Source organism: Perognathus longimembris, chromosome 24, assembly GCF_023159225.1.
Source record: "Perognathus longimembris pacificus isolate PPM17 chromosome 24, ASM2315922v1, whole genome shotgun sequence".
Classification (NCBI taxonomy): Eukaryota; Metazoa; Chordata; class Mammalia; order Rodentia; family Heteromyidae; genus Perognathus; species Perognathus longimembris.
The window spans coordinates 32,704,191-32,848,369 of NC_063184.1; the positions used below are offsets into that span (position 1 = coordinate 32,704,191).

A 144,179-nucleotide genomic window follows, 5' to 3' on the forward strand; every position below is an offset into this window, starting at 1 on the left:
AAGGAAGAATTCTGGAAGGCAAATCATACCTTGGAGTTTTGTTTCAACTCCAGGGAAGTATATAGGACCAGGACATCAGAGGTGACTACTCCTGGTGTCGGCCCCCGGGGGGAGGGAGGGACTCCAGGAGTGCAGAGCAGCCTCGCGTGGCTGTGGTCACCAAGCAAAGACACAGCTGAGAATAGGAAGGAAATAGGAAAAGTGACGCTGAGAGAGGAAGTGGCGATGGAAATATGCTATCACTGGTCGCAGTTGTCTTGACTTGGGGACACTGGGAAGACTGAGAGCAGTGTGTGGAAGTCTCCAGCTGGGATTTGAATCAAACCTTCTTGTAACTCTCTTGTGTTTGCTGAGTATGTCTTGAGGCTTCAATGTACCGATGTATAAAAATGACATTCTTTACGTGTAATTATTTTCCGGCTTATTTTAATTTAACTTTGTGTGCTTTTTGTAAGCTCTATATCGGAGTATTGATTTTTTTTTTAAAAGAACAACCTTATCTATGCCCTTTAACTGATGGTTTTAATCTACTTAATTTGGTATAGTATTGATATATTTTTTTCTTACTTAGACATTTTAATTAGTTGCCCTTTCCCCCTCTTTCTTGATTACAATTTGGATTAACTGAAGTTTTTTCTTGCCTCTGATATAGAAGTTATAATTTTTTTTGTTTTCATTCTTATTCAGTTTCCTCTCTTTCCTCATTCACTCTCCATTTCCTCCTCCTCCTCCTCCTCCTCCTCCTCCTCCTCCTCCTTCATTTCCTTCTTTTCCTATTCCTTCATTTGTCCCTTTCTCCATGTTGCTTGTTTTATTTGTGACTACCCTCAAGTTATAGAAAGGAATGCCTTTATATAATGTAATGAATTAATGTTTCTACCCTGCTCTCCCCAGATACAAAGACCTTAGACATCTTACTGCAATCACTAGATCACTTTTATGTTTTTTTTTAACAGGTATATGCTGTTTAAACTTTGTTTTTCTTTTTCACTATATAGTAAGACCATCATTACTCTACAAGCTTTTAATGTGATCTGATGCCCTTGTTTGTACATGTCCCTTGAAGGAATTTCACTGAGATACTATTTTCCCATTTGAGCTGATTTTTCTCCGGTTTTGGGCTCCAAAGGTCTAAATCATATGTTCCTATTGTTATTTGATAGTTACTGTCTCATATGTTATCTATCAGTTTTCTTTTTTATTTATTTATTTATTTATTTATTTTTTTTGGCCAGTCCTGGGCCTTGGACTCAGGGCCTGAGCACTGTCCCTGGCTTCTTTTTGCTCAAGGCTAGCACTCTGCCACTTGAGCCACAGCGCCGCTTCTGGCCGTTTTCTGTATATGTGGTGCTGGGGAATCGAACCCAGGGCCTCGTGTATCCGAGGCAGGCACTCTTGCCACTAGGCCATATCCCCAGCCCTATCAGTTTTCTTTTATGAAAAATGATGACTTAACTGTTTTATCCTCCCTGCCATCAATTTCTCGACCTTTCACATGCCAGAAGTCACATAATAATGTTGTTTATCTTACTAGTAATTAGTAATTGCAAAATACACTCAAATTTTATTTCTTAGTATCAGACAATGAGTAGGCATTTCAGTTCTCAGAACCTTAACTTCAATCTTAGGTCAGGAAGCCAAAAATCTACTGAGGGACAGATAAAGCTACTAGATAGCCTTTTAATGAGATTATGATGTAATGGATGTTGGTATGAGAGAAGGAAAAAATAAAGCAATAGATGTGAAGGGGATTTCTGCTGACTTCAAGGTTTGGTGCGGATCGACCTTGTAGGACCACAAGCCATGAGCATAGGAGGACAACAACTAGCAAGATAGAAAATCACCATGGCAATGGTTCAGTCCCTCCACGCTCTCTTCAGCCAGGGTGAGCGGACTTCTGGAAGAGGCAAATAGGAAGGACTTGCTTTTTTTCGGGACCAGTCACTCCCATGTGCGATACAGAGCTCAGAGGCGATAGTACAAGATCAGCCACAGACCACAAATGAATGAGAGGTGTGGTTGCGGTCTAAAAGGACTTTATTTGTAAAAAAATCCCTCACTCTGGGCCATTGTGTTGCTTGATCCTGATTTCGATCAAGAGACCACTAGACATGGGCCTGGCCCAACCCGCAGGCACTCATAGTCACGTCTGCTCTTCTGGAAGGCGTATAACCTGTATGCACAGATGTACGTACAGACAGACAGACAGACAGACAGACAGACATGAGGATGTCCAGCAGAGGCCCAGCATGACCTCTGTTATTTCCTGCCTGGCTGTGTGTGCAAAACCACCTGCTAACGTCTGCCCTCGATTCCCAGCAATGGCTCAGGCAGATTTGTTTCCTCTGAGAAAGGGGTAAGGAAGCAAAATCCAAGCCAGGCGCCATCTGGTTTATAGGTGAGACACACCACGGCCTGATGAGACAAGCACTCCCTCTGTGAGACGAGTCCTTCTGTACGAATCTCAGGGCCCGTAATCCCCGGTGGCCCATGGCGGTCAGGTGGAGTCCTGGCTGCCAGGACTTGGTTGAGTTTCCTCCCACCCACCCACTCACCCTCCGTGTGCAACTGATGCATGGGGTGGGTGGCAGCGAGCCCACAGGGCAACTCAGCGGTTCCCAGAGCCAAAGGACGTCATTCTGGGATCCAGGGGATTTTGCTCCGAAGGCGGCAACGCAGGGGCTGATGGGAAAGGACTGTGCAGGCATTTCCCATCCTTCTCCCCATGTTCTCTTTGGGCGCCGTGAAGATGCGGCTACATCACCGGGGACAGGAGGGGACAGGACTGCGGTTATTTTGGAGAGCATGTGTTTCTGACTTCCACCAGACGAGTTCTAGTTACCTTTAGAAATACCCCGGCTCGGGTCCCATCGCCAGGTCAGTAGCCAGAGAGGAACCTGGGTGCCAGCGTGGGGTGAGGGGCCTCTGCACCCTGGTTAGCCTCTGTCCTGACTTCCTCTCAAAGAGTTCTTCAGGGACCTGGGACTGCTCTCCAAACGACGGAGGCACAAAACAAACGAGGCAACCCCGCCCTCTGACAGGCATGGTCCAAAGGAGGCCAAAGCGGGCAAAGGAAGATGACCACACTGGCTTTGAATTGAGTCTTAGGATACACACCTATTTACAGACTATCCAAGTTCTTAGCTTATCCAGTTAGGACTGGTGACGATAAAATTGTGTTAACATTGAAAGAATTGCAACATTTTCTTCGTAATTGTATTGTAATTGCATTTTTTCCCCCTCTTTTGCAAATTTCCGGGTGGTTGGAAGAGAGATGCGCTATGTTCTGATAGCTGTGTTCTGTGGAACTTCTGATAGTGACTGTCTTACTGTGGCTATTAATCTAACTTCAGCATTTCAGTTTAAAATACACTTTAAAAAATAGATTTAAAAAGAATACTGCAAAGAAAGAGTGACATCCGGTATTGGAAGAACATTTTTTTTTTTCTCCGTTTAGAATTTGCATCACTTAGGCTCTCGTCATTTATAACAAAATTGAAAATGGCAGGGTGGCGCAGTGGTGTTTAGAGCCAGGACGCTGCTCCTGGGCGTCCTGGTGTCCCGCTTCCATCTCCTATTTCTTCAGAGCTAATACGTTCCCTTTTTGGGAAACCAAAGCCCTGCTCCCCCCTTAGGTGCATGGATCAGGAGGCTCGTGGCTGGCATGTCCTGGGAGGAACAGAGGTGCTGGGGGAGGAGGGCCCTTCAGTGGCTTTCTTTTCTAGGCGTTTCATCAAGAGTGGATGAGGGAAATGTTGCATTTTATTTATTTCTTTATTGGAAAACACCCCAGCTGAGCAAAGTATTCAGTTTGGCTTTCAAAAAAGGTCCAACTTGGTATAGCCAAAGCAAATTCAGTGGAATGTAGATAGGAAATGTACACAGAAAGGTGGTACCCAGCCTCCTTAGTTTGTCCGGGGAGACTCGGGTAGGAAATGGTTCTGACATTTCTTGTCATCCTCTTGGCTGCAGTTTGGGGCTCCTCTCACCCCAGGGCCCCAGGACCCTGGGCTCCTTCCATCCCCAGCACTGGGAGCTGTTTCTTGTTGTCTCCAGGGGTCCAGGGGTCTCTTCAGTGGAGGCTATCATTCCAGTTACAGCTGCAGTCCTTCCTGGAGGCCCCGGCTCCGCTCCCTAGACCCCAAACCACAGACGGCCACAGCCAGAAAAGCTACCCGGGGTTCCTAGATGGTTTCTTTCTTTCTTTTTTTTTTTTAATGTACACATAGTTCTTATAGACACTTGGTTGGGTGAGTTAGAGGCTCAAAAGCGTTTACCTTTGTAAGCATCCTAGTCTTCTTAGCTTACGCCTTAAACGTGCTTTAGTTTTTCATTTTTTGGTAGTTTTTTAAAGTTTCATTGATAACGGACACATAAAAATGGAACAATTATACACAACAACAGGGTGCCGTTAAATGTTTCAGTGCACGATGTACAATGTTTAAATCAAGGTTAAACAGACCTCCTCAAACGTGTGGTGTGTGTGTGTGTGTGTGTGTGTGTGTGTCTTTCTTCGGGGTGAGAACTTTCTTGTGGCCGTTTGAAATGCACGGTGTTAGGGAAATGGAGAACAGAAAAGGAGTAGGGCGGATTTAGTCCTCAACAGGCGAGGACTGTTTACTGCCAGCAAGGGGCACAGACCTTCCCTGGGTTGGGAGGCCGTGTGAGAGACTGGATTTTGGGGTGGGCTTATACAGGGCTTAACAAGGAAGCAGAAAGTGATAACTGGGCTGTGGTCTCTTGGGGGCTCAGGGCGAAGCCCTTCGCCAGGCCCCACAGTGGAGTGCTCTGCCTGGGGCAAGGAGCCGGGCCCAGGTTGGAGTGACTGCCTGCGGACAGGCGTGCGGTCAAGCCCGTTGCTGTGCACCTGGAGCCCTGCTTGACCTGGAGGAGGAAGGCAGGAACCAGTCCTTCCTTCGCATGGCCCACGACGGTCACCTTCTCCTCAAACATATGTCTTCACTTCATGGCGACAACTTTCTTGTGGCCTTTTGAAATGCATGGCACATTATTGTGTCGCCCTATTGGTATATGCTTGTCACCCTAGAGTGCAGCGACGTACCGGAACTTATTTATGCGCTTTCCGTCCATAATCACAACAGTTCATAGACTGAAAAAAAATCAGTAGTATTTATTTTTACTCCTTTTCATTATCATTTTTTTTTCCTACGTATTCCTTGGCAATCTTTTGCTCTACGCATGGTTTATGTAATTGGAAATGTGGCTTACATTTGAAAGTAGGTCTGTTTGTTTGTTTTTGGTGATTCTGTGTCTGGAGGTGGAAGAAAGTTTCCCTCAACTTCCCAGTTTCCACAGGAAATGTCAGGTGCTGAGATCCACTGTGGAAAGCCTTTCAGGGTGTCTCACAGAAAGGAGTCTCACAACCAGAGAGTTTTTTTTTTTTTTTTTAAACCAAAGATGTATTTTAGAATGACAGGTTTAAAGTAGAGGGAAATGGGGAAATGGCAGAGAGAGAAAAGCATTCTGTTCTCCCCTTGAAGACAATGGGAGTTAAAGATTCTTGAAACTCTGGGCTCGGTGAACACACCTGGCTCAATTCACATGCATGATAATTATGCCTGTCTGTATCTTCCTTTCAAGCAGAATGCACGGGAGGAGAGCACATCTTAAACTTTAGCAACTCACCCCGGGGGGGGGGGGGGGCACGAGAATCAGAAAACCTCTGTTTTCTGGGGTGGGGGTGCTTTTTCACTTTCTCACACTCAGATGATTTTAAGGGCTGGTTTATTAGGGGTCACAAGACACAATTTCATCTTCTCCTGTGGAGTAAAACTCTCCCTTAGTTGCCTAGTGGCCGGCTGTAAAAACTTTCTGCTTTGTAAACATCAGAGGTGTCTGTGTTGCTAGGAAACAGGAATTTTTTTTTTATTATTTATTTATTAAAGTTCATGTAGGAATGGGGGACATGGCGAACTTGAGCCCTGCTGTGATAAGCTGTGCGTCTTCTTGGAGGTAGGATTAATTCATTCGCTCGTGAAAGCCAAGGAAAGCTCTGGAAGTGCAGTCAGGCTTTCTGTGTCTTTCAAGTCTTCTTTTCCTTTGTCCCGCCGGCCCGGGGCAGTCGGTGGTGGTGGTGGTGGATTGACTTCTGGGGGGTTGGCCCAAGTCCCTTTCAGGGCGTGCTTTGTTCTGGGGGTGCGGGGGGGGGGCGGAAGGGGGGGAAAGGGAGGTCAGTTAGCAACTAGTGTTGAAAAAAAAGCAAGCAGGAAAGGGCTGAGTAAGGCGGGCGGGCGGCGCTGGCGGCTGATGCAAACCTGGGGAATTTGCATCATCACCAGGTTGCAGCCGGGAGCTCCGGGCGGGCGGGCGCGCGGGGCTTAAATAGCAGCCCGGGCGGGCGGGCGGGCGGCAGCCGGGCAGCGGGGCCGGGCGCTGGGGCGAGCGGGCGGGCGGGCGCGGGGAGCCGGCCGGGCACCGGGCACCGGGCACCGGGCACCGGGCGCACAGGTGCCCCCCGAGGGCTGCGTCCTGCGCGCGCGCGCGGCGAGGGCGCCCCGGGCCCCCCAGGGCCCCGTCCACGGCCGTGCGCCCGCCCTGGAAGGCTCGCGGCTCCCCGTCTCCCCTCCGAGCCTCCCCGGTCCCCGTCCCCGGGGCGTCCCCGTCCGCCGTCGGGTGGGTCACCATGGTGAGGAAGCCGGCCGTGGCCACCCTCTCCAAGGGCGGCTGCCTGCCGTCGGCGGGGCCCCCCCGGGCGCGCCCCGGGCGGGCGCCGGCGGCCGCGGTGCTGCGGAAGAAGATCACGCTGCTGCGGGGGGTGTCCATCATCATCGGCACCGTCATCGGCGGCGGCATCTTCATCGCGCCCACGGGCGTGCTGCGCAACACGGGCAGCGTGGGCCTGGCGCTCGCCGTGTGGACCGGCTGCGGGCTGCTCTCGCTCTTCGGTGGGTGAGGAGCGCGCGGGGCGCGGGGGGCCGGGGGGGGGGTCGAGGGGGGTGGGGGGGTGCGGGGGGCCCAGTCCTCCCCCCCCCCACCTTCCTGCTCCCCAGACCCCAAGCTTCCAAACCCCGCTGCCCCTTCAGATCGCTCTCTTGGGGAGGGGGGGGGTCCCCCATCTGGCTAAGCAACTCTTCCACCTGTTCCACAGTTAATCGAAGGCAGCAGCGGGCAGAGCATTTCTTCTATTGATGCGAGAATTAAATTTAACAAAAGGAAATGCTCTTAGATGGGCAGAGGACTTCAAAGCCGTGCTGGTTCACTGTGACAGGAAAACCGGTGCATTGTCATATATATATATATATAATATGCATATATTACATATACATATTGCATACCTATTACATATATGCATATATTATATATGTTATATATGCATATATTATATATGTAATTTGACTTTTGCTCTTTTCTAGAACAGGCTGTTCTAATTCCCAAAGACTAGACTTTAACATGACCAACCCCGTTGTTCTACCTCTAGGACCCAATGTGAACCCTGGGCCTCACTTCTGCCAATCATTCCTGCTTTGTGCTTACCCCGTCCATGTTTGCACTGGTTGACGCAGGGACCTACGGGACTCACATTTCCGTCTTTGTTTTAAATTCTTTTTTGGAAGGGGGTGTTTTAAGTAGAACTTGTTAGCCACAGCCAAGTCTCCACAGAGAAGGGACGCCAGAGGAATTCTTGGTAGGACTTGGGACGTTCAGAGCCTTGCTTATGGGGAGGCGCTTGTTTAGGGGCAGGTGTGTGACACGGTTTTCCCAGCGGTGACCCCCCTATCCTTGCGGAATATTGGGAGACAATGGGCTGAGGGGAGCCCTCCACGGAGCCCTTAGCCGTCACTCGTGTCACAGTGGTTCGGGCCTGCGCAGGCACAGGTGAACTTAATGGTTGGTCTTTAATAACTTTGTGTACCCTTAGCTTTTCATCGCCCTACATTACTTGGTATATTTAGAATAAATCAATATCTAATGAGATAAACGACAGCCGGTCTCCTGGACACTGTGTACCCAACAAGCACACAGCTCCTACTGTGATTTTCCATTTTCATAGGCCATGAAAAATTATGCAGATGCAATCAAATAAATCACGTTGAGAATGGGACTGCAGTGGTGCCAAGGAGAGAGAGCATGCTTACCCACAGGTTTACCACGCTATGCCTGGGCACCCCAAAAGGAGCAAGCAGGGCGGGAGAGGGTAACTGAGGTCACCCGGAGCTGGCGGTTTGGATCCTTTACTTCAGGGAATAGGAGTGTGCACTGATCCACTTACCTATATTTGTGTTACATTTGTCACTCAGATTTCTAGCAGATTTTTTTTTGGCCAGTCCTGGGGCTTGGACTCAGGGCCTGAGCACTGTCCCTGGCTTCTTCTTGCTCAAGGCTAGCACTCTGCCACTAAAGCCACAGCGCCACTTCTGGCTATTTTCTGTATATGTGGTGCTGGGGAATCGAACCCAGGGCCTCATGTGTACGAGGCAAGCACTCTTGCCACTAGGCCATATCCCCAGCCCCCTAGCAGATTTTTGACAACAAGGCAAAACGCGAGGGGAGGAATAAAGAAACCTTTTCCTTGAAGCTCTGGAAGTCTGGGAGCAACTTAAGAATGGTCACCACTCTATTAAGACATAAACTCCGTTCCACAATTTGTCTAGCTATAGGCAAATATGTGTTCTGAGCATGTTTAATGTAAACTAGGGGTATCGGACACATTTTCCATGTAATAGTTTCAACTTACAGTGTTTTGGGGGATGGGTGGGTAGGGGGAACCCCTCTGTAAATGGAAGAAAAGCTGTGTTTGATTTGTAACTTTTTTTTTTTGAAAGCAAAGGTCAATACTTGGGTTTTTATATCCTGTTTTGAACTTCTTTCATCTGAGCAAAATGGCCATGGAGCTGAAACCTTTAAGTGAAAATCTCATTTCCCCAGCACTCAATTTAAACCTAGGGCGATCATGCTGAAGTTTCAGCACGGCATATAGAGGTCTAGGTATTGATTCTCTGATGATAAATTCTGAGGTTCTTAACACTCCTTCCAATCACGTTTTATACTGGATGCTTTTCTGAACAACTTGCCAATATGGAGACTACTTCCAGGAGTGGGTGGATTGAAATTAGTTATAATTAGTCCAGATATATAACATGTATCCGAGGTCCTCAGATGTCCATTACAGCATGGTTACTGCAGGGTCATGAATGGGAGTTCAGGAAGTGTAGACCTTCATGGAGTCTGGACTCTTGCTTGGGGGGGGTGGTGCTAGAATTCGGTCTTGCGTCTGCTTTTCATTGGATTGGTTTTGAGTTTAAAAACTAAAAACTCAAGGTGACTGATGTAGAGCCAGACTCAGAAGTCAGGACAGGGATACTTAGATTTCACTAAATACCTAAATTATACTGATGTTGGAATGCTCTGTGATTAGTAAGGATCACCATCTCTGACGTTCCTTGAGTGAAGTAGTGTGTCCTGGGGGAGAACTGAAGGGTGTGCACAGAGCTTTCCACATTGCCTTCAGATCTAGCTTTTCACTCCCTTGTTAATTAATTGCTCCAATGACAAGCATAGCCGTATTTCTTTTTCTTTTCTCTCTTGGCACTCATAAGACGTGAAGGAACTTTCTAGGCAGACTCTACCGCCTGAGCCATGCCTTCAGCTCCTTTTGTTTTTACTTATTTTTTAAACAGAGCCTCACAGTTTTCTCTGGCCATCCTGGACCGTGATCCCATGGCTTTGGGCCTCCAGTGTGGCTGGGATGACAGGCAGGGGCCAGGGCAGCCAGCCTCTTATGGGTGGAGATGGGGCATCATGAGCTTCTTGTCTGGGATGGCCTTGGGCTGCAAACTTCTGGAGTCATTAAGATGTCAGCGGGTCTTATGTTCTCTTTGGTCCCAAGGTTTCCACGTCTGAATACGGGATCGCGTAAGATTGGTGTTAGAAGGGATGGGGTTGAAGGAGTGGCCAGTGAGGGAAAGCGTCAGCTCGCGAGTTTGAATCCTGATCTCAGAAATAAAAACCAGAACGCATAGGGACCATGTGACATCAAATGGAACTCTCTGAGTAGAATGCCCTACGTCTCGCGCACGAGGAGGTTAGAAGAGGAGCGTGGCGTGTCTCGGGCCTTGGAGGACGCTTGCTTTGAGACGAGGATGCCATTCCGGTCCGAGGAGGCAGCGGGCTCACAAACACGCTGGTCTCGGTCCTCTCACGAAGGGATTTGATCCTGTGTTACATCGCCACCTTTTCGTTGTCTCTGTCCCTCAGGAGCACTGTCCTATGCGGAGCTGGGAACAAGCATCAAGAAGTCAGGTGGCCATTACACGTACATTCTGGAAGTCTTTGGCCCGTTGCTGGCTTTTGTGCGCGTCTGGGTAGAACTGCTCATCATACGGTAAGTACCCGGCACCAGACTGAGAAAAATGAACGCTCTTCTGAGTCTCTGAGTCCACATCTCCGAGACCCGCTGGGTGACACTTATCTCTGACGGACCCGACACGGGTGAGGGATCAGAACTTCCCTTTGTTGGAGGGCACGCTATCCAGTCATTGAACTGTCCTCCGTTTTTGTGAGTAGGAAACGTCTGTGCCAAACAGCTTAGTGTGTCAACCAGTCTTCGGCTGCTCACCATTGTTTACATACAATAAATGACTCACTTCCTGATGCGAAGCAAACCAGGGAGCCACAGCTGTGACAATCCTTTGATATGAGTGTGGAGGAATGTACTTCCTCCTCTGACTTTCTTGGCATTAAATTCCGCCAAGTCACTGTGAGCAGCAAGTTTCCTTCGCCATGAGGAGAACTGATGTCACCTGAGCCCGGCCTTCCCACACCTGGCTGCTTCTCCACGGTGACTTGCACTTTCTGATTCCAGAGTTTACCAGCAATGACTAGGTGCACTTGCTCCTTCTGGGAGCTTCTCAGGCCTACATGGCTGAAGAGTTAGGTGAACGTTCATCCTGTCATTTCACATGAGAACAATTATGTGTCCAGTAACAGCAGTGATTTTTTAAAGGGATTTCCTTTTCATCAAAGAGTGCCAGAGAAGCATATACTTCATTATTATGTCTATTCTCATTTTTTAAAGAAGTCTGCATTCATTCATTGCTATAATTAAACAATGATGACAGAGTTTCTCAAAGGTCCCTCTGCTTCTGAAGCATAGATTACCTGAATGTATATTTCAAACTTTCAGTCATGTCATCCAGCTACTTTCCTGATTCCTCCAACTTACTGTGGTTCTAAATTTATTAAGACATGCAGTCTTTTTGCATTTGACATAGAATTTGATAACTTATGTTGTTACTCCATATTTTATGTGTTTATGTTATGTTAGAAGTAGAAGCATTTCAAGTACATAAAACTAGGTCTTACGCTTTCCATCATCCTTTCCTACATAGATTAGTGCCCTGGGTTATTCTGGGTGAAGGTGGGTTTGATAAATGGTAGAAGGTTTATGGTTGACCTGCTACAAATGCAACATATTCAGCATTCAAAATTTCCTTATTTACAGTGCTGGCCCGATGGGCTGTTGAGATTTGGAGTCTTGATAGAGTTGGACTTAAGCCTTTTTTATCCACGTATTTGTTGTGTGATTAATGGCTCATCATTATCATGAGTGTGACCACTCCATTAGCAGTAGCAGAGACATGGTACTTGTTCATTAATTTATTCATCTCACAAACTGCTGGTGAACAGTGAATGGCAAGATGAGGAGATCTTAACTGGAATGTGTCACAATTCTCCCAGATAGCTGTTGCCTTTTTTCTGAAAGAACTCCCTTATGGCGTGTGTGTTTGTGTGTGTGTGTGTGTGTATGTGTGTACCACTTTGAGCCACTTCTGATTTTGAATAGTTAACTAGAGATAAGAGTCTCACAGGGACTTTGAAGCCCAGGGTTTGACGCCCAGGTTGGCTTCAAACCACAGTCCTCAGATCTCAGCCTCCTGAGTGGTTAGGATTATAGGTGTGAGCTGTGGATACCTGGCTTAAAATCTAGAAGCTTTTAAAGGTGTCCTGTATCCATTTGTCATATTGGACTCATGTTTCTGGGCTGAGTAATAAACAAACAAGAGTAATAAACAACCGTAGGATAGGTAAGATTCCTCAGTACTCACAAGTACTTAGAGATTTCTCATCTACTACAAATACCTAGGGTGCCTAGTACTTTTATTAAAATTATAACCTCAGATTAACTCACTATTACCAGAAATAATCTATACAGCACTTTCAAGAAAAGAAAAAAAATCACCAGCAGTACACAGCCAGGATCATTAAATTGAACACGTAAGTTCTCATTAGGTTCAATATTAAACTAGCTTTCTACTGTATGGCAGACATTGTGTTAAACACTGGGGGTTACAAAGTAAACTTTTACGGGAAAGAAGTCAAATATTGGGAGAACAGGGCCAAAGTTGGTCATTACAGCCTTGATCCCAAGGTTATTTACAAACTGGCCACCAGTGCTGTACCTAGTACTTCCAGTGTCTGTGCATGCCTACTTATATACGGCATTCTGAAAATCATAGGCTTTCAGGTGAATGTGTTCTGTAAACTAAGTGTTCCTGAAAATGACGTTGACTTTTCCCCTGCCGTTAACCACGGTGCGTGCTGGCGTGTCTTCCAGGCCCGCAGCAACCGCTGTGATATCCCTGGCATTTGGACGCTACATTCTGGAACCATTTTTCGTCCACTGTGATATTCCTGAACTTGCGATCAAGCTCATGACGGCAGTGGGAATAAGTAAGTACGGAAGCGAGGGGAGGAGGCTTCTTAAGATGTTGGGCCACTCCCCAAATTGTGTTCTTTTGGTTTACAATTCCCACTTTGGGTTGGGAAATAGAGAAAAAAACAAAACACCAAAAAAGCCATGGTTTTGGAGTGGTGAGTGCTGTTTACGTATGTGCCAGCGTTTCACTGAGTTAAGTAATGCTAGGGCTTTATAATAGATCAAATGTGTATCATCAGTAAGACCATTCTGTCAGCGGAATAGTAAGTCCATTATATATCAGAAGAGACTCTTAAGGATCTCCTTCCTCAGGGGTAAGTTGCCTGGGACTCGGATATAGCCATGCTTATTGTTTGGGTGAGATGTTCACACAATTTAAGGTGTTAGTAGCTATGGTTATTGTTAACGTTTTCACTGCCCTTTGTTGGCCTAGATTAGAATCTTCTTTCAAAATGTGACAATTAGTAGCACTTCTCAAATTGGAAATTAATTATCAATTTATTTATTTATTTTTTTATAGTATTGGGGCTTGAATTCAAGGCCTTACACTTGATTGGCGTGCTTTATTAGCCTTTGCTCTACCACTTCAGCCATGCTTCAAGTTCTGCTTTGTGCTGGTTATTTCATAGATAGACGCTCATGGACTTTTCTCTCTTGGTTAATCTCAAGTCATGATCTGCCACTTCTCAAGTAGCTAGATGTGAGCCATTTTGCTCCCAGCTTTCAAGTTATTATGGGCAACGAATTGGGAAATTATGTATTTTTTAAAATAACTTTTTGAACAAAGAGGAAGTAAAAACAGAAATATGCACAAGATACCGTAAGCCATATGAAACTAAATCTGATGGTAACTTCTTGTAAGATTCCAGAATGTCACGAAAAAGGGTTCTAGTTCTAGGTGCTGATTTGCTCCCGGTTTTAAGCTTTCACAACTCCCAAAATAAAACACCACCCAGGCACACCTGCGTTGCACTGCCAGTGACGAGTGGTTAGGATGATGTCCAGTGCTGCGAGCAAAGCATGGTGCAGCAAAGCTGCCGGCAGATGCAGGCGCTGTGGCCCCAAGAAAAACACCAGCAGTCACACAGAGCCACAGAGAGCCGGGAACTAGGGACGTATATCTGCATCGCAACAGGCCCCTCTCCAACGTAGTTTGTCAAACCGATGCACACAGTTATTATGTCAAGTGTCCGAAAAGACAAAGAAAAACGACTCCAAGGAAACCTGTTGGCGTTCTGGGGAGATCACTGGACCTTCACACACAAACTCACCATTCTCGATAGTCATGCCAGTGTCGTGGACTGTCGCGGCAGACAGGAGGCTGAGACAGTCTGTGTAAAGTGTTTGGGCTCGTGCCGGCAACTGGTGGAGAATGCAGTACAAATGCAATGGATGCTTCTCTGGGAGACAAGGAGTTGCCACAGAGCCTCCATACAACTCCAAGCATATTGTGTGTGCTCAATAAGTTTTTACTGCCCATAGATTTTTTTTTCCCCCCTGAGGAAAAGTCTATAAGCATTTTTTTTCTAACAGAAAAAAAAAGCCTGTACTTAGGAAACTGAAAGCATTGGAGATTTTCATTCTCACGTAGCAGGACAACTGATGATACAATGCAATAGAACTTGCTCAATTGCTGTATCCGCTCCTTGGGTCTCACACTAAGAATATTTGTGGAATGAACCACAGCTTGGTATAGATGTGGCTAGGAACCCGTTACATTGTGGTTGCATTGCGGGTCATGTCCCACCGGGGACAACCGACTAGAACTGGGACTGAGGGGCTCCATTTCTCAGTTCTATGATCTTCCACGAGTTAGGAAGCCTCTTCGAGCTTCAGTTTTATTTATTGGGTAAGATGTCTATGAACAGTTAATTTAGCTGGATGACTATAGAAATATATAATTCAATATGATTTTAAAGACTTTTTTTTTTTTGCCAGTCCTGGGGCTTGGACTCAGGGCCTGAGCACTGTCCCTGGCTTCTTTCTGCTCAAGGCTAGCACTCTGCCACTTGAGCCACCGCGCCACTTCTGGCCATTTTCTGTATATGTGGTGCTGGGGAATTGAACCCAGGGCCTCATGTATACGAGGCAAGCACTCTTGCCACTAGGCCATATCCCCAGCCCGATTTTAAAGACTTTTAACAGAGTACCTAGCCCATAGAAAGTTCTTGTCCCATTGAAGGACTGAACAGCCATATATATATATATCCATATGTATATTGTACGTACATATATCTATATATAGGTATAATATAGTATACATATGTATATATATACATACAATATTTGTTTCCCTTGAATGGATGAGGTCGAGTCATATTAGTGTTATTACATTAAATTTGAGAAGAGAAGGGGATAGACTTTTTAAGAATTCTGAATTAACAGCAAAAGTTATTCTAAGCTATAACCAGAAGTCTTTAAACAAATCCTATCTGGAGGTTTGAAAATCCACCAGTTTTGCCTACTTTGGACTTCAAATACATGAATAATTATGGTAGATTTCTTAGTTTTCAAGTCTCGATGACTTTCTTCTTATTTTTCTTCCTTCCTCCATCTTCCCTCCTCTTCTTCCTCCTGTTCCTCTTCCTCCTACTTCTATGCCCTCCACTTCCTTCTGCTTTTCTTCTTCTTCCTCCTCCTATTTTTCGTGTGTGTGTGCGTGTGTGTGTGTGTGTGTGTGTGTGTGTGTTGGTGCCAGTACTGGGGCTTGAATTCAGGGTCTTACACCCTCCTTTGGCTTTTTCTGCTCAAGGTTGGTGCTCTACCACTTGAGCCAAACTGTCACTTATGGCTTTTTGCTGGTTAGCTGCAGACAAGAGCATCTCATATTTATCTACCCTGGCTGGCTTTCTCAGTTCTCATTCTTTTGAGCCGCTAGGCATGGGCCACTGGTTCCTGGCAACTTTATTCCAACTCCATGAAACATTTTAAAGGGAAAACATATATTTTAGGGGATTAAATGGAAATTCTTCAAGGCAAGCTTTAAAGCAATATAGGCAAGAATACGTCTATTGGGCTTTACAAAACATCTTCAGGAGAGATTTACAAAGAGCCTGTGTGAAAGCTGAACCTTTCCTTCCATTTTTGTCACTAGATATAATACTAGTTTATGCATTTTGATGTTTCTTTTATAAGCTTGAGATTTTGAGGAGGAAATTCATTCTCAGGATCAGAAGCACTGGCAGACAAAATGGAATATTCTTATTACTCAATGGGTAGTAATTTAAATCAATGGCCTAATTGGCAAAGTCAACCTGTCTTTAAGAAGAAGTTAGCTTTAATGCAGCCACCAGGGGCGAGAGGTAGAGATAGAAAGAGAGAAACCTACCTGGGGACAAATCTCTCACATACTTTATGTTTTTCAAAGTGACTATAGGTGATTTTCTGCCTGTCAGGGATAGAAGGGTACTGAGATGTAGAAAATAGTTTAATTGCACGAATTGCTTCTCTGTGCTCCTGCAGGGAGATAGTTAAGTATGGAGAAAGGTCAAACGGAGGGCCTTCTAACATCAGAGAAAAAGCAAGTTGCAAATTTGTGAGATATTAACCAGCCATTGGAGAAGTGACGATGGGGTGAAAAGTTATCTAAATGGTGATTTATCCTCATCTTTAAAGTACTCCTCTTCTGCCAAATAACAAAGATTAAATGATTTTGCTTATCCTAAATCCTGCCCATTTCAGTAAGAACGTCAAGCAGGTGGAGTTTCAGTGGGAAATCTTGAGTGTCCCTTCGTATTTAGTGGCTCCGGCCCTGCCCTGGGCTTACGTTGCTCCTCCTCCTGGAGAGGTGCACGGATTTCCTCTGCTCTTGTGAGTTTTAGTGAATATTGAAGCAGGTTGGTTCACATTTAAAATACTTAGCCTGTGGTTCTGGTATCCTAAAATGAGAGCCTATATAAACATAGTGGTAGAATACTGGTAGAATACTGGTTAGTGGTAGAATATTATCATAAGAATACTGTTTTAAAAAAAAAATGGAGACTAGACTCCCCGAGTTTCCACTTTTTGTTAGTTTATTTTGTGGAGGTAAGTTAAGAGCAACATACAACTTCTTAAACCTTTTGGGAAGAATTGTAAGGAACAAACTAATCCCATTTGTGTCGCATGGTGAGAGACAGCCAGTTCTACACATTTTCTACCACCTTTTCTTTTTCGAAACCAGGTTTTTCAGATTTGACATGCCGATGGGGTTGGCTGTACAGTTGGAGTCTTGGTATACTATTCTACCATACTTAGATACCACCACAGCCCACGTCTAGGTAAAGGCACGTAGTCGTGCAACGTACACATTGGGCAGAGCAATCATGTGCGTTAAGAGGATAATAAATGAAATGTGGGAGTAAAGTGTTCCTCCATCCCAGCTAGGATAACCACCGACATCTGCAGAGAGGGGGCAGCTAGCTGCGCAAGATGCAGCTAGGCCGGTGGGTTGCTGTCTGCGTCTTTGGAGCTGCTCCCTCCTTGTCTCACCTGTGAACCAATGTGCTCAGCATTGCCACCCCTAGGCCCCAATCTTATCTTTCCATTTACAGCCCGTGTGTACATAGGCAAGTTAAATACTGCCTGGAGTTACAGCTGCTTATCTGAAAACCAAGACCAATAAGAGTAAGCATGTCACAGAGATAGGAGGATTAAGTAACATTCTCCATGTTAAGTATTTGCACAGCATCTGCCACAAAAATAATAGTTTGTACTTATTTAGGGACTACCAGTTTTATTCCACTGGTGAGATTTTAGATACAGATGGACTCTCTGCCTTCTTAGAGGTGTTTATTTCCACACGTCCTCTCTGAGTTGAAGGCATCCAGGAGAGGAATGCTAGCCAAGAGATAAAGCGAAAGCAGCAAATATTACAAAAAGGCGTGGAACCATCCCTTCTCTCGCGTCTCAGACACGCGCGGAGAGCCTCTCATTTATCACATGAGCACGAAGCGGTCAGAAGTCAGAAGCCGAAGGAATCTGCACCGGAGAGAACTCCTGATATATCTATACTCTGTAATCTCTCTCTTCAAAACCAAAGATGGACTTGAAGTATGGAGAGTGCAGAAACACTCGCCAGTCCTTAAATCACCCCGTCCAGCCCCCCAAACAGCGGCCCTGAGTATAGCTTCCTTCACACGTGGGCTTCGTATCTCTGGGATTTATGGATGGAGTTTACACTGCTGCATTTCAGTTCTCAGGAAAGCGTATCATAAATAAGCGGAGCAAAGACTCCATGTCCTGGTACTGTCATTTTGGTAAAAATTTGAGACGAACAAAATAAATAAATAGCCCGAACGGATGTAATTAGTTCCTCGTGTGTGAAATTAGCAATTACTCAAAGGGAGCGAAGCTGGGACCTGGAGAGCTGTCCCTTGTTTTCTTGCTACAATATGGGTAGCTGATAGGCATACGGCTGTACACACACACACACACACACACACACACACACACACACACACCTTCAAAAAAGTAGCTGTTGTTTATTTCGGAAACTCAGGAAAGCCCTTGCGTTTAGTGAGTCCCCCCATCCCTTTCCAGTGTCGTCGGCTAAGCGACGTGGACAGCGTGTTCCCCGCGGCGTGGACGCAGGACGGCGCCCCAGCTCCCGCCCTGGACTCGGGGGGCCTGGGGGCCGGCTGCCCGGCTTCTGGTTAGGCTGCAGCCCTGGGGCGGCCGAGGCGCAGCTCCGCCGGGGTCCGGGGTGCTCGGATAACAGGAGGCCCGAGGAGCCCGGGGGAGAAGTCACTGCGTGTGAGGGGTGGGCGGCGTGGGGGGCGGGGAGAGGGGGAGCTCCAGCTGCGGGCTCCGCCTCACCCCCCGTGTCCTGTCGGCCCCCCTTGCCCCCGCGCAGCCGCCGTGATGGTCCTCAACAGCATGAGCGTCAGCTGGAGCGCCCGCCTCCAGATCGGCCTCACCGTCTGCAAGCTCACCGCCATCCTCTTCATCATCATCCCCGGGGTGATACAGTTAGCGAAAGGTAAGGCTGAAGAGGAAATGTCCCCTCCCCCACCCCAATCCCCGTCTGCCTTCGGCCCGCTGGTACACTAAGTTCTGCGGGGAGTCTCGGTTAGTCTGTGTGTGGGGGTGGGTGGATCTTCAGTGGGACTGGCATCAAGGGGGCGGGTCTGAGCACCCCCCCGCCTCCCGAGCGTGGTGGATTTACAGTGGGGTGGCAGCCAGAGGGGAAGGCGGGTCCCAGCGTACCCCAGGAGCCACCCGTGAGGGCTCAGGCAGCCATGGCCGGGTGCCAAGCCCAAAGGGGCCAGAAAACAGAGCTGGAGGTCAGCATTCGCTTCCGAGAAACGTAGCCGTCTATTTTTTTTTACTTTGCGCTTCCTCGATCATAATTTTTAAAAAAAAAATGCAATCGCTTTGGAGAGAAGAATGGAGGATGATTCATAATTCTGGTTCTTGAGTTCCGCTCACTTTTCTCCTCCTGGGCCCCGGGGCCTGGAGCCCGCCAGCCCGGCCGCGCACGAAGCCAGGATCTAAGGATCGGGGGTTCAAGGTAGCTGGGGCAGAAAATAAACATCACAGTGAACCATCAGAAAGCTGGAAGAGTGGCGTGGCTCAAGTGCTAGCGTGCCAGCTTCGAGGGAAAAAGATGAGTGAGAGCCCAAGGCCCCGAGTTCAAGCCCCAGTACTGGCATTAGAAAGAAAAAAAAGAGGGAAGACTTAAGAGAACTTCTTTTGTCCTGAGAGGACCTCTTCAGGAGAGAAGTTAGATATAAAATAGCATTTCTAAGAATATTTGTAGGATCATGGAACTAGTTATCCAAGCTTAGCTTTTATTTTTACATGATTTTTTCAGGTAACATGCGTGTTTCTAAAGGAAACCATTTCTCACATTATTTGCCTTTGTCTGCTATGTAATAAAAAAAGAAGTCAAGGGGCGTTGTCATTTAGAGTTTGGATTGTTTGAGAGAGGAAGGTACATCCATTGTTTCGATTCTGTGGAAATGGTTTGGAGAGAAGATGGGCCACAAGAGTTATTTAACCTGCGCCAGACACTCAAGCAGAACATAAAATAAAAGACAGAATGGTGAAGTGGTGACATAGAACTTGAGCATGTTAAGCATTTAATGTTTGCATTGAGATTGTTCCAAGAATAGTAATTTCTAGAGAAATTTAATGACGTTGCAAGAGAAGAATTATAACAAGGCAAGAGAGAACGCCAAAGGTCAACAACATCATTCCTGTTGGTTGAGGCCCAAGATAATAGCAGAGAAGGAGCGCTTGGTCATTGCAGCTGGAAGAGAGCTGCTGCGGTCTGTGTAATAAGCCTTGTGGGGGCTCTTCAAGCCCTGCTGGCAGAGTGCTTTCATCAAATCCGGCAGCCTCAGCCAGCTCCGAAAAACACAATGATTCTTGAACGCTGGAGCTTACAGTGAAGAGATGTGAACTTGTTCTTCGAATTCACTTTGGCCTCCAACCGCGTGGCCTGCTCACACATGAGGCAAAACAAGTCTGTTCTGTCGCTACTCTCCCTTTCTCAGCCCTTTCATCTGCGCGGGCTCTCTGAAGCACCGCTCCTTCTCTGGCCTTAGTTTACATTCCTGGTTTTGAGAATCTACACCATGCCTTTAAGCTAAGATCTATTTTTTTGCGTCTTTATGTTACAACCAGACGTGGTGGCATCGGTGGTTTTATAGTCGAGAGCCAATTGAAGTCACCAACCCCACGTGTGTGTGAGGTGGGATTTGTTTACCCAGATGGCACGTTCTTCTGAGCTCTTTGAGAGCACAGTTCATGATGGCGTTCTTAGCTTCTTCTTGTCAGTTACAAGAGTCGTGCTTTAGTATTAGTGACCTTGATAGTTAATATGATCAGGCTTCTTGAGTTCTCACCTGATGGCATGGTGCCCTGGGAATGTGATCACATTTGAAGTAGTTTTAATACCTAGGAGAGCATTCTTAGGGGATACATTTGCTTTATTGCTAACAAAATGGTCATTTCCCTTAATTGTGACATGATCTTCTATTCCCCAGGTTGATCTGAGGGAGATCTGGAGGGAGAAAAGCTTCCCTGATACGCAATGTGCATTTATGTATGCTCCATTCAGATCCTGAAGATAGTTGAGTGTTTGTATTCACGTATCAAGAGTTGGTGAACTTTCCTTTGAATATGGAAACTTTCATCTTCCAGAACCCTCTATCTTGCAGCCAAAATATTTCTTAAGTTTGGAAACAAAGCACCTCTTTTTGTAATACCCTCAAAAGAACACTTTTGAAGATCTGTGCTTATGACTCAGGCTTTATAGATTTTTTTCATTGATTATTCATAATTGTACTCTGAGGAATATTGTCTCTCGAGTCTAAGGAAACCACAGATCATGATAAAAGAATACCCAGATGCTTTTTATCTGAATCCCAGTATTTATGTTTGCCTTCTGCGAAGATGCAGAGATGTTTTAGTAAAATGGACATTTCTAAATCACCTTATCACTTTTTTTTAAACAATGAGCTACATTTGCAAAGTGGTTCCTCGAAGAGAAATTCATCCCATGTAAAAACGGACCCTTCTCCATTTTGAGTTCCCATGAGCAGACTGCATCTCAGTGCAGGCCCTGACACCGCAGGCCCTGGGCTTGGGGGGGGGGGGGGTGTCCCTCATCCGCCTCCTTTCCTTATTTACACAGAACTGACAAAATCAGTTCTGGTTTGGATATTCTCCTTTGGGAAAGAACGACTTTACGGAAGAGTTTGATTGTAAATACTGACTAAAGCAACCTTTATAAACTACCCACAACATAGGCCTGAAAGGACACGCTTCCCTTCACCAAAGAGCTGGGGAGCGTGAGGACTAGACGCCCCGTTCCACCCTCTCGGTGCCAAGTCCGTTTGAAGCGTGGTTTGGGGTTCCGCGGTTTCTCCAGGGAAAGCGTGGCCTTCATCAGGACAGGGTGGAGGGGCTTCCGCCCCGCGGCTCCTTGGTGCAGGCCTCCCAGCCCCGTGGCACTTTGGGCTCCGTGGTTTCAGGGTGGCTTCAGCCGCCCGCCCCCAAGCCCGCAGCCGGGATACAGGGCGGCGACGCCCCAAAGCGACTCGGGGATCTGGGTGCGGGGTTTGACCCGCGGGGCCTTCAGAGGTGGAAGGCCCCACCAGGGATTCTTGTAACAGGAAGCCGAAAGCTGAACGATTTGGGAAGGTAGCTCTGGAATCCTGTGGGATTTCCTCGTCAAAAGTGGACCCTTGATATTTGTGTGAATCTTTTTTTTTTTTAAAGCAAGCCCTACCTTTTCTTCCCTTATAAGAATTCTATCAAACTTTTTTTTTTTTTTTTGGCCAGTCCTGGGCCTTGGACTCAGGGCCTGAGCACTGTCCCTGGCTTCTTCCCGCTCAAGGCTAGCACTCTGCCGCTTGAGCCACAGTGCTGCTTCTGGCCGTTTTCTGTATATGTGGTGCTGGGGAATCGAACCTAGGGCCTCGTGTATCCGAGGCAGGCACTCTTGCCACTAGGCCATATCCCCAGCCCTCTATCAAACTTTAAAACTACAGTTTACAGAAAATCCCTCAGTTGTCTTTCGTGTTCAAAATAGAAGCACACTCAAAGGAGAGATTGTTCCTTTTAAAAAGCCCCTTTCATCTTGGATTTCGCTCTATTATTATTAGGGAGAAATGTGGTAAATATGGATGGCGATCAGTGAACTTTTGGGGTCCAGTATTAATAGATAAAATTCTCACGAGAGTGACCAGCACTCATAGATAGAATTGGCAATGAGCAGACCGTACAAAGTCTAGACAACATGCTGCCTGCCCCTCCCCCCCCCACCCCATGTTTGTGATTGGCGTAAGTGATGAGCAGTTCCCTGGAGAGCTGTAAAACCTTTCCATTCTAATTTCAGGGCACACAGAGCACTTCAAAGACCCCTTTTCAGGAAGAGATGCAAGCATTATGGGCTTGCCCCTGGCTTTTTACTATGGAATGTATTCATACGCTGGCTGGTAAGTTGATAGCTCCGGAAACGTTAAACAATGATGGTTTTCTCCTGTTCACCCGTCTTTTGTTGTAGGAATTTCTGGTATGACACTGGTGTTGAGTGATGAAAAGTATCCTAGTTTTCTGCAGCTACTACGTTTGGTTTGCATTAAATGATTAAATGACGTTCATGGTAATCGGTTTGGGTATGTGCCAAGACTAGGGCTTGAACTCAGGGCCTCCTGTTCTCCTGGCCTGAGCCGTACGTCCAGTTCCAGCTTTCTGCTAGCTGTCGGCCTGAGCTGGCTTTGAACTGAGATCCTCAGAGCTTAGTTTCTTGCGCAGCTAGCGTTGTGCATATGCCACTTGTGCCCAGATCATGGTAACTTTTTAAACAAAAATTAATGTCTCATGGGACATGAGAGTGTTCTGAAATGAAGATCTAGAAACCCCATGAGCAGTCTATTCTACGGGAGAGGGCTTGGAATGACGGAGGCAGACCGACAGAGCAGTCTCCACTGCAGTCTGTTCAAGTCCTTCCCGGCTTCTCAGGGCACCCTGCGCAACAAGGGTCTTAGGCTCTACGGTGATCTCCTGTCTGACAAGGAAGATCAGAGAGGCTGTGGCCAGATCCCGATGCAGAAAGGCCAGAGAAAGTTCGATCAATGTTTGTAGCCCTTATGACTTGCTCTGGGGAGAAGAGGTTTCTGTGCAGAAGCGCGGTTTTGGTTTCTAAGGCTCCCTTTGGGTGGGGAAGATGAAGACGGCCGATCAAGACAGACAGATCCCGCCCCGGAGGTCATTCCACTGGCCCTGGCTCCAGGGACTCAGAACGACCAGGTCCCACAACTCAGGGCATGGTTCCCGTGAACCCCATGCAGGTCACTACTAGACCTAACCCGGTGTCGGGAAAAAACAAACACACGCTTGGTATACAGAGCAGTGTGAACTGCTTGTGAACTCCTCGTGCTAGCAGATAGGAGAGATTAGTGGTTGGCCGAGAGTACTTAATAGTGATTAGTGTTGTTTTTTTTCCTAATTTCCTGTGAGAGGCGAGTGATTGAGATATATAAATATTTCTGAGAGGTCAAAATAATGCTTCACAGGCAGAAAAGGAGAAATCAAGATAATAAACTCATCGGCATCCATATGTAATGTTTTCTCTCTTTCTGGCTTTCTTGGTAGTTTAGTGGAGATAAGAGTCTCACAGACTTTCTTGTCTGGGCTGGCTTTGAACCGAGATCCTCAGATCTCAACCTACTACTGAGTGGCTAGGATTATGACCATGAACCACCCAGTGCCCGGCTCAATACGTAACATTTGAAAGGAAATAACATGTTCCTCAAAACTTCTCCAACACCTGAAGACAAAAATACGTGCCGAAGCAGGTTAAAATCCTGACACAAGAATCCACTTCCTGTCACGCGTGCGTGTCTGTCCGGGAGGCCTTCTGTCTCCGCGAAGGTCTCAGAACGTCACGTTTCCACCTTACTTTGTTCAAGGACTTAAGTAGCAATAGTAGCGGGTCATAGCTGAACTTGCCTCAGCTCCCTTTGATCAACTCCGTGAGGAGTCGTTGAATTCAAGTCCAGCAGGTACAGAAGCATTCCTTAGCACATGAAAATCCTTGTGGTAGACGCGTTGGTTTTGAGTCAACAGTGGCACTATCTCGTTTTGCTGTTTGTAGAATGTGGACAGCTTGAGTTGCGAGAATGTTCCGTGTGGGACTGAGAAGTAATATGAGAAGACTTCACTAGCTCAAAAAGGACTTCAGTGTGTCCCTGGAACTGTCCCCGTTTCCGTCCCAAATCCCAAGTCCCCGAGGTCCACTCATGACAAACGTCTCCGGCTGTCACACCAAGAAGGCGTCTCGCCTCACTCGGCATCAGCATTTATTTGATTTTTAACCAGGGCCTGTTGTAGAATAGCAGGGCTGAAGGGAACTGAGAACCATTCCCTGCTCCCTGTGCTGTCCTCACTCTTTCTGCCCTGGGGGGTGCGGGTGGTGGAGCCCGCCCGGAGGCCCCCCTCTACTGTCTGACTGTTGGGTTCTGGTTGGGTCACACCGGCGAAGCCCACCCAAGGCACAGGAAGCCGTGGAGGCTTCTTCTCTCCAGACTGGGGAGCAGCTCTTTGCAGGCAGGTTGAGCCCCTTGGCGTCTGCAGTCCCCTGACGGAGGATGGCCAGGGCGAAGCGGCCTCTTCTGCTCACTCCCTGCTTTTCACTGCTGCCCTGGCCCCTTTCCGTGATTGCTTCAGATAATACGATTCCCATGCCTCCGTGTCTGTCTATCCTGCTTCAAATGCATCTCTAAAACAAGGCCGGGAGCCTTGGGGGGGAGCAAGGCCACTGGAAAATTCCATCAGCCATGTGAAGCCCGGAAACCTTCACAAGGGAGATTCGAGTCATTCTGTCGGGTGAAGCTTTCTGTTTAATTTTTTTTTTCTGCCTGTGAGCACCAGTGCACCTGTTCTCACGAATCTGCAAATCTTTCCGCCCTCCTGCCTTCTCCATCACCCAGCTCTGAGTATTTAAGTCGCCCGTTTTATGTGGAGTCAAGTTTCTCCACCTTGAAGGCTGTGGAGGGCTGATAGATTCCTCCATGTATAAAGACTCCTTTGCATTTTCAATTATCTTGTTAATATTGAATTTTACTGATGTTGAGCCCGGAAGGTGACTGTTTACAAAGGGAATGGGTGTGTGTGTGTGTGTGTGTGTGTGTGTGTGTGTGCCCTGACAATTGTCACGTCTGCTCCCTCTTTGAAGGAGCAAGGCAACATTGATTTTTCTCATAGCCTTGAGGGTTTAATCACAGCGGTGGGGTGTCAGTCCCCAATCTTACACGGAATGCTATCTGACACGAGCCGCGTGTGTGCCGGGACAGATGGGTAACTGCTATGCGGGGGTCCTTTGCCACCTTGTGAGGGCGTGGATGTCATTGGCTCCTTGATCCACACCTGTCAGTCGTAGATCAGAGCAGCTGTGCGGAGCAGAGTCTGTTGGTTTGGAGTTCAGAGGGAAAGTTGTTATCTGGATGTCAATGGACCAACCTGGAGGCCAAAGCCGTTGCCAAAGAGACATCTTTCCCGGTGTAATTAGAGGAGCAAGTTGTAGACTAAGTGGAGTTGTTCTAAATGCATCAGCACTCCCTCTGCTGCTGCTAGGACAGGGACAACAATAAAGAAGGAGACAGGAATGGAGGTCCTACACGGGGAGACGGGAGCGAGGCCACCATTGTTGTCCGCACGACTGGCTGGCCGGTTGTCTGCCCAGAGCCGCAGGGCCGCTGTTATTTTGGACCCATGGCTCCATGAGCGATCCAGCTCCTACAGTCGAGAAGGAACAAGGCAGCAAGCCAGCGAAGCTGAACACTGTCAACTTTTGGCTCTGAGGAAAGAAGGACTTTCCAGAACGATGAGAACCACTTCACAGAGATACCACTGGGGGAAAAGAAATCATTAGACAAGCCGGGTCACCGAGTGAGCGCTAGGTCAGCACAACCTTCGTATTATTGCCCAAGTCCGCATTCAGGGAGGTGCCCCGGCCAGCACCCCTGTAGTCCAGGGGAACCTCAGCCAATCTCCATCCCTTGTCCGGAGCCAAAGCTAACTATGGCGTGGTGAGATTTTTTTCTTTTTTTAAAGCTGTGTGATAGAGAAAATCGCTTTTCAGTGTCTTTCTTTTAAGTCTTATCCTCTGTGGATTTAGTCTTGGCGGAAGCACCTGCTGGGATTATTTTGTACCATTGTGTCTAATCTAAAGAAGAAGCTTCTCTTTTCAAGCCGGCCACGCGGCCCGGCTGGCCTGGCAGGGTCTTTTGTGCACAGTGGAGGAGGCGCGGCCCTGGGGCGCTGCGCTCTTCAGGCTCCATGGGGAGGCCTGGGACTCAGTGCTGGGTGCGGGGCGGGGGGGGGGGAGGGGGGGCGTCCTCCTTCCTCTCCCCACCTGCCCGAGCCCCCGGGGGGCCTCTCCTCCCTCACCTGAGGGCATCCGCATATTTCCCTCCTTGCTTTAGAATTGCTATAAAGTACTGGTTTCTAAAACGACTGTTAAGAAGGAACTGGCGATAGGACATAAAAAGTCTAGAGATATTCGTGTGTGTGCGCGCGTGTGCATGTGTGTGTGTGCACGTGCGTGTGTGATTCTTTTTCCTTGGTCCTGGTGGGAGACTTTGTGTGTTTATTTTCCTCCTCCTCTTCCTTCCATTCGCCTCAGCATTCTAGCCAGCATGTCAAGTCTTTCTCCAAGCATGTATCTCACATGCAATTACTCGGTTGCTCTCCTAAATAACAACCATCTCTGTCTTTTGGAACTTAACTCTGTAGTTATGATAAGAGATCGCTGTTTATGAACGTTGAGTATATCCTCCGGGATACTGCGTTTTCAGCATCTTAGATGAATCCACTCAAACCTCGCCCTTGAGATGGTAGACATCTCAATCCTGAACATCAGATAAAGAGAAGGAGCAAGGTGGATTTCCTTACCACCTCTTTGTTTTTCCCACCTCTTCGTTCCTTACCTCCCATCATTTGCTTTTGGAGTGTGGAGAAATTCTACCCGTGCGTGTATGCTCCTGTATACCCATGCAAATGGTTATTATAGCCTGGCACTGGTGGCTCACGCCTGTAATCCTAGCAACTCAAGAGGCTGAGATCTGAGAGTCATGATTTGAAGCCAGCTCATGCAGGAAAGTTCTGGAGACTCTTAGCTCCAATTAACCAGCAGAAAGCTGCAAGTAGAGGTGGGACTTAAATGGTAGAACTCCCGCCTTAAGGGGAAAAAAGCCAAATGAGATTGTGAGGCCCTTACTTAGTTCAAGTTCCAGAAGCACACACACACACACACACACACACACACACACACACACACACACACACGGTTATTTTCTTTAACTTTTGAAGGAATAACAACAGGAAATTCTAGTGAAAATGTGGCTTATTTTGTGAAAATTTCCAAGCCAATGAAACGAAGAAGTAGCTAATTGTTCCCTCCTCCCCCTCCTCCTCCCCCTCCCCCTCCCCCTCCCCTTCCCCCTCCCCCTCCCCCTCCCTCTCCCCTCCCCCTCCCCCTCCCCTCCCCTCCCCCTCCTCCTCCTCCTCCTCCATCATCGCTCAAGGCTCAAGCACTCTACCACTTGAGCCACAGCACCACTTCTGGCTTTTTCTGTTTATATGGTGCTGAGGAATCACCCAGAACGCTTCTTGCCACATAAGAGACAGGGAAAAGTGCTGTGGACTTGAGAAATGTTCATTTTTTTCTTGGTTTTTAATCATTCATTGACGGTGCAATGTGCCAAAAGTGGACTGCCTCAATTGGCAAGAATGAGAAATGATCATTCCGTCTTGTGAGTTGAAGTTATTTCAGAAAAGTGGCCTGGAAGGAAGAGGTGAGAATTGAGGATGTACTATCTTTTTTATTTTTTGCTGCAAGTAGATATATTAGAGTCAAATGGATTTATAGTGGCTTGCGGAGTGATGTTGTGATTTACGAGTACCGTGTAGAAGAATTTCAGTGATTAAAATAGCCATCATCAGAAACACTTACTTTATTTGGTAGGAGATTTGAAATTCAATCTTGGTAATTTCGAAGCGTATATTATTAAAGTCATTTTTTTTTTTTTTACTCCTTCTTGTACGAGATGTTTTTATCTAAGAAACCAATAACTCTCCTTAAACTGGGAAATACTGCTCCATACTTCATAGCGCTATACATTTTGGCATTATTTTGCCACCAGAGCCCCACACTTGCTTAGCTGGCTCGTTTGGCTGGTGTTCGGCCACTTGAGCCATGCCTTCAGCCCCGCTTTTTGCTCAGTATATTGGAGATGGCGTCTTCACAGACGTTTATCACCCGTAACCCACTACCCAGCAGCCCTTCCGCGAGCCACGTACTCCTGGTGCGCAGCCCCGGCCGCTGATGCAGCTTCAGCATCGCAGGAATATGGTTCAATAAAAACATTACTCGTGGGCATTTTTAGTTGTGGGCGTTTTTGTGTTTTCTTCTTACGAGCAGTGTTTTTGTACGAGGTTCCTGTTAAGCCACTCTGATTGCAGTTTTAACTATTACCGTGTGATGCTCTGGTTTTCAGTAGTCAATGTATATATTAATGGTTGGTAATCCATTGATCTATTTTCAGGTTTTACCTCAATTTTCTCACTGAAGAAGTAGAAAATCCTGAAAGGTAAGTAAACATGTTGAACCTGAATTTTTTTTTTATTGTATTCCTTTAGAATTATCTTTAGGTAGTTATGCCAGGGACTTTCGAGTGGAATTGCCAGGTACGAATATAGTGCGTCTTGACTGGTGTCACCCCTCTGCGGTCCTCCATCTGTCCCCCAATTGCCTCAACTTACCCATGGGACTTGACAGTTTTAAGGAAAAGCGCGTGGAAGAGGATGCAGTTGAAAACGTTGAGTTAAACAGGGAATTCATTGTGGGCCACTGAACTTTGTCACTGTCATCCTTACTATTCTTCTCTTAGGAAGATAAAATGTATTTGGCTTTATAACAACCTATATATAAATAATTGTATATTCTGCATGACAGGCTAAATTTCCTTATCATCTGTAAGCCAGAAAGAATGAAGTTGTATTTTCAGTAACACGTCTCACCTAAACATGTGCATGGACTCTCAGCTACCTATACAACTTGAAGCTCAAAAGTTCATTATTCCAAATAATGCACGGACTTTTAAAACTTTGACTAAAGACAATAATGCAAATAGTGGAATATTAGTTATGAAAAGCATTGAAATAACTGCAGAAGGTTATAGGAACTTTCAAACTTAGAGGATGACTAATTTTGCACATTTTCTTCCTAAATAACAATTTGAAAATCAGATGGTTTGACAATGACTTGTATGTTCCTAAAATAGATGGAGGAAAAAATGAAATTCTTTATGCCTTTTGTATAAACTGTCGATTTGGGGCAGAAAGCCAATATCAAGATCCATTGGCAAAGGAGGAAAATTCAAAACCTATAACGTGAAATAAAGAAGCGGGAAGTTAATCAATTCATTTCACTTCTATTCAGCGTCAGCTCTGTCCCAGCAATTGAGTCAGGAGTGTCATGCATGACTATGGATTCTTATCTTCCATCAAATGGGGGGGGGTGGGGGGGAAAGTAACAGTATGATCAATACCATAGCAGAGTTGTTGGCAGAGAAGAACTACGAAGCACTTAACTCCATGTAGGAAAATGCTGTTTACACCTTAATGAATAAGAACGAGTCAGCCAGCATTCCCCTAGCAGCCTGATAAGAGGGAAGAGAGAGGGGAAGGAGGGAGGAGGGGGAGAGGAAGAGCGGTTGACTTGGTTTCTAGGAGGTGGAGGGAGCACAGAAATGCAGACACGGGCTGCACGTGGACCACACGCCGCAGGGCTGACAACCAGGTAAGGCAGTCTGGCCCCCGTTGTACCTGGGCGGCCGCCCAGCCCGCCCCGGGCCAGAGCGCGGAGTCGGCCCGGGAGGCCCGAGGCTGCACGGAGGATGCGTGGCGTCTGACGCAACTGCTCTGCAAGCTGTTTGATTAAGAAGCATGACCCACATGCGGCAGTACTGTCATGTTGGCTACTGGCATTGGAGACAGAGAACACATATTTGCCGGGAACTAGCTCTCCCTCCCATTTCTTGGAAACGATAAGCTCCTCTAGGACTGCAAACCCATTGATGATGATAAAGATAAATAGGCTGGCCCTCCTGGCGTGCTTTGTAGAGTAATTAGTGTGCACGTGGCAACACAGAGATAAGGCAGCAACTCTTAGGGCATTTTATATGAGATTTTCATTGAATTTCCTTTACGTAGGAGAAGTTATTATGGTTTCTGCTCATCACTTGTAAGTCCAAAAATCATCTTAAAGGGATCAATTATTAAAACATAATGGGCGAACATACTGCTTATTAAAAATAATGAGGAGTTGCAGGTGTGTGGATGTGATCCGTAACGTTTGTTAGGTGGCACACCAGCAGTATAGAAATCACACTGTCTTCTAATGTACTTTTTAATCGTGTAGACATGGCTTCTGTTTGCCATGCCTCCCTTGTGGATTCATCATATTTTGTTCATGCCAGGGTTAGCTCCATCTGAATTTCAGGTACATTGTGACACAGTAGCTTGCCCCGCCGGGCTCTTGATCTATCACGTGATTGTGTGGATGAATTAATATCAGTGGAGAATTCAGAAGCTAGGTGCTGATAGCGCATACCTCTGAGTCTAGCAACTCAGGAGGCTAAGATCTGAGAATCATAGTTCAAAGCCATCCCTGGCAGAAAAATCTTTGTCTTACCCCAGGCTGGCTGGGAAGGGTGAGCCTCAGAGCTCAGCCTTCTGAGCACCTAGGTTTAAAGTTGTGTACCACGGGTGTCTAGCAAGAACCTCCAGATTGTTGAGGCCGCTGTCATGAGTTATAGCCAACACAGGTTGAAGGAAGGTTCTACTACCTTTAAACCCTTCACACCAGCTGTTCAGAGAGTCAATCCTTATATGAAAGACTTGGTGTAAAAATTAGGTCCACCCCTTTAAATATTTTCTCAAAATTAAAATAGGAGAAAAGCCACACTTTTGCCCTAATGCACAGTAAGTGTTCATATATTTATCGTAAAAGTAACTAAGGGTTTTGAGTAACTTGATTATCCTTATTTTTTTAACGCAGCTTCTCCTGGCAATGTGAATGAACAATTTAAGTCTTTTAAAGTAGAATTTTATGAGTAAAACACAGGAATACATTGGGAACTGTTTAGAGTTGAATATCCAGAACAGATAGTTCAGTTCTGTGGATCTCATCCAGATGTGTCATTTGTATTATTTTGTAGGTAGACAAGGTTCCACAAGACCTATAGGTACGAGGGAGAATAATTCCAGTTCTGTCTTGTGATGTGCCCAGCGTGTTTCCCCAGCCGTCACAGGGCCTATGTTCAGCTGTGCCAGAGCTGGGAACTTTTTGGCAGCTGGTGAAATGAGTCACCAGCCAAAGATACAACACCTCTTACTACCCTCCTCCATGGAGGCAATAAAACTTTCCTGCAGTTGTGATGCAATGGAAAGAGGGGTAACTCATTTAGGTCAGTGAGCATAGTAATGTGATTTGAAGTAAGATAGAGTGCAGAAAGTTCTTTTCTCACCTCACTGGACTGCCCTTCACATGCTATTTCATTTGGAGCAGCGTTTTAGGTTACATAACATCAGTCTGTGAAAAATGACTGATCTGCCTTATGTAAGTATGCCTGGTGGTTCTTGGTGTTGTAACAAGTGTGGAAAAGACTTGGACAAAAAAAAAAATCTCTGCCTGTGGAACTGCACATAGCAGGTCGAGAAATGTTTTCATGGCCTTTCTTACAATATATATCTTTTTCTCTGAGTACTTTTAGATTGATGTAAGTAGCAATCTTTGCAACTGTGTTAATTAACACTGAGCTTTCATGTGAGAATAGTTCCTTTTGTAAATATCTGTAGCATGCTCAGTGGCTCAACAGATAAATATATTCAAATGAAAATAGTGTTTTGAGGGACACAAATGTCTGAGTTTTAGACTTGGAAGGGCATACGATCTGAAGGGATACCAGAATTAAAAAAAATATTATCTCGCCACATGGCATAGGTAATACTGATAGATTACTGATAATATATCCATTTAAAAATGTATCATAACGTTTTTGAAACTATGATGAGTTTTGCCTTCTGATGTTACTTTCGTATGGGATAGACAATCTGTCATTGCCCCGAAAGTTTCACAGTACAAAGAACATATCATTGAGATGCATAATGTTTGTAATCCTATGCTTGGGTTGATAAATCATGTCTCTGGTTGATGAAAGCTAACAAATGGTTTGCTTTGCTTTGACCTTCAGGGTCTGAGATTAGTCAGTTTGTCTAGTAGACGTGTTCCCCTGTTCTTCTCACTTCATTTATTCCTTGTGTTCTGAAGACTTGGAAATCATAGACTTAGAGGAACTCAGTAAGGCTTGATATCATCAGTCATTTCTGAAGAACGGGCGCTGCTCAACGGGCTCTGAGTAATCAACTTTAGTAGAAGGCTTAAGTAATCAGAGTGTCATGCTTAATTAATACCTTGACTACTTCCAATTTATATTAATTGGTACCTCAATGTCATCACACCTTGTACCAATGATAATGAAGCAGCAGAGAAAGTTGTGTAAGGCAGAATGGATGCATCCACTTGCTCCACACAATTCTGATGCTTGCATTTAGTTCAGGCGTCCCAAGTCCTAAACATTTAGCACGTGTGCAGTCATGTGCTTATTAATCTGCTCATTTTCTATTTAATTTCTTATTATACCGGTGTACCTGGCCTCTTACTTATGTCATATAACTGTTACCTGATGGGAAAGACAATAAAGCAGGACACACGGCTTGTCTTCAGTTGTTGATGCTGTGGACACCTAAGTTACAATCATTCCATGTCCTGTGCGTTTCCTGGGTGCATTTATCCACGCACGCCACAGGAGCAGGGTGTCGATCCTGGTGGGGAAGCTGAGACAGGCCACGGCAGCCCTGGCCTGCTGGCACCGGGACCAGCCGGGCCGCCCGTGGAGAGCAAACGCCTCTCCTAGACCCCGTCGCTTCTGCTTCGTCTGAACGTTCCTCGCTAATGGAACCTGGGGTGGATGCGCTTCGGGATCCAAGTCTGCTTCATCTCTCAGCTTCGCCTAGGCATAGAAAAGACACGTGGCTCCCGCACGCTTAGTTCACGTAAGGCTGAAGTGGCAGAGAAGTGGTGCAGAAGGGATAGGATTAGAATGCTTTACCCTGGAGGAATCAGAGAAGACAGATATTAGTACTTCAAGAGCTCTGTGGAAGCCAGTTAGGTTTTTCTCTTTTTAATTGTAAGGATTCCAGACGTTGAAGGGCAATGCTTTTGAATGTTTTATTTGCTCTTATATTACTTGTTCCTAAATTCTAACTGCAATCTTATTGAGATTTATGTTTGGAATCTAGGATGAAAAAACTTGTAAGTTTTAGGAGCAATAACCGAGGCTAATTAATTTTACCCTGTTCTGATTCCTGTTATAAGAGATCGCAAGTATGTCTGAACTGTAGCGCACCCTTCAAGTCCAGCTATCCTAGTTTTAAACTCATGCATAACTTCCTCTGACCATGTCTTTAAATAGCAATAATTCACAGAAGACCAGGAACTGGCTGTAACTTCCTTGAACTGGTCTACTCTCTCCTCTCCCTGTTTTTCTCTTGGACTAAACACCTTCTAATTACTTCAGACATTTCTACTGAAGATAAATTATTGGTAGGTATAACCAATAGGTATAACCAGGTGAAGAATTAAATGAGTTGGGCCAGAGTTAGGATTTGTCTGAAATCTAACAGATGGTGTAGTAGTCACTTTCAAACACTGGCTCAGCTGTGTGATCTAATCTTCTCTAAAAGGAAACCACAGAGATCTCACAGGCGGAAGTGCTACATAATTATGAGGTTGTCTCCTGCTTTTGTTGGATTGGCACACTTTTGTAGGGTGCCCTTTGTCCACATCCTTGTGTATGAGATCAAGCTCACTTCTGCTCTTCTGGGTGTCTCCATTTGAGAGTCACATGATTTTACCCCAAATGTGATTCACAGGTATATTTCATATTCTTTTTTTTTTTTGGTGGCCAGGCCTGGGCCTTGGACTCAGGGCCTGAGCTCTGTCCCTGGCCTCCTTTTGCTCAAGGCTAGCACTCTGCCACTTGAGCCACAGCGCCCCTTCTGGCCGTTTTCTGTCTATGTGGTGCTGGGGAATCGAACCCAGGGCTTCATGTAGACGAGGCAAGCACTCTTGCCACTAGGCCATATTCCCAGCCCCATATTTCATATTCTGACTCACACATGCTGAAAAACTTCTTACACCACTGAGATGTGATCTGAGTCCCTGCTCTGTGGGCATTTGTGCAGAATCAACACTGCCAGGCTTCTTGCTGGAGCAGAAAACGTCACGTGTTGGTTTTTCTGGGCAGAGGTGGGCCGTGATAAAGGTCATTCCATTCATACAGGCCATGCCCTAAAGTCATTTGAATCATTTTGGTTCTAATCACCCTGTTGACTTAGGTTTTCAGCCCCGCAGGAAAATGAGCAACTTGAATTCGGATAGGCGCAAGTTAAAAGTCTATTGCCAACATATCGAAAACAAACCAAGTGGAATTGAGACCTCCCTTAAAAGATAAGATTAAAAGGATGTCCAGGTTATGCACAATGGCTCATACCTGTCATCCCAGGTACTGTAGACGCAGAGATTGGAGCACCAACCATCTGAGGTCAGTGGGGAAGAAGGAAACAAATACCCCCCTTCTGCTCCAACAATCAAAGCTGGGCAGCGTTTGCTATCCCGGCCACTGAGCAGGCGGCCAGGCAGGAGGGCTTCTGTGAATCTATGTAGTTGTTTAAGGCCAGCCATAGCTGGAAGTTCAAGAGGCTCCGTGTGTGTGTGTGTGTGTGTGTGTGTGTGTGTGTGTGTGTGTGTGTGTGTGTGATGGAATTCTGGGCTTGGGGTCCCTCTTAACTCATGGAGTTGTTCGTAGGAACATGGCTGCGGCCAACTTGGGAATGGAGACAAGGAACTCGCTTTGAAAAATAACGAAAGCAGAAATGCCTGTGAGCACGACTCGAGTAGTAGAGAGCTCGCATAGCGAGTGTCAAGCTCTGCGTTCAAAACCCAAATGACTCAAACAAAAAGCCCCAGACAGAGCAATAGCCAACAACAAGAAGACCTTTCCTCAGAAATAATGGAAGCAAAAAGGGCTGGAGGTTTCGCTCGAGTGGTAGAGCCTCTCCCTCACAACTCTTAAGCCTTCACTTCTAAACCCTCGTGCCACCAAAAAAAAGAAAAATTCCTTCACTTAAAACAATGACCTATAAACTCATTTACTTACTGAGCCACTGAAAATGGCACTGGTTCAGGAAATCAAAATTCCAACCCTGTCTCTTCTTAACTAGCTGCTTCACCTTGGACTGACCTTCTAAATTGCTTCTGCGTCTCTGCTCAACACTTCCAAAAGAAAGGGAACCATCTCTACCTTAGCGCTCTCTTGAGGTGTAAGGATTAAACAGGTGAAATTGCAAAATGTTAATGAGGACCACAGGTAACGTACAGACGCCATCTGCAGACAAGAAACCCTGTGTTGTTCCAAGATTAGAGGAGTCTCATCATCTGGGAAAAATTGAGAGGCTTAATCGTAATTGTGTCTGGGGGCACGGGGTGCCTTTTCTAGTCACATGACCCATTAGTCCGCGGTGAACGGTGGCTCTGCGTGGTCAGCGGAGGTCAGGAGGGTCGCCTTGTCGTTGGCCGCCATTGCCCACAGAGTTTGCCCCTCTCCCGTGGCCAGGATGCTGTTCTTGGCAGCTTTACTTCGTTCTGTTTTTCTTCCTGAGCCACGCGTTGTACCCACACCCACCCTGCGGTTGTTACCCGGTGGACGGATGGCGCTGAAGTCATGGGTGGACTGTTTGTCTTTCTACTGTAGCTACCTCTTTGGGGGTTCACTGTCTTACCAAGAAGCGCTTTGAGGAAATCTGCGGAAGGAGGTCTCGGGGGGAGGGGGTGTCTGTGCGGTGCACACTTTGACACGCTTCTTTCAGCGGTGTGCAGGTGTGCAAGCCTCCCACGCCGCCTATCCAGAGCTTTCGCTGGAAGTGAGGGCATTGTCCCAGGGGCCTCCAAACCTCGGAGTCCATGCCGTGCCCACATTGGCTGTTTGTGCCAAGCATTCTGCACCCGTTTCCTTCCTTCCGTGTGCACGTTGACGTGACTTAGTGTATTCCACTCACTGTCATGGCTGTCACCACAGTCAGCCTGACCTGAGGGAGGAGACTAAGTCACAAAAGTCTGGAGTGGTCGAATAGACGGGACCGTGTTCCTCCAGCATCTCACCTTTCCATTTTGATGACAAAGAACTGGAAGCCATCGAGATAGATTCATTTGTTGACGTTTGCAACTTACACGCTCAATTCATTTCTAGTTCTTTATCCAAACACCTCCACACGGTTGGAGACAAGTCAAAGAGAGATGGGCAAGGCAAGAGCGTGGCCTTGGGATCAGCTGGGGTGAGACGACATGGAATCATCATTGGGGTGACTTGCACGCCACACAAGAATAGAATAATATTGCTGCTTTAAAGAATGTGTAAAAGCATTAGCCTTGCCTGCATTCAACTTTCTAACACTGTTGCTCAGGGAAAGAAAGAGGGGCCGACTGGTGGACGTGAATAGTCTGTTTCAAGTCACTTACCAAAGGTCATTTGGTTACAAGTTTAAAACAGAAACGCTCCAGTTAAGAAACGCCGGGACAGCAGAGTGTTATTAAGAAACAGCAGCTTTTATTGTCACTAATATCTTCGCAGATACACTAGCTCATAACATGGAGCCTTGTTGAGAAGAAATATTTACTTTCCTGTTTTTAATATGCTCAAAGAAATTTCCAATTCCTCTATTTTTGCCTGAGGCAAGAGAAAGGGAAATGGATAGAGAAAACAGCATTTGCTCCTGTTGTTCTGCCAGAAAATGGTAATAGATAAGAGTGAGATAGTAAGTTGAAGTCACAGTTCTAAAATACGGTTTTGTAGGTCGTTGGTGACTCGGGTTCGGAGGTTAAACGGGGTTTACGTGCATGGAAGTGTTTAGCTCCTGGACCCTCCTGGCAGAGAGACGAGCAAGCAGCAGATGTGGGAAGGGAGCCCCGTGCTCTCTCTGCCCCGGGGCTGTTGGTCTTTATGCCATCAACTTGAAGTCAGAGCTGAATCCAGCCGGAAGGGTCTGTGTTGATGGGCAGGTGCTTTGCAAACCTTCATGGATTTGATGCAAGCCAGGGACCACACGGAGACAGTAGGGTCTTGAGGTTCTGCAATCGCTGGGTGTCTTCTGCTCCAGGGGGGCCCGGTCCTCTAAGGACAGATCTCTTCCTCCACCTTCTCCACTCCACCCCGCAGAGCCACGGCCAGACCCGGCCCCTTCGCCTAACAGACACGCTACTTATTTCATTTTTAATAAGCCGAGACTCAAATCTCCTTATAGTCGTTGTGGTCCAGTGGTCCATTTAATCAAATGACAGAAAGAAGACGTTCTGTGCACCTCCGTACCTTACTAGAAGAGGCAAAAGGAACATTTTCAATAAGATTAAACATCATTTTTATATGATTTCCAGCATCACACTTTACACCCGTCCTTTTTTCTTGTAACGGTAATAGATGGCCAAAATAGAAAATACCATAGAAATTACAGCGAAGAAATTTAAAGCCACCCATAGTCTCTTAATCCTATCAAAGTATTTACTGCTATCATCCGGACATTCCCCTTGTGTGTGTCTGTGTGTATATATATGCCCTGCATTATGTTGGGGAGATGAATGCGTACGTGCAATTCTCTGCAAGCATTCTGTCATGTCTGTGCTTCTCAGGGTTTTAGTATCTGTTCCTCCACAAAAGGCCCCAGGCCAGGGTCTTCCCTGTGTCCTTCCTCCGTGTGTCCTGTTGTGGTGGAAAGCTCATGTCTTCCTTCTCGTGAGATCTGCCCCACTCTTTACCTTTCCGACCGCTCCTTAGATTTTTCTTGTATCATTCAAAATTTTACCAAGTATCCCTGTTAATGGGGATGTACTATTTCTTTGGATGGATGTCTTCATTCTCTTGCTATGTATTGAAAACAGTTCCAATCTTTCTTCTTGCGGCCATGCCGGAATAGATATTTTATATGTCTTTGCATCCAATTAGTTTCTTAGGGTAGATTGCTAGGCAGTATCTGACATATCAAATGCAATGAAGTTTTTAAAAAAGTCCCTTTTTGTGTTGCCGAATTTTCTTTCCCCGTAGCAATAGCTTAGAATGCTTTCAAGCAGTAGGCTCCATGATTTGTCTTCTATAGTATTTGCACGTTTATTCCCTCCTCCTTTCTCTTTTGTGATGCAGGATTGTACTCACTGTCTTGTTGTTCTACTTCTCTTACGTTCTCCTGGTCATTCAGTTTTCTTTATGGTTTCATCTTGTGGAACTTTGAATTTTTATGTTAATGCAGTGAGTGTTTTTAGTTCGGTGTATTGCTGTGTCTGGAATGTATTTTTTTTTCTTAACATTATACAAATCAGATTCTTGATTTCCTCCCAACCTTGTTTCTATCATTTTCTAACTCAGCATTACTGAGCAGTCCTATTACCACTTGGTTTATGATACTTAGTTTATGACACCTTTATTGTAAGTTATGATACTTGTTATGATATTTCATATTAAATTTCATTTTATATACTAACATCTCAGAGTAATCTTGTCAGCTCATTGTTATGCTGATATAACAGTCAATTACGACACATTTTTATCATTAAATATTTCTCCTTTTCAAATTTGGGGAGAAAAAGGAGGCCTTGATTATGACTCTCTTTTTCTAAATAAATCCATACTGAGCATAGATTATATTTGTCTGAAGGTAGTTTCTATTCAGCTTTCCATTTGTCTACATGAAGATAATCTGTATACTGCTTTGAAACTTAAAGCTTATGTTTTCCAAATGATCTTGGTTGTGCTCTCTTAAAATAAGGCCTGAACTACATCAATATAAGATAAACACTGTGTGTATAACTGAGATGTTGAGAGTCCTTCATTACTTTTTGTGTTATTAATTGTTAACCTGGGTCCTTTTTCTTCTCTCAGATGAAAAAAAATGTCGAGTAATTAAAGTAGCCTCTAAAGTACCTGCACTGTCAACAGTGTCTCACTTTGTTTTTCGAGGCAAGCACTCTACCGCTAGACCACATTCCCAGCCCATCACTTTGTTTTGCTTTTGGTCTTTTTTAAACCCCCTGAAGCTTATTTTTAAAAATAACTTATCATCTTCAGAATATTTTACAGAAAATAGCAAATGTCAGCATATTAGCAAACCCATCAATGGAAAGATGCCATTATATATATTTTTTTGATTCTTGTAACCGTTGCGATTGCCCTTGAAAGGATCAAACATAAATAGATGAGTTGTGTTCTAAGTGCAAATCATTGGCTTTATAGTTATAAGAACTCACCTTGTGCTGCACGTTATAAAAATGACGGCACACACAATTTCTAGCCAATCAGAAACTCCAATTCTACTATGCACTAGAAAAAAGAAGATGTGTTTTCTTCCTTCGCCTCTTTCTTCTATTGAAAGCAAACGCGTAGGAAAAGCCAGAAGAGCTATTATTCTCCATGACTGTCTTAGGTGCGTCCTACTTTTCTGAGAACACGAGAGTGGCAGTGTTGGCCTCTGTCTTTGCTGGTCCTTGGTACCGGCGCCCCTCCCTTCCCAGAGTGGCATTGGTGGGGCTGTGGTTCATTTTGACTGCTCCTGTAGGCAGGTGGGGCTCGCTTCCTGCCAGGGTTCGGATCACCCTGACTCCTCGTGGGTGATACCGCCCGCCTGCTGCGTTGAGTTTTACGGAGAAATGTTCCCATGCGACTGCTGAGATGAACTTTGGCTTTTTAGTGACGTGATCCTGGTGAAGGGACAGCATGACTCGGTTCAGAAATCAGCTGTTCTTAGAGATTTAATACTTTAGAATTGGGTGACGTGAACATTTCCTCTCTGTGTTAGAGCTCCCTCTTACCTTTCCTTTCCTCCCTCCCCGGTCACTGCTACAGCTCATAGCTAGGGAAATAACGTAGAAGTAGGGAGTAATAGGTTATTTTCTTGGCTGACATCTAAATTTTAGCAGGTTTGTGTCTTCCAATAACTATTGGAAACCAGCTTTAATTGAATTTTATATTACTTTATTGTATTATTTATATATTATATATTAGCATGTGTTATGTAATATATGCACATATACAATTGTGTTATATATTACATATGTATTATGTTATTTTAATATTACCTTATTATGTTTAATGAAAAGCTGTATTTCCCAAAGAGTTATCCTGTCTTCCTGTTTCAATGAGCTGTTACTTTTAGGAGATGTCTTAGAAAGGACAAGTTGATAGAAATAAAGTGAATAAGATAAAGTAACAGACATTACATAGACTGGGAGCCCTTTGTATGTCAACGCTCCGGAAGGCCAGAGCTGTCCTGGAGGATGATAAACGGTCTTGACAACTTCTCTCTGAAGTGTTTGCAGTAGGGATTTGGAGGGAATTCTTTGGGGGAGCGTCTCATGTCTTTGTAGAATTTGGCGAGCATGCATAAAGGATGATGTTGGAAAAAGGTTGTTCAGCCTGCTGAGATGCTTTGTGTTTCCTCGTGGTAAAGACAGTGGGCATCGGGGCTTATGGGGGAAGACATCAGTGTAGGAAAAGGAGGGCCATTTCTCCAAGGGCATCCTCTGACCTTGGGCTGACCTTGGGCTGGTGCGCAATGGTGCAGGGAGAGACCCTTCCATGCTTGTCTTTGGAGCTTAGATTCTGTGAGAGGATGACATTTTTAAGTGGCTAATATCTTTGTCCCTTTACAGACCATATTTTCTAGCATAGAGAAGATGTGTGAAGAATTACTGGTTGAATGAAGTCAAAAGTATGTAATATGATGACTTATGAACATATTTCAAACATGTCTACAGCCATGGTCTCTGTTCTTCTGGAGTTCTGGCTTGATCACAGACAGGCTTTTTTATTATGCAGAAGAGAGGGCAGCTTGCTTATCTTCTCAATTATCTTCTAGAAAGGTCTTCAGTTTTTCCAGCCAGGCTGATGCTCCAAAGTTGTACTGATCGAAAGTGCTCTAATGGGCTGTGTTCCTGGCTGAGGAGAGAATCAGTCCTTCAGAGGACAGGAAGAGATGATCAAGTGGACATCTATTCTCTCCTCTGGAAGCAAGCACAAAGTCAAGCCAGCAAGACCTGAGTTCTCAGGGAATTCTCTTAAAAATTGTAGATTAGCTCAATTTCTCAATAATTAAGGAAACAGCTTTCCAGAGAAGTGGTGTGCTACACTAGCAAATTCAACACTCTATTCAGCTACTGAGGAAGCGTCATGCTAGCGAGGTCCAGCAACGGTCTGTGCTGGGCTGGGGGTCACTGGGCTGTGACGAGACTCAGGCTTTGGACTGGGGTGGAGACTTCTACAGGTGTAGGAAATCAAGTCAGGACAACTGTGGAGGGGAAAACTCGGGGGAGGGGGGAAGATGTAGAGTATATATGTGAAGTTCTGGTTTCGGGAGTTGGGGGAATGGCTGTGAAGGGGAAATGGGAAGGAGAAGGGGCCTTCACGTGTAGCTGGGCCGAGCCAGGCGTGGTGAGATGCGTGTCTCATCCCAGACCCGGAGGTGCGGAAGCGAGAGACTCAAGTTCCAGGCTGGTCTCCGCTACACGGCGCGTTTGCTGCAGCCTGGGCTGATAACAAGCAGCACAGAAGGGCTGCGTGGCTGCAGCCCTGTGATTCCCGTGGGCAGGGGACCCCAGAGCTGCTGGACTTGGGAAAATGATTCCCGGGAGGTTTGCGCTAGCAATCTTTACTGTGTCCCCAAAGACCTCGGTGGATAGGAAGTGAATTCACAAAAGCTTGTTGTTTTTTCCCCCAAATGGTTTTACTTTTTAGTTGGAAGGAAACAGCACATGGCATTCCGCCGGGAGGGGAGTCTGGCTGGGCCCGCACAGGAAGGTGGGGTACAGGAGGCCCGCGTTCTGTAGAGCTATGTGAACTTTGGGGGGTGCCGTCTGTGCTTCCGCGGAGTCTCCATGGTCACGTGCTTCACAAGGACACGCTGTCCTTCCAGCCTGGCGGGGTGCTTGGCTTAGCAACTAGTTTTTCTCTTCCCCGCATTTCCTTGGCTCCAGCGAGCTGCTGTGTCCTGTTCCCAGTGGCCCTGTCCTGTGACCCCACCGCGGTGACAGACGCCAAACCACCGGTATCGGTTCCCCCACCCACGGCCTGCGTCGTCTTCTACGATGAGTTGCTTTTGGCACAATTATTCTTCTTTCCTCAGTTACCAGGAGGCTTTGGGTAGCGGTTTGTTTCAGTAAAACATGGTTTTCTCTTGTATAGGATCAAGGATGAACATAGGCACACAGGTAACCATTCGTGTAAAGTACTTTATAAAAGGGATTCATTTGTATTTTTTTGAACTGCATATTAGGGAGCTACAATTAAGACCAAAATGTGATCCAAGACATTACCTGGCTTACAGTCCCTAGAACAGTGATAAGAAGTATTGCAAAGCTCTGGATCATGTCATTTTTATAAAACTAATAAAAGAGGACTATTTTGGCTGAATCAAGTGCGATCGGGGGAGCTTGATGGTATCTATTCTTTCCCTTCTCTTCTGTTTCCCAGGAAAACCCAATTGGAAAAGCAATTGTCCCCTTGGCCACCAGATCAGAAAATAAAGCGGTTACTGTTAGTTCTACCTGCGAATGTTGCTCAGAGAGGTTGGAGGCAATTTTTTCGTGGTAGGGGTCATTGCTTCCTTGTTACAGTGTTTATCTGTTGCATTTCTTGCCAGTACTGGGGCTTGAACTCAGACCCTGGGCACTGCCTCTGAGATCCTTTGCTCAAGGCTCGAGTGCTCTACCAGTCCAGCCACAGGTCCACCTGCAACTTCTGGCTGGCTAATTGGAGTAAAGTGTCCCCTGGACTTCCCTGCCCGGGCTGGCTTTACAGCGGGCTCCTCAGGTCTCAGCCTCCCAGGTAGCTAGGATTACAGGCATGAGCCACTCGTGCCCGGCTTCTTCCGTTCCATGTCTCCTCATTGTGTAGCCCTCGGAGGGCCGAGTGGCTGGCTTGCATGTGGTAACATGTTCGCGTGGCCCTGAACCATGTTATCAGTGCTTCTTAAGGCCTTCGTTTGCCGTCTGAGGGAATTTTGCCAACAATTCCCCATGGGCTGTGCCAACGTGAATTTGTTTACTTCCTGCGGCCCCCACCGGAAACGTTAAGGTTCTGTTGATTTAACACTGCATGTTTTACCATGGGTCCTCGAGGCCGCTTATATTTTGATCTTGGTTGGATTGGTGGAAAATACCAGAAGTACAAGAGATTCTCTATTTTGACATTGCTGTTTCTGAGAAGTTTGAATAACAATTGGGTTTTCTGTAACTTATCTCTATAAGATGAACATCTATTTCCATTTGAGATTGTCATGTGGGACATTATTTTAAGTATTTTATATCATTTACTGATCTTTTGTAAGGCAAACAACAATTCAACAAGGCCCCATTTCTGGTCTTACATAGTCTAAAAACGCCTATGAACCTAATGTATTAAAACCTCTAAACAAGGGGTTACGCAGATCAAGATGCACTCGTTCATCAACTACTTCGTTAAATGGCAACTACTTAATAATAAAAGTTAAATTAAAAAACTAAAATCACCCCCCCTCCCAGACGTCTAAACAAGTCTTGATATCATGGGGGTCCCTTACGTAACAAACAAGTCACACAATCCCAGCAGCTTTACACGACCACCGCTTTGCTTCTTAAATCCTCTGAGTTTGTAGTTGGTGTCCCCGGCTGGCTGGCTTGTGGTTACTCGTGTTGATGTGGGCTGGAAATCCCTCCACAGTGGGACTTGGCCCCACTAGGGGAGGAAAGCCAGACAGACCACCCTCTCACCAGCCCCGCCTCTGCTGGCAAGGTGAGGAGCATTTCCCTCCTAGCTAGGAGACTCCGGGAAACATGCTCTCTTTCTCCAGCTTCTCACTTTGCGGATGGAAACGTCAGTGTTCTAGCGGTCACACCCCCAAATCTGAATCTCAGAGGCACTGTTCTGAAAAGCCGTCCACTAAGATGGTGCATTGTCTTAGTGCGCTTTAGAATAAATCCTAAGGTAAACATGAGATTTGTAAGAAAGGTATTGGAAAGACATCATAACAAAATAAGAATTGAATGGTACTGTGAAATTCTATCAATGATTATTGAAATATTTCATCTTCTGTGTTTTTGCTAGCAGTTAATTTGAAATCAATATTATTTTTGCCCACTAAAACTTTCCTGCAAAGATGTTGGTGTTTATCCACGATAAATATAGATAACTGTAATATATATGTAAGACACACACTGTATCTTTAGAAAATGAGGAAAAATGAGAGGTAGACAATGCAAAGTTTTTGAGATTGCATGAAATGAAACCAAATGAAAATTTATGTTCGAGCTGTACTTTACTGAATAATTTTATTTAGTCAGAAATTTATTCTGGAAGTAGGGTAGAATAAGGGATAAAGATATTAATATTCATGTTTCTGCTTGATTTATATCCTATGTTTCTGAGTTGTAACTTCCCAGCTCGGTTTATTTTCTATGCGTTTGGGGTGAAATGAACCCTTGTTGGGGCTGTTTATGTGTGCCCTTTTCTCCTCCTTTATCTCTTTCTGCACATCGTTTTTTCAGCCCTCTGCCTTTTAATGTGTGTCTGTTATTTCTTACATCTTCTTGCAGGTCTCTGTCTTCTCTTTCTGTTTGTGGATTTCTTCATCTGTGGACAATGGAATAATGGTGAGATTTAGAATAAACCTCGGTGATATTGAAGATTCACATATGCCAGTGCAGCCATAACCTTGCCGTGGGTCACAGTGTCTTGTGTGACAATATTGATATTCCTGCTTGTCCCAGGATGGTTAAGAAATAAGGAGCATTGGACCTTTAGGAAAAGGGCCTGTTCAAAAATAGGCTTACTGGGTGGTTTCTTCCTCTTGCTGCCATTATTTTCTTTCAGTAGCAGTCTATGTCTTCTCCTCAATCACTTGCTCCATCTATCCCAGTGTGTGTCTAATTTTTAATAGAAAACTAGAGATTCACATGCCACACTACGTGGCCATGAGAAAAAAGAATCACTGGAAACAACACACAAAGAAATTGGAATCCAGTTATCTCTAGTTTAATATTTCAAATATTGGAAAGTTGTTGCTGATAGGATGGCTAGACAGGGAAGTTCTCTGCCAAGAGGTAAGTAAAAACATATAGAGGAGAAAATTCACAGGATGAAAATTACAGATAGATTTTCTTTGAAATATAGTCATTTATTGTTTTAGGCCCTGACATAGGCTGTGGTGATAAAAAATACATAGTAAGGCTGCAGAGAGTGAGTTTGTGAATCAAGAAAGAAAGAGAGAGAAGTAAAATATGTTAGAATTATTTCTGGGTTAGATCTGCAGAAAAGCTTCCGAAGTCTCTCCCGAGGCACGGTGAAGAAAATGTGGAGCACCATGGGATGTAAGACAAATACTTAGAATCAAAGCTCCTTAATATAGTAATACAGACTGTCTGTGGCGCTGAATCACAGTTGCATTTGAATTTTAAACAAATTGTCCCCTGTGTGTCAAGAGAACTTTCTTAAAATCCTTGAAAAAAATCCCTTGTTTTCATTTTTATTTGTTTGCACTGCACCTATTGATTGTTTGCTATTTTCTGCCTTCTTAACTCTTCCTTTTGGAATCTTTTCTTTGTTCCCAAGTACTGAAAACATGTTACATACTAGCACCATTTTTTTTTTCTGGTAGAAAAGCAAAGCATCAGCCCCTTCACTTAGAAGTTTCCAGAAAGTGTAAGAGTAGGTTCTCACAGAACGAACTGCCATTGTGTCCGGTTTCATGGCACTCCGATGGCTGGAGACACCCCAATATCGACAGCCCTGTGGTGTAGCTGATAGAAAGGGATCGCATGACTGGTTGGAGATGTTGTACCAGTTATAAAACAAACTCTGAGTAACTTAGAAGTTAAGTGATTAGAGAACCACGGCGTGTTCTGGAACATTCCAAGTTCCATTCCGCTGAGCTCTGCGTAGCCGAGGGAATCCCGGGCCCCCTCCCGCTCTGCGCGGCCTGGGAGGGTCCCCCCATCGTACCGCACACGCGGTCAACTGTTAATAATGCGCCTCAGCTTGTTGACCAGTGTGTTCATAGTTCCGTCTCTTCTTTAAAAACTTGCCTAGGAAAATTTATCCTGTGAACGTGTTTCCTTTTAATGAACGAGAATAAAAACCTATTTTTTTTTAACTGTGAGCCTATTTGAAAATATTGTCTTGTCATTAGCAGTTCATATTTTATGGAAACACGATAAAAATCTTTGCTGTAAGCCCATTTTTCACTTTTACAGGCGGGAAGTGCTAAGTCCATGAGAAACAGTGTTGCGAAGAGCTTTGCACTGTATTTCGTAGCCAATCACTGTAACGTCCCTGGAAATGAAGAGTTTAGGCACTACCACACTGGGGAAAGACTGAGCTTGGGGGGGGGGGGTGGAGATGCACCCGTTTCCGAGTAGGAAATACACGTAGCTCGATTCCGGCTTTTAAAAATATCCTCATTATAGCGCTGGGGATATGGCCTAGTGGCAATTGTGCTTGCCTCGTATACATGAGGCCCTGGGTTCGATTCCCCAGCACCACATATACAGAAAATGGCCAGAAGTGGCGCTGTGGCTCAAGTGGCAGAGTGCTAGCCTTGAGCAAAAAGAAGCCAGGGACAGTGCTCAGGCCCTGAGTCCAAGCCCAGAACTGGACAAAAAAAAAAAAATCCTCCTTATAGTTAAGTAGTTGGACAAAGGAGTTGCCACTGAACAAATCAGTCTCTGAATGCTTCTTGATGGATGCCGGCCTTCCATCCTCTCCCCCGTCCCCCCCAACCCCCCCCCCCCCCGCCTTCCATCCGCCCAGTTTCATAGGCGATGGGTTGACTCTTGTAACCGCTCCGTTCTGGCTTTCTGTTGGCCAGCTGTGCCGCGTCGGGCCCTCCTTCAACCCCTCCCTGTCCCCATGGCTCCCCAAGCCCAAGGTAACGTGTGCGAGGGAATGTCCTCATCCCTCCCGAGTGACTGGGGGCCGGGGGGGGGGGTATGGGATGGGGAGCACGGTGGTGGTTCTCGAACCCGTGGCCACCGGAGCTCAGCAAACAGCAAGGCGGGGCAGGCGCCGCGGCTCCTGGCCTCCCAGGGTCTGGCTGAGCCGTCGGGGGGGGGGGGGGGCCGCGGTCCTGCTTGGATCACCCGCGCGGGGTGCGGGGGGGGGGGGGTGAGCGGGGCTTGGCCGGCACCAGGCCCCTCACCGGCCCCGCCGTGCCTTTCAGAACCATCCCGCTGGCCATCTGCATCTCCATGGGCATCGTGACCGTGGGCTACGTGCTCACCAACGTGGCCTACTTCTCCACGCTCAGCGTGCACGACCTGCTGCTCTCCAAGGCCGTCGCCGTGGTAAGGCCCAGCCCCGGGGGAAGCGAGTTCGAGTCCAGGCTCACCAGCGGGCACCGTTTTCTGGTAGTTTAAAGCCAATCATCTTTCATTGAGCCGAATGAGAATGAATATATTTTAAAACCTCAGAGCACGCCTCTGCGTATCCCGCTGGGCCAGCCCAGCTAACGTGCCACTTGGTTTCTCTTTATTTTACATTTTATTTTATTTCTTGCCAGTCCTGGGCCTTGGACTCGGGGCCTGAGCACTGTCCCTGGCTTCTTCCCGCTCAGGCTAGCACTCTGCCACTTGAGCCACAGCGCCACTTCTGGCCGTTTTCTGTATATGTGGTGCTGGGGAATCGAACCCAGGGCTTCCTGTATACCAGGCAAGCACTCTGTGAAACCTTTTCTCTTCTGCCTGCTGGGGGAACCCACCGAGGCTGTAGGGCTGAAGGCCCTGTTTCTTCCCCCACATATTTTGAAGCCAGGTGGCTAGTTACTGAATGGAAATGAACATGGCCGTTTGGGGATGCATGCTCGAATTTACTCAGTGTGCGTTCCCGCCTCGCGGACCTTTCTAGCGCTGAGTTACGGTCCTTCTCCCGAGTGTTCCTTAAGAACTTTCAGGTTAACTAGGATAATGTATTCTTTTCCTAGCCTATCCTTGGAATGCTTGCCTTGGGATATTCATAAATCTGGGAAATACTAGATGATTAAAAATGAGACAGATGTTACTGCTGTAATGCTTCCAAGAATATTAAAAATGCAGACGTGCCTCTCTACCTCCCTAAGGAGCAGGTGCACCTCGTTCCTCCAGCATTCCTCAAAATTGAGGTGACTCTCGGCCATCTTGGTTCCCAAAGGCCATGGGAGAGGATTGTACTTCTGACATAGACTTCCGTTTCGCTGCAGAATTTAGAGAGGATTTGTAAGCGAGGGCTGCTCACCAACTCACAACAGTGAGGGTTGGAAGAATTAAACATCTAGTGACATCGCCATCACTGTCAGTTCCTTTTACAGCAGTCCTGCTCCTATTGGCAGCATCCACAGGGAGTAAATCAGGTCACTTTGTATGGACCTGCGTGTGGATTCACTATGCTGAACAAACCAATAATCCAAACCCACATTTCCTATTGGACAGGCAGATGCGTAAAGCACTGATGTCGGTTCCGTCTCCTCCTCTCCCCCAGCGAAGGGCAGGGCTGACTTTGGGGCACCATGTGGCCACTAACTCCAGAGCACCGGCTACACCGCGTGCCGTGTAATGAAAATTCCCCTATTTATTTTTTTTTGGAGGGTGGGGAATGCATCCTTTTTGGGAAATGCTCAGTGTCATACCTGTCATCTGAGGAAATGTTAGAACGTTGTTCATGCTTTCTTCTGTGGCTGGTTGCATCTGCATTGATGGTTCTGACTTTTTACAAAAAACAACAACAAACAAACAGGGACAAAATCCCTGAGGAGCAGGCTGGGAAGTGAGTCCCTAAACAGTGTAAATTTTTATGGGAAAAAAACCCCAATATTTTTATATGATATAAACAGTCAACTTCTCCGTTATTTTGCTCGCCATCCAGCAGCTGGGTTGGTGATTAAACAAATGACATGTCCCAATGTATAGCTTGACTTCCCTCTAAAACAATGCAGCTTCCAAATGGAAGGGAAGGCTTTGTGAAGAAGGATTTCCGTCTTCTCCAGTAGAAGTTTCTCGAATGGAGCTTTTTCCTATTCTCAGAGTCAGCAAGGACGCACGTCAGAGCCGGTGCGGATTCAGGAAGGCTCAGGCGGGGAGACGGGCCGGCCTCTGCCCGCTGCCCCGCCGGGCCTTGGTGTCTGCTTGTTAGCATTCTGCAGCTGGAGGCTGACCCTCACCACACGGAAGGATTATAAAATGCGCACGTTTCGCCAGGCTAATGGAGAGTCACCGAGCAAGTTTGGCTAAAATGCTTTCATATATATATATATATATATTTCCATTTTCGGGAGAGGCTTCCATTCACTCGGTCTTTTCTTTTCTTTCCCTAGACCTTTGCGGAGCGTTTGCTGGGGAATTTCTCATTAGCAGTTCCCATCTTTGTTGCCCTCTCCTGCTTTGGTTCCATGAACGGTGGTGTGTTTGCGGTCTCCAGGTGAGTGAGTTCACCTATTTCCAGAAACACATTTCTGTGTTTGAGATTGGATGTGATAAGGATAACTTTAAAAAGCAAAGCCACCCTGCCTCCGCACCTGCTGTGTTTAAAGGGGCCTGCGGGCTGGTGGTGGGTGCGTGTCGGATTCTGACCAGGAGAGGGCGCCGCTTGCCTACACATAGCCTACGCGGAGGCCGGGCCTGGCCTTGAAAAACGATAGCATGTCCCCAGCCTCACGCCAGCATTTTATTTCTTGCGGCAAGATCTTCTGTTTTGCGAAAGAGTGAAGTAAGAGGCATCAGAGGTCGGGGCTAGCAGCCTGTGTCCTTTGTTTTATGTGGTGCAAGCGTCTTTTGTTTCAATGTAGGGTTTTCATCTAATCAGATAGTGGATGCTAGTGTGTGCGTGCGTGTGTGTGTGTGTGTGTGTGTGTGTGTGTGTGTGTGTGTGTGTGTATTGGACTGGATTGGCGACACCCTAAGCATCCGGAACTAAATTCACCACCAGCTATTTACGTGTAAACCGCAGTTGTTCCTCCTCGAGAGGAACGATGTTGGCACGTGTTGTGCATCTTGGAGGCAGACTCCTCTGCAGTCTTCTCCTCTGCGTCTGAAGAACGCACCCCAGTGAAGCAGCTCAGAAATGCCAGGCTGTGTGGAGCGGGAAAGGTGTGGGTTTTCCTCGGGGAGTGCTGGGTTTCCCCCCGTGAAAGGACCCTCGTGCCATCCATGCCATCCTCCTCCGTTTCTCCCCGGCCAGGCTCTTCTACGTCGCGTCTCGAGAGGGCCACCTTCCGGAGATCCTCTCCATGATCCACATCCGCAAGCACACGCCCCTGCCCGCCGTCATCGTCCTGGTAACGCGGGGGGGGGGGGCGAGCGGCGGGAAGCCGGGGGGCGGGGGGAATTCGTAGGGTCCAGTGAGGCTCACGGAGCCCCTCTCCTTGTGAGAAACCCCTAAGAGAAGGGAGAGGGCAAAGGGTTCGTCACCGTCTCCAAACACCCAAATGCCAGGGGCGGGGCTTTAATCAGCGATTGATTATTAATTGTGTGTGTGTGTGTGTGTGTGTGTGTGTGTGTGTGTGTGTGTGTGTTGGTGGTAGTCCCGGGGCTGGACTCGGAGCCCTCTGCTCTGGCTTGGCTTTGTGCTCCAGGCTGGTGCTGCACTACAGCCTCATCTCCACTTGGGCTTTTTGCTGGTTCCTGGGAGATGAGCGTCCCACAGACTTTTCTTCACTCTGGCTGGCTTTGAACTTGCGGTCCTCAGATCTCAGCCTCCTGAGTAGTCAGGACGACGGGAATGGGCCACCAGCGCCCAGCCACGGTTCCCTTAGGATGAAATGCACTCAGAGTGATTGCGAGAATAAAGGATGTCCCAAGCCGCGGAAGAGTCCAGTGACTCCCGGATTGAAACTAAGATAATTAAGAGCGAATTTACAGGAAAGAAAGACAAGGCCTGAAACACAAATTGAGGGTGTCGCATTCTCTGTGCAGAGCAGAGTGCTTCCAGGCACTCTACAATGGAGGCTCCCCGAGACCATCGAAGGCATAAAAGTCCCCCCACATCCCTTGGCGGTGCTGTGGCGATTTTCACCTGTGATCGCTGCAGCCTTCTTCTCCGCTGGGGTCTGCCCGTCCACAGGAGCGCCATAGAACATTCACAGAACACAGAACGCGCATGCCCTTCCTCCATGCGTTTAATTCGTGTCGGAATGTTTCCTCGCAAAGCATGTTGTGTCGAAGGATGTTTTCATGCCGTCTGTGTGGCAGCTGGGAGCTGGCGTCCCCGTGGGTGCGGAGGGGGCTGTTCCGTGAGGGGAGCCGTCCTCTGAATCCCGCTGTCGGCCCTTGGTCCCCGGCAGGTGCAGCTCTCCTCTCAGCTTCGCGTGGGTCCCAGCCTGCGGGCCGGGCGGGAGATAGGCAGGAGGACAAGGGCGGCGCCCCGCTCTTCAAGAGCAACCGATGGGCAGCTCGCCCTGCATCCCTGCTCCCTGGGTCTGGGCCGCTAAGAGCTCGTGAGCAGTTCTGCGCAGAGTTTGCTCTGAATGTTGCGGGTGGGGTGTGCGCTTCACACTTATCATTGGTTATTTGCTAGCCATCTCAGGTCTCTGGGTCTTTAGGTTTAGAGTGAGTCCTGTCTTCCATTTTTTTGGAAAGCACATCCTCTCCTCTTGAATGCAAAAAGGAAGTAACAACAAAATAGCACCAAGCAGCAACAAAATAATACCTTCATGGACAATGCCTCTTGGATAAAGGGTCGTCATTGATAACGTCTCTCTGCGGTTGTTACGTACATAAGGAGCTTATGAGAACAGAATGTGGGAAAGGAGTTTGTTGAATCTGGGTTTTGATCGTGATGTTAGTTTAGCAGTTCAAGTAATCACTTAGCAAGATAATAATACGAATATATAGTGGCGTTGTTTTGTCATCACCCACGTTCTCTTTACACTTGGATTCTCTCTCTTTTTCCCTCCCCAGCATCCTTTGACGATAATCATGCTATTTTCTGGAGACCTCGACAGTCTTTTGAATTTCCTCAGTTTTGCCAGGTGGCTTTTTATTGGGCTGGCAGTGGCCGGCTTGATTTATCTTCGATACAAACGCCCGGATATGCATCGTCCTTTCAAGGTAACCTCGGTTCTCTCGGTGGGCTCTCATAAATCTCGCTCCTCACGCCCGGTCCCCCCTCTGTGCTAACTTGATGACGGGGGGCTGGGCGTGCTGAACTCCTGCAGGACCTGCCCCTGTATTCCGTTTATTTTAACTTGGGAAAACACGGTATGCGTTTTGTTTTTTAAATAAATAAGACGGGCTGATCATTGTATGCCATGTTTCGGAGGAGCTGTGGTCTTCGTGGGCGGCGGCTAGGCTGAGTTTTCATGAGTGGGTCCTATGGCCTCCTGTTTCAAAAAGGCCGAACGCGTCTCTCCTTCTTCGCGTGACAGATGGGTCGGTAGCCAGCTGTGTGCTGCAGGCCTTTTATTAAGATTCCCAAACACAGATGCCGTGCTCCCAAACGGTGCTTCTAGCCCTTGGACGTGGCGACTGGCCCACGATCCTCCGTCTCCCCGCTATTGTCGAAAAGGGAGAGACACGGATAAGGAGCCAGGGAAGAGCTTGCCGTTTGGTGGAGACAGGACCGCTTCCCAGAACCCAGAACCCAGAACCCAGAACCCAGAACCCGCCTTTCTTTCCGGGGCGGGCTGCAGGATACACGCACCGTCTCCCGCAGCCTTGGAAGTTCATGGATTGATCTGACCTTACGGCTTCCTCACTTTTAAGAAATAGCAAAGATAATGCTGTCAGCCACGCTGTCGGGAGCTGCTGCTAATTCCATGCAGTGGCTGGCGCCGGCAGCGTCTTCATCGGGGGTTGAATACGAGTCGGCCCTGTTCTGCCCCTGTCAGTTCCCATCGCGAAGCGCAACAGAAAATCAATGCGCGCCGAGAGGCCTCGCCACGGAACGAGCGGCCCGCGCTCTCGACGGCGCGTTCGGTGGATTCTGATCGTCATGACAGAAAAGCCAAGCTTTTAAAATCAAACCCACACATGACGATGGCGCCTCACCAGTCAAACAATTCCAAGAGGCGCGCTCCGAGGCAGAGGCCCTCGCTGGCCCAGGGGAACGACGGACACGCGGGCCACCCGCCACGGAAGCGGGCGAAGCGGGCGTGCCTCCGCGGCCTCCGGGCCCCAGGGGTGACCGGTGTCGGGCCACGTGACCGAGGCGCGCCGTGATCCGGTCACGGGGCCGAGCCGGGTCGCACGCCCGGTGCCCGGGGTTGCCCGTGTCCGTCGGCGGAGCTGAGGCCTTTCCCCTGCGCTGTGTTCCAGGTGCCGCTGTTCATCCCGGCCGTGTTCTCCTTCACCTGCCTCTTCATGGTCGCCCTCTCCCTGTACTCGAACCCGTTCAGCACCGGCGTCGGCTTCGTCATCGCGCTCACCGGGGTGCCCGCCTACTATCTCTTCGTCGTGTGGGACGAGAAGCCCCGGTGGTTTCGGCGAGCGTCAGGTAAGGCCGCTCAGCCGTCGGGGCCCGAGGCCCGGGGCGGGGCCGGGGGCCGGCCCTCCTCCGTCAGGGGAAGGACACTGGGGGGGGGGCAGCCCTCCCCTCCCCTGATGGCTTCTTAGGGGAGGAGCTGTGTGCACGCAGCGTTTCCCCGCAGTCCCGGGATCCCCTCGGAGCCTGACCCCTGTGCACCGAGGCCGCGTGCGGGGGGGGGGGGGGGGGGCTCCCTCGCACCGCGGTGACTCCACGGGGGACGTGAGACGGCTGGGGACTCGAGGGGCAGCTGGGAACGTCTTGACGTCGGGGTTCTGATGTGACTCGCGGAGGCTCGCGGGAGCGGCCGACGCCGCGAGGGGAGGAGGGACGGCCCCGTGACCTTCCCCAAGCCTTCCAGGAGCTTCCCCGGTCCGCAGACGCGCCGTCCTCCCCGCTTCCGCGGGGCTCAGTGCCGACGTGGGGGGCCCGCGTGTCTGTGCCGCCCGGACTGGGGGGATCAGAGCTGGAGCGCAGGCTAGAGAGGACGGAGGGGAGGGTGGGGGGGCTGACGGGCGGGAGCGGGGTGTCTGCAGCAGGACTGGTGAGAGCCCGGGCTGGGGCTCTGTCTGTCTGAGGCGATGTGGAGCCCATGGCACTGGGTGACCCGCGAAGATGGGGCGGTGGGGGGCGGGCGGCTCCTCAGCAGCCCGGTGGGCGGGAGGCAGCGTCTGGGGGCCCTGGGGTGCCCTCCCCCCGCCCCCCCAGCTCAGTCCTGGCTCGGAGGCCATCCGGGTGGGTGAACGCCCCCGTGCCCGCCCCGAGGAGCCGGGCAGGGCCTTGGGGCTCCGCTGATCGTGGAACGTTATCCCGTGTTTGGTTTTTAACCCGAGAGCTGAGCTTCGAAGCCACGCCCGCTGGGCGTCTCTCCTGGCGCTGACACAATGGCTGGCAAGGACCACTGGAAAGTGGGAAGGTTTCTCAGTGGCTCAGCGTGGGAGGTTTCGGTCCACGGCCGGCTTGGCGGTATTTCTGTGGACCCAGGGAGCGCGTGGCAGAGCCACGCAGGAAGCAGCGTGAGATGGGGAGCACAGGACTCCCCCCCAGAACCACCACCCCCCAGAAGCCCACCTCCTTCTGGGTTCCAACTCCAGCCCACTGGTGGGGAAGGCGCCCTTGCTCACGGGTGCGTGTTACGAGAGAGAGAGACAGAGACAGACAGAGACAGAGACAGAGAGAGACAGACAGAGACAGAGAGACAGAGAGAGACAGAGAGAGACAGAGACAGAGACAGACAGAGAGAGACAGAGACAGAGACAGAGAGAGACAGAGACAGAGAGAGACAGAGACAGAGAGAGACAGAGAGACAGAGACAGAGACAGAGACAGAGAGACAGAGACAGAGAGAGACAGAGAGAGACAGAGACAGAGAGACAGAGACAGAGAGAGACAGAGACAGAGACAGAGAGACAGAGACAGAGAGACAGACAGAGACAGAGACAGAGAGACAGAGACAGAGACAGAGAGAGACAGAGACAGAGAGAGACAGAGAGAGAGAGACAGAGACAGAGAGAGACAGAGACAGAGAGAGACAGAGAGACAGAGACAGAGAGACAGAGACAGAGAGAGACAGAGACAGAGACAGACAGACAGACAGAGACAGAGAGACAGAGAGAGACAGAGAGAGAGATAGAGAGGAGAGATAGAATTCAAGTCTGTAACATATAGACAGATGAGCAGAGTGGTTTGAGCTGCTGAGTTTGGTGCCTTTAGAAGACACCATTCTCTTGGGATTATATTTAATTTTAATGTACGTAAACCAGCAACGTGTTCAGGGGGTGGACTCGAGGCAGGATTCATATGGTAGGGTGATTGTTCAGCAAACACAAGGCCCCAAGTTCAAACCCCAGTAGTACAAAAGCAACAGTAGGCCCTGGGAAGATTGCTAGTGAAATTATTATTAATAAGTAGTAAGACTGCTACCCCAAAAAGAATATGTCTATATCTATTTCTCCCTCTATGTGTGTGTGTGTTAGGTCTATATACGTTGAATATATATGTGTCTGTATGTGTATATATATATATTATATATATATATATAGTTTGAATGTTTTATGCATTCAAAATGTGTGACAAAGTGATTTAAAGCAATCTTTCCACTGCTCTTCATTAACTAAACTGGCATTTGGTGTCTTTAGACCTTTTTATGCCAGGATTTTCCATCCTGGGGGTTAATCTCACTTCCTAAAGAAGTGTTACCATGCAAGCTGGGTCTTAGAGGCTGACATAGACACACTGACCTGTGTATTTATCTCTATTTCTTATTGCATCATTCTTTCTGGAGAATGCCGTGCTACCCACTGCAGGGCCCGTTTTAGAACAGGAAAGGAAGCCTTGTTCAACAACGTTCTCAGTTAGGGTTCCGTGATTCCTTGCTAGGGTTTAGGGCAAGTTAGAGTTCACGCCTTTGAGGCCCGGGTCTAGAGACATGGAAGACCCTGGAACACAGTGAGCACCCAGAGCATGGAGGGAGATGGAAGGAGCCCCCACGAGGGGATGCATAATGGCGCCGGTTCCTTGACCTTTCCCCCACGGGAAGTGTTTCCCCCTGCTGGTCAGAGTCAGGGAGTCTGTTCCAGTTGCTGCATGGTGATCTGGATCAAGTCTTGGTCATCACAACGATTCTCTATGCTTCACTCCTGCTGCTCTTTCCGTGCTGACATAATTTGGGCGTTATTGGTTTTTTTTTGGTTTTGTTTTTGGTGTCTTCCCGTCTCAGATGGGGGTCAGAGCATCTCCAAGGGCCCCGCATGCGGGGTCAGCCCTTTGTGAAGTGAGCAGCAATGGGGGAGTCCTGGGTCGGTTGTTTAGTCCTCGGCCCCGCCGCGCGGTCTCGCCCGGGAGCGTGGCCCTTTCTGCGGACACTGTGAGCCGAGGGACACCACGTCTGACCGCCTTGAAAGGCAGGGGCCACCGGGCAGCAGTCCTCTGTCGTTTTGTCTGGTTTTCCTTGTAGGCAGCATTCTCGCGGCAGGAAGAAGGAAATTCATAATATTTACCGCTGCAAGTATGGCAAGTAGGTTCTTAGCCTTTGGCCCCCACGAAACACATACAGACACAGCAGATACTCGCGTGTCCCACGGCTGCCCTGGCCTGCCCCCCGGGACGCCCGGGACGGGGACAGTGGGGCTACACTGCTCACAGGGCTTTGTTCAGCGATTGAATAGCGTTTTGTTTTGCATGGCAAAAATCCACCAGCTTTTATGTTCGCAGGCTTTTGACTTTTCCCCCCTACCATAGGCCCTATTGATGCGATTTACTTAGTTACAGACACGTGAGCTTCTCAGGCAAGGGGGCTTGGCCAGCAGCAGCCTTGCCCCTGGCCGCCTGTGTTGCAATGGAGGGCCGGAGGCGGTGACTACAAGCAGCTTTCTCACGTGCAGGGAAGGCTTTGCAGGGCTGAGGTGCTTTAAAAATTCTTTGCCTATAGAAAATCGTCTCCAGCAGAAGGACTACAGTCTCTCAATGTGGACGTTAACTTTGAAACGCCAAGGTCCTAAGCCACACTGCCCACAGAATGTCCCGAGAACAGAGTGTATCAAACATCCCTCAACAGTGGCTGGCTCAAGTGCAGGCTGTTCTCGAAGAAAGCAATGCAACGTGTTCAATGAATTCAGCTTGGCTGTATTCCTTAGGGACCCAGATGACCTGCCTTAAAGGGAGAAAGTGAAATCATTCATACGAACAGGTGCAAACACTACTGGAGGGAAAAATATGGTATACTTTGTGCAAATAAGTGGATTTCATTATAACACACAGTGTAAATGTTTGTGTTTCTCTGCCAGTACTGGGGCTTAAACTCAGGGCCTTGAACTCCCCTGGCCTTTTTGCTCAAGGATAGTGCTCTACCATTTGTGCCAGAGGCACGCGTTGGGCTTTTGGACAGTCAGAGTTAAGGTTCTCACAGACCTGTCTCCATAGGCTGGCTTTAAATGTCAGTTTTCAGATCTCATGTGGCCAAGATTACGGGTGTGAGCTATCGGTGCGTGGCTTTCATGCGTGTGTTTTTGTTTTCCTTCTTAATTCTAGTTTGCACACGTGAGGGAAAAGTGTGCCGCATTCGTCCCTCTGAGTCTGGCTTATTTCATTTACCACGATGGTCTCCAGTTCCACTCCTCCTCTTGTGCAGGATGCCACTCCATTCTTCTTCACGGCGGTGCACAGATACCACACTTCCTGTGCCCGTCCGTTCTCCTGCTCATGAACACAGAGGCCGGTTGCACTGTTGGCTTGGGTGACTCGTGTGACAATCATCACGATGTGCAGGTGTCTCTAGGATATGGTGACGTCGGTTTCTCTGAGTCAATGTCCAGAGCTTCAGTGCCAGGGTCTTCCGGTGCTCCTGACAGTCCTCCCTCCCCTCCCCTTTCCTCCACGTCCGAAAGCACACGCAACGGGTTTCGTTGTTCTACTCGCACGCATGTGCACATGCACGGCATGTGTGCCTACCTTCACGGCAAAGGGACCTAGCCGACACGTCTCACGTTCCCTGCCACGGGAAAGCCCCGTGTCCCTCAGCCTTCCCGTGTGCTGGAAGCTTCCACAGAGGCTGCCCTTCCCGACCCCGGGAAGCGCAAGAAAGCCCAGGGAGACACCTCGCTCAACTCCAACAGGGACCGGCAGGGACCGACGGCACCAGCCACTGCCCCACGCCGCGTTGCGGTGCGGATCGCTCCCCCCGGGATGCCCGGGATGCGAGCAGGGCTGTGCCCAGGGGGGCAGAGGGCGGACAGGCCGGTCAGCACCGCAGGGAGAGGCGGCCCGGTGCGTAGAGGAGGGGCGGGCGGGCGCCCTCCACGGACAGACACACACAGTGTTCGTGTCCCACACGTCTGCGTTCTCTTCACTGAAGGGAAATGGACTCGGTGGCTGCTGTACAGGCCTCGTGCTCCAGGGCTCGCGTCTCCTGAGGCCGGCGGGGCGTTCTTGCTTTCCCCCTCGCTCCCTCCCGGTGTACCCCCCCCCGCCCCCCCCCTCCCCTGCCGCTCTCCTAGCTGTAGAGTTCGGTTGCCACACGACGTCTGGGGGTACCGCAGCCGCGGGGGGCCCCCCGCGCCCCTCCGGCCCTCAGTTGTCTTAAAGCAAGGCAGCGCCTCGTGGCCGGGCGGGGGCCGCCGGGGGTTGGAGATGCCGAGGTCTGCTCTGGGCTGTCCACGGAAGCCAGGGATGCAGAGTTCCCGGGGTGCCGAGATAAATATCACCCCAGGAATCATCCCTCCCGGAAGGTTCTTGCGTTTTGGTGGCTGTCAGCCTCAGCCCAATCCAGTAAGTTTAAGACTGAGCTGGGAAACAAAATGCATTTCTAGAGCCTCCGAAGATGCTAATGTGCGGGGACCGTTGACTTGTTCAAGTCTTCCCTTCTTCTATCCATGAGACTAAGAGGCCCTGGAAAACAAGATGATCCCTTCCTTGATACTCTGTGAGTTAGCCATTTGAGGATCCACTGTGAGTTGGAAACCAGAAGTGATAGTCTGCCAGTGCAAGTGTGAAGGCCCAGTTTTAAACAGAACAGGAGGTATATCTCACATACCAATCCGATTGTCTTGAAATGTTTTCAGTTTCTCAGTTCATGAATAAAAGTCCTTATTTTAGATACAAAATACTAATATATTCTCACTCAGAAGCCATCCCGGGAAGTTGGGGAAGTAACAAGTCAATGACTCGAGCAGGGTGCTAGTCTGATGAAGTCATTCTTGGTAGCACTCTGCGAAACAGGTGGTGTGTGTTTCAGTATTCAACTCCAAAGAATTCATAGTTTGCTATTTTTATGTGTTTCTGATTTCCCTGCATTTTAACTTCTCTTCTTTATTTCTTTGTAGATAGAGTAACCAGGACATTACAGATAATACTGGAAGTTGTACCAGAAGAAGATAGTCAGAAATTGTGAACTCATGCACTGATATCTTAGCAATCTGCCAGAACAGAAAGGAAATATGGATCTAGACTTCATTTTCTGGAAATCCAGAGAAATGCAACTATGTCGACGGACAGAAAGAATCAGTTATTTCATGTCTTCCAGTTTATTCCGGCGAATCTCTGAGAAATCTAGCTTGAACTCTGTGAAATCGAATATGCAGATTGTAATTGGAGTTCACCCTCGCTCTTTTGTGTCCGATACTTACCTGCTGGGCTTTGGAAAAAAGACTCAGGCGGCGGTGGCCTGCGTTGCTGGTGGCCGCGCCCTCTAACAAACCTTGTCAGCGCTCAGAACCTTCTAGCTGAAGACTGAGTCGGTTTCTGTATATGTGGTTTCATGCACGTGGTTGACCTACTGTAGATGGCTATACTGTGAAAAACGTCTCTGTTCTTCTGAAAAGAAAAAGGACGCGGGTGGTTATTAGGGCAAGGCAGGAAGAAAGGAGTCTGTTTTCCATTGACGTCCATTTCTTCTCCTAGGTAGCAACCTGAACATCAGTATCATGGTCCAGTGGCCTCTTGCTTCCCATAGCGGGGCCTTTGCCGATTCGCTTCTATACATTAAAGAGTCTATAGGGGGCTGCTGTTTTTGAGGTAATTCTAAGAATCAAATTTGAGTGAAAATCCTTCATTATGTCAGATTGTTAGGAATGTCTATTGGTTATCGTATTTTCGCCTCGGGTCTTGTGGTCAAGAATTTGTGTCCATTTCTTTAATAATTTAATCCTTGATGTACTTTTCTAAATACATGCATTTAAATATCTTCAAACTACACTATAAATATGAATGCGATAATAAATAAAATAGCCACAATACTAGGCCCACTTCCATAGTCATATAACATGTGCAATGTAAATCTTAGTAAATCTGAGTCTTTATCCTTTCATTTTATGGTTATTTTGGCACGGGGATGAACCTTGACAGTGTTTGCATCTCCTTTATGTATTTTATGGTATGGGAGGCTATCTCTCCAGATAGAATTGTCCAGCTCAGTTAAGTAAATGTAAAAATTTATGTAAAATAGAGGAGGAAATGTCACTGCTAAATAAGATTGCAACCAATGTTTCAAAAATTCCATTTTTCAACCTAGGCCTTCACAGTAATTTTCATTAATTATCATTCGAGTTGCAAAATTGTTATCCTGTTTATTTAGTGAATAGGAAATGGCCTGAATGTGTGCGCTTAGGAAGGTATTGCTCTGGGGGAACTAGACAATATTGTATCGTTCTAATGACAAAAGTTTAACTCCTATTTATGTCAACTCTGAAATGTTCAATCATGACCATAGAAGTGTCATCCTTTAACCTTTATCTATTTGAAAGTAAGACATTTTCAAAAATTAAAGTCATTAAGACTAGACATTAGAGTTTATAGACAAAATTGCCCAAAGTGGGAATGACTTATAGTTTGGAGCAACTCCTAAATTTGGTTTTATTCCTGCTTCTTTTAGCCAAATCGAGTGTTTAGGTCAGTGAGTAAATTTGTACCATTTCCCTTAGTTTACTCTTAGCATAGGGTTTTCAGAATTTCATATGTACTTACTATTTCCAAAAAGATGCTGTGTATCTATACACAATTTTTCCTAGTACGCAGTGCTAGAGATAAACCTCCTTTCATCTCCTTCTTTTTGTGTTGTCTGGGCCCATAGAATGTAAGAGAGTGGGGTGTCTTGGGGATTCCCTGGCTGGTGGGAGCCGCTTGTTTGGTTCTGGCTTATTTTTGAGGTTACTGGGCTTATTAGCCACAACAGTAGATTGAGTGGTTGTTTTTTTTTTTTTTTACTAAATATTTATTTATTTTTAGTTGAAACATTTCTCTGATTGTGTCTGCACGCTAACTGCAGTACCTGTTCCTTATTCTTCTTCCCTGCCAAAGTGATTTTTACACTGTTAGATTTATAGTGTCACTCGAATATACTTTTAACCAGACAGAAAGCTAGTCATCGTTCTAAACTGGATGGAGATTAAATTGTACTTCAGCTTATTCTTAGGATATGCTATGAGAAGATGCTGAATTTCCTTAATCAAGGAGTCCATATTCATTATTTTTATCCAGATCGGTAATGTATGAATCAGATCCTAGTACAAACTTTCTCCTCTCATTTGTATGTGTATATTTGTATACAGCATAGAAATTTCTCACATTTTAAGTTAAGATATTGGTGCGTATGCAATGGCATGTGTTATACTTGAACCGGTGTTCAGACTGATGTTTATATGCACATAGTTACTCTAACACAAGAAGCAAAAGTGGCCATGAGGTAACATCTGTACTGTCTTCATATATTTCTTCTTTTAGTAAATTGTCTCAAATAATACTGATTTAAAAAGAACAATGCCTTCCAACGCTGAAACACAATTTGGTTCTAAAAGCTTTGGAATATTTCCCTTCGACTAAAAGGACACAATTAGAGGTTGTTTATGGAGTTTCAGAGCCAGCTGTGGCTCCTGTTCCTGTCTTCTTAGGAGGTTAAGAGTTGGTCCTGGGAGAGTCGGCCGGTTCCAGTTACATGTGCATGTCATGAGTGTGTCACTGCACACGTATACTCCATTAACAATGCATGGCAGTTTCTCTAACACTAAAACAGACACCTAGAAGCCAATTCCCAAATTGTCTATGTGTTTGCGGAAGCCGATTCCCCACGGCTGCTGGCTGTATCAACAGATGGTTCACACCAGCCTAATTGCATAGCGGAATTCTTTACGCACTGCTCCCGGTCTCCGGGAAACTGATTATTGCATCTCAACTGAAGATGCGAGGAATTCCAAGACAGGGCACGACTTTGACCTTCATTCATGTTCATCCTTTATGACTGCAGTGTAAGTTACGAAAAGACAGGAAAGTGAAGGTCAGTGTATCGGCAAGTGAGCAGGCTTCTGTGATACAGATAGCCATGTTTTGATGCTATGCAGTGTAATCACAGAAACAACAAGCAAATCAGGAAAATTATCCTGCTGACTCCACAAAATCTGTGAATTAGGTAAAATAATGTCCATTATTTTCTCTGTTACATAAACATGGAACAATTATAAGATATATTGTTAACATTGTTTAAGCTATGCATCAATTGAAGTACATATTACACAGGTGTATATATGTGGCTTTCTCATTTGGTCTTTTATGTAGTATACAAGAAAAGAGTTTTTACCTTTGTCCCATGTTATGTGTTGGGTATTGAATGACAGAACATCGATGAGTGAGATTTTAATTGGAGTTCTTTCTCTTAGTGTAGACCGGCCTAGATTTGGATTTGAGTGAAGATAACTCTAGACATTTAACTTGAATATTGTCTGCATTTTACTCCATGGGCCATGCAGGGTGATATGCTAGTGTTTACAGAGTTACATTTCCCTAATCGTTGAAAGTTAGGAATTAAATGATGGCATTGTGTAACTGGTAATAAGCTCATTAGGGGTATAAGTTAGAGTACATAACAAGCCATTTCTATAGCTTCTGTTTACATTATACATATATATGGGTAAAATAACGATTATATATGTATATATATGTATGTTGGCCTAATTCTTCCCATAAACAGTATTTTTAAAAAATCTATCTTAATGTTTATTAATACTACACTATACATAGTTTATTAATACTATACTTAAAAATGATTCAACAACTAATTAGGGAAGCAATCCTTTCTTTGTTTTATTGCATTTTCAAATGAATTGGTGTCAAAAAGAAATGGTTTATTTATTTTCAGGTTCCATACAGATCCACAAAGTTATAAATTACATAGACTCATAGAAAGTCTGCCAATTTTCTTTATGTTTTGAGATACTGGCCTTTCTTACAACTTTCTGACAGTCCTAACTCCATCTTTTCTGAATCATTCCTGTCTTTTTTCAGTAAACGAACAATCCTCTTGCTCGTTTGTGATATTATGATAGAATTATTATGGAGGCGAGATGAAACTCCATTTGCATTTATACGGCTTTTATACAGTTATTTCACTTTTCTTAATGCATGTAAACCTATCACATGAGTTTACTTTCTTGGGATACCCCCCTCCCCCGCCCTGTTCTTTGTTCCTATCCGTTTAAACCATCGAGAGAATATTCTAGTCTCCAGGTTGCTGTCTCTAACTCTGGCCAAGGCCACATTTGATAGCATCTGTCACCGCTGTACAGTTCTCTAGAGGCGGTGGAGCTCGTGCACCTGAGAGCCATACTAATGTCTCTGTGTTCCAAGGAAGCTTATTTTCTCCTTACCACATACACTCCTGATGTTTCTTAAAGTACAGTTTTCAAGTGAATTGATTTCTTGGTTTGATGACCTGCTAGCAAAGTCTTTAGTGCCTCCTGCTGAAGACATGTTAGAAGCCAGAAGGGAAAAGAAAAAGCAGGGACGCACAGTGATCTCTCTTGCAGCCGTGACCGCAGTTTGAGCGCCTTTGCATAGCGCCTTGTGGTCAGATGTGTTAGGTCTTCCAGTGGGTTAGCCTGCGTGGGGTCTGACTCAGACCTCGCACGTTCTTACTAATGAACCTCATTCTCTCCTGGCTGGCAGGAGGGGCCGGCCTCCCTGGGAGACAGTGAAATGTGGTTTCCTGCTTCCTGACACCAGTGGCCTTATGTCAAAGGATTCCTGGATTCATTTAGTCCCTACAATTGCTCTTTATGACACACAGTATTAGATTAAAGCAGAAAATACTTTGGATAAATAAAACATTATTTCAAATGAATGTGTGCTTAAAACAGATGAGAAATGCTGTCTAGGTTAGTTGCTTCATACACTACTCTATAGGTATTTTAATTATTTGAACACTACTCCATAGCACTTTTTTTTATTGCTCTGAAACTGAAAAGTAATACCAAACCACAACCAAAACAGAAAAAACATCAACAACCCTATGCTTAATGTAGCGTCGGTCAGAATCCTCCAATAACTTACAGTAATCGTATCTTCCACTTGGAGCAATTTGTTACCTATCATTTTCCCTTATGAATTGTTACAACTGCTGTTACACATCTGGAACTAAGCTTTAAATACTTCCATCTTGAAAACTGGCTTCTTCAGATGTTTTGACAGCAAAATAACAGTTCATTCTTTCACGACAGTTGATAGGAGCTATAGCAATATTAGAATATATGCTGCTATAAAATTGCTCTTTGGAACAGGATATTGGCCCCTGGTTTCTTTCTTTGTTCTTCTCTCTCTCTCTCTCTCTCTCTCTCTCTCTCTCTCTCTCTCTCTCTCTCTCTCTCTTTCTCTCTCTCTCTCGGTAGCTTCTCAGTAGTAATAAGTTTTCAATGGCACTTCTTAACATTTGGGAACTTTGTAAAATGTACGCATTATGTGTGTTTTCTTACTGTGCCAAACAGGCAGAAAAACATTACAGTTGTGTTGTAGGATGGTGAGTGTTGGCTACCTGTGGTTTTTTTTATAATAAACACGTGTCCAAAAGGGCAAGAGATAGGGCCCATGTACTGAGTGCTTGGCAAACTTGATTCGTCTTATCTTTCTGTCACGCGTTGAACTCGACCTTCCACACAGCTTCATCCCAACTTGCCGTAGGATGGAACGCATGGTAGCCATGCACTGCTGTGATGATGAATTTTGCGTGCTTTAAATATATGAGGATTACTTTATCTGTATTTTTATTTTTTGGTTTTGTAGAGCTTTGCTTAAAATTTTTTTTCATGGTAGCTTCTTTTTTTCTCCTTTGTCAAGGGGTAGAAAAATGATTTGCATTGCTGCATTCATATTCACGTGGCATTAGGCATTACATACACTTTTCCATAGCATGGCGTTAGGTACCAGAGCTACTTCTCCGTGGCCTGTATCAATGGACTCGAGTTGCACGGCAGGAAGGAAGCCATCCCGTCGCTCTTGAAGGTTGTGCTGCCATCCGTTCCTTTGATCTGTGCTGAGATCCTGACTTGCCGATTGGCTGAGTCCCTCGTGGGGTCTGGGATGTGTTCCTCATGACTTTGCGCCAGGCCCCATCCTGGGGAGGGGTTGGTACGGGGATGTAAAACACACGGCTAGAAAGATCCATGTCCTGGCAAGCCAGTGCTGGATTCTTTCCCTCTGGAGGGTGAGGTTGGAACTTGGTACAGGTGATGGCGTGCCTTTGTGCAAATCCCACAGGAGGGGCCATCACTTCCTGGAGAGGGAAATGGCGTTTCTGCGCCGACATTCCGACGGCATCAGTCACGAAGGTCTCAAGCGGTGCATAAACAGCAGTGGCTCACAGGGATTCGCAGCCGTGGACGGCACGGTGCGTTCTTTGGGGTCGTTGGCGCTGGTGCCCGCGCGAGTGTGTTGGAAAGTGAAATGAAATGGCTTCGTCTCCGACGAAGCGATTCCCTCCGGGGAGAGCTCCGGGGCATCGAGCGATCGGGCTGCCAGCTGGTGTAGGAAGCCCGGCGTCTCAGCCCGCGCCGGCTTCTGAGAGTGTGCACTCCTGTGCCGTCAACACAGGCCGCGGCCGTGCCCTTCCATCTTGAATCACGTTTAATTTAGCTTATTTATGCATCGGTGTGCCTTGTCCGCTTCCAGTGGCCATCAGCCTTGTATAACTGTTTTGTACACATTTTTACTTGAAAATATTTTAAATGGACATTTCAATAAACATCTGATAATTTACAGACGAAACACGACGTGTCGGATTCTCTTTGGAGCCGTGTCTGTTACTTCAAGTCAAAGGTCTGGGTTTCAGTGGTTGGATTCTGCGAGTTTGTGTCTTCACATTTATTTTCCTGCCCACCCCCCCCCCCCCCGCAACTTGACGCTGGTGATGGATACAGCCTTCAGCCTTCTGTTACTTCTCCCTCGTGCTCACAGCCTTGCGGCTGGCTGGCTCACCTGAGCTAGCTTTCCTGTGTTCCATGTCTGCTAGTTCCAGATCTTCTCACTTCCTCCCATTAAGAAGAGTCCCCTCTCCTGGTTCTCTCCAGTTCAGCCTTCACTTGTTTGCCCAGAATGCTCTCCCTCAAACACAGCTTTTACTACAGTTTCACCGTTACATATGTAGTGATTCCTTCTGGGTGAAATCCAAATTGCCCAACATGCATGGCAGACTTAAAGAATCACAGTTTCTGGAAACCTTTATCATCTGGGGGAAATGTATACATACATACATACATACATAGTCCAAGTCCTTGTACATTGTTGTGATTTGTTTGTCTTCTTCCCTACTATGTCTTTTACTAGGAAAATAAGGTGCTCAGTTATGTTTATTAAATTTATAAAAATGATGAATTTGTGCTGTTTCCAGTCACACTTTTCTTAGAAGTAGTTTGTGTGATCTCTGAGGAGCCAGAATTAGAATTGGTATGAAACTTCTCCCTTCAAAACAAACTGAGAGGGGAGTCTCTCTGTCTGTCTGTCTGTCTGAAGTCTTTCTTTTTCCTGTCGTATGTTTGGGAGAATGAATGGAAAGGGAGAGCAATAACCGATGCCTGCAAAATGCATCAAGTATTGAAAAGAAATCATAGAAATACCATGATCTGCGGCTGTGCTTGCTTGTAAATTATTGAGTAGGACCGAATGTGTGTTTAGTAAAATCACAGATGTCTAGTGTTTTGCTTCGGAGCCATCATTTGCTTTGAACATGCCACATTCGGGCTCTTTGAGTGCAGAGTGTGTCATGATTTCTACGTCGGCGCTGAGGCAGGGTCCCGTCCATGAGGAAGTGTCTTAGAGGGTTACGCGGGGGGGGGGGGGGGGGGGGGGTGGGGGGGTGGGGGGTGGGAGATCTCACTTGGAAGGCCTCTGGTTTTTATGATCTCAGCTCAAGAATGAACACCTGGTCACCAGCAGGCCCTGGCTGAAAATATGATCCAAGAAATGCTTGATGTCTGGAAGGATTCCAAAATAAAAAATAATTAGGATTCAATGTCCTCAAACGTTTTAGCTTCTAAGATTTGCTAATGCAAGGCAAGCGCTACAAAAATCAAAATACCCCGAAGCTACAATAAAATAATAAGTAGAAGTAGCTCTAACCTTCAGAAATAGGCAGCAGGCCAGGTGTTTTCCTCTTGATGACGTTTCTGTTCAAATTAGAAGACGCTAATCTTCTTTCTTACAATCATGATTAACACTGTGATTATGTTACATATCATTTCTATCACATGTCCCATTTGTTAAAATCTGATGACAGTATAAACCTTTCTTACAGATTCTGAGTTTTTCCCGAGCTCCTCTGTTTCGTTCTCTCTTTTGTGTGTGCGCCAGGACTGGAACTTGACCTCTGGGCCTGGGCACTGTCCCTGAGCTGTTTCACTCAAGGCTAGCGCTCTGCCTTTTGAGCCAGTCCTCTGTTCCTGGCCTTTTGTTTGTTAATTGGAGATGAGAATTTCCAGGGCTGGCTGAGGACCCCAGTCCTCAGATCTCAGTCTCTGGAGGAGCCGGTGTTACCGGCCAGAGCCGCCAGCACCTAACTGGCCATATTCCGTTCCTAACTGGTTACATTCACATCTGCTGTATTGGAAATGTCTTCCTGAACCCACCCCGGCGTGTGTAAAGGTGCCATGATGGCGCCACACCAGAATCTCAGACAGCACTGAGCAGTAGTGAAAGTTGTGTTCCTCCCCCGTCCCCCCCCCCCCCCCCGCCCAGTACATGAATTTGAGATGAAGTCCCCAGAGTTGCGAGGCAGGCTCTCTACTTCGGAGCCATGCTTCCATCTCCCTTAGTTTTTTTTATCCCATCCAAGATAAACTTCAATCCTATTTCACACTTGACTTGCTGCCATAGCTAAGACTATAGGCATGCGCAACCATATCCCTCTTCTTTCACTGAGACAGTCTCATTGCTTGCTTGCTTTACCTTTTTCCTTCTTTTCTTTTCCTCCTTTCCTCCCTCCGTCTCCCTCCTCCTCCTCCTCCTCCTCCTCCTCCTCCTCCTCCTCCTCCTCCTCCTCCTCCTCCTCCTCCTCCTCCCCCCCTCTCCTCTCGCTCTCTCTCCTTTCTGGCCTGGAGCTGCAAGCTTCCACCCTCAGCCTCTCTAGCAGCTGGAATGACCCACGAGAGCCCCGCGGTGGTGGAGATGGGCAGATTTACCTCTTCTGTACCAGCGGGAGGCTTCGTACGTGCGGCCTCTGCCTGTGGCCTTAGCAATGACTGCGGGAGGGGAAGACCTCTCCTTCGCCACTGAACTCGGTTGCTCTGAACTCTGTCCCGGGCAGGATAGCCCAGTCTAGCGTGGCTTGGCCGGCAGTGTGGGGACAGTGCTCCTGGGGATGTGATCCACGTGCCCACTGAAGGAGCAGGGGAAGAGGAGGCGCCATGGCCAGGTGAACTACCTGTACGAGAGAGCCCGGCCCAGAAAGCAAAGGGGCGGTCGGGTGACGGCGAGCAGCCGGGACCGGTGAAAGACAGCGGACAGCCGCGGCGTGAGCGTGGGCAGGGGACTGAGGGGGAACTTTGTTTCCCCCTCCTAAAGTTCCTGGGTAGAGTTATTTCAAATGGGGGCGGGGGGAAAGGCTTTGAGATTTACATTTTTATCGTTCCCCTATTCAACGGGAATACATTTTTGTCAATTCACACCGACAACGATGTTTACAGACTGCCCAAGCCATCGAGATGTGTGATCAACACATTTGGAAATGTTGGCAGTTGTGGGGCACGCCTCCCTTCTTCCTCCCAAAGGACGTCCTGGTTTGAGCTCCCGGTGGCGGTGTCTGTATCGCTCAACACGCACCATCAGCTCTGAGGTTATGCGCTCGCGCTCTCTCCTTCCTTCCTTTCTTCCTTGCAGCCTGTCCTCTGGTGTGAACTCGGTGCCTAGCACTTGGTTAGCTCGTGCTTTAACTCGCGAGCCACACAGTTGGTCTGGCTTTTGGCTGGTTGTTTGGGTGATGGGGGTCCTCTGAACTTTTCTTGCTGTACTGGTCTTGAACCGTAATCGTCTGGATCACAGCTTCCCGGTTAGTTAGGATTGTGGATGGGAGCCCCTAGCACCCATCTTCGGTTTGCTTTCTTAAGACATATTTTTTTCTGGTGCTTTAATTGTTGAAATCCATCCTTCACTTCCAACATTTTTATTTTTTGTCCACATGAAACCACTTACCAAAATCTATCTCTGATGGCATGTTACCACAAGTGACTCTGATAGTCTATTATGAAACATCTCAGCATACTAATATTCCTTATTTTTTTTGTTTCTTTAGAAGTGAAGAGAATGAACTTTCTGTTCGTTTTTTTCTCTTACTCTGTGAGTCACAGTGAAAGAGACTTCACTCTTATTGTAAGAGACTAAGAAATTTGCCTAAGGGATTTGAGAAATAAAGACAAAGTACTGTTTGAGATTATAGAGCTAGGACATGAAAAACAGGAGTCTCAGAGCCTGCACAGAGTCACCTATCTGTCCCCTAAAGTCCTGTTATCAAATGGTTTATTTTATTGCACTTATAGCGATATATTGATTTCCTTAAGAGAATAATTGTATATCATCCATGTGTACCTAATGAAAGAAAAGGTTAATGTGGAAAGTCTCTGATTATTAGAAAAACACTTCATCAATTAAAGTCCTCAAATTTCAGTGAGAGAATATTGAATTAGAGGGCTGAAAGGGCAGAAGGCATTGAACAATGGTTCAGTTTTGTAATAGATGTTATTTATCATTTTTATTAAATTCTGTATTAGCCATGTTCTTTGCAATGACGGCGGCACTCCTCCACACTCCGTGTGAACAAGACAGATGGCAGGCTTGCCTTTCTTTTTTTGGATTAAGAAAATGAGTCCAAAATCACCAAGACAGCTTCCCTGGAGCAACAGGGAAGGTCATAGAGGTCAGAGTAGAAATTCTCGTTTTCACCGGATTCTTCAACTTCAGATTACCGAATCGAGCCGTCTTCTCTTAGGCAGTGGAAATTGCCTTATTTACTTAGGAGCCGATCATGCATTCACTTTTCCCTGCACGCTGTGATTCACAAAGAATTTTGTGATGTGGGAAGCAGAGCGTCTTTTTAGCCCGGGGACGCCCTGTATTTCAGCTAGTGCAAAGATGAGGCTATGGCGAGACACGACACTACAGCATGTGGTGAGCTGAGGAACGGAGTCATAGGTGTTAAGTCACGTTGCACGCCACGAGGTGCTAGGCTTTGCATTCACTCTTGAATGGTCGGCAGAGTGGCGGGTAGATAGCAGATTCTTGGGGTGATGAGGTTGTGTGAGTTGTTTACGGCTCGGGTAAAGCTATGGAGTAGGCATGTCCTGTTCTTTTACTTCGTGGGAGTGTATTCTGTAGAGCCCAGACTTTTCTGGAGTTGCTGTTGGATCTCCTGTAGTATCTGTTGTCTTCCTGGGTTGATGGCGCAGAAACTCATTCTCTAACGGGAGTCCTGACATTGAAACTCCATAGCGTGCATCCAATGCACCTGAGGGCGTAGGGATGGATGGTTTGTGGGGATGGATATATTATATATTTGTTATATTTAATGACTTTAAATGAAAGCATGTAAAAATAATTCCTATTCCCTCACCACAAAACGACTTAGTTTTTTTGTCTATCCTTGAATGTTGTAATATTTTGCTTTCTGGGTAGAAGCAGAAGCAACCTCCGCTCATCGAGGATTGATGACGCCGACTCCTCATTTCTCAGAATCGCCACTGGGCTCCGGGCTGCACAAAGGCAGGACATTAAAAATGGAAGTGTGTCTTTGGAGGCTTGCTGACCTCTGTAGAATTCAGCAAATAGTAAGTCAATTCAAGTCAAACCACAGGGTCACCCCTCGGCCCTCAGGAGCTCACAGCTAGTGAAAAGATGTTATTTTTAGTTCGCATTCCACCCTCCCCTTTGGCGTCTTGGTTTCAGAAGTTTTCATGGTAAAGAAGTAAGGTGAGGAGTGGCCAAAGTAGCAGGCGGAGATTTCGAGGAATTGTTCATTTCTATTTGGAGATTTTAACACAACCTCGGATTTTTTTTTTAAAAGAAAAACCAAACCCCTACACCATGAAGACTCAAAGTGTTTCTCAGTGTACACACATCGGGATTAGCTGTGAATTTTACCCACGCTCAGTAGGGGGCCATAGCGTCTGAGCCCGTGGACCATTCACGAGGGCTGAGTTTGTCTTAGGACTCAGTGAAAGCAACTGACCTCCGAGCCTTTCGTATCATGGAGAGGATGTCCGCCGTATACAAAACTTAGGAATCCAGCACAAAAGAAATTCTATATCTCTGTAAGCTTTTAAGGAACCTCTGGAGGAAAAATTACAAAGGACTCAGAAGCAGGTGATAGTAAAGAAAATGGCAAATTGGCTTTCTGAATTTTGTTTTTTTGTCGGTTGTGGAGCTCAGGGCCAGGGTGCTGTCCCGAGCTCTTTTGCTCAAGGCTGGTGCTCTGCCACTCTGAGCCACAGTGCCACTTCCAGTGTTCTGGGGTTTACTGGGAGCCAAGAGTCTCACGGAGTTTCCTGCCTGGGCTGGATTCCAAGGAGATCTTCAGATCTCAGCCCCCGAGTACTAGGATGGCAGGTGAGCCAGGGGCACCTGGCGATCATGACACTTTAAAGTTGCAGTTAAATCGGTTCACAGAGGTGATGGAGGTGATGCTGGCCGGCAAGGGCGGGGGGTTGGCGGGGGCAGAAGGCAACCCTGCAGCAATGGTAAAGATGAAGCTTTACGAGCTGAAGACGTGCTTAAAATCGATATTAGTCCTGGAGGTTGAACTCAGGGCCTTGTTTTTGCTAGGCAGGTGCTCCACCACTTGAGCCAGACCTCCAGCCCTTTTTGCTTTTGGTAGACTTTGCTCATTTTTTCTAATCACTGTTAGTCTTTGCCGACTTGGGCCACAGTCCTCCTATTTGCAATTCCCATGTAGCTGGGATGACAGGAATAAACCACTGCACCCAGCTTTTTATTAGTTGAGCTACAATCTTGTGATCTTTTTGTCAGAGTAGACCCTGAATTGTCATCCTGCAGGTCTCAGGCTCGCAAGTCCTTGGGGTTCCAGATGGGAGCCATTTCGTGTGGTTTTGCATGGCCCTACCCTTATTTTGAAGAAAATAGATTTTAATAAAATAAATGCAGTTATAATGTGCTTCGCTAAAATCAAGGATTTTTTGATTTTGAGAGACGGTCAAGTATTTAACAGCAAATAAAGTTGCTACCGAGTACGTACCTCTGTTAGAAATGTATGCCCTAATAAAAAAGGGTCAGTGTTGTAGAATACCTTAACCTTGTCAGGCATTCTGTTTCTGAGGCCTAAGAAGGCACGGGGAGAAAATGAGGACTAAGAGATGGAGTCGCTGGTTTGCTGGTTTAGCAGGAGCAGTCCAGGTCTCGGGGCGCGTGTTGTGAGCCGCTGCCTCCCCCGTCAGGAGATTCTCTGTGCCTTGCGGAGCCCAGTGTGACCCAGAGCAGAGCTTCTCAGGTCCGGCCCCTCTGCTAGGAGCCGTGACCCAGCAATCCGCCTGCCCCGGCGAGCGGCGTAGCCTTCAAGGAAGGTATTCACCCTCCAGCAAAGGAAGCAGCACCAAGAACCCCCCAGCGGAGCCTGGTCACCTTTCCACCGTGTGGGGAGGTGGGAGACCATGAGGGAGACGCCCATTGAATCCCAACATGCAGGGGAATTTTAAACCACTGGGTTATTCTGCAGCTGACTTTTGTTCCCTTTACCACACGTGCCTCTTAGTGGAGTCGCACAAACACAAAGATAAGGTGAACCTTTCAACTAGATGGCGACTTTTACAGCTCTGATTCCATGGATGCACTTCTATCAAGGGAAGACTTCTCTTCCTCAATATTGGTTACATAAACATATGTATCTAGGAACGAATGCTTGTCTTCTTACATCATCAACCAAATGGTGATGTCTTATCATAGGCCTTAAAATTCCTTTTTTCAGGCTGGGTATATTAGCAATTTCTCGGTGTTATTTATACGTCACTGTTAGATAATTCCCTTTGCGAGAAGCAGATCTCTTTAAAAAATACATTCATAAAAGAATATACTTTAACCCGTTGACTTAAATTACTCAACAAATGACAAGTGGCTACTATACACGAAGGTGGATGTTGTGCATTCGAAGAGGAAGCCAGGGTTTTCCTCAGGCAATCAAGTGGAGCGATGAGACGGGTCCATGAGGTCAGAGGGTGGGGAGAGGCCTGGCAGAGGCCGGGCTGGGCGTTGTGGAAGCATCTGGTAGCCCTCCTCGGCCCCTAGGGCACAGGCGTGCAATTCTGCCGGGCTCAGACAATGTGTCCAGGAGGAAGAACTCGCAGTGACTGAGGCAGCGGGGTAGACACGGCCGCCTCAGAGGACGAAGGCCAAGCCACCAGCAACCGTGCGGGTCTTCGTGAGGAATCCCGGTGCCACGGCGGAGGGTGGGGGAGTGAACCCTTCACAGAGTCCAGAGTCGAGACCCAATGACCGACACAAGGCTGTGGTCTGGGCCAAACCCACGAAGAACCCAGACCCCGGGGTGGTGAGGGTTGGAGAGAAGGGAGTGAGCGGGTTCCCGATTGCTGCTAGAGTAAGTGTGTTCTCTTCTGGAGGTCAGAATTCTGAACCGGGCCTAGGGGACCAGGGGGCAGCGTCTGTGTGTGTTTCTTCTTGGTGCTTGAGGGGGGACTCGTCCCCCTGCCTTTCCCCATTTCCCCACATTCCTTGCCTCGTGGCCTCTTCCCGGGATCATTCTGGCCTCTGTGTTGTCTTTGAGATTTGTCTGCCCGGGCCGGCTTTGAACTGTGACCCTCAAATCTCAGCCTCTTGAGGATCTGGGGTGACAGTCGCGAGCCCCCAGTGCCCATCCCTATTTGACTTATCAAGATCACGTTCAGGGTGTTTTGCCGAATGAGGAGTTTTGTGATCAAAATTATCCGTCACAAGCCTCAGTTTCTCGAGTGGAGGGCTTGTGCTTGGTGAATGGCCCGCGTCTGGGGTCGCCGGTGGCCACGCCGCGGGGAGACGCCCGCGGATCCCGGGACTCAGTTTCCACCATTGCAGACCAGCACCCTGGCCTGGCACGGCGAGGGGCTGCCGCGGGCCTGGCGGAGCCCGCGCCGCCTCTCGTGCGCTGACTTCCTTTCGGGTTTCACTTCTTTGAATCCTTGTCTAGACAGAGCACATGAAAAACAGATCTCTCCGGAGACTTCCTCCTTTGTCTTGCAGGAGTAGGGAGTTAAGGAGGGATTTATTCCCTAACTCCCTCTCAGAGAGGAAAGCGAGCGTCTTCAGAAGAGAGAGGCCGCTCGCCACGGGAGGCTCAGCGGCCCGCCACGGGGAGCGAGGGGGAAGCTGCTTTGTTCCTGGAGAGGAAAGAGGGGAAGAGAAGAAGGAATAAAGAAGCAAGGCAGGGAGACAGGAGCAGGAGGGAAGAGACCCGCCAGTTGTCACTACCGGTCCTACACATGCAAATTCTCTCCTTTGAAGTAACTAATAGATGTGCTGAATTTTTCATTCATCGAGAGCAAAACAGCCACAGTGGGTGGAGAGCAAATATTTGAAGAAAGTGCCATGAAAATGTAATATCTGCAAATGTGAAGAGATCACCAAGACATTTTAACTCCCACGGGTCGAGCGCTTTGGAAATAGAATAATTTTAGACCAGGGCTGCCCAGGAAAATGTTCATGGGAGCCACGACACGTGCACCGCGCCTGTCATTTCAAGTGTTCTCATAGTCACCTCTACAAACTGGAAATGACCAGGAAAATGAAGTTTAAGAACCTTTCATTTCGCATAGCATAGTCTATCCAAAATATTAACATGGAGTCAGGCCATACATTGTTAATGAGCTATTTTTTTTTTATTGTCGTAGACTCGGATGCATATTTCACGCTTTGTAGTGCATCTGGATGTGGATCGGCCACTTTTGGAGTGTTTAATGGCCGTAGGTGGCAGGTGGCTGCGTGTTGAACATCTGTGGACCGGGCCTCCCTGCTCTCCGTCTGCCGCCCGAGCCGAGGGCCAGGACGCTCATTGACGTGAAGCAGAGCAAGTTCATTGCTCCCCCCGAGGGCACCCCTGGGTGTTCAACCTGGGGCTTAGGAAGGCAGCTGTTTCTCGGGGGGGGGGGGGGGGGGGGATGCTAGTGGGTGTTGGTTCCCAGCACACGGTACTGTCAGTGAAGCAGAGAACCACCAGCGAGAGGAGGAGCTGGGGCGAGCTGGGCTGCGCGGGCCTCCGGGGACCCGTCCTGAGACGCCGAGGAGTTACACTCTCATAGCGTAGGCAACTTGATTTCAAACACAAGCTGCCAGTTTCAAGTCCCCTCCGGCTGCAGAGGACGTGGACGGAATAGGGAACTTCACCCCGAACTCGGGCCTCAGTGAGAAGCACCGTCATAACACAGCGGCCTCCCCGTCCGTCTGTCTAGGGATGTAATTAAGTCAACAGTCAAACAAATATCAGGTCTCCAACTTGCTCTTTGCTTTTACCCAGGAAGTACTTTTAGGGGAAAAACACACACACACACAGGTGATCCAGGGAAGTATTACACCCACACACACACACACACACACACACCCACCACCACCACCACCACCACCACCACCACCCCTGTAGACATTCAAACCACAGAGACCCGCAGATGGCATTGGGCAGCGGGAACGTTTCCCCCGTGGAATGCTGGGGCACGGGTCCCTGCGCCTTCAGTGACTGCTTTTGGCAAGTGGTGCGTTGATGAGAGGGGACCTGTGGGCGGGGCTTCATGGGAAGTTTCTGGAAGGCTGCTCTTCCTACAAGGTGGGAATGGTTCATGACTGAGAGATACTTTCTGCGTCGTAGCATGGTCTCCTCTCCTGTGCGGTCAGAGATTGAGAGTGTCCATCGGGCTGAGAACGGACATCAGGAGGGCTCACGGAGGGTCCCGGACTTCGCTTTGCTAGGCCCGTGTCCAGCTCAACATCATTAGCGAACCGTATTGCTGGGCAAACATCTCTGGTTGATGGAAATCTGTGTTGATCCTTAGCTAGTTGTTATTTTTTTTTATATGCGGGGATTGGATTATTTAATCCGAAGCACATGAAGTTTATGACTATATACTCGCTAAGATGACGGCAACAACAGCTAGATAAGTAAAGCCAGTACTTGTTGATCCGTAGAAGTTCTTTATCTAGCCTTGCGCTGTGCTAATTAATAGCCACTAGCCACATAGGGCTATTTAAAATTAAAATACCTAAAAATTTAAGTCGTTACAAATTGAGTTGCTAAGTTATACCAGGTTGTTTGATGTCCATGTTGAATAGAAAACACTCCCACCACAGAGAGCTCTGTGCAATAAACTCCTTTCTGGAAACCGGAGATATCACTGGGCGTCATGAACTACAAAGAACACAGCGTCATCGGTAGAAAATTTCAATAAGAAGTTGCAGAGAGAAAATCACTTTGCTCTCAAGAGATGAGGGAGGGAAGGAAGGGCAGTAAGAACGGAGAGAGATAAAGAGAAAGGGAAGAAAGCTGTGTGCATCAGCTATACATTCCTATGCCTGTGCTTGTGAATAGAACTTTGTTATGGCACTTCTGAGCTGGGGCGGTGGGGGAGAGAAAGAGAGAGGAAGGGAGAGAGAGAATAAGAGAAGAGGAGATGAGGAAGAGGGAGAAGGAGGAGAGAGAGGGAGGAGGAGGAGGGGCAGAAATCCCCTCTCCTCTTTTATGAGTAGTTCTGGTAGCCTCAAGGTAAAGTCAGTCTCCAAAGTCACTGTGCTAGAGGAGATGGCTTTGGCTTTTCAAATTATTTTAGAAATTGTGATTCCAGCCACACCGCTCGGTTCCCAAGAAAGACAGGCAAGATGAACTTGATACTTGGATTATTACTACATGACATAGTATCTGACATAAAATAGATTCTTAATAAAATGGTAGAATGAATGGATTATTCTAACACCCATTGAATCTCTTGAAGCAACTTTCATTCCCAGACAGCCACTTCTGTGTAAATGGTTAATGTAACGCCATTGTCTGCTTCTTTGGCTTTTTCAATGACAATGTAAATTTGGATCAATCATAGTTTAGACAGAAGTACTCTTAAAAGCCAAAAGTGAGATTAGCTCTCACTGGCATCCTCTTGACCTTTGGGATTTGAGAGTATTTCTTTCCATTAGATTTATTGCTATATTTGAACCTCCAAAGTCACTGAGTGGGTATTAATATTCAGTGCATCTGCTTCAACTACAGAACCCGCCCTATAAATTTAAAAAGATTTACAGACACCATCAGATTGGGCAAAAGAAAAAGAAATAGTTGACACCAAGACATTGTGCCTTTTAGCTGGTCTAACAAATTGATCCCAGAAGTGCAGAAAACCAGTCCGGAGATCTGACTTGAATGCTGAAATTGTCTTGTCTGGAAGTTGGTTTAGATTCATCGTTGCTGAATTGTATAAAAAAAAAAGACTTCATTAAGTTGGCTTTCATTCTATTTATGCCTTTGTCATTTCCTTCCATGTTTAAGTGAAAATAACACGTAAGAAATCTTTGCTGACAGGCCTAGAATTTGTCTTCTATTATTTATTGTGATCTTCTTCTCTCCGCCCACCATTACGCTCTAACAAGTCAAATATCAGTTAAAGGGATGTTTAAGACCTTGTACTTCACAGCATGGTATCTGTTTTGACAATATTTAATGGCCAGCACTTACTCCAAATGAGTTAAAGCATATTATTGTGTAAGCATTTATTTTCACTACTTTACTGCCTGGGTGAAACATTTTCCCATTTCTTCATTGCTTTTTTTTGTTAGCACAGAAGTTTAAATCACAGGATGCAGCTAGCTAATAAACAGGATTAGATATGGTGCTAACCAAGTTGATACATGTATAAAAGTCGTCCCACACTAACAATGTGATACACATGTATATATACCTATCACCTCCTTGTCCTGACTTTTTTTTACATGTCTGTGCCTATGTAAGTCTATTTCCCTTCAATTTGGTCCCTCTACTGAACATACATTACTTTTGGTGAACTCGGAATCTAATTATCCAGCAGAAAAATACTCGAGTGAAGTGAAGCTTTCTGTCTCTTCATCTTCTTTTAGAAGTATCTAGGTTGTGTGTATGAAGCTGTATCATTTATGGATGAGGAATTATATTTTAGTTTTTTTAAAAATTCTTAATATTTTCCTGTTTCACAATTGATCATTCTTCCTAATCTTGGCCTTGAGAAGTACTATGTTCATTAGATTTTACTCCCTGAATATGAATAGAAGAAGAATCTGAATATATTGAAAAGTTGGCTCTTGTCATTTTAAGGAAAGCTTGGAATTCTCTATCAAACATAGGATAAAACTCCGTTCAGATTGTAGATTTAGCTGTCCTGAAAACTGAATATGAACATTTATGCAGTTAGGTTATTAAACCAGAACTGTGACTCAGAAATTATTCCATCATTCTGTCAATGATCTTGGTATTGGTCAGATGAGATATGCACATAATACAACTCTGTAGTTGGTTAGTTATAATTACTATGCATTAGCTCTAGATCACTTAGTAGAATATCAGATGAAAATGCATGAAAACAATAAGATATGTACATATAGGAAGCCACAAGATGGTTGAAAAGGCTACAAAAAGATGCTTTAAAGAGTAAAATTCATAATAAAATGAGCTTCTAAAACGATGTCCTCAATGTTTGAGTCTCAGGAGGTCTCTGGCTCTTGAAGATGGTGGCACTGTGTGAGCCGGCACTGCTAGCAGACCCTTGCCAGGTTCTCTCTCTCTGTCTCTCTTTCTCTCACTCTTCCTATCCCTCTCCCTCTCCCACTTTCTCTCTCTCTCTCTCTCTCTCTCTCTCTCTCTAAAGTATCTTTTCACATTGTCTTCCGCAGTACCTTGTAGCTTTACCAAAGGAAAGTGTTAGAGTCTCATACAGAAGCAAGAACTGAAGAAGTGAGCAAGAGGTTGTTGGTGCATTTCTTCCTAGTAAGTGGCGAGATATCTTCCTGGAAGGTGGTTGCGTCAAGTTTAGTCTCCTGTTGGCACATTTACCTAATGACTTAGTCCAGGTTGTACTTCACTTGAGGCTTTGTAGGGTGGACAGGCTTAGAAATATTCTTGTTTTCTATAAGGTGCATGTTAGAAAGATTTAATTTGATAAACCCACTGACAATAATTTACAGCCCAACTTGAAAATCACTGGAGCTATAAAAAAGATGAACACATGGCCATCATTTTGTTCCAATTAGACCTTTTGCTGTTTCACCTACAAGAACTAACTAGTTATACCAAAGGGTTTCAATTCAACATGTTAACTTGTGTGTAGCAAGCATCTTGATGGAAATGCTTGTTCTTTTTAAAAAAATACAGTCAGGTCATTAATAATTTGTGGACATTTTCTTCAGAGGGCATTGTGACTGAGGTCTAGCATAGGAGACTTACAGCTCAGATATTATTTATCCTTTGTGGGCATAAAGTAAGTAGACGCTGCATGAAAACTCACTAATCCTATTAGCATTCTTAGATCTGCGATGAAATGATTATATGTAGTACATTTACAAATGAGGAAATTTGTATTAGATTGAATAGTTTAAAGAAGCATAAAAGTCTGTATTATATATTACAGAAAGTTATTTCTTTCACTGTTTTATCATATGGACAGAAATAATAGAAGGTGTACTGTTTCATTCTTGGGTAATCTCTTCTGGAATTGAAGCAAATTTCTTAAAGTACAATAAAATTGAATAACAGCCTGAGACAATTTTTAGTTTCATTGACAATGTTGGGCAGCAAAGTAAATGCCAATGGCACAAAAAGCAAATAAATTGATACTTTCCAAAGTGCTTAAAACATGAGTCATAAACACGGTGCAAAAGTTAAGTTTATGCAGATTTCAGACATTTGCCTTTTAATCTTATGTCAAAAAAAATCCAGCTGTCTTCTGCAGCTCAGTTCTTGCTTCTGTATGAGACTCTAACACTGCTCCTTGGTGAAGCTACAAGGTACTGCAAGAGACAATGTGAAAAGATACCGAGAGAGAGAGAGAGAGAGAGAGAGAGAGAGAGAGAGAGAGAGAGAGAGAGAGAGAGAGAGAGAGAGAGAGAGATTGAGAGAGAACCTGAACAGGAAAACATTCACAGTGTACTCACAGGCATTCTCTAACAAAGGGGTAGCAAGACACCCTAAACATTTGGCCTTCATTTCAGCACCCTTTCTCTCACTGAAGACGTGAAGTTTGCTCTGAGCCAACACTGGGTCCCATAGTGGAAGCTCTTCACTCTGTTTTGAAGAGAAGATCTGGATATTAGGATGGGTTGTTTAATATTTCAAATGAATTGGAACTAGGTTGGAAGTTTTCCTTCTTGGAGAGGTACAATCCTTTCTCTATTCATCATGAAATAATCATTTCCTTCAAGATCAGGTTTATGAGCAATGTTCAATGTGCACATTTTGCAACCTAAGTTCTAATGTATGATAGACCTTTCAATACACACGCATATATACACACATATGTATAATCAAATTATTACTAGTAACACAGAACAAGAAAACTTCAAATGGGTAATCCCCTGTGACATTAACATCTCTACTCTAATTTGTATTATTTTATATATGAGTTTTTAGGGATTTTCTGGTTTAATACATACATACATATCCTTATGGTTTCTCTGGCTGTTACACTGGTATTTGTTTCTGATTAAAAGTTAAAAGTAGAGTCAAGTCATAAAAAAGTAAAACAATTCTAAATTCAAACTTGACCCTGTAAGAAGTGAATAAAATTCAGTATAGAAGAAAAGTTAAGACAATTTCTAAGAGTTTAAAACAAAAAAGCATTGAAGTATAAGAAGAGAATTCTTGAACGTCTTAATCCAAAATTAAAAGTGACCATCCATCCCTGGTAGTCAGATCAATTTGGGCTGAAAGTTTAGTTCTATCTGTGGGAATTGGAAGTCATCTTATTAGTGTTTTACTGCATCACGTTTGATAAAATCCCCAATCCATTTCAGTTAAGTTTCAATTGATCCACTTAGGCAATCAATTTGGGCTTGTTTGATTCTTTTGTCAAGAGCTCTCTTCTGGCTTGAGTTTAACGTTATGCTGTGGATGTGTGAAAGAGTTCAGAGGAGTGCGCACAGTTATCTGAACTCAGGTATTTATATCTGAGCACTCTGTAGGACATCAGTATCCAGGATGAGGATTGGAAAGCACGAAGACAAAGATGTCAAGGAGTGGCTTTTAACGTAGTGCGTGGTCCTGTGTTTTCTGTCTTCTACCACTGACCGTATTCCCTGTGGTATATCACTATTTGAAATCTATTGAGCTGGCAAATGTTTTATTTAAATATGTTGTATGTCTATATGCATCTATAATCTATCTGTAATCTATCTATCTCTATCTCTATCTATCTATCTATCTATCATCTATCTATCATCATCATCTTCTTAGCAAAGTATCTCCATCACACATCAGTGTTCTCTTCCCATTTGCATTTCATACTAAGTTTTCCTTGCAAAGAAATAATGAAATTCAAGATGTGGGCAGATGCCAAGTACAATTACTGAAGTTTTATGTGATAGCCATTCCTTCTTCCTCAGCAGGGAAAGTTGGAGAAGTGACAGGGAGACCTGCCCAGAAATATTTCTCCCTCTTGCTTAATTCAACCTTCTTGTTTACAGAATAAGGAATTCCTTTTAGGAAGAAGCAATCTGAATGATTCCATGTTCTTCCTGGTGAAGAACAGACATATAGGTTTGCAGCAATTCTGAATTTACTCAGTGAAAAATCAATTAAGGAGAGAGGTACTGAAGGCAGAGATTAAGCAACATACAACACAATAAGTTAGGCAGTACTTGATGGCTAGTGTGCTACTTAATGTCATTATATCCACAAGTTTTCAGGGAAAGAATAGAGCCAATATACATTGTCTGGGAATGAGAGACTTAGAACAGTTTGTGAAAGAAATGTCACCATAGAGAAATGCAGAAGCTTTCGAAGGAAGCCCAATTCTGGGAAGGAGACATGGGAAGATCAGAGGGGTAATTCATTGCTGAGAAATCATGAAACTACTGGTACAAACAGAAAAATTGGGTTTAGAAGGAAAAAACCCCAAGTGGCCAAGCTTGCCCAGAAGCTGGGTTTGGGGACACATTCATGAATGTGCATACAGGTTATACACTCAGTTTTTTTTGTTTTGTTTTGTTTTTTACACACCAGAAAAGAAATGGACTCCTTGTTCAAGGAGTCAGATAACACATACCATTTCACCATGACTTTATTCCTATTTCCATTGTTATTACTGGTTAATCATTAGAGGGTACTTGTTTTAAGTTACGTCTTATCATAGGTTAATTATTAGAGATTAATTATTTAACATTTTAATGGTATAGTACATGTTCGTCGACTAGCAATATCCTAATAATAAAAGTCTGCCTAGAAGACTTTGGGGTTCAGTCTGTTCCATTATAGCGAGTGGTAAACTGACGCGTAGTGAGCTACCGAGGCTCACCCTATGCAGGCATGTAAGTGTGTTTACACAGTGGGATGTGAGGTGGAATTCTACCAGCCGACTCTTCCCAGCAGCCTCTCTGCTATGCCTTTTACATCCTAAGAGCTATTTTGACTTAAAGCTTCTGGGCAGCTTTCACACTTGAAAATGCTTTGATTCTGCCACTGGCCTTATTGACATTTATCTTAGCAAAGCTATTTTTCAAACCTTTGTCTCAAGAGATTGGATAGCATTTTGCTTCCCTAGACATCAGGCTGTAAGTGGGAGAAGACAAAATGTAACCTACTGTATGTAAGTCTCTGCGTTCCATCTTCTTTTGGAAGAGGGTGGGTCGGGGTGTGCTGGTACTAAGGGCTTGAACACAAGGCCTCGGCGCTGTCCCTTAGCTATTTTGCTCCAAGCCAGCGCTCTACTACTTAAGCCACAGCTCCGCTTCCAGGCTTTGCTGTTTAACTGGATGCTCATAAACTTGTAAGGAAATGCCCCGGGTGGTATGCAAGGGTACGCAAATGTATTATCTGAAATAAGGCAGATTTAAGTCGTATTTCTTAGAAAGGCAAAGACAAAGTTCAGTGAAACAAGTACTAGGAAGTGGGTACTTGAAAGGAGACAGGGGCAGACGAGTGAAGAAGAGAAGGGGAAGAATGCAGGGGAAATATACATCCTACAAGATTAAGAAGAGGGAGGGAGGGCAGGGAGGGAGGGATGCGTGAGAATGTTGAGAGGTGACATGGATCAGTATGAACAGCATTTTTTGCAAACTGCTTTGTGAAGTGGCAACCCCTTTTGTATAACTACTTAAAGATATATATATATATATATATATATATTTTTTTTTTTTTTTTAAGACAAGAAAGTGTCTCATGGGCTTTCCTGCCCAGGCTGGCTTCAAACTGTGATCCTCTGACCTCAGCCTCGAGTAGCCAGGATACCAAGCCGGAACTACCAGTTCCCAGCTCCCTCTATGTTTTAGAAGGGCATCACTTTTAGCTTATTTTCCTCACTCTATTTTGTCATGCCACATGGGCTATCTTCACATTTGCTTTTTAATGGTTGGAAATGCTCGCTGAGGTAGATAGATTAAATGTCCCACTCAAATTTATTCCAGCAGGGGAAAAAAAATTAAAGGGTGTAAAAGAGGTGAAATGAACTATTTTTTTTCCTCTCCGATATACATAAAGATAGGGGAAAAGTTACAGCACTGCAGTCTATGTTTTCGCATAAAAAAATCTTTAAGACTTTTAAAACTGGAACACATTATGAGCCAAAGTCTATTGTAAAATTTTACAACTTAAAATCAAAGCCTGCTGGTACAGTCATAAAAAATGGCAATGTATGGATTTCTGTACCATCTACTGTCTTCTTTGCCTTCCACTTTCATGGAATTTCTAAAGGAAGACCAAATTTAGTTGTGCCCATTGACTTTCAGCTCACTTTGTTTACGACAGGGAAAGTAGGAAGTTGCTAATATCATTGATTAACAGTCAGAGCGGCCCTTGGGAATGAAATTAATCTTCCAGAGTACTTAGTGTTTGTCTACTGCCAATGCTGCAATAAAGATTTTTCTTTTCATCTACTTAGAATCACGGGGCCATTGCCTTGCTCTCTCCCAAATGGCCGGGGGCTGTTCCTTCCCTGACGTTTTGGAAAAGTTGGTAGGAATGAAGAATCACCAGCCTTCCACCTCCCCCGCACGAGAGGGCGGGGGTGCCAAGGGCACCGGAGCAGATGAACACCTAACGGAGGGCGGTGGCGGAGCTTCGGCGCCTGGGTGCGGGCAGAGGCTCGGAGCTGGGCGATGGACGGAGCCTGAGCACCCAGCGATTCATCTGCTCCAGATCACCGCACACCCGGGCTCCGCGTGATTCCTTCTGCGTCCTGGCGCTGAAATATCCACGTTAGAGCTCTTTCATCGGCGCGGAATCCATGACTCCTCGTCTCCTCGTGGGAACTCCCTCAGTCTCTTGGGTTTTACCCGAGAGAAGACATGGGCAGGGCCGGCAGGAAACTGAAGTCCAAGATGTTGCCAAGTGCTTGCCTCTCTCCCAGGCATGGGAAGCACGACGCCCGGTGTTTGGGAAAGACACCCTTTTCCTGATAGCAGGGCACCCTGAAGCCGAAAGGAGCAGGGCCTACTGTATCTGTAAGTTTGGGGGCACCCTCTGAGGGCTCCTATTTGGTTACTTGGTTGATGAGTTGCCTGCCTTCCTTCCTTCCTTCCTTCCTTCCTTCCTTCCTTCCTTCCTTCCTTCCTTCCTTCCTTCCTTCCTTCCTTCCTTCCCTCCTTCCCTCCTTCCTCCCTCCCTCCCTCCGTCCCTCCTCCCTCCCTCCTTTCCTTCCTCCCTTCTTTCTTTCCTCCCTCCCTCCCTCCCTCCCTTCTCTCTCTCTCTCTTGCTCTCTCCCTTCTCTCTTTCTTTCTTTTTTTTTTTTTTGCTGGTCTTGGGATTTGAACTGTGGGCCTGGGCTCTGTACCTGAGCTTCTGTTGCTCAAGGATAGCACCCTACCATTTGAGCCACAGCCCTACTTCCAGATTTTTCTGTGGTTAATTGGAGATGAGAGTCCCATGGGTTTTCCTGCTCTGGCTGGCTTTGAACCGCGATCCTCAGATCTCAGCTTCCTGAGTAGCTAGGATGGCAGGTGTGAGCCAGGAGCACCTGCTGGCTGGATTTTCTTACTGCTCATTTCTACCCAGTGCCATGGAGGAGGATGGAAACTGGTGCTGGTTTGCCCCAGTTGTGCTCCCTTTGCCCTCTGAAGAGCATCCATTCTGTAGAACTCAGAGAATTTAAAGAGGGCTGCAAGGCAATGAAATGATAGGGAAAATGTGGTCATAGAGATGGCGTCATCTGTTACAAAGGAATGAAAGAAGAGCAGGAGTGATGGGTGCCTGGGGAGGGGGGATTGAAGCCAGTGGGTTCACCACGAAGAGGGGAAACAGAAATCAGCTGGAAATGCATGGGGTGCAGCGTGAACCCCAAAGGTTATTCTGTGACCCCCCCAAAAAGTCATTGGATCTGAAGTGTCAAAAATCTGTTGCTTTACAATTACAGAGTTTTAAGAATGTTCTCAGTTGATAGCAATAACTGCATCTATTTATGGGTTGTGATGTAAAGCTTGTTCTATGAATAGATTGTGGAAAATTAAATAAGAGCTGGGGCATGGCTCAGGTCACAGAGTTCCTGGAGCCACCCCTGCCCAGCATATGTGAGGCCCAGGGTTCAAACCCAAGTACCATTAAGAAACATTTGAATCATATATTGATCATCATACCCGCTATCACTTATTTCCTTGTAGTGTATGTTAAAAACATCTATGCTTTCAGAAAACTTAAAATATACATTATTATTAACTGTGGTTAAAACGTTATACATTAGCTTTTTAAAGATGTATTCTACCGCTGCAATAGAAACTTTGTGCCCTTCGATCAAATCTTGTCTGCTCGCATTCTGGTCCAAACCCTAGGTTCTGACAGCCTTGTGCTCTCGGTTTCTGTGAGACCGACAGATCTTACGCGGAAGTGAGATCCTGGGATCTGTCTTTCTGTGCCCGTCTTCTTCCCTTTGCATAATGTTCAACCAGTGTTAACACAAGTGACACAAGTTCTTTACTTTTAAAGAATGAATCAAATATGTAGAATCTCTTTGAGTACCTACAGCAGATTTCTATATCCACCCACCCATTCATTCGAGTAATTTACACCGTTTTTATACCTTGACTATTGTGAATATTAAACATAAAAGTATAAATAATTGTTTTAGCCTATCCATACCAATTCTTCCAGAAATATGCTTAGAACTTGGGCACAATCACAAATTTTAAGGGCTCTCTCCAATGCCATCTCTTTCAGGAATTATGTTCGGAATTTTTTTTCTGCTAGTGAACCCTTCATACCCTGCCTTCTTAGAAGCATTCATTTTTTTCTTATGCTAATTATAACTTATCATTACTTTTAATTCAACTATACCAACAGCTATGAATCTCTGCCATATATTAGAGCACTACACACAATAGGAAATTATGACACAATGGTAAGTGTGAACCTTTCTTAATGTATCTTAGCATAGAATGGGGTAATTGCACTAAGAGGTGACAGGTGACACTTGAGGTAATGGAGCCATGAGTACAGAGGTGGTGATGTGATTTTTTTTTTTTTTTTGCCAGTCCTGGGCCTTGGACTCAGGGCCTGAGCACTGTCCCTGGCTTCCTTTTGCTCAAGGCTAGCCCTCTGCCACTTGAGCCACAGCACCGTTTTCTGTATATGTGGTGCTGGGGAATCGAACCCAGGGCCTCATGTATACGAGGCAAGCTCTCTTGCCACTAGGCCATATCCCCAGCCCTGGCAATGTGATTTGCTGAGCAATTTCTGGGTGAATGGGAAAACGCGGGGCGCTCCCAGCGCACGGACGCACACGATGAGCAGCCTACACAGACCTTACCCATGCTTTCCATCGCTAATCACATAAACTTAGATTATGACCATTTTAAATAGCTCTAAAACCTTTTAAACATGTTTAAATACTTTGTCAAGAACACACTTCAGAATACACATTACGCAGCTGTGAAGAATTCTTTCTTTATGTCCTCTATGTATAAGCTTTTGTTCTATTTCTTTTCTTTTATTATTTGGCTGTGTTGGTACTATGGTTTGAAATCGGGGCCCTGGGACCTGGAATCAGCCTCACGGGCCCATGGTCGTATCATGACCTTGGGGACCGTGACCCAGGTAGTTGCACTATTCAATGCCAACCATTTCTCCTTCTGGATCATCTCCTGGAAACCTCACCCAAGGCTATTTAGAGTTGACATGTTTATAAGAAGAAGGCCTGCGAACAGTAGAGTGTCGAAATGGGTAAAATAGGATCAAAGCTGTTCAGGGTCTTTATTGAGTGTTCTGGGCTGTGCTTTGGCGTGGCGGTCAGTGGGCTGGATTTACTGACATCAGCACCACCACACAGAGCAGAGACTCGGACTGAGGGAATGCAAGGCTGGCTCGAGGCCCATGAGGAGGGAGGCGGTGGTTGGCTCTGTTACTACATGACAGGACCGGTGTGTTTGCAGGCCATCGTTGATCACAGTGCTGTGCAGGACAATGAAAATGAGCTCACAGCAAAATGGTGGGAAAGAAGGGAAGGAGGGGAAGGGCACTGGCTTGGTCCCCCGTGACTCGCCGCACGACTGGTTGACTTTTCGACAGAATCCAGGGCAGTGTATGGGCATAGCGAATGAGCTGACATCCTAGGCAAGACAATTAGGGCCCAACTCGGCAACTATAGGAACCCAGTACCCCAAGATTGTATATCTTGTGGTAAATTGGCCTAGAGGACAAGAAGAATCTGTTTAATATTCATTTTCTTTTCAGGACCAGTCATCATGAATCCATCTAAAGTTTCATTTCTAATCTACATGTTCAGAAATAGCTCTTCTGTCCTTACTGTAGACATGTGCTCTTTTTAACAGAAAGTGGCCCAAATAAGAAGCTGGGCGCCCGAAGCTTGTTTTCTTTGAAACCTAAGCAGAAGAAGATCATGTGAAAGGATTCTAGGGGAAAAAATCCGGACTTCAGTGAATACCTGAGGAAAGAAATAGTTTATGATGTTGGAGTGAAGAGTTGAAATCTTGGGTCTGTAGGTGCCTTGCCCTGTACAAGGTGAGTGCAAGGCATTTGGCACTAGGACGGAAAGCTGGACGTTGAGGCATTTCTTCAGGTTTAATCGCAGATTCATTGCTGTAACTGGTTTCTTAAGGAAGATTTTATTCTGCGACTTACTGTTTCCTGACTGCATGATGGACGAAGGCCCCTTCATCCCGTGGATAAATGGGCTCTGTATGTTCTAAATGAGCAGAATATTGACCTCTCGTCTTTCCAGCAGGGTGATACGGCAGATTGGTGCAGATGACTTATGGGGAGAGTCTGCCACATTAATTTAGGTGACAAACTCCTCCCTTCACCCATGGGCTCAGCATTCTCTGCCCACATTGTGAGCGCTTTCCTCTGAATCAGCGGAGGCTCGCTCGCTTTGATTTCACACATTTAAATATGTGTGGTGTAGTATCAGAAATCAGGAGGCACTTCCTGTGCTGAAACTTCATATGTAGTGTGGGCCTCTCAGTACCTGTTTTTATAAAAAATATAATTTGGGTAAGCTCTGCTTGAAAATATGCAAATTAAAGTGAAAGAAACACACATATAGTGGCACTGTATGATGTGTCTCACAATGTTACAATACCACTACAAATATGAAAGGCGTCCACATATTACACGTGTAATAAGATTTTAATTTATTTACCTAATAAATAGTATTTTATTAGAAAGAAATAGAATAAAGCCTATGGACAAAATTGCATCACCTTCAGAACCATTTTGCTGCTAATCGGTTTCAAAAATTCTTAGTTTTCACTTTTTATTTTTAGTGAAAGAGCTATATGTTTTTAAACTTTTTTTTTTTTTGCCAGTCCTGGGCCTTGAACTCAGGGCCTGAGCACTGTCCCTGACTTCTTTTTGCTCAAGGCTAGCACTCTACCACCTGAGCCACAGCACCACTTCTGGCCATTTCTATATATGTGGTGCTGGGGAATCGAACCCAGGGCTTCATGTATATGAGGCAAGCACTCTTGCTACTAGGCCATATTCCCAGCCCTGCTATATGTTTTGAAAATGTAATTCTTCAGGGCAGTCTTCTGAGCACCGGATGGCTGAAATTGATCATATTTACGGTTCATATTCTTGATGCATTTTGGTGGCCATGGGAGGAACATGTTAGTGAATAGGAGTGCTCTGTAAATTTTAACAAGGTATTCTGAGTGCCAAGCTTTCTTACCTTTCTACTTTATGGAAGAATTACAAAAGTAAAGCAGATGGCTAGACGAGTTTCATTCATCTTACCTTCTAGAGGAGAAAGCAAGAGACAAAGGTGAGTGGATGGCTTGCCTTTCTTTGTGTTGGATACAAAATCAAAGCACTGATGGAATGTTCTCAAATCTTCCAACTAGTTTTTAAGTCATTCTGCTTTCAAAGAGATGTGCCCCAGGTGATCATTTCTTTATTACTGACAAACATTGTACTCAGACAATATACTTGCTTTTATGATATTGAAATCGAGATAAAATACTTTAACTTTACATACTTGTGATTTATATTTACTATTTTTAAAAAATAATTAGAGGAGATTGTTAGATACCATTCTTTTTTGAAGTAAGAAATTAGGGGACAAAATGGAGAAATTAACTACGAACAATAAGACAAATTCAAGGGAAATAGTGTGTCGCAAAACCTGCATTTTAGATACCTTGCTTAAAACCTCCCTGGTTTTCATTGCTAAGACAGAGACGCTCAAGAAGTGTCTGTACCCCTAACCTTTAGCACTTTTCCTGTGCCTCCTTGTTTGAGTTCACATTGATGTATCCATTTTCTGTAGATACTTCCAAAATGATATACGTCACCAAAGGATAAAGCAATGACAAAGGGTTGTGGATACGTGGACACAAACTAAGCTTAGATGACAATGTAAGCTAACTTAGTCTTTATATCCAAAATCTTAGTAGGGAGTCGATGATCCCTTCAATTTGCTCAGAGAATGGCTGAGAAGACGTTTAGGTTCAAATTTGTGCATTTCTGCAGTATTTACTCAGCCACCTCCTAGGCCCTGATAATGTGGTGGGTAATTTTATTACAACAAATTGTTAGGATTTATTGACCTCGACACCTCTTAGAGCCTGGGAATCTCTGCTTTCTCTCCAGATGTTGGCTACCCCGTGAGCAGAGGTTGCACCTCACAGTGGGCAGGGGCGGCCGTGGTGTGTAGGAAGAGCGGAGCGATCACACCACGCGTGCATCTTGTAAGTGCATCTACCGCGTGTGCAATCCCAGGCGTGTCTGGAAAGGAAGGCTGTCCACCGTGTCTCGTGGCGGTGGGAAGAGGCAGGCGTGGCTTTCCGTGGGTGGGGAGGTAGCGGCCTCCCACAGGAAGTCATGTTCGGATAAGGTTCCACGTGGTCGGGAGGAACAGACATGGTTTGAACGGGAAGGGGAAGGCGTTCTGTGCAGAGTGGCGGGGAGACGACGCTGGGTCTGCCGCCCTCCTGGTCTCCGTGCTCTTGCACTGGAAAGCAGTGGCCACAGGAAAGGACGTTTCTCCTCTGCCCTCCTCCTCTCGGGCCTCGTGGCCCGCGTGGCCGTCCACTCTCCTGGTTCCACGATCGCATTCTTATTTCTGCCTCACTTATCTGAGCGGGTTGGGCTGGTCCACCTCGGCCGTCTCCTCAGCGACTCAGAGTCGCTCTGCTGCTCCACGCCTGCCTTGCACACCGCCATTAGCTGTCCCTGTCCACGCTCTGCCTCCTCCTCCCCCTGCCTAACCCGGGGCCCAGCCCCTAACACCCGGCCGAGTCGATCCTAGAACCCTGAGTCCCCCCTTACCCCGTGCGGAATCTGAGAACGGGAGAGCACCAGAGACAGTGCAGGCGAACGGTGCCCATTTCTACTAGGAGGAGGCGGCGCACAGAGGAGTTGGTGAAATAAAGGTTACAAAGGCGATCGAGGCTCCCACGATGGAGGTTCTGATCAGCCGAGGAAACCACTTCATCTGGTAAGAAAGCTGGTGTTTGCTATGCAAATGCCAACAGGGTTGACTGTTCGCCTTCAGTTCTCCGTCGCTACCGAGGAGGCCTCGCTTGCTTGTGTAAGCGCGGCTACTGAGATACACAGCTGCAGCACAAAGCTTGGAGCCTGCCAGACATTCTTCACACAGGGCCACTCACAGCTCGGGGCAACCGCGAAGGGTTTGTGGAGATGAGAACGGCCATGGCCGTCGAGGCATTTTTCCTGATCGAATGCTTTACGCAATGGGGAAACCCATTGCTTGTCACAAAGCAAGTCGACCGTGGCCTTGAGCCTGGAGATCTGTGTTCACCCTCCTGGAAGTCTTGAGTGCGTTCGCTGGCAGAGGCTCAGCAGGAACGGAAACGAACCTCCGCGTTTCACGGTCTGCTGATGGAAGCAGCCATGGGCGTCAGTTAGCTCCGAGCCGGGTGTGCAAGGGACGTGGAGCTGCCTCCAGTTTATAGTACATTTGGCAGCTCTCTGCTGGATAATCTGTTTTTATGTGTATTCTGTGTGGAAGTGAACCCTACGTCAGTTATTTTACATAGTACTTAAAAAGAAATCGGTTGCAATGTTAATTGTAGCAGGGACGATGGCCACCCAATTGCAGGTCGGTGAGAACGTGTTGTTCAATGAAGCGAGGAAAGCCCACCAGAGCAGGCTAGACGTTTCAGTGGGCCGAGAATAATCAAATGTGAATGGGTTTCAGTAGCCAATGGCACCTGCAGACTATGGAGCTGAACGCCCCATTTTTTTCCCCTTTCCTACTGCAGTTTCATGTGAGTCGCCGAAGAAAGAAACCTCTGGCGTGGTTATATTTTCCCATGGAATGTAACTAATTTCACAGCGGAATAATTTTGACGAGTAGCCTTCGTTTTCTTCCATGTGTTTCATTTCATTTTCTTGAAGAGCAGTCTGTGCCTGGGCATCTTTGACGGCTATGGAGCGCTGCGGGGGGAAAATGTTTGCTTTTTGTGGAATCAATAGCAGCAGCAAAATAAATAAGTACAAAGAGGTGTGTTGCCGTGAATCGCTCTCTCCTGTGCCGTTGCCGGATGGCAGAGAGACTTCAATACCCAAGACAAAGCGGGAGGGCCTCTAGGCGGCGTCTTAGCAGACTCTGAAGCAAAGGGAGCACCGGATGCGTCAGGTGCCGGTGTTCTGCGGGCGGCATGCCTAGCCCTGGCCCACCTGCTGAGCAGGCGGGAATCCCAGTCCCCTGCGCTGTCTTCCGAAACCAGAAACACTCGAGAAGAAAGAGCAGGGGACTAAGTGGCTAATATTCCCGAAAGCGAACCCTTTAGTCATTCCCTCTGGAAGATACTGGAAGGTGTGGCTGTACAGTACGGAGAAAGGAAGATACATAGCGCTCGGAAGCAAGGCTGACTGCTGTTGAGTTTGTGGAAGGGCAAGTCTCTTATTTCTCTGAGTTGTCCACTGAGTTACTTTAAAGCTATTACCACTAAATATCTTTCAGGTATTAGAAATCTTGGCCAAAAAAACAAATCCTCGGGAAGTTATAGGAGGCTTTTTTCTTGTACTTACTTGTTTTGATCCTTAAAATAGCTGTGAGAGGTTACTTTCTCCTGTGCCTACGAAGGTGCAAATATACACACAGACACACACACAGACACATAAACAGACACATGGGCACACACAGACATCTATACACACACTCATATGTGTACATACATTCATATATGGACCCACACGTACATACACACACACACACACACACACACACACACCTTTTCTTACCAACCTCTAAAATATTGTACTCCAGATACAAACCAGTCTGCCAGTCTGTTAAATAATTTTGCCTTGTTATCCTAGAGAAGAAAAGTATGTTTTTTTCTCCCCTATGGTTTTGGAGTTCTTTTTTTTTTTCTTCAAATTTTTATTATCAAACTGATGTACAGAGAGGTTACAGTTTCATACGTTAGGCATTGGATACATTTCTTGTACTGTTTGTTACCTTGTCCCTCATACCCCTCCTCCCTCCCCCCCTTTCCCTTTCCCCCCCCGAGGTGTTCAGTTCACTTACACAAAACAGTTTTGCAAGTATTGCTTTTGTAGTTGTTTCTCTTTTTTTACCCTGTGTCTCTCGATTTTGGTATTCCCTTTCACTTCCCTAGTTCCAATACCAGTATACACGGTTTCCAATATACTCAGATAAGATTACAGAGATAGTGTAGATACAACCACGGGAAGGGGATACACGAACATCATCAGTAATAGAAGCTACAGATACACATAGCGCGTTGAAGGTAGCTACAACTGTGATATAACAATCGTTTCTATAACATGGAGTTCCTTTCACTTAGCATCGTCTTTTGTGTTCATAAGGGCATAGCTATTGGGCTCTTGTGACCCTCTGCTGTGACTAGCCTAAACCTGTGCTAATGGTTTTGGAGTTCTTATCCAGAGTGCTCTGTCGTAGAAGATGAATTAGAGAAGAACACGTTAACAAACACGTTTACCTCAGGCACCCTGGGCGATGGCCACAGAAACGAGTGCACCTCACAGAGGGGGGCCAGCCTGAGCACGTGCGGGGGGGGGGGACAGGACCCCCCCATGAGAGGTGAGGGGGAGGAGAGTGATTCTGAATGTTTCAGTCGCCATCTTGTTTACAGTGGGAGCCCTGCTTTTCCTGGAGGAACGCGAGCCCTGTCCCCGGGGGGACGGGGGGGGGGGCCCTGTCGAGGACCCCCGCTGGGAAGAACTGGCCTCCTCCAGTCGTGCTCCTGTACCGCGCTGTCAAATATCCGTGGCCCGGGAAGAAGGTGCCACAGGGCGCTTCCCCCGTGTGCGGGGCTTTGGGTGTCGGAAACAAAAATCAATGGACCCTACTAACAGAAATTAAGATGTGCGTTTCCAAGCAAACCGACAAAAAGGAAAGGATGAATGGGAAACGCTCTCGGGGGGACGGGTTATAGGACGGGCACACGGACTCGCGGCGTGGGTGTCCCGGGCTCGTGGAGGAGAGCCTGTCCCACACGCTGTATTGCCGGGGGGAATCCGGAAGATACACGCCTGCTGCATGGGGGGCGGGGCTGCCGAGAACACAGCCTTCCTCCCTGTACGCCCCTCCGCACCCCTCTTCCTCCCACCCCTCAGTTCCTGGGGCTCCTCCTGGCTGGGGAAGCCAAAGCTGCCCGTCGCCTCTATGCGCAGGTGCCGGCCCTTGAACAAATGCCTCCGTGTTCTAGACCACCGGCTCTGCCCTCCTGAGCACTGGCTTTTGAGCAGTGTCTGGCGGTGAGACTGCACGGACCATGAAGGACGACTGGAACCGACGCATGCGGAAGGGTATTCATCCCTCCCTTGCTCGTGACAGTGTACGTTTGGAGCGATGTAAGTTGTATCAATAGGAGTGTGATTGAATGCAACCAAGATAACCCTGCAGCAAGGGAAATTACATAGCTTTAAGAGAACCAGGCCGTATTCTATATACTTACATGAAAACACCGCCTTCCAGCACATGCAATTAAGTAAGAAGCAGCGTGGTATCCTATCATTTACGTCAAAGCAGAGGAAAATATGCTGGCCTTGGTTTATTTGTGCATAAGTGTCTTTGGAAACACAATAATCATTCGATGATAAGAAAAATGGGGAACATGAAACACAGTGCAAAAGAGACATTTTACTGCATACCTATTTTTATTTTTGGAGTTTTAAACCTTGCTAGTGTGGTATCTAAGATAGGTAGATAGATAGATAGATAGATAGATAGATAGATAGATAGATAGATAGATAGATATAGATAGATAGATAGATAGATAGAGATAGATAGATAGAGATAGATAGATGGGAACAACTATTTCCAACCTGGTAGATATGGAGATGGAAACAACTAATTTCAACCTGGTAGAAAGGAAGTGGTATTTGAGCCGAATCCCAGAAGATCCAAGTTCAAGTGGAGAGAAGAAAATTGAAAGCTTGGGAATATGTGAAGCTCAGCAAAAGCACCAGCTGGCAGGTGGAAGGAAGGTTCAAAGAGCTACGAAACGGGTGGTGATATACAAAAGAAAGGGAACCGAGCGCGTGGGGAGGAAAGGCGGGCGCTGGCGGGACCGTCAGCACCCCGCACGCAGCACCGCAGGCCGGGTCGCAGGGCCAGGGGTTCCCGCCTGGCTGTCCTACATTCTCCATGTCCCGCTCTTAACTCTCGGCCGCTGGGTCCCGTGGTTAAGGGGGTCCCTTTTATTTCTGGCTTCACTAACCTGAGATTTGGTTTTGCCATAACTGTGTCCCTCTGTTAGGTACAAGGCAGAATAGATGGAGAAAGTGACTGGGAAATGAAGTCATTTTAAGATGATGTATTTCAAAAACTGATTCAGATGCAGATGAAGACAGAACCAAGAAATAAAACAGAAAAGGACCAAGAAAAGCAAATCTTTCCATGTATCCCTTCCCTCCCTCCCTCCCTCCCTCCCTCCCTCCCTCCCTCCCTCCCTCCCTCCCTCCTTCCTTCCCTTCCTTCCTTCCCTCCTTCCTTCCTTCCTTCCTTCCTTCCTTCCTTCCTTCCTTCCTTCCTTCCTTCCTTCCTTCCTTCCTCCCTCCTTCCCTCCCTCCCTCCCCTCCCTCCCTCCCTCCCTCCCTCCCTCCCTCCCTCCCTCCCTCCCTCCCTTCCTTGTGGAGTTAGGTGGAGATCTCCTTGAATGGATTGGAGAGTTACAAGAAGAATAAAGCAAGAATAAAAGGCATGTCTGATGAGTGGACTCTCTGGCAACGAAGAAATTCCTTGAGTGTTCTACCCCTGGTCTCCATGGATCGAGTAAGCGGGAAACCTGCCCTAGACGCCAGTTCAAGTAACAGCAAACATGGGAACTTAGCAAAATGCTTAGGGGGGCTGGCTAGGGGAGGGGATCACGCGTCTAGGTAGGAGCTAAAGCGGGGGTCCCCAGCTCGGTGTGTGCATACCTGAGACAGGACAATGATAGCAATCTCACTGCCCCCCGCCCCCCCCCAATGTCAGGCAAGGGCATCTCCTCCCCTGCCTCTCCGTTCCTCCTGCTTTGTCCTGCTGTACCAAGTAAATGTAGGAGCTGCTCCTCCTATCCTGAGCGTGGAGGGGGCGTGGGGGGGACACACAGAATGATTGTACAGGGAGCCCGGCCAGTGACCAGTGACACCGAGGCCACTCGCCAGACCCCATCTCTGAAGGTCCCCAGCCCCGTTCACTCCTGACCCCCGGAAGGTCACTCCTCCATGCCCGGACCTTTATTTTCCAAACCTTGCATTTCTTTTGGCCATCGTGGGGTCTGAACCCAGGGCCTTGTGGCTGCTAAACAGGAAACCTCCCGCTCGAGCCACGCGCTGAGCTCTTCTGGCCTTGGTTATTTTTGGAACAGGATCTCATGTGCATCCCTGGACTGACCTGGACCACGCTCTTCCTACCTAAGAGCTTCTGGACAAGGCCAGTCTCCAGGTGTGATCCTCCCAAGTTCCATCTCCCAAGCGGGCAGGATTACAGGTGGGAACCACCGTGCCCAGCCCTTACCTGATCTCTCGTTTGAATGGCAAGCAAGCCGGGGTCTTGCATTCCAGAAAAACGTACCGACGGTCGCCTCCTTGACAGTGCCTGTGCCCAAACGGCCCGTGTAGGGAAGCTCTGCCCGTGCCCAGCCCTTGCTTTGTTCAGTGGTCTTGTCAGGAAGGAGTTAGGGGGGGAGGGGAGGGGAGGGGAGGGGAGGGGGTGTCCTTGGCCGGGGGCTGCCTCCCATTGTCCGGGCAGATGAGTGCTCTGTCCTGTGCGGGGACTGAAGGAAGCTGCGGCTGGCTCCTCTTGCTGGCCCGAGCCCTGGCATGCCGGGCGGCCCCTTCTGTTCGCAGCCGGTGCCGGGCTTGATTGGCAGCTTCCCTAGGAGGCCGCGGGGCTGGCGGGGAGACAGAGGGACGGCGAGCGTGGTATCAATAGCCTCCGGAGCGGGGGATTTATTTTAAAGCCTGCCATCTTGTCAACATGGTTTCAATGCGACAGCTCTGGCTTTTGCCAAGCGTTGAGCATCTGACCCCATTTAGCTGTCACTTGAAGCCGAGTCTTCTTCTAAATGGAGGGGCTGACCCTGGGGAGGCTGGCGTGTGGAGCCCGGTTTGGTTCATCACCGAGCTGGAGATGATTATCTGAAGTTTGTTTGAACCTCCGGGGAGAGCAAAATTGAACTCAGAAATCTCACCCGAGCAGATTCCTCCAGTGAGTCCGGGCCTTTCGGCTTTCGCTCAGAAATGACATAAAAAGCGGTTTTTGTCTTCTAGCCGTGCGGGGCCGGACAGCAGATCGCAGACGCGTCTATGTCATTCCGGCGCTAATCTAGCAAGGAAAGACACTGACGCAATCACTTCTGAAATGAGAGAGAGGGCACAGCACCGAATCTCAAGCGTCAACGTCGCTTCGATAGTTCCTTTATTGAAACACATGGAACAGTGTCACCCTCTAGGACGGTTCGTGGACTCGAATGCCGAGAAACGAAAAGCCTTAGTAGTGAGGATAAAATTTAAACTTTCAGAAATTCGAAAGCGACGTAAACTTTGGAGGTAGATTTGCATTCCCGCCCCCGTCCCCATTTCTTAGAGAAAATTATGAACCCCTCTGGCTTTGTCGCTGTGTCTTGGAAGTGTGGACTGCAGTGTCTCCTTCCCCGGGGGCAGAGGAAAAGCCACGTGACTGGCTAAGAACAGTGTCCGGATGACATTGTCCGTAAATGGTAACGATCTCAAGCTACCAGTAACCCACGAGGTAATCACCAGGTATTCTCAGTGAGCCTACAACTAACTTGCCTGCAGACCGCCCCCCCACGCCTGCCCCAAACCACAGGTGGAGGACTCATTTCAGCAACGCAGTGATGGAGGCCGTCGGGGAGCTGATTGCTTTAGACCTTGGATGCGGATCTGCCATCATCACGGACCGCTGTGAGCACCGGTTTTCCTTTAGAATGCATCCCACGCCATTTCATCCGCCCGTATGTCAATAACTTCTTTAAAAAAAAACAAACACAGACATCTTTATGAGCCTCAAGCTGGTTTCTTCGCTTTATTTCGCACATGCGCATAAAGGATTTTGACCAAATCCCCCTTCCTTCATCTTCTCAGAGTACCCTCCCCTCCGCCCGTGCCCACGCCCAGACAGAAGTGGTTGTCCGTTCCCGTCATCCATCCTGGTCCCTCACACCTGCACAGGGGGCGTTTCAGCCGGGCTGGCTGCTCCTCTAGCTTCACTTTCTCCCTCCCACTCCCTGTTCAACGGCCTTCCTTCAGGGAGCCTCCCTTATTGAGTCATCCTAATGAGAAATGAGAGTCTGCTTTAGCTTGGGAGATGATCCAGGCGGTGGAGTTGTGGGGCCTCAACCCCTTGCCTTCTCACTGGGGGGGATGCTCCCGTCCTTTGCGTCACCGTGAGTCCTGTCGGTAGCAGGAGGGGACGGAGGTGGGGGAGTACGAATCCCAGCGTGGCTGGAGAAGGGGCACTGGCATCGAGCTGGAGTAACGTGGAAATCGAGGACACAAATAGATTCCCTGGCTGTGCACTTCAGCTGGCCTGGGTAGGCAACTTCCCTCCCCGAACGTTCATCCTGTGGTCCCTTCCTCCCTCCCCCTTCCCCCCCCTCCTCCCCGGCCTCGTGCCACCGAGCCAGCACCACACAGAGGTTGATGTCATGTGCGGGCCTGCTCCTGACCCTTTGCACCGTCTAGTTAACATGTCAACGATGCAAAATCTCCCTGCCTCTCCACTTAACTCCCCGGCTGTAATCACGGGTCTCTTTCTTTTTCAATTCTTCCATTTAATTATATGGCTCTGTCAGTGAAATGAGAGAGGCAGCAAATATCTTCAGGAAAGAATATTAATCTAGCTACCACGAAAGAAGCAGCAGGAACTGAACCATTTAATGGGGGATACAGCCAGGCTCACGTTCCTGAGCCTCTTGAACGGCTCGAGATGTGTGTGATGCTGTGTTTTCAAAATACCAGGGTTTCAAAGTTATCATTAGGACGAGAGGTTTCTGGAGAAACTCAGCAGAAAGAGAAGCCCCACCTTCACGAGCGGTGGTGTTTCCTGTGGAATCCCATTCATCCCTCATTGACCACATTGCTTTTCTTGAAGGGTTTGGTCTTTCTCCTGAAGTCTAGCCCTGTGCTTCCCACGTAACCATCACTTCTTTAGAAACCCTTCCGTTCTAGAATAAGTCTTTGGAAGCTTCGAAACTCTCTGTCCGAAGAAAAGCCCATCTCATTAGCAGCCACCCCTCCACAGTAGCCGGCGTTCGTAGGAAAGTGACACAATAGCTGCCTTGTTCTCCTCTAAACCGCATTTACTCAAGTTCTTTCTCAAAAAAAAAAAATAGAAAGGAAAAGAAGCAAGGAAGCGACTTTCTCCCCTCGGCGAGTTGAATGTGGGCGCCATCGAAGCAGGCAGCTTGGCGCGAGGGGGGGGGGGCCGCGTAGGGTTCGGTGCGTGTACTGAGCGAGCCGCAGTTTATTCTCTAAACCATGGGCGGGGTCGGGAGGAAGATCAGCCTGGAGCCCAGGGGCCACCCTAACCCGGCCCGCCCTGGCGAGGCACGGGTTTGGATCAAGGTTCGCGTCTTCCAACGTCGGCGTGTGCCCTTGCGCTTCGCACCATCGCTCGCACTGTGTTCTCAATGGAACACAGACAGCGGATGTGTTCCCAGCAACCCCGCACACACAGCCGCCGTCTCCTGCTGCAGTCGGCTATAAGCGGGGCAGGCTGTACTCTCGGGTCCACCAAGTCTGCCTTCTCTCCCTCCCTCCCTCCCTCCTTCTCTACCCCCCCACCTTTCCCCTTCACATCAAACCTGAATCTACTCTCTTCTCCATCCTCTGTCCCTACGTCCATCTCCCAGACGACCCGATGAGAATCTATGGGTGGCGCTGTTTGGTCAAATGTCTCGCCATTTCAGCTCACTGACGTTTCTTCATGACGTTTCCCCAGATGGGCGTAGCCAGTACGCAGAGGATTCTGTCGTGGGCAGTTCGCACACAGAGGCCAGTACTGGGCTTGCTAGTTCCCACGATGACATGGCCTTGCTGGTCATTATTTCTTTTCATGTCTCTGACAAGCACGGAAGGAAAGGCATGGCACCTGCCTTGTCTGTCTCCCTATCACCACGTTCTCTTCCTCCAACCACTTCTCTACTCAAATCAGCCCCGTTCTCAATGCCAGGCCCAGGCACGTGGAAGGTTAAAAATATAAAAGAGACAAATTTAAAAGTCACGGAAACCTCTCTGGACATTTAATTTCTGGGTACTCTTTACTAATATATATGTTTTCATCTCAAAGGGGTCTTGTCTTCTACAGAGAGACAGAGGGGATACAAATGTTATCATTCAAATTCTGCTAAAGTGAATCTTTAAAAACTAGCATGCGATGTATCTTGCAATTAGTTTGAATCTTGAAATGGCCACCACACTTTCCACTTTCTTTTCATGGAATCGGGAACATGATAAAAAAAGATTCTTTTATGAGTCATGAAATGTAGTGAATGGCCACTGAGCACGCGATACTCATAGACCAACAGGTTTATAGAATCAGTGCTCTTAGGAATGCTTTGTAGGAAGAGGCTTCAGGCCTATTTTTCTTTCTGCATGTTCCAGTAATTCTTTCATTCCACTCTCATTAATGTAGCCTAAGGAGTAGCCCCCTCTGAAGGCACTGCATTATTTCTCCTAACTAGAAATCTTGGTCTTCCGGTCTTCCCTTTTATCCTCTCTCTCTGTGGGACTTCTGCTTCTCAACTGCTCTCCTACACAGATGAAGCGATGGCTGTCTCCTTGGGTTCTTAAGAGATGCCCGGTGCTTCTCAAATCGCTCAAAGGCCTTTAGAAACCATCATTCATTCCCTGTTTGTGCTTTGAGCACACAGATGTTGCTTGGAAAGGTATAAATCCCTAGTAAGAAAAAAATCTCCCAAAGTAGCCATTTGAACATAAATGTCGCAATCACTTTTGCCTGGGGAATATATCTTACTCAGAAAAATAATCAATTTATCCAGGAACCATGGTCAAACTTAGTCAAACATTTTCGAGTCCAGGAAACAGAAGAAATATGGCGAACTGAAGTGAAAGAATGTTTTCCACTTTAGGAAAAGAGATTCATCATCCCAGCCTATGGAAATTCCCCTTAAAACGGGATGGAGGTCATAAAATGCACAATTATTTCTCTACTCTAAGAACAATTTATAATTGGAACAACAGAGTAATTCTGGAGGGGAAAAAAAAAAACCACCCATAAATCCTTTCAGTTATATTCATGCTTTGTTCTCACAGCCGGAGAGGACTTTAACCTGGACTCTTGAAATGTTCAAGTGCCCTAAATTCTATCTCCAGTGAACGAGTAAAACTCTCCACATCCTACACACAAAATGGAGTTTCAACAGCAGAACCGTCCTCGGCCCTCCTTCTGCCGGGACCATCGTCCACAGGATTAACGAGAGGGCTCCATCTCACGCGGCAATTTCCATCCGCGCGGAGCGCCGCGCACGGCCATCCAGCTCTACTCACAGAGCAGCGTGGGCCCTTGGTTTATTGAATCTAATTCTGAAATCCTGGAGCCATACCGGCGGCCTACTGTAGAAATTATTTATACACATTAACGGCGGGAAAGGGAGGAGCCGTTTGCTTCCAAGAGCCCATCCGCAAGCTGTCCTTCCCGTTTTATCAGTAAGCAACGCGGAGAGCAGATAACAGATGGAACTGTCCCCGGGCGGCAGCCTGGGCACTCATGAACTATAGCGCAATCTTCCCCCGGCGCGCTATGCTTTTAACAGAGGGCGATCAGAAGCGGGCGGGCGCGGGTGAGGATGGATGGTTGTGTCTGATGAGGCTTCCCTTCCTTCTGGGGAGATGCCTGGAGCAGATTGAGCTCCGGCAGTTGATCTCGGTGCCCTGATGAAGCGCACCTGGGAGAGTCTGCGGAGGAGACCCAGGGGAATCCGTGGCCCCACCCCGACTCTTCGCAGGCAGTGCTAGGTGGTTAAGTGCTCATCCAAGCCACCGAGGAAGCCATGCACGCACCAGGCTTGGTGCTCACGAGCCACCCGTCGGAGTCATTTCCTCCTCTCATAACGTTTCAGTCTTAGTGTAAGTACAGAGGAGGCATTTGTGCACCGCGTGCGTGTGTGTGTGTGCGTGCGCGCGCGTGTGTGCGTGTCTAGCATCTTCTGGCATCTGCTGTTGTCATAATCACACAGAAGGGGCGGTTCGCTGGCCGGCGGGAGCTGGGCGCAGCACACACGTCTGTCCTGATGGGAACACGGGTCGGGGGGGCTGGGGCGGGGTTGTGCCAAGTCGCGAGACCACCACCAAGAAGGCCACGGAGACTCAGACGTCCCGAAATGCAATAGCAAGGCAGGACTTTATTCAAGCGGGGCCGCGGCCCGGGCCTCGTCCTACCCACCGACACAGCGGAGGTTAGGAGGGAGCCCCGAGCTGCGATTACACAGGGCTTATAAAGGCAAAAGACAAAGTTACAGCCATCAGGTGTTCAAGCAAGCAAGATTACGGGTACAAATCTGATTGGCTCAGGGTTCGAGGCATTCTGGGGGTGGTGAGAGTGAAGCATTCCCAGTCGTTTCTCGACTGGCTGGGCCCTAAGAAGCTTGCCCTGGGTTTGCTCACAGTTTAAACAGACAACAAAACGGGGGTTGCCTGAAAATGGGGTTTACTTTAACCCTTCCTTCCCCCTTCAGGCGGCGGTTACCAGGCGGCCTTTTGGGGCAGTCGGAGAGGAAGCCACCCTCCGCTCCGTGGCGGATCTCCTATCCGTGCCTGGTGCCTGGTGAGCACTTCTCCGCGTGGCTGTGCTAAGTGGTGCCCAGTCCCCTCGGGTGCCTTTCTTTGAAGGTCTGCTCTGTTGTTCCCACACAGGGCCTCGGGCTCTGCTGAAGGGAGATGTCAAGACTGCCTGATCTTCTTTACGAGCGTGGTCACCCTCCCCTAACGCACCACGCCCCTGTCTTCAGGAACTGTTTCCTTCCTCCACAGTCCAAGGAAAACGTGGTGCCATCTTCCCTGAAGCAGTTCACCCAAGCGCATGTGCACTTGGATTGTAGCCATATCTATTCACTCAAGCATGCAACGCATTGTTGACCCACCCACCCCACCTTCTCCATCATCTCCCGATTTACTTAGACCAACAAACAGCCCTGCGATCGATTTTGTGCTCTGAATTTACTCCCAAAGAGCTGTGACTTGCTGTTCTTTTTAGAGAAAGAATTCCGAAGCGCTGCTGTGCTTTTCCGTCGATGACCTAGCAAGCGGCCATGTTACCTTCTGAGGGTGCTGTGTTTTAGGGGTGGGTGTTCGCAGACACATGTCCAAGTAACAAATGTTATTGTTTTGACTTTGTGATAAAAATAGACTGCTTGCATTTCAGGGCATGCTGCTACCATACATCCTCGCATCTGAGACACAGACAGTTCATTCCAGGGATCTTTATATGTGAATCGCCTGTAATGGAATGTAATAGAATGCAAAGAGTCACAAAAATCTGTGTAGTAAAAGTAGATAGAGTAAACATGATCTGGGAAATGGTCAGCGCCTTGGGCTGTTGTTCATGACTGAGCGACCAGGATTTCTGCAGGCTGAGAATACCGCTGTCTCCACTGATCAGAACAACAAATTGTGCTTCAGGTTATAAATTGAATTTTGATCTAGGTTGGCCTCTGGGTAGTTCTGTCTTGTGATTATTTTTCTGAGAACATAACTGGAATAGGTCTCTTAGGCAACTGACCGAGTCCCTCTGTGGGTCAGTCCTTGTACATGGAGTGCAGCTATTCTGATAGCAAATGCTAAGCTCGGGGAATTTTCCACACCTGCTAAAAAAAACCCTCAGCAGATTGAAACTAGGTAAATCATGAAAATTAAATGTATTGTTCAAAGGATGAGGAATACTGAGTGACGATACTTCCTATAACTGCATTTTAGCGGTGTAAGGGATAGCCAACAGTCAGCCAGTCAGTAGTAGCCTAGCATGCACAAAACTGGGTTCAATTCCCGGCACTGCACATAAATAAATAAGTAAATTAATTAAGTCCTATAAAAAAGTCATGTACAGATATCTCCAGTTGCCCACGGAACAGATTTTTATTTGGTGCCCACCAGGATTCGTGCTTGGTGCTAGGTCTCAGAGCTCAGCGTTGAGCAGATCTTGTCATGGTATTTGCTGAGAGCGGTCCCACCCAGAGGGCGGGGAGACGGCACTCCTACACGGAGGAGTCTGGTAGCCCAGTGGTTAGGGGAGATGCCCTTCCTCGAGATGGAAGCAACAGGCGCAGCAGACTAAACCCCAGGGTTCACGCCTATCTTCAAAGCCGCGAGAAGCAAGTTCACAGTCCCAAACAGAGAGATAAGACCAGAGACTGGCAAGTGAAGATACCTAGTGTTTCAATAATCTAAGTGAGAATCTGTCGTATGGATGTAGGAACGTATGTGTGTGCGTGCACGCGCGCGCGTGTGTTCAGACTTTTTGGAAATTATAACAATGTATCACCGATGACTTATTGGTGAGATAGATTGAATAGTGGGGCCTGAAACTACAGAAAATGTAATTCAATACTCATACTTCTGGATAGCCATAGCCAGATAAATCTATTCTCTGGAATCTACGTATCTATCTCTCCCATCTTTGGTTCATCATCATCGTCTTTCTATGTACTTATGGACTGGAAATGAACTCAGGGCCAGTGACCGGTGGTCTGTATTTGGGGGACCGGATTCATTTGTCTGATGATGGTGGGTGAGAAATCAGACTAAAGGGGAAGATTAACAGACACGGCGCTTCATGCCTGGAATCCCTTTTCAAATATGGAGCAAAGAAGAAATCGAGTAGATCGTGCTATTTTTGCCTGAAGGCAAATCTGAAAGAAACCCACATGCGTAAAAGCTCATTTTGTATCCGCGGGTTCGCAAGTACGCGGCAGGTGTGTTCACGAGCTAATGATGATGGAGTCTCCTTTAACCAGTCTTCCCCGTCGCCCACCCATGACTGCATTTCTGAAGCTGACCACTGGAGGGCAGCATGGTGCAGAGCTAGCGTTGAACGGGTTTGTTTTTCCCAGATGCAGGGTTTTCTCCATCTCAGTGGAGAATCAGTGCGGCGCGGCTAAGCCGAGCCCTTGTCTGTCTGTCCGTCCGCCATTCTACTTCCTCTCTGCTCTTCCTTCTCCCTCCCTTCCCAGGGTCCTGCGTGGGTTGGAGTTTGAAGCTGGCGGAGCTTGAGTGATAGGCCTGGAGAGGAAGGTGGAGCTGGGCCCCTTCCCAGCTGACAGGCAGGCCGGGGTAATTGTCCTTATTTACATTTGGCTTCCAACTGACCGGCCAGGCAGCCTGGCTTTCTTTCCCCCTGTGAGGACCGAGGCTATTCCATTAAACAGGTTAGCGTGGCTGCCGCCCTCACCCGCTAGAATCCCCAAAGCCGTCGTAAATCTGCCGCCTGTTTATTTCCATAAGAATTCAATTATACCACCACCATGTTATTCCTCTTCCAGGAGGAATTCACTTCAGGCAGTTTCTGTCCAGAGAGAAAGGCTGGGCTGCTGTCCAGTTTTTTCTCTCTCTCTCTCTCTCTGTCTTCTCTTTTTGATCTCTTGTAAGCCACTGCTTGTTTATTTCCTAAGAGACTACATACCTTCGCCCAGCAAGAAAACAACAAAAAGAGGAAAGATTAGATGAGACTGTGGGGCCAAGGAAAAGCAAAGCACCCCCCCCCCAAACAACCCCCAGGGAGCGGCTAACCAGGAGGAAGGGCGTCCCAGCCCGGCCAGGGCCCTGCCCGGCCCTGTCCAGAGGGGCTCCCTTCCTTCCCTTCCTTCTAGGCAGACACTGCGAGCAGGCAGGCGGGGAGAGGCTGCTGACAGCTCTGGGGGCCATGGAGCTGGGAGCGGAAGGCGCCGTCTCTCAGCCCTGCGGTTGCCAGGGCAGCTCTTGGCCTCTGCCTGCCTCCAGTTCCCGGCCACCGGTACCCGATGCCGACTCCCACTTGCTTCTTCTAAAATGGCTGCCTCCCATCTCTCCCTCTCTCTCTCTCTCTCTCTCTCTCTCTCTCTCTCTCTCTCTCTCTCTCTGTATGTGTGTCCACTGGTAGGTAGGGCTTGAACGCAGGACCGCATGTTCTTGCTTGGCTTTGTTTGTTTTTTACTGAAGTCTGGAGCTCTACAACTTGAGCTGCAGCTCCATCTTCAGCTTTTTTTTGCTGGGTAATTAGAGATAAGATTCTTCTGGATTTTTCTACCCAGGGTGACATTGAACCGTGATCCTCAGACCTTAGCCTCCTGAGAAGCCAGGATTAGAGGCATGAGTACCAGATGTAGGCTCTGTTAAGTCTCTCCCTCCCTCCCTCCCTCCCTCCCTCCCTCCCTCCCTCCCTCCCTCCCTCCCTCCCTCCCTCCTTCCCTCCCTCCCTCCCTCTCTTTGGTTTCTCTTTCTCTTTCCCTCCCTCCCTTCCATTTCTTCTCACACAGAGCCCATCAATAATAGTGAAACTATCTGAGTCACCCACACGCAGACCCCAGGATGGACACATTGAACACGGATGGAGTTCTGGCTTCCTGTCGTCCCCTGACACCGCTGCCGTGGTTCTGCTTGAGCCCATGCTATTTGTGGTGACTATTCCTGGACATACTATTTAGATGCAAAGAAGCATCAAGATCACTGAAGCAGGCTGACTCACCCCATCATTAACGAAGTCATACCCGTGTTTCCCGCTAAAACAAGTGGTTGGGTACTGACTTCTGTCAGTTTATTATCAATAAGTTCAGAGGAGAGGGGAAGTAGTAACAGTTCAGTAGTGGGGTGAAAGCAGGCGACGGGGCTGGGAGCCCCCGTCCAGGATGGGGTGGGGTAGGGGTGCAGGGTTCTGGTTTCTTCTCCTGGTGCCTGGGTTGGAAGTGAGTCCTGCCTTTCCTCCCGCTTCTGAGGGTGCGTGCGAGCCTCCTGGAGTCTCTGGGAGCTGCTAGGGGAGGAAAAGCGTCACAGACTGGGTTTTAAAGGCAGTGTCACAGGCACAAGACGCAGTCTAGTTCAGTCTTTTTTCAAATGGTTTCTCCAGAGAGAGACTGTGTGAGAAGCCGAAGGGGGCTGGCGTCCCTCCTCCTCGGGCCGGTCACACCGGGGCCAGCGTCCCATGCTTGGGAGGGTGGATGGAGTTTGGGATTTCTCTGTCATCCAGACGGAGCAGGTGAGTCTTTAAGGAAGGAAAATTGGTATTCTGAGGCCCCAAGACCACATCCTCCGCTGGCCCAGGGTTCAAGTTCATGGTCTTGAAAACTGTCTCTCTCCTGTCTTCAAACATTCTCCCATGTCCTTTCTCTTTGCAGTTGAAAGTGCAGGTTGAGATGGGTTTAAGTGTTTATTCTTTATCCAAAGACTTTGGGCAGATGCCTCATTTCCATAGCTTTCTCTTACCTCCTGAAGAGTTTCAGGCTTTTAATTTTTTTTCATCTGCCAAAAGAAGCAAAATCAACAGCCTCAGTCTTTGAAGTCTTGGGTTAGAGCAAAACTAAATGGACCATGTTTATCTGATCAATTAAAGGCATTGCCTCCCTCCTCAGTACTGATGTTTCTCATTTAGGCAGCATTCTACACAAGCCTCAGGAAATTAACAGCAGAGATGGAGCTGGGGCAATGGAGGCCGTTACGGGGAGAAAGCAGGGAGTGTGGAGGAATTTGACTGGGCTCCAATAGAAGCTGCAGAAACACGTTGCCTGCGCTCCAATACCAACTGGAGAATGTCTTGTAGAAATATGAAGGCAGATAAAAAACAAACAAACAAACTGACACATGAATACAAGTTTCCAGAATAGAAACTTGGGTTATATAAAATGATCCACCAGCTCTCTCAGCCGTTAGCACGCTTGGTGTGTTCCTAAAACCCTCTTCATCTTTCAGAATTCCGCATGTGTGCAGGTCAGCTTGCACGCGGTACATCAAGGCTGCTATGGAAACAGAAGCAGGCCGAGCGCAGGAGGCTGCTGGCAGAGAGTTAGAAGAGCACAAGCCGGAGCTTCCCTGGGAGTGTACAGTTGTTCTCAGACAAAACGGATCAACAAGAACCAATCTGAGTGAGATGAAATGGGAGGGCAGTGAGCTTGGGTTGGGGGCTGTCGCCGCTTAGAATCCTCTTTTCTTCTCAGTAACACGGTTTTTCTTTCTTCTTTTTTTTTTTCTCTTGCCAGGAAGCCAGGAATCTCTCCTTCCTCAGAAAAAAAGATCCCATTCCTGTAATCCTAGCTCAGGAGGCTGAGATCTGAAGATCGCAGTTCAAAGCCAGCTCTGGCAGGAAAGTCTTTGAGACTCTTATCTCCAACCAACTACCAAGAAGCTGCTAATGGAGCTGTGGCTCCTTGAGCCAGCAAAAATCCAGGTTTGGTGAGGTGGCTAACACGCACGAGTTATGTATAGGCGGCTAGTTATTTATTTTAGTTATTGAGTCTTGTTATTGTAAAGGGGATGTGCAGAGGGTCACAGTTGCCTAAGTCAGGCCCAGAGTACGTTTCTTTGGGACAGTGTTTCCCCTTCCCTCACTCTCTCCCATCCCCACCCATGGTGTAGAGTTCATTTTCAACATTGTGTCCAGTTAGTACCACTGCTGCACTTGTTCTGCTGCACCTTTTCTGTGTTTTCCTCTCGCCCTCCTCCAAACTTAAATACAAGACAAAAGGTAGAGAAAACAAAAACAGCAACAAAGGTAAACAAAAAAAACCACTTGTTTCCATTTCTTGGAGTTTGTTTTGATCAATATCATTTTGTATGATCATGTGCACCTAGTTACAAAGGCTTTGCGATCCTCTCCTAGGAATATCCTCCTTTGGTCTCACTGTGTAAGCGTCTAGCATCCTGTTTAGTTGATCATATCCAAGTATAGTTTCTTTTTGTTTGTTTGTGTATGTGTGTGTGTTTTACTTTCCACTGTGTTTACTTGCAGATCTATAGGCACATTCTATTGACAGCAAATGAGCGAAACCATGCAACCTATGTTTCTCTAGGCCTGGCTTACTTTTTCTTAATATGATTTTTTCCAAGTCTTTGTATTTCCTTACCAAGGGTACAATATAATTCTTTCTGATCCAAGAGTAGAGTTCTATTCTGTACATATACCACATTCTCTTAATCCATTTGTCCACAGAAGGACATCTGGGTTGACTCTGTACCTTGGCTATGGTAAACAATGTCAAATGAACATGGTTGTACTGGTAGCTTTAGTGTGAGGTAGGTTCTTTCGACTACGTGGATTTTAATTCTGTAGATCTAGAGGAAATTTGGAAGTTTACAAAATTGCTTTAAGTTCCCCTTCTTAAGCCCTTCTTCTCTTCAGTTATAATGAGGAAACACGGTCAACTCAAAGTTTATCTGCCTGACCCATGCTCCTCCCCTCCCCCGAGTTGCTTTTCTTCATAATATGTTTTTCTATATCACTGACTTTATTATCTCTTTCTCCCATCAAGGTAGATGACCTCTGCTCAGATATTCAAATGGATAATTACTATCAACTTGATTTGTTAATATTCTGTGTATTGGAGATGATGGTTGGTAGAGACTTCCATGAGTACTCACAAAAGGAAAATAATTGCTGTAGGGCAAATGGCTTTTTTTTTAAAGTTCAATTATAAAATTTATGGGGGTACAGTGTGATAATTTAGTGCACATATACAGTGGGTAGTGACTATATCAAAGTAGTTAACATTTCCTTCTTAAATATTTGGCCATTTTTATTAACACATAGTAATGATATATATATATATATAATCTTATCTTATATATTATATTATATATTTATAGGTACATTGTGATAATGTAATAATCCATGAAAATTGGAAGAATTATCATTTGCATTCCCTTATTAATACTTTGCTACCTTCAAGTTCCTCCTTCCTAATTTTGTAATAGGTAAATGAGTTTGAAGCTTATTGCTTTGCATTTTAGAACCTGTTTTCCCTCCTTCTTCGATATTGCCTGGTTCTCAGCCTTCTGAGTCTCTGGTAATCTCTGCTATATATTCAGGTGAATCTTTTTAAAGAACCCTATGAGAGAGAACGTTCAGTGTTTGTCTTTTTGCATCTGACTTAGTTTTCCTAACATAATGACCTGCAGTTCTGCACATTCTGCTTCAAAAGAGAAGGCTTTCATTCTACTTGTGGCTGAATAGAATTCCTTTGCATGCATTCACCACACTGCATATCTTTCTTTACTCATTTGTTGATGAACATCTAGGTTGATTATTATCTGAGCATTGTGAGTTGCCTTAACCACAAACATCACTTTGTAGCTATTGGTAAGGTTTCAATTGATGCTGATTGGTGTTCTTATTAATGGCAAGATACATTGGAGGAATCGATCAGTACAGAATGATTATGCTACAGTGCAATTAAAATACACACTGAGGTAAGGTCTGTTTCTCGCTGGAGGACATTGTTGAGATCTGCTTTAGGAAAGTGAACTACACCTTTATTCAGAGTGGGATTTTGCTGTGCTGAGGGTTTTTTCCTCTTATGTCAATTATTCATGAATTAGTTTATCTTCCACTTCTTATACTACAGATAATCCATTGCTTTGCCACCAAATATAATCTCTGGGACCAACTACCATCAAAATTTCATATGGAAGAAATAATTGTATCTTTAGGTGTTGGTGTAGGTTTTGTATTTTGTTTGTTTTTGTTGCTTAGGCTTGGATTGCATTTGACCATCAAGTGTCAGGATTTGTGAATCAGCGGGCCTTGACTTCATCTAATTGCGATAATACCAATTGTCCTTCCATCTTATATTTAATGTAGTATAGTGAAGAGGATCCTAGCTAAGGAGGATTACAGGCAGAGGAACAGGAGGCCGGGCAGAGCACAGCCAAGGTAGTTGGCTTCCCCATGACCTTGTAGCAGCCCACATTTGGAAAGGTGGGGGTGGGGGGGGCGGCATGGAGACGTAGACACCCTGAGGCTCCCTCCAGCTCTATGGAAGAGCAAATGGCAGAACAACTAACCTCTGCAGAAATCAGAAAGCATACATTTAAGAAGCTGTAACACCTGCCTGGTTAACATGAAAATATGTGCTGTCATGGGAAATGATAAAAATATTAAGGGGAATAAGTAGTCAACGTGTCAGAGCACGGCTTCAGAAAAGGCTCCGTTTGGACCGGGCTGGCAACTGCCATCCATGCTTTGCAGTAGCTGTTAGAGAGGGGGACCACCCCCCCCCCCGCCCCCGGTTCACAGTCAGCTGTCAGCAGAGTGCACGCTCTCCTGCTTGCCCTGAAAACCTGACTGTAACTATCTAGCCGCTGTGGTCACAGGACGTATAAAATGTACACGTCAAGAAACTCTAATGGGCCACACATTTGAGGCTGTAGGTGTCAGTCCTCATTTGATTTTTTCCCCCACTACGGCCTCCTGGTTTTGCCTTCAGTTAAGCCACCAGCGTAACAATCACACAGACTTGCCTGCTGTTCAGGGAAAGAAAGCACCTAGGCTCTAGGTTTCTTTTAATTAGTTTATTTTTTTTCTCCTAAAAACCATGTAATAAAAGAATCAAGATAGCCCATTAAATGTTTCGCAGAATGTCTGTTCTCCAGTCGTCATCAGTGACAGAATTCCAACTTTATTCAACGCAGCCACGGGCGGAGTTAGGAAATGTTTGTGTCTTTACCGACCTTGATCTACAGGCTCTTTTATACAGGCACAGATGCATGTATATGTTTATATATATAATATTTATATGCTATGTGGCTTATATCGTATAAATATGTTTATATAATAAGCAGACGGTCCCCAACCAAGTTTTGTTTTGGGTTTTGGCGGTGTGGTGGTGATGCACCTGCAGAACAAATTGTGACTTGAGGGTTGGACTGCCCACAGGCCGCGGTGGCCGCGTGATGGGAGCCGCGAGCGCCTGATACCAGCCGTGTGCTAGGCGGCGGTGGGTGGGTTAGACGTGCTAGGCAGTGTTTCACTTAATGTATTTCCAACTTATAAAGGGTTTCCTGAGCTGTGCCATCGTGATGACCGCTTGTGCGAGTGTGTCTCCTGACACACAGCGGATTCGTGTCACGTGGGATCGGGTCGACTTCGGAAGTGTTTACAAAGTCACAGCAACGTTCACCAGCCATGCACCTGCCGGGCCTCCTCAGGCGACACCAGGGTCTCGGGTTTGCTCTGGTTTCTGAGCAATCTGTGGGTGTGGAGCCAACAAAATGCAAAACAATGGGGGAGGGGGGTAGAAGACTGAAACTCAGCATTTCCCCTACTTTAATTCACAAGGAGAGAGGGTTTTCTTTTGCCGTTGGTGTGTGCTAACACGGGCACGGAAGGTGCTGGCTTGTTGTGTTTGCACGTGGGCGCGTTTTTGTGTCTGGTACCTACTGCGTGTGAGACTTGTGGTGTTTGGGGCCTGCTGGGCGATCTATCTGTGCGTCTCCTCTTCCTTCCCACGCACCCCGCGACCTTCCCCTCCCCGCGGGGCCGCAGCCTGGAGCTGGGCATGCAGCCAGGTAAGAAGTAGAATAAGGAGAAGATGTCATCTGGAGTTTTAGATTTTAAATTTAAATCTAATCATTCTAAGTGTGTTCCGGAGTTAAGGTTTGATGTCTGTCCTGACCTATTTTCAGAGATGTAGAGGGCAAAAACTTAATTTTCCAATTCACTAGACCTTAGAAGGCTACAGCGCGAACTCCTCTCCCACCCGAGACAGCGATGTTGAACTTTGACTGGCGGGATTATTGGATAGAGATTAACACAGAATAAAAATGGAGCGTGCTTATGGGGACAGGCATGAGGTGCTCCACTGATCCTCCCTGTCATTGTCAGTGTGTGCACCCCCTAGACGCTGCTTTGTTGTTCAGGGATAAATGTGAGTAATGCAGGCTGAGCACCGGTTATCACACTTACTACTTGGACGTTCCTATCCCTTCCTTAAAGTGCAGAGTCCACGTTTCCAGTGCTCAGTAGCCGCGCGGGGCTAGGTGACATTGTGTTACACAAGGCTTGCCAGAATCGTCTAAGGGAGTCACGTGGATGTAAGAATGACACAGGTTTCCAGAGCTTGCCATGTGACCAAGTCCTTTTTGGAACTCTCTCTCTCTCTCTCTCTCTCTCTCTCTCTCTCTCTCTCTCTCCCTTCCTTCCATTCTCTCTCCCTTTAAGGTCTTATCTCTCTCTTCCTAAAATAATAGACCTCCTTTAAAGACTACAGCATTTTCCAACCCATAGATAAAAATGAATAAAATCAATCAAGTAAATGAATGGATGAAGGCGTGGATGCATACTTGCCTGCTTCTAGTTCTTTCAGATCCTGCACTTATTTGGGGAGGGGGAGGGGCTGGGGAGAGGGGAGGGAGAGTGGCATGAGCCAGCTTGGAGTGTCTAATTTGGGCTCAGAAGTATAATTATAAAGGATCCTATGTGTGGAGATACGTAATTTCTACTGTCACCTCTGATCCTATCAAGAGATCCTGGCTGTCTCCACGATGCAGGTGAGATTCCAACTTTATTAATGCACTTGGAAAATAAAGGCATCCAGTCCTGCTACGACGGCTCCTGTCTTGAGACAATACAATTCTAAAGGCAAGACGTCCCAAGTGATTTTAAATATTTATGTTCTCTTATTTTAACCAACCCACTCTCATGATCTTAGGGTCACAGTTAACAAATTCGACAAGGACCTGCACCTCCGCAGTGTTCAGATGGAAGTGGAAGAATGGGAAGAAAAACAAGAGGAGAAGACCTCATGAAATAAGAAAAATATACTATATTGGGGCAAGGGAACAAAGATTCTAAGAGGGAAGTCAATTACTGTTTTTTCAACAGAAATACTAAAGTACTCTTGGCAATGAATAGTGTTAAGTTGTGAAAGGTCTCACGTTGGCAAATAAGTAGGCAATCAATTAGAACGCTTTAATCAGGGTAAACTTACTTTTCAAAAAAGTTCAGTTGTCCTAGGCACACATTATTTATGAGTGTAACATGCTGCTGAGTTTATTCTCATCTGAAATTTTAGTTGTATAATATTACTTGCCATTCCTTTAGTTTGGATGAGACTAAATTGAAATAAATGGAAAGGTAATGACAGAGGGTTTTGCAACTGGCTGGGAAAATATAATATGAGAAGTGTTATTATACGCCTTATTCAATAAGCTTTAGTTGAAAAAAAGGTGGAGGAATCATGCCACGAACTTGGAGGAGTTTAATATATTGTTATTGCAAATACCAGTCATGATAAACTAGTAACAACAATGAACTTAAAAGGGTAAAGCTATAAAATAAAATTTTATTTGAGAAAGACACATAGAATATAGCATTAAAATTACAGTCTTTTGGAAAATAGCAGTGATGAAATTGGAGATAAATCACTTTATAAGTAACTGATATAAAAATGAGGCCTTTCAGATTATGCATTGAAAAGAAATGATAGAAGCATGGGGTCTCAAATAGCCAAAATAATGTTGAGAAAAGGAGCAAAAAATTGGAGCATTCATACTTCTCAATTTCAAAGTTTGCAACACGCTATAGAAATGAATGTTCTAGAATAACTGTAGACATATGTACATGGATGAAATTATTCTAGAGTCCAGAAATCAACCCATACAGCTATGGCTACCTGATGCTTCCAAAAGGTGCATAAGGCATTCAGTGAGAAGGAACCAAAGTCTGTACCACTCATGGTCACGAGGCCCAGATGTCTACCTTCCATTCCATCCATAAATGAACTCAAAGACTCAGGGGCCCAAGTTAAAGCAGGAAAACTACAGCATGTAAAAGAAAATACTGGGATACATTTGATACTAGATTTGCGAATGGGTTCTTAAACATGGCACTAAAAGAACCAGCACCGATAAGATAGGTAAATTGGGCTCCATCATCATTTTGAGATGTTTACATCAAAGGATATTTTCGAAGTAAGAATAAAGCGACTTATTGAATGAAAGCATTTGGTAAACATGTTACCGAGAAGTGTTTATATTCCAGAATATATGCAAAAGCTGTAACCGAACAATAAAATGACAATCAACTTTAAAAATTGAGTAAGGACTTGAATAGTTAATTTTCCAAAGAAGATAGACAAACGTTCACAAAGCAACTATGGACATTCTCCATGTGACCTTCATCCTGTGGAGATGTTCCATGTCACGGTGCTCCATGTCTTTGTCATCCTGCAGACACTACATGTCACTGTCATTCCGTGGAATCGCTCCATGTCACTGGCCATCAGGAAGACGTAAACCACAACCACAGTGTGAGGAGACTTCACACCTGCCATTTGTCATTTTTGAGCCAACTTTCCTGATGCCCTTGTTGGTAATAGCCAAGAGGGAAGCAGTCCAGATGCCCACTGACAGGTAAATCAATAAACAAGGTACAGAGAAGCAAAGTACATACACATAAACATCAGTCAGCTCTGATACATGTTGCGAAGTGGAGAGATCTTGAAAGTATTTTGTTAGATGAGATAGACAGTAGAAGGCGAACCCTGTATGGGAAATGTAGAGAATGAGAGACCACGGAGAGAAAGAGACAGAGAGACAGGGACAGACAGACAGACAGAGAAACTTAGATAGTACTAGGGGCTGGGCATAGGCAAAACAAGGAGTTAGTGCTTTTAGAAACTGCTGGCAGTGATGAGCCTGCGACACTGTGAATGAACTTTGCCTCTGAAATGGTAAAGGTGTCCACTGGCATTTTATGCAAAAAATAAAAAGTCTAAGAAGTGATTGGCATGTGAATCTGAAGAAGTTCAGGGCTGTGGGGATGGAGGGAGACGTGGAGCAGGGTGGATGAATGAATAGTGGGGAAAGTGTCTGCTCCTTATCCAGAGAGGACGCAGATCATGAACAACTCATTTCCACGGTCGGGAAAATATGGACAAGGACAGAAAACAGCGTGAGGAGAGATGACCAAAGAAGACGGGGGCTGAAGGAGCCTGAGGACGAGCCAGGACTTCGGAGGGAGGACTGAGGACGAGCCGGGACTTCGGAGGGAGGACTGAGGACGAGCCGGGACTTCGGAGGGAGGACGGGTGCTGAGTGCCTTTGCTCCCGGCTCCGCTTCTGATCTTCCAGCACACTGCTTTGTATGAAACTATTTTTTTTTCCTGGATCTTTCTCTGCCAGTTGTCTCCCGCGAATCCGCTTATCTGAGGAAATGGAAGGCCTGGGGGTTATTTGGAAGGCGGAAGGAGGGGAGAGGCCAGCGCAGGTGGAGGCCCAGGGCTCCTGGCTTCTTGGGGCGTCTCCTGCCCTGGCTACACCCGAGGCAGCCGCCCAGCTGCCCCGGCGGGGCACAGCCCGGCACGAGGCCCCTGCCCCCTCGGCTTCCCAGAGTGGCGATGTCACTGGGAGCTCTGTGTTCTGCCACCTGCCGGAAGAGGCGTCCTGGAGACAAGGAAAGGACGCCTCCTTCCTCTCCCTTTGCACATTTGCTTAAACTGAACTTAATTTTACTGGGTGTTATTTATTTTTCAAAATTACATATATGGAATAAGTTCTCATTGATTTAATGTGGGCATAAAAGGCATCGCAAATGCACCATAAAACACATTAAAATCAAAATAAGAATATTAAATCAAGAGAGAAGTCATACATTTTGTATTTATGGCTTGATATATTAAAATGTACTCTCTTCCTAGGACTTAATTCTATTGTAAATAATGAAATGGCATCACATGCTAAGTGAATACATATTCCTTCCTTTAAAAATTCTTTTCTGCCACCTACACATAAAAATGTTAGGACCAGGAAGTCTTCCCTGATAAAGTTCACTCAATTCCCAGTTAAATATTTTAATTTTTTTTAATGACCTAGCACAATGAAGCAGGTCGCGAGTGCTGTATTTCCTGGTGACCCTTGAACTGTGACAGCTCAGGTCTCCATTGAGTCCCAGGCTTCATGACGTGACCCATTAGGCCTACTTTCAAGTTGTTCACAGGATTCCGGAGAGAAATAATGCACATGGACAATGAACCCCGAGGAGCCATGCACGGGATCTGTGAACAGGAGTGCCCGTGAAACGTGGCAGGAAACACGGAAGGAGGCCCGCGTCCGTGTCGACACACGCAGTGATGATGGTTTGAAATGAGACGTCTGCTGTGACTAGCCTAAACCTGTGCTAATGATTCCCTAGGAGGGAGACCATAGAGTCCATGTTTCTTTGGGTCTGGCTCACTTCACTTAGTATAACTTTTTCCAAGTCCTTCCATTTCCTTTTTCTTCTTCTTTTTTTTTTTTGGCCAGTCCTGGGCCTTGGACTCAGGGCCTGAGCACTGTCCCTGGCTTCTTCCCGCTCAAGGCTAGCACTCTGCCACTTGAGCCACAGCGCCGCTTCTGGCCGTTTTCCATATATGTGGTGCTGGGGAATCGAACCCAGGGCCTCATGTATATGAAGTAGGCACTCTTGCCACTAGGCCATATCCCCAGCCCCTTCCATTTCCTTACAAATGGGGCAGTGTCATTCTTTCTGATAGAGGCATAGAATTCCATTGTGTATATGTACCACATTTTCCTGAGGATCACAAGAGCCCAATAACTATACCCTCAGGAACACATAAGATGTTGCTCAGTGAAATGAACTCCATGTTATGGAAACGACTGTTATATCACTATTGTAATCACTTTCCACACGCCATGTGAATCTGTAGCTTCTATTGTTTTTTTTTTTTTTTTTTTTTTTGCCAGTCCTGGGCCTTGGACTCAGGGTCTGAGCACTGTCCCTGGCTTCTTCTCGCTCAAGGCTAGCACTCTGCCGCTTGAGCCACAGCACCGCTTCTAGCGGTTTTCTGTATATGTGGTGCTGGGGAATCGAACCTAGGGCCTCGTGTATCCGAGGCAGGCACTCTTGCCACTAGGCCATATCCCCAGCCCTGTAGCTTCTATTGTTGATGATCCTCTTGTATCCCCTTCCTGGGGTTGTACCTGCACTATCTCTGTATCTTATCTGAGTACATTGGAAACTGTGTATACTGGTATTGGAACTAGGAAAGTGAAAGGGAATATCAAAATCGAGAGACACAGGGTAAAAAAACAAACGACTACAAAAGCAATGCTTGCAAAACCGTTTGGTGTAAACCAACTGAACAACTCATGGGGGGAGAGGGAAAGGGGGGAGGGGGAAGGGGAGTGAGGGAGGAGGTAACAAACAGTACAAGAAATGTACCCAAGGCCTAACGTATGAAACTGTAACCTCTCTGTACATCCGTTTGACAATAAAAATTAAAAATATAAAAAAGAAAGGAGACCTCTGCCTTGCACATCCCAGGCGTGCCGTGCCTCCTGTTTGATGGGAAGCAACGGCCCTGGGCAGGCGGAGGTGGACTCCCCGCGCGAGCTGCGGGCCTCGGAGCCTCCTCTTGGCACCAGAGCGGCCGCCGGGTCTGAGCTCCACAGACCTCAGCATCCATCCCCGCGTGCATCACGGACGGAGCACGGACACCCACGCTCCTCCCCGGGAATGCCTGCCACAGGGCCTGGCTCCCTCCAGACAGCCAGGGCCTCGCTCCCCACTCACCGTCGGCGGGCAGAGACACCGAGGCAGCCCCGGCCCACCTCCGACTTCGAGTTCTCGAAGCCCTTTCCGTGATCCGTGACTGAAGGCTGGGCTTTGCATTGCACACCACCAGCCCAGCGTGCCTTGCAGTCCCTGCCGGGGGAAGGGAGGGCCAGGCGAGCGGGAAGGATGGGGCAGCTGCTTGCTGGACAGGGAGCTCCGTGGAGGAGAGCAGGGAGCGGGACCTCATGGACTTTCCTGCCCAGGCTGGCTTTGAACCGTGATCCTCCGAGCTCAGCTTCCTGCGTGTACTAGCATCGCAGGCGCGAGCCACCGGTGGCTGGCTGGTGATTGCATGGTTACTGCTTCTCTTTGACAGGTGTCCCTCCTTTAGGCTGTAGAGCCATTGCTGACGTTAAGAAGCCTTCGAGGGTCTGTCTGTCTCTCTGCGGAGGGCACCGGCCCTTCTGCATGCCCCGCGGGGCAGTGGGCATCCTGGGTAACGTTTCCCTGGCAGGCCCTTGAGTGACACCTCGCACAGGACATGCCCCGTGGGGGTCAGAGGCGAGCAGAACTGTGAGGTCCTTCAAACCTTCAAAGGTACTGTCAAAGTGAAGTACAGAGGGGTGACAGTTTGCTATGGAAGGCAAGTGCATTTCTCTTTCTCTCTCTCTTTCTTTCTTCTTTTTCTTCTTTTCTGGGGAGGTTAAGTTCTTAGATATATTTCACAGAATACATCTTGACATTCACAATGATGAAAATTGTTCTACCCTACGTAGCTTATGAAGTCTATGAGCTTTAACCATACAGCCACGTTCTCCATTTGGGGTGATGTGTACTTTACGTTTCTTTTGTTTAGCAACACCGGTTTCTCCACTCGTTTCTTCCTTCCCAACCCCACCCACCTATAAGTTCTAGCGTCTCTCCTACTCTGTCCTGCATTAGTTTCAGAGTTTCAGGCCTGATGTTGAGGTCTTTAGACCATTTTGAGTTGATCTCAGTGCTTGGTGACAAGCTGGGGTCCACTTTTAGTTGTCTGCATGTGGCTGCCCAGTTTTCCCAGCACCAGTAGTTGAAGAACCTATGCTTTTTCCATTGTCTGTCTTTGGCTCCTTTGTCAAAAATCAGTTCACTGTAAGTGTGTGGTTTCATTTCTGGGACTTCCAATCTATTCCACTGGTCTTCAGGTCCATTTTTTTTTTTTTTTGCCAATACCAAGATGTTTTTGTTATTATGGCTCTGTAGTAGCACTTAAAATCTGGGATGGTGATACCACCTGCATTGCTTCTTTTGCCTAGAATTGCTTTGGCTATTTCAAGTCTTTTGTTGCTCCATATGAATTTTTGGATTGTTTCCTCCATTTCCGTGAAGAACGTCATTGGGATTTTGATGGGGATTGCATTGAATTTGTGTATCGTTTTTGGCAGTATGGCCATTTTTGCAATATTGATTCTGCTATCCATGAGCAGGGAATGTCTTTCGATTTCCTGGTGCCCTTTGATTTCTCTCTTTAAATTTTTGTAGTTTTCATTGAATAGGTCCTTTACATCTTTGGTAGGTTAATTCCTAGATATTTTGTTCTTCTTGAGGTTACAGCAAATGGAGTTGTCGTCCTGATTTCCCTTTCTGCTTGTACACTGTTGGCGTACAGAAAGGCTACTGATTTTTGTGGGTTAATTTTGTATCCTGCTACTTTGCTGAATTGATTTATTAGTTGTAGGAGTTTGGGAGTAGAGTTTTTGTGTTTGATACTTTTTGAGTGGATTGGAAATGTCTGGGCTGTTCAGTCTTGGAAGAAGTCAATTTTCCTTATGGAGGAAAGATAATCAGAAAAGAATCAAACTGATGTTTCACACACCAATTTTGATTACCTTTCTAGAAACAGTTAGAATGTTATTTTCTAAGCTGCAGAGCAATTAATGACTAAAACTGCAGGAAGTGTTTAATTGAGTATTGATTTAAGGCCAAGCTGGTGTTTGGCTGAAGTACGGCATTATAATTAATGGACCTTAACCGGAGTTTAATTTTTCTACACTATGCCCTATTTTCAAGAGATGTAAGAGCACCCCTCAAACAATCCAGAGAGAGAACCGCAGACTTTTCCTACTTGCTTTTTCTTTCTTTCTTTCTTAAAGGGTTGACTGCTTTCTTAACATGTAGCCAGCCCATTTTTGCTTTCTGATGATAACTTCAAAAGTTGGCAAGTCCATAGCAAATATACTAAAGAACTAAACTCTCCCTTGCCATATTGGAGAGAAGTCAATGGGTTCATTGCGCTACATTCGAGACAGAGAAATGACTGCGGTGAGATGGTGACTGAGAAAGCCAAAGAACACGTTCCCACCTGTGGTCAGCCCAGGGCTCGCTGGGGAAATAGTCCTTTCCGGGCCTCCTCCTAGTGACTGAGGGGTCTCCACAGAATGACAGAGCCATATGAGTTCGTAATTTTGTAACTAGCCACCTGGCCTCTCTCTGAATTGGCTTATTATCTCAGCCCAGAACCTTGCTATATGTTAGATGATGATTTAATTTTTATCAGTTTAGAGGATCCAATTAAATAGGTCCCAGGCGCACAGTGTGGTTGGATCTGTAGGGAGATGAAGCAGAACCAGACGCAGTGTGCACTGCTGGCTTCCATCGTGAGCAAGGATAACGCTGGGACACGGAAGTCACCGGCAACAAGAAATAGATGTCATCATACAGGACGACTGGCTAATTAAATCTGTTTACAAAACATTGTAAAATTATCCACTGTCTCATTTTCCCTGTCCTACTTACAAGGCCGTACCTTTTCCCAGCTGTTCTCGGAGCGAAATCCCCTCATTTCCAGTCTTATCAACGTCAGCACACAGGGGCAGAGCAAGACGCCATGGAGGGAAACAACTTTTCCAGGAGCTTCCACGCAGGGGACCGGCTGCTGGCGCCTCCTGCGGTGTGGTTTGGGAGTTTCTTGTAATCCCAGCAGCAGTTTCAAGCCTGGCAAGGGGCCCTCTCGCTCTGGAGCGTGGGTGCCAGCTCCCTAGGGGCCGTTCACACCGGGACAAGCCAAGGAACTCGAGCGGTGAGGCTGACACTGGCTGAATTCTAAAGCACTTCTGTGCCTTCCGGACTCGAGTACATTTTAACGATCTGGCGCAGAGAGTATAATTGGGTGAATCTCTCAGGAAGTAGTTGTTCAGGATTAACCATGCAGCGTTAAGATGTGAGCCACCGAGTGACCTTTAATTTATTCTGCATTTGCAGAAGCAGGTGGTCTGAAGAAAACCGAGGAGGGAGAGTGGAGATGTATTTCTTTTTCAAGTCCCCTGTGCCACCTGCTTGCTAAAATAACATACACCTTTCCTGTGCTTATGACTGCATTCGTGCTGTTCACTGATCGGAAAACTCAGGGGTGGACTGGTGTGGGAATATTAGGTACTGATGAAAAGCGTATTTTGATTCTCTTTGTGCAAGTATTTTATATTAACCACCCCCGAATGGCGCACTTGGCCGTAGCAGAGTCATTAGTCTGCTGGGAGAATTGTGTGTGTTCCATTTATTCTCTCAGACTTTGTTGAAAGGATGAGAAGCCAGGCCCTTTCTGAGAACACGTGCCTTGATTTGTCTTCCCTAACGTTATAGGAAAATCATTTTGTTACATATGAATTAGCAACGTATTAGTTCCACCAGGCAGAAAGAAGCCTTTGTTTTTCCATTAAAGTATTTCCCACTATGGATATAAAGTACTACTGAGACTACACCCAGACTATACCCAGTCTGGAGTCTCTTTTTGCCTCTCTGAGCTTGGTTCTGCAGCAAGTTCTGGAAGCAAGGCCCTTCATAGGCTGAGGATCGCATGTCTCTTCTGGGAGGAGAGAGGAGGGGGCACGTGGGCCTGGCAGCCCTTGTAGGTCATCTGATCAAAACGCAGGGGGCAGCCAGGGCAAATAGCATTCCCTTTTCAATGGATGCTCAAATGACGTTGAATGACAGACAACCTACCTGTATCTTCCGTTGTCAGAGCTACCCACTCCCATTCCTGCCCTCATAAACTGCGGGTAAGTGGCTTAAGCCGCAACGCCTCCATTGCGTCATCTGGGAAAAAGGATTCTAATTGTCACTATTTCCTAGGCTATGAGATGGCTTGCTAAATGAAGCACACGTCTCATAGCTTTTAATAAAATGGAAGGAGAATCTAAGTTTCTTGTTTTTGTTGTTGTTCTTCTCCTGTTTTCTCTCTCCCTCCCTCCCTCCCTCCCTCCCTCCCTCCCTCTCTTCCTTCTTTCCTTCCACTACTCTCACGTGTTTTATACATCTTTTGTAGGCCTTCACGTTTGCCTTCCGTGAACGAAGGCTTGGTGCGTTCTCACTTGCGGGTTGTGTCCACTGACGGTCCTGCTGAGGTCTGCCCTTGGTGGTTAGTGTCCCTCTCTGTTAGGCCGGAGTGGCTTCCTCATGATATTGATGTTTAGGTGATACTTGCTCGTCTTTTCCTTTCTTTTGTGAATATCTCTGCAAGATTCTGTCACAGATAGCTGGAGAACCGACTAGGGTGCCCAGAAGGTCACCCCCACCCCCGCCCTGCATCCCTCGGGCCACTGGTCATCCGAGCGTGGCTGGGCTGCGGCTGAACTCCGTACTGGCTTTTCCTCTGTGTTTGCTGCAAATACCTGAAGGCCTAACGGATGTCTTCCTCAAAGCTCTCACGTGAGATAGGTCGACGTGACATGGCTCGCGTCCGCTTTGATTCAACAGAGCGCTGTCGTGTTCCTGACGTTGCTCCTCGCCGCCTCTCGTAGAGTGGGAATGTGGGCAGGCTAAGTTCAAAGGCCGAGCTGTGGCCATGGCGGAGCCGTGCACGTGAAGAAGTCTCAGAGTGTGGAAGTTCATGTCTGAGCTGACCACCTGCCCCTGAGGTGCCAGAAATAGGAACAAACAGGCAAAGGAAGCCGAGGCGAAGACTTAGGGCCGTGGGCTGCGTGGTGAGCCCTGGGGCCTGGGCCCTTGAAGTTGAGAACGGTGCAGGAGAAAATTCCAGCGCACAGCCATTTCCTGTGGGCCTGCAGGAGTCCACGTGGGGAATGATTCATGAGAGCCTTGGAAGCCGCGGTCTGAAGCTAGCTGCTGACCACACGAGGGAAGGGAAGTGCTGCTTGTGTTTTTTAAATAATAAAAACCCAGTGGAGCAGATTAAGAGGCCAATTAATTATTGTTACGAGAGATTTCAGTAAACAATGGCCACCGCTCAGCAGAATTGATCTGAGCGTCCTCCAGGGGGCCGCGTCTATCAAACAGTGAAACTTGCAGAAGCACAAGTGATTTTCAAAAAAAAAAAAAAAAAATGAAAGCATGTTCTAAAATCTCCAATACTTCTTGCTTTTCAAAGGGATCTGAGAATGGGAACCCAAGTGGAGACTTTCGCAGCAGATGGACAGCCCTGTGCACGCCGTCCGTGGTCATGAATCACGCAAATGCTCCACCGTGTAAATGTGGAGGATACTTTTACTGAATTACTGCAACGATAATAGTGCGAGATGAAGGAAAGGCATTCGTATACATGCTAATTAAAATCCAGCCACACACGGTAACTATAGCACAAGCCATAAACCATCCAGTTCGTGCTCGTGGAGGCTCCACAGAGGTTCTGCTTTAGCTTTATTGGTGCAATTTGGCTGGAACCGCGGCGCGCTCTGAGCGAGATTGCGAAGTGTTCCTTCGCCGTTAACTCGGTTTAACAAGGTGCTTCAGGGTGATGAGGGGGAAAAATCGCTGTGGGCTCCACGCATACCCTTCAATCACTTTGATGAGTTTGAAGAAGGGCGTTGACCCTTCCCCTGCCCCAAACAGTCTTTGCTTCGCCGATCACTCGCAGGGCTGGAAGCCCTGTTTGGAGTCCCTTGCCTGAGGCCCTATGCTGGGTTGGAATATGCAACTCCATGTTTTACGTTATCTACTTTTCATCTGTGTGTGCAATTCCCAACGTCAGGCCCTCGGGAGACTTCTAATTCACTCCTGAGCTGGTTCCAAAAGGATCCTGTCCAAATTTCATTGTTCTTCCTAGGTCTAGAACTGAGGTTATGTCACTACTGAAACAAGCCAGGAAGTTATCAAAGATTAGGGATTCTTGAAGCAATCTGACAAAGCTTACTGCACATTTTCTCAGTCTTATTTCTTTTTTAAATATATGTTTTATACTTTTTATATGCTTTATTTCTCCCCCGGCATGCCAGCGTCTCTCGTCTTTAAATGAGTTTACGTTGCACGATTTTTGCAGCAGTGACTAGATGTTGCAGCGTCTACGCCGCAGGCCTGAATTGCAGTCCAGCGTGTCACGTGGTAGATGACGCGCCCCTCCGCCCCTCACGTCTTCCGTCTCCAGGATGACCACGCAAACAAGCTCTCTGGCTACCAAGAAGGTGAGGAGGAAGGGAGATGGGCCAAAGCATTCTGCTCAGAAATGCTGTTTGGTGGACTGCACATCAGATGACCTACTGGTGACTCTCTTGCAGTCCAAATCCCTGATGACTGGTGTAGTTTTTGATCTACTGCTAAGGACTTCAAGGAACCATCTTTTTAACAAGATGAGATAACTTTGAGGTGAGGCAACGTTGTTGGACATTGTTGATTTTGCACCCAGATAATGCCCTGACGGCAAAAATTAATTCGAAGGCATGTGTCTACAGGTGTCTTATAGACGAGAAGGGCGTCTGTGCTTTAATCATACATTTTCTAATCAAACTCATCAGCCCTGGAAAAGGCATTCCGTGTCAGCTTCGTCACTAAAACAACGGGTCTTTCTCTCGTCTTTCCTGGAAAAGGAGTCAGGATTCCCACCTTGTTCAAACCACCGCATCCTTCGCTGGAGTTTCAACAAACCTGGGTCATTTTGTGCTCTGCCAGTTTGGCAAGTAAAACCGACTTCCCTAAGATTTTTCTTTCCATTTCTGGATCCTCAAAGCTCAAGAGAGTGGGGGTGAAGCAGCAGGCATTCAGGAAGCTCATGTGTGTTCCGGAACTCCTCCCTCCTGCGGTCTTCACCAGGAGCTACGTGAACCCAGCCATGGCTCCACTGTATTCCAGTTCCCTCATTTCTTTCTCTAATTCCTGGGCAGGGACCTCTGCCAACACCATGGAGTTGGGCCCTGGCCTCAACAGGACGTTGTTTTCACCAAGGTCGTGGGCCGAAAGAACTGAGTGGGGTTTTAAACTGTTCTTCTGGGACCCAGCCTGTGGTGAGTTGTAGTTTGGTGTTTCTACCACCTTTTGTCCACAATTCCCTCCCACCTGTTTCCTCAAGCACAACTTGGGACGAAAGGCAAAGAGAGCTTAATCTTCTTTTCAAGCACTATACGGTCCAATGCCTGTGAGGAATCTCTCCACACTTGCTTGCATCTCAATCATCGATCTGCCTCTACAGTATCTTCTCTCATTGTCATCTCATTGTCATTTTTATCTTCTTTATCTCTAGTGCCTACTGTTGGTGCTAGTAAAATACGGATTCTAAGTGGGTGCCAGAACAACGTCTGAAGAAAAGTTAACTCGAGCTGGTTCTAGATTTTTATGGAATTATGTCTTGGATCTGATGTGTTAGTGAAAGTCATCTCCAGCTGTGTACAGTAGTAGGGGTGGGGGAAAATTACCCACCTATCATATTTACCTACTTGTATGTACCTATGAAAGGGCAACTGAGGGAGAGGGAGTAGGCAGGGCAGAGCGAAGGAAACACCACCCCCTCCACCACAACTTGAAACAACCCTGTATTCCCAGGTACTCTTGGGTTGTTGCAGATATTTCTACAGAGTCCTAAGGACCTATGCATTAACACTTCTCCTTTGAGAACTAGGAAAGCTACTTAATTACTCTATTTCCTTGCTGACCTAGAGACTATAAAGTTTATAATATCACCACCATGATTGTCACATTCCTTTTGTCCCTTTAATGAGTCGGGCCTGTGGGGCCCTTTAGAATCCTGCTTTCATAGATATTTTCCTCCCTCTGCTGGACCATTTATAACACTAACAATGCCGAGGGCCGGGACCTCAGGGTACAGGAGATTTCTATACACATGACCTCACCCCACACTCTGTTTCTCCATCAGTCTTATCTTGTTGTCAAGGAAACTGAGGCTTAGTCAGACATCTGAAGAGCTGGCATTGCAACTGAGGCGGCCCGGTTCCGGCGATGGGAGATTCCATCACTATTTTATAGGAATATCTGCTCTGGGCTCCGCAGGGTTGGAAAAGAGAACTTTCCCACCCAATGATAAATGGATGTGTTCCAGGTACGGCTTTCTCAAGGTGAAAATGCCTACCTCACTGGATTTCTGTGAAATCCAGTTAAATGGCTTATTTTAATAATCTAGTAGACTATCTGTTCTAAATAAATACAACGATACGTTTTTTCCCTCCAATGCCTTTTCACTTCCACCTGACTTGGAAGGGAATCTCCATCGACCTTACGGTATTATCCTGAAGATCCCCTGAATCTCTTTTCTCACGTAGCTCCATGATTTGAGGCCCCGTCCTCAGTTTACAAATCTCGGTCTCTATTTCCCCCATCAGAAGACCTAATGCAAGGACGAGCTGCAGCCCACGGCTTGCTTTGTCCTGTCTGAGTGAAGGAGGGTCTGTTTGCTTTTCAGGCCCGGCTTCCCATCTGGTGCATCTTGCAGTCGAAGCACCTGCTCCTGCACGCGCATCTCTGTGTGAGTCCACAGTGGTCCCCAGGCACGCGGGTGCTTTGGGAGGCCTGGCATTGGGAACGCGAGGCGGTGCCGGGCTGTTGTGATTGTCAGCGGGGAACGCGAATCAGAGGACTCACCGCCAGATCAAACCGACTTGCAGACAGTGTTCTTTGTCAGAGAGGAGTGAAGTCTTCGTCTGTGCATCCAAAACTGGCTCTGCGGAGATGCCTGGGGTTCAAACGCGACAAGACTTTGCCAATTTAAACTTCCAGTGCACATTTAAGGAACTGGGTCCAATGGTCTCTAAGGCTCATTTATTTCCAACTTGGCGGCCTTCATACTCGAGGCCCCATCGTTCTTGTTTACTGGAGAATGACACTGGCGCTCTGTGAAGTGTCCACCATTATGGTTTAAAAATAGACACCAGGGTTCTTTGTTTTCAACTTGAAAGCTGTAATGAATAAATTTATGACACTTTTGGTGAAAATTTCCCCTTGATGTTCATCACCAGGGAAGTATTTTATTATATGTTGGGTTATCAATGTTTATTTAAAAAGCAAATCAGTGCAAATAGAAGCTCTTCAATAGCTTTGAATAGTAACCTAAGTGAACAGGTTGTGTTAGAGCCTAATTTAAATGTTTTGTATTTAGGCACAAAAGCTGGACTACTTGAGGTAAGGAATTCATGACTCTAATCCAGGTTCTTCTCTGTAAGTAAAGAGAAGGTGTAAAGTACGTCAGGGTAGTTTTATCCAAAGGATTAAAAGATACACCAGTAGCGGTGGGATTTGTCTGGAATGAAATGGCTCTTTACAGTGACGACTTTTCCTGAATATATTATGAGTCACTCATTACCGCTTCCTGCTTACCCGGATTTAATTTACAATTTCTAGAGTGCTCCTTGGGCGTCTTATACCCTCGGCTCTCTGTGTTTGTGCTTGTTGGCTTGTGGCATGGCAATTATTTGGCGTGGATCTATGGCACGAGCATCCACAATCTCTTGTTTGTGTCGTTCAGCAGATTGCTTATAGGACAATACACAAGACTTCGGTTTTTCAATCCCAATTGGTCATATTGGTAATATGGCATTGGTCTGCGACCCAACGAACTGCTCTGCATCCTAAAACAAGCAGTATTAGAAGGCAGGGAGGCTTCAAGATCAGTCAGCGTATAAAGGTGCGGGATGGTGGCAGACAGGTTTGCGTGTCATAGAACAAGGGCATTCTTATTTGTAGTGTTTCCCGTTTGACTTGTGTACTTACCACGTCACACAATCAAACAGCTGGGATTTGCGTGTCTCAGAGGAAGGCAGGTGGACTTCCCTTACCCTGGGATGTTAAGCACAAGCAGACAAAGCCTTCTACATCTTTTCGTTTGCTGAAAACTAGAAGAACATGGTACCCTTCAAAGGCTATTTATTTCCCTCCCAGGACATGGAATCTAATGTTCTGTGGCACATTTATCATACAGCTGCATGATTTATAGGCCTACATATTAGAATCCCCTGGCTTCTCAGATGGAACAGCAACTGAACACAAAGTTGTCGTCTGGGGTTGGAAGTGGAGATAGACATGAGCAGAAAAACTCGCCGTATTCACGATGATGCAACTTAGGAATGGCTAGCAAGGAGCACACAGTTAAAAGATAGAGAAAAATAAAATAAAGCCTCCAAGTCATTTTTCTTATCTGAATTTCTTATTCTAACCATAATTCTCATTATAAATCTGAGCTTTCCAATCTCACTCTTCATATAATGCTAAAGCCAACTGTGCTGAATAATAATTTCTGCCCCCTCAGGTACAGAGGCATGGAGAAGGAATAAACAGACCTTCTAGATAATTGCACGGCCTTCCCTACCATTCCGGCACCTCGCTAGCATTTCAGGTAATGTCCCTTTGTCTCACTGAGAAAAATCACTTCAAGATTTATGACACTGGATTGAAGGGTGTGTTCGCTCTGGGAGTTAGAACATGACTGAAGGGCAATCAGGCAGACCGGATGCTAGAGCAAGGGGGCGTGCTTAACCAGGCCCCGCATTCCTCACGTATGCTTTATCTGCTACTTCCCCAAGAAGCAATCAGAAGAGAAAACAGACAGGAGTCAGGTCCACTACAGATGATTGCCTCTTTATCTCCACATCCTGCAAGGCAGGGAACTGATCTTACAGACGCGCTCCCTTCCAACGCTTTCTCAACTCTCCGATTACCATTTGTCAAATGAATTCCATGAGGTGTGAGTTCTTTCCCTTACCTCGGTCCTGGGGTTTGAACACCGGGCCTCCTGTTCTATCTGGCTTGGCTCTAGGCTAGAGCTCTACCACTCGAGCCAAACCTCAGCTTCCAACTTCTTTCACTATTAATCATTGTCACGGAGCTTGTTGGTCTCAGTTGCTACGAAGCCACAGGAAAAGTTCTCCCAAAGGAACCTATGGCTTTCACCTGAGTATTGCTTAAAACGTGTATAACATTGATGTCTGTGGTAATTTTCTGTTCTCTGCACCCCTGAAATAAGTGAGGTGCTCTAGTCGGTGTTTGACATGAAACGGGATGTCTTCTTTTGTAGTACGGCTCCTTTGCCATCAAGCAGGCTGCTCATGTCGTCAACTTTCTCTTCAACGGACGATGTTTTTGGTGAAATAAAAGGAAGATGAGCTCTCTCCTTAAGGAGGACTTTCAGTTACAAAACCTAAGTGTAACAAAGAAAGCATACGATTTTAATGCCTCACAGGGCGACTTGAACCTTTCATTATTCGTACCAATGAATGGAATAGTAAAACAGCCCATAATTCTACTGGAAGGTTCCAGCCCATTCTACTCCTGTCCTTGTAAGGCCTGTCCGTAGTTCTCAATTGGGGCGTTTCATACCATTTTGTGAAGGGAAAGAGAAACCATGTTCAGCTAGTCAGTTGACTGTTGGATTCAGTCGGGGTGTTTGCCACTCAAGTCACAGGTGTGTTCCCCTCACGCTCCTTCCTGTGCTTCATTTATAAACTTTATTGAAACTCAGTGTCGAGTTAAAAAGCACTACAATACTTCGCCATCATTATCGGAAACAAAGTGACGTTGTCAGCAGAAATCTTCCTCGTTCCAAATCGCAATCGCCGCATCTCAACATATCATTTTCACCACAGTTCAAAGTTGAGTGGACGTAAGTGAAAAATTTATTTAAGTCTTTAATGAAGAAAATAGTAGGAACCTATAAAAAAACGGTTTCCACGTTAACAGAGAAGTTAGAGAAGCCCGGGTAGTCACCGAATGGCAGGGTACTGATATAACATAATATTCCATTAGATGGAAACCAAATAAGGTCGTGGGGAGGCGCGGGCGTGGTTTTTGCCAAATCCCAGGAACTCTGGAAGTTGCAGAGAGAACGACATCAAAGCAGCACTGCCAAGACCAGGCTCCGAGGAGGGGCTTCCACGGAGAGGAGGGAAGGAGGCTCGGGAAGCCACCAAGCCACAGACCTGTGCCCCCTGGCTCAGGAAAGGAACAAGTGATAGTTGGTGTGTGTGTGTCTGGGGGCGGGGGTCCCGCTGTCACGCATAAACACGTCTCTAAGGCTGTGCTTGAAGCAAGCGTCTTCCTTTCCATTTAGGGATGAAGAAGGGGGATGTTCACGGTTATCCATGAAACAAAGCTGGCGTCACGTGAGGCTGTGCCGAGAGAAGTTTCTAGAAAGTCTCTTCTCAGTGCACAGGAGGGTGAAGTCAGGGCCCATAGACCCAGCACGCCAGCAAGTCAACAGCATGCTGTGCAAGAAGGAGGAACTGAACACAGGGTGGGCCTTCCAGAGGGCTGAGCTCCCAGGTTCCTCTCCCCCCCCCTCTCTCTCTCACTCACACACACACACACACACACACACACACACACAGAGTTTTCATGAAGACCTGTTCTGCAGGGGAAATTACGTAGGCACCTGAGGATTAAGTGAGAAACTGGCACAGATACCTGATACCTACAGCTGCATAGCTGTCAGGCTTCCCTAACAGAAAACACACGGCATTCTTCTAAATTACCATCTCAGAGAAACAACGCAAAACTTCTTGACTACGCACTGTCTAATATGCAGGGTGGACTTACACTAAAATTCTCCTTTAGGATGAAATCGGTCTATCTCGGATGCCATTTTCTGAAACCATGACTTACGAATTGCAAAGTGTTTCTCACAGTGAATGCCATTTACATTTGAAAACTTTCCCAAGAACAACCGCGTAGCTAACTCTCTCAAAGCAGTTTAGATCGTAAGCATTCTGTTGTCCACGGAATATTTCTTGTGATTTTTATTTTCCACGGATAAATGTATGCTTCAGAATGTCTACAAATGATCGCAGTCTTGATTTATATTAAAACCAAGAACCGTAAAATGAAAGAAACTATCGCTGAAACTGTGTCCTATAATTTCATTGAGCACCTAAAATAAATTAGCATATCTTCTTAAAAAAAACTCCACCTACTAAACGTGAAAGTGTACAGTTGACCTCTATTTTTCTGTTTCCCATGAACTACAGATGCAGGTTTTCCAGAACAAAATACAGAACAATCTACAGTTTTACACATTTTTTTCCAGAAAAATACCCCTATCTTAGCAATTACAGGCTACACACATACATCAAACTTGATCCAGCACTCCCCCCCACGCCCCCCACCCCCCACTCCGCCCAATTTTTTTCTCTTTGGCCCTAAAAGAAGACTGCGTCACCGCCATACATTGACTCTAAATATGTATAGCTCGAAGCGCATGTTTACAGCTGACTTTTAAGCCCCTGTGAAATGGAAATTCTACCAGACAGCTCACTGCCGGGACACCGGGAGGCACCGTTATAATAAATGGGTCTGAGGGAGACGTCCTGCTACACACCCTCAGGTAATTAATGGCAAGAGTAAAATAAAATATAGGCACAGTATCCCACGGGGAGTATGATGCAATGGAAGAAACTTGTAATAAAACACAGAGAATGTCTATGCAGCTGAGAACTAGGTGGCAAGACACGGAAAATAAATCACCAGCCAGGGCTGTAACGTTAAGCAGCCATTGCGTAGTCCCTCATAATGAGGATTTTTTTTTTTTTTTTTACAAAAACACACTGAAATCATTTTTGGCTAAGTGAAATTCCTCTGCAGAATGCATCGAGGAGGCAATGAAATACAAACTCTGCTATGTGAGGGAGCTAATGACATCCAGAGTGCTGTCGTCTAGCCATAAACAGCCCAAGACTATGACTCCGCAATGCGGATCATTGAGTGCAAAACGCATGCTGGAGAGGCAGCCTGCGACGGCAGCATTACCCTGTCTAGATTTGGTCGTGTCTGTCGCTGTAATCTTGGTTCCTTTCTGCACAAGAAGAAGGCCTTTAGCACTTTTGACCATGCTTATTCTTGACCTTTGAGCTCTGTGGCACGTGTTGGCTTTTTTTTTTTCTTTTTCATTTTTAAGATGATGGACAGCCACTGAATTAACCCCACTCCACCCCCTTATCCACCTTCGTGTGGGTCTTCCGCGCAGCCGTTAGGTCCCTGGGAGAGTCAGGGTTGTTGAGTAGTTCGCTGCCTCTTTGCCTCAGTAGACCTTGCATGTGGATTACAACACACCTGGTCCGCTGCCAGAGAATGAGGCAGGTGTGGGGGTGTGTGGGGGTGGGTGTGTGTGTGGAGGGAGGCTGGAGCAATAAAAAGAAAAATAATAGAGGGGTACCAACGCAAAGAAAAATGGCCACGGTGCAGCATTGGCCTACAGTTTAGAAAGGTTTCCCTCAACCCGTTCTCTGGATTCCTGGTCTCTGTAGGAATACCCTACATGTAATGGTATGGCTGAATGAAGGGTGTGTGGTGTGGATGAGTCTGAACGCCAAGGTCTCATAGTTAAGATACTGCAGGAGGAACGATAAATAACAGCCATGGCCCCCTGTGCCGAAGCCTTTCTAACAATTACCAATCACCTCTGAAAGTTCAGAAAAGAGCCACAGTTTTATTTTCTCTCTTGCTTGCATTACGGGCCCTCCCAATGTGTATATTGGTAGTGTAGGTTGGGCTCAATAATTCTGATTAAACTGGCTCTTATTAAAAATATCCATAAAGATATTGAGTTACAGTTTTCTGAAAGGCAAATGCATTACGAACCAATGACCATGTTCTCAGTTATTACTATAAAATATATTTAACCGAAATATGGAACTATGTTCTTTGTTCCTAGTGAAGTTTACCAAAAAAATCCAGTCTATTATACAAGTAAAATTAGTCATTCTTTACCTTTTCTGTCATTCTTGCTTGGTTTATCAAAGCTGCCTATGCTGATAATGTTTATGAGTAAGGTTGTCTATGATAAAGAAGGGAAATTAAGCTAAAAAAATCTCATGAAGTTTTTAATTTCTGACTCTAATTTTTTGTGAAATGCATGAAGATGTATTTCATTTATATTTGTTGGAAGAATGACTGGTATTATTTGCTTTCAGTTTCTCTGTTAGTAAGATTATAATTATATATTAGGGCTGCGGTGCTGATGTTTTCTCAAACTGTTTAGCTTAAAAAATGAAAGTGGAAGTATGGAAGTTCATTGTTTTCATACTCTATTTTAATAGCCTTTCTGGCCTTGTACACAAGACATAGAATGTCTTTAACCTTGAAAATAAGCATAACCTAGCAAGGCGAGGGGATGAGCAGATAGCGTGGCTCATCAGTCCAGGCAAGCTGGCGTTCCTGCTCTCATCATGGCCTGGGTTACGGGAGGTGATAGGCCCCACGGAACGGAGTCGGCTAGGAGACCCTCGGGAAGGTCCCCAGGGCCCCACCCTTCATGAAAGAACGGATCTGACGGGCTGTGGGTAGCCAGGCCTCTCCCACAGAGAAGAAGATGTACAGGGCAGCCTGCACGCGTAGGCCAGACTCACATTATATCATCTCCTGCGTTTCACACCGTCCCTTTGGGCTGACATTCACGCGGTTCTTTCTGAGGGAGGAAGGCTTAGTTGTGTGCCTTTAAATCAGGCACAGCCCTTTGAATATGAGCATCTCTCAGACGTGTTTTCCTGCCATGAAAAATCACGCCGGAAAACCAAGTCTGAAGATTAGGAACTTTTCCCTGAAATTTCTGTGTTTCCTTCCATTATAATGGTCGGCTTTCCCGTTGCTTCTTATTTTAGTGTCTCACCTTTGTCAAAATTTTATTAGTTTCCACTGGTTTCAAATAAAATGTTCTGCGTGTCATCTATCAGATGTACATGCTATTTTTATTCTCAGAGTTACCACAACTTAAGAAGTGTTCAGAAGAAAAGAGTTCTTTTAATTTAGTTTGGGTGAATTATGAACAGGCATCGCATACCATAAATTTTGCTAGTGTTGTGGGAAGAACATAAACTCTCCGTTTCTGGGAGTTTTAGAGTGCAGATCATAATAAAAATTCACGGTTTTACTTTTGCGGTTGTACACGGCTTTGAGTTAGAGCCTTAGTTTGTAGTAGATCCTATCGTCTACTTGCTTTCTCTCAACTTTGTGGCTTCAATGGTAGACAGATTAGTAATAAAACCAATCTATAAACTATTCTCTATGCCTAAACTCTGAATGTTCTTCTTCCTCTGTAACTAGAAGACATATTTTAAGAATAATTTTATAGCATAGGTAGTATCTTAAGAATAATATTCTTGGTTCCATTATTATTATTGTTTCTGGTACTCTGTTGTATTTCTAGGTCAGGGCTCCGCCACTTGAACTACACCTTTACTACTTTGGGTTTGTTTATTTTCTAGATAGGTTCTATCTCTTTTTTGACTGGTGTGTGTGTGCGTGTGCATGTGTGTGTGTAGTGTATATATAATATATATGTATGTACATATATAGATAGAGAGATGAGAGTAGTTTAGCATCAGTCAGAATATACATGTAGTAAGTTTGAAATATGAATGTCGAAATGGTTTAAAACCATAGGGATTGCATCCTACATGGGGAATTACTTCCCTTTTCATGGTATGAGCTGCAGGCAAATTGCATCCATACCTTTCTTAGTTAGGGCACCTGACGTTGCTCACGCTGGAAACGCTGCTCACGTGCTCTTTGGAATGGCACGCCCGTTTGCAGTGCGGGGAGCGGACTGTGAGGTGTGTCATGAGCTGGAGACCGCTCATCATTGAAATCTGGACTGCGCGACCCCTCTGCTTCGGCGTGCGGATGGGCTCAAGGTTGGGCCACAGTCGTGAACCCCGAGTTGCTTCCCGAGCGCCTCACAGAGATTATTTTCCGTGACTGCAATCTCGGGCTTTCAGCGACCTGGCCTAGTTTTGAATGCAATGTCATTTTTTTTTTTCTGTCTCTTAGCAAAACAAAAGGATGCTGCTGACATGAATTCACCCCGCGCCGGCCGCCTCCCGGGGGTGTGCTGACCCGGCCCAGCCGCTGTCTGCCCGGGCGCAGCGCACTGCATGGGGGCCGCAGCTCGGGCTGCCTGCGATCTTCCAGTCCCACCACGCCCTGTCCCTCCCTCTCCTCCTTCTCCGTCTCCTGGATACTGCCGTGGTGATTTCCATCACTTCCTCCTCTCCACTGTCCTTCCTCCAGCATGGGCAACCCCGACACAGCCTGTTTCACTTTTCTGTCATAGTTTAGTAAGCGTGTGCATCTCTATGCACATGTGGATGTACATGGATATACACAGGTGTCTATGCTGTTCAAAGGGGCTTCGCAATGGTATTTTACATGTGCTGATACTTGGTCACATTAGATTAGCCCCTTTACTGCTCTCTCTTTCTCATCCCTCCGTCATTCAGCAGCTTGAGCTGAGCTTCCTTGTGCCGCTTCGTGCACGGATACAGTGCGCTTCGACATTAAGCATCCTTCACCACGCTCTTACTCTGTTCCCCTTTCCTCCAGCTCCTCCTCCCTCTGGACAGTCCCACGGGATCTCTCTCTGTCTGTCTGTCTGTCTGTCTGTCTCTCCTCCCCCATATACCCGTATTTGTGTATAAGAATGTGTGTGCCTGTGGCTATCTCCCTCTTGCAGGTTTAGATTGCACACGTGAGTGACAAGCCTGAAGTATTTGGCTCTTTGAGCCTGGTTTTCACTCAACAGGAGGATGCCGCTTTTTAGATGATTTTCGTCTTCGTGGACACTGTTCGAGGGGCAGGAGAAGGGCTTTCTGCCTCAGGCGTGTTCATTAAGGTGACCGTCTCTCGCTGGAAAGGCCAGAGGCAGCTCGGCCCCGCTGCCCGTCCACCCTGCGTGTTCCCGAAGCAAAGGCAGCTTTTGCCACACCAGAGCTGTGCTGGGCGGCTGCTGCAAGTAATACCTCGATGGCTGGACATTTGTGTGAAAGTCTCAACTTGCCTGCACGGTTCGGTTTCTTTTAGGAAGGTGACACTTGCACGTAAACATGGCGTGGTGGTGTGCGGCTCGTTCCGAGGCCCATTGCGGGCATTCCTGGCCACCTCTCCGGCGGCACTCGGGTTACCCGCCTGTCTAAACTCCGCAGCAAACAGAACCTCGGGCCTAAGACTGTGGAGCCATATTGTCATATGGCAAATGGGAAAATTTATACCCCCCCGGATGTGTTAAAAAAAAAAGTGCCTTTTTTGGACAAATTTAGTTTATCAACAACGTTCTTTTTGTTGAAACTATAGTAGATAAAAAAAATTGAATGCTGTTTTATGGGGGTAGATATACTCATGAGGACATATTAGGATGGGGGCATAACTCAATTCAACAGTTACAACATAGCATAGCTTTTGAGATTAAAATAAATACTGAACTTAAATTTGACACCTGCACTTGCACGGGCCCAGTAATTGCTCTGCAAGGAAGCCCTTACTAAGGATGCATGAAATTGTCAGTGGGAGAGATAAAATTATTTCTGACCCGGGGAAATTTGTGATTTGACAGATCTTTCAACATTTTGAAGTTTATGTAGACCAAATAGTTCAGCGTATATTTTCCTAAAAAACAGAGCCATAAACAGAGATGCTTCTTGAAATGCTGGTTTCTTCCAATGCAGATCAAGGGAACAATGAACACAGATGGAAAAGGAGTGGCGAGTTCTCTTATAAATGTTAGGAATGACTTGAAGGAATGTGCACTAAGGAAGTTTGATCAAATCGGGGTTTTAGATGATCTTACTTTGTGTATAAAGTTTTGCTTCCATTAGAGCCTTTTATCTGTGATGAATGAGCCAAGGACGGGGTGAAAATACAGAATGTGCGGAAGACTGATGGTCAACAGTTTGTTGGGTGACAAATGAGAGCTAAGACAGACTATTCTTGATTTAGCATAAGAAATTATGACTTACATGCATACTATATTCTATAGAAAATACTTTCTGAAATTCTGCCTGACTCTGAAGAAACGTACAAGGAATCTGGCTCTTTGTTTTAATGAATTATTTGAAAAACAGGTGATTGATAACTGGGTTAAGGTCCTATATTGACTCATTATTAATTTCACTTGCCTGCTCCTCTTCCTCTATCATTTCTATCCATATATATTATTTAATATATTCTATAATATGATTATAATTTATAATATAAATATACAATATATTATATGCGATATATTATAGACACAATATATATGTAGTATATAATATAGCACATAGTATGTTATGTACTATAAATTATTTGCAGAATTCACCCGAGGGGGTATACCTGCTTTAGGTTTCCCATCCTTCCTGAGGTCACAGGTACCTGTCACCTTCATGGAGAAACTGTCTCACAGACTCTTTCTGTCTAGATTTTCTTCTGCAGTACGGTCCCCACACCGGGACTCAAAGCTGAGATGGGACAGTCCCCTCTCCGACTTTTGCTCTCTGTCCCAAAGCATCAGATCAGAATTGTTCTGAGAAACAGAGCCATTCCAGTAGGATGGGATCCTTTAGGGAAATCATTACTTACATTTTTTTTAATTTTTAAACACTATAAGGCATTTTCTTTTTCAAATGGAATCATGGAAATACAGAATAATTTCTCAGCCAGGAGAGAGTCTTTCCCTTTTCTCTTTCCTGAAGTGCGTTTGTGAGAAAGAATATGAGGATTGCCTAATGCAAAGCAGACTATCCCAGGGAAAAGGGCTCGCACACATCTAAGCTCTGGAGCCAAACCTGTCTTTTTCAAAATGCCAGACTCGTTGCCTTTTTCAGGAAAATAAAACCAGGTGGATTGACTACACATTAAAACAACAAGAGGCGATCCATTAAGTTGCAACACTGGTGTTCTGAAACCTATTTTCACAAGGAGGCATGGGCCGTTCATTTTGAGGATGTTATCTGTCCTTGGGTTTGGGCGGGATAAATCAAATTATCTTTCGGTAAACGCAGAACACATTAATCTTTTGGTTAGCGGATCCTTTCTTACGGCCTATGTGAGCGGCTCCATACATCAGAGGAGCTCGCTCGCTGCTGCCGTGGACATCTTTGAAAGTCGTTTCCTACAAGAAAAAACTTCATCTCTGAATCAGGACCGTAAGTGTCTGTGGTGCGTGAATTATGTCACATCCATCTTTAGACTTTCCCAAAAGCTGTATTATGGAGTTTCACACTCACAATTTATGCTTGCTGATCAATTTCAGTGATCGAAAACCATTCTGTAATACATACCTAGCTGTCTGAACATAGTATCTCTTGGAAGATAAGAGGAGTTATTTAAAACAAACTTCAGAAGCATGGGATTTTAGTCCTGAAAGAGAGCTGTAATATATTTATCTTTACATACCACGATGCTAACAAAAGCTAAATAGCATTACAATAGTCTTCCAGGGGCCCAGTGAAATCCTTTAAGTGTGGATAACACTCAATCCTACATATAAATGGTATGTCCATATATACGTACATTCAGACATACATACACATATACATACATACTGTGGGAAATTCTCAAACATACACAACGACAAAAGTTGTAACATCAATGATTTGTACTTATCAATTTCATTTTTTTCCTCAGCAACTTCATTAGCTATCATTTACAGCTGTTTCTGTGATTCTTCAGGAAGGGAGAATTGAAAAGGAGCACTTTGTCTCCTGAACTAAAAACGGCCTCCAACTTCATGTCTAATATATTATTTCTGCAGAACCTCCATGTAATAATACTGTTTACTGCATTGCATGGTTTTAGTGGTAGAAACTCATGAATGGCAAGTTTCTATAAAGGAAAGCATGGCAAACTGATATAAAAAAAAAACAAACTCTTGATATAGAACCTTCATTCTTGTGTTTACAAATGTCTGAACTCTATAAAGTGCAAAAATCACATGCGGTTTGCCTACATTGCAGATTTGTGGTAGGTTCATAGATGCTATGGAATATAAAATGGTAAGTGGATTGTAAACTGCTATCAGTAAAAGCGATTTTGTTAAGTTCACAAAGGATGCTCAGTAGGAATGGTACAGTAAATTGATCGTTGAGCAGTCAATTACTTTCTACTCTTTATTGTCGCCGACTTTGAAATGCTTACATAGAAGATATCAGTATTATTGAGCGTAGATTTAAGAGAAAGACATAACCGAACACTTGTTCAGAGCTGGTTTATCTTGTGATTGACACGTGTCTTGGCTCCTTTGTGTAGCTCCAAGGCCAAATGGCAACATTGAAGTATAGCCACAGCCTAAAACCCTTTCGTAAAACTGGAACAAAACATTGGAATGGCCACTATTGGAATGGCCACCACTGTTCACACTTGTCCGCAGGGAAATACCGGAACATCAGGGTTATTAAATCAGTGGGTTAAATAAATTAATCTGATTTTCTTATGTTTTTTCTGAAGACCAATAAACATTCGAATGCTATATGGACTTTGGCGTACTTAAATCAACTATCAAAGGCCATGTTTTAATTGCAGACATTGTAATGCAGTGACTTTAGATGATTAAAATACAGTGACAACTGTGGAGAGACCATCGCTGCCGTTCACTATTGATTATCTTCATGAGTAATTTATTGTGCTTCCTGATGGGCACAACAATACTTCCGGTTTTCTGCACTGTCTTGGATTATGTCCAACACGTCTGCTACTTCTTAGTAGATTGGGGAAGTGACTAAGTAACTGCCTCAGTCCAATAAACACAATATTAAAAGCTGTCATGAGGTAAACATTTAACACCATGAAAAATGACTATGTGAGCATATGTCCAGGATTGACACTGTCCGGTACTTTTGTTTGAAAATCATGCTAAAATCAAGGATTTCTCCCCTTTCAATATATGACCTGTAGGATATATTTTCAGTGTAAGTGGTCGGTGACATTTTCAGATGAATACAATTTCCTACACTCTTTGCCTCTTCTGTAATGGAGAGAAACACACAGTTGGAGTCACATTCATTCTTGTGTGTGTGTATATATATATATATATATATTTTCCCCCAAAGTAACACACTGAGGTTTAAAATAAAAATAAATATTTTAATCCACTCTTTGCTGGTTTCTCTGCATTACTATTTCATCAAAGGGACCGCTTCCCTGTGCAGTGGCAAATGTCATCAATAATGGAGTATCTGCTTTTTCACAGAGGAGACTAGCGGGCGTCCTTCCACCCTGGGGCGGCACGCTCACGCGCGGTGATCGCCGACGCCCAGGCTTCCTGCGCGCGCGGGGCAATTCTTCTCGCATACACACTTAGGTGCGCTATTATGCGAATCATAAAAATGCAGGAGGACCGATTGCTTGACTACTAAATGAAAGCGCATCCGATACACTTCAAGTATTAAATTTTTATTGCTAATGGATTGGAAGGATTATCAAAAATGTTCACAAAAGCCTGTGCTTTATCTTGACCAGCGGGGCGAGCCCTTCTTCGAAGCGCAGTGCCACCTCACGGAGCACGGGTTTGGAAGGGACACGGCCCGTCCAAGACCCTCTGGTTAGGGCCACGGCATTGGTCTGAAACAATCAAGAGCTCTCCGTCAAGCAGACTGGAGCGGCGTATCTGTCATTCTGACGTGTTAGAGGAAATCTACTGGAAACGTTGGTGGCAAGAACGTGAAATGGACTTGTTGAGATGTATGATATCCAAAAGGAGATACATCTAAAGACACCCCATTAATCACCCCGACAGTGAAAGGCCCAGACAGAGGCGGCAGTAGGCAGGTCTTGGTAAGGCATGGCTCATTCATTTTCTTTTTCCTTCTTTGTTCTCTGCTTTGTTATCCGAAGAAATGGTACATCTTAGCTTCCCATTTTCAGGGATTTTCATTTATTTGGAGATCTCACTCAACATTGTTGTTTGGATCAGCTACCCTGCTCCTTTCTTTCATTTCCAGTACAAAGCAACATTCTCTACATGCTCAACTTCTCTCCTGTCACTGGGATGTTTTACTCCTCGGTTATGTCTTCCTTCAATCTAGGTTTCAGGCTAAGAACGAAATCATCTTATACATACACGTTTGTCACTGTTTCATCTATTTAGTATTTCCTCCATGGTTCACATATGGCAGGTATCTTAAAACAAGATATGGTTATAAAATAGTTATCTTAGCGGTGAAGAGTCTAAGCAATGGAATCAATGAGAAACCTGAACTAAATTGTCTTTCTTCTGCCAGTAAATGGCCACAGAAAATTGGGTAAGTTACTTTTCTCTCCGAGAATAAGAAAAAAAGAACTTGAACAGATCAATAAGCAATAAAGAAACTAAAATAGTTGTTGAAGTTTTCCTCTCTGAGAAGGCTGCACAGTCTGAGAAGCTTTATGTGTGATCTCTACCTACAACACTTTAGAAAGCAGCTCTCTTCCATCTCATATGAATGGAATTTGGAACAAAAATTTAAATACCTCACTGGCTAAAACAATTTTATAATATATTAATAATAGATGGTAAAAATTTAGATCTTATTATGAAAGTTTAAGACTTTTCCAATATCATAAAATTAATGTAATTAATGATCTTGGGAGACAAAATGAGAAAAGCCATATTGATTTCAATGTGAAAAACACACACCCACATTTAATCATGCTAAGTGCTTCTATTAAAAATAAACTCAGTATCTTAGGACAATAAAGAAATGTTCATAATTTATAAAGGTCTCATATTCAAATTCTATTATTTTATTACGATTTGGAATATGACCTGAAGTGGCCACTGTTTGATAAACATGTGAAGAAGTGTGAGCGTTCTGACTTTGTGACACAGGATAGTAAGAATTAGTGGAGATGGTAGGGGTAAAAAAATCCACGAGAAAATCAACTCTCCTCGGGTATTATCTATTTGTTTAAGGCAGCAGAGACCATCTTAACCCGATGACACGGTGCACCAGTGGCATCTCAGGATTCCGCCCAGGGCTGGTCTCTGTTCCCCCTGTCTAGGGCTACTCATGTAGCTGGTATATAGATGTACTGGCATATATGTGTGTGTGTGTGTGTGTGTGTGTGTGTGTGTGTGTAAATATGTATAGTATATATACTATCGATGGTATATTAGTTGAGATGGACATCCCACTACCTTTACTTTTTGCCTTTAAACTGTGATCCTACTGATTGGTAGCTACAGTTTAGTTGGAATTGTATCAGTGAACTGTCATGTCTGACACTACTTTATATTTTTTAATGAGAATGTTAAGTTGCTTGATTTAAAATCAATTTCATATCATATTATATGCTGCCACATTTTAAGGCAGTGATTGCTGATTGAGCTTTAGTTTATTAAGCTTGAGTCAATGACAATGAAGGTGTATAATATAATATTGCCTACTCTCATGAACAGAACCTGGTGTATCTGTCGACTATGATAAATAACTGTTGTATACCTAATGATAAAATATTATTTTCTTGTTTATCCTTTGTAGACAAGAAACGTTACACACTCTCTAGCAGTAGAGGATGAAGAGCAGGGCAGGGTTATTTCTGAGTTTGTTTCTCACCGGCCTCTCTCGCCATTCAGTGGGCTGTGTATCTGCCTCGAGTGGCTTCAACCTTGTGTCTTCTCCCGCGGTGGAGTCGGGAAGCCCAAGGCTGGGATGTCAGCCAGTCCCCTCCTTTCCTGTAGATGTCCATCCTCTCCCGGTCTCTTTTAATCTTATATCTTGGTACAAATTATCTCTCCTTTATCAGGTTGGCAGAAAAGACTGAAAATCCGCCCTGAAGGCCTCATTGTAATTCACCTCCAGGTGGCCACCTGCTGCCCGGTGTGGGTTAGGCCCTCTGCACGTGAACTAGCAGGTAAGCCTGCCCCTGCCCTCCTATCGTATTAGCTAACAATTTTCCAACATTAAGAATTACTTGGCTTTAAGAACATGTATCCTTTCAAGGACATTTATTTTTTACATTGGAGTTGGAAAAGGACGAAAATGATTTTAATTTAGTTCTTATTTTTCTTTTTACAATATAAAGGAATTGCCTTTGAGCATTAAAATTAAAATATTGAAATAAGTAAATGGTACAATTTTGTCTTTCCTTGACACAATTAAGTGGAAGAACAATACCAGGGACAGACTTGTCTCTCTGCAAAGCCGGT

At 46.2% G+C, this 144,179-nt stretch overlaps 1 protein-coding gene across 1 annotated transcript; it reads left to right on the forward strand.

Moving 5' to 3' along the window:
- The first annotated feature begins 6,643 nt into the window (after positions 1–6,643).
- Positions 6,644–59,916, forward strand: Slc7a11 (solute carrier family 7 member 11). The gene is made up of 12 exons (XM_048333559.1): positions 6,644–6,909; positions 10,211–10,342; positions 12,575–12,690; positions 18,510–18,635; positions 22,503–22,602; positions 28,714–28,758; positions 47,519–47,642; positions 49,643–49,746; positions 50,506–50,602; positions 52,224–52,373; positions 53,580–53,757; positions 59,606–59,916. Exons 1-12 carry the CDS (start codon positions 6,644–6,646, stop codon positions 59,671–59,673), a joined length of 1,506 nt encoding a protein of 501 aa, XP_048189516.1. The 3' UTR covers positions 59,674–59,916.
- The last annotated feature ends 84,263 nt before the right edge of the window (positions 59,917–144,179 follow it).

What these genes read in the sequence shown, in the direction of transcription:
- Slc7a11 (XM_048333559.1), top strand. Translation starts at nt 6,644, where the DNA reads ATGGTGAGGAAGCCGGCCGTGGCCACCCTCTCCAAGGGCGGCTGCCTG. An exon ending in GTAGAACTGCTCATCATACG is followed by an intron (nt 10,343 to 12,574) that starts GTAAGTACCCGG and finishes CGTGTCTTCCAG; the next exon opens with GCCCGCAGCAACCGCTGTGA. An exon ending in CATGACGGCAGTGGGAATAA is followed by an intron (nt 12,691 to 18,509) that starts GTAAGTACGGAA and finishes GCCCCCGCGCAG; the next exon opens with CCGCCGTGATGGTCCTCAAC.